The sequence below is a fragment of the Triturus cristatus genome, chromosome 8 (genome assembly GCF_964204655.1).
Source record: "Triturus cristatus chromosome 8, aTriCri1.1, whole genome shotgun sequence".
In the NCBI taxonomy this organism is placed as follows: Eukaryota; Metazoa; Chordata; class Amphibia; order Caudata; family Salamandridae; genus Triturus; species Triturus cristatus.
In genome coordinates this window covers 598,965,568-599,109,746 of record NC_140591.1, presented here as the reverse complement: position 1 = coordinate 599,109,746, position 144,179 = coordinate 598,965,568, and the positions used below count along the sequence as shown (strand labels likewise).

Below are 144,179 nucleotides of genomic sequence, written 5' to 3'. Positions count from 1 at the left end.
CATTTGGGCTCTTTTGTCTCTGGTGTCCTTCTTTGGAGATTTATTTGTTATGAAGTTTCCTAATTTCCTCATTTACTGCAGTCTCCTCAGTAGGAAATGCTTTCAGTTTTTTACTTTGATTCCATCAAGAAGGTATTCAGATATCTCACACATTTGCCATAAATTCTGAATGTTAGCGCTCTAGTTGCTCATTAGATCACTGTAGTAAAGCTACTGCTCACCATGGAAGTCTGCTGCTGGTATTCAAAGTGCATGTTTCAGTCTGCATGTCAGAATTTTTTTATGAAATAGAAGAGGATTTGAGAAGTCAAAATGTGCCCTAATTTTTCTTTCTGCAGCACTAATCATAATTTCTATGGCAAAATGAACCCCCTCATTTTGTTCCTTTTTAAATTAAATGTTTTAAGTGTTACCAGTTTATTCCAATGAAGATGGCTTCAGGTGTGCCATACTTTTATCATAAGTAAGACAGTAAGCGCTCTAGTTGTTCTTACGAACACTCTGGAACATTCTGTCATTGGGCTATACTTGGGCTACATCTGGGTGATATTTGGGCTACATTTGGGCTCTTTTGTCTCTGATGGCCATCTTGGGAGATTTATTTGTTATGAAGTTTCCTAATTTCCTCATTTACTGCAGTCTCCTCAGTAGGAAATACTTTCAGTTTTTTATTTTGGTTCCATCAAGAAGGCATTCAGATGTGTCACACATTTGCCATAAATTCGAATGTTAGCTCTCTAGTTGCTTATTAGATCACTGTAGTAAAGCTACTGCTCACCAGGGAAGTCTGCTGCTGGTATTGAAAATGCATGTTTCAGTCTGCATGTCAGAATTTTTTAATGAAATAGAAGAGGATTTGAGAAGTCACTCAAAATGTGCCCTAATTTTTCTTTCTGCAGCACTAATCATACTTTCTATAGCTAAATGTACCCCCTCATTTTGTTCCTTTTTAAATTAAATGTTTTAAGAGTTACCACTTTATTCCAATCAAGATGGCTTCAGGTGTGCAATACGTTTGTCATAATTAGGACTGTTAGCGCTCTAGTTGTTCTTTAGAACACTCTGGGAAGCTGCAGTAGAACACAAAGGAATCAACTGACAGTCTCTGCCCTTGTTGGATGTACATGTTTTACTGAGAATGTCAGACTTCATTCTCACTTGACTGAGAAAGATAATGTGAATTTACAGAAAATATGCTCTCAGTTTAGCTTATAGATCACCTTCCAAACCTCTGTGGGAAAAGCATGAGAAAATAGTTTTCTCTCAAACATGATTCATGATATCACAGCAGAAGGCTTTTTCACATGGTAAAATCACCTTAGAACACACCACAAATCCTAAAATGAGTATGGTACCATCAACAAATGATTTATAATGTACCTAAAGTCTTAAAACCTTCTATTAACTGCAATGCTTTTTAATGAGGTGCTATCAAGTATATTGGTCCCAAGATGGCTGCCAACACTTCTTGGATGAAGTACTGACAGCCAATCAGATCTCACGATGAGATGTGTGGTTAGGCTCCGCCCAGATATATCTATCTTTTTAACTCTAATTTTCTCAGGAACTACTGAACGGATTTACACCATTTAAGCAAAAGGCATGAGTCTGAACTGAGGACTACCTCTTTGCCAAATTTGGTGTAATTCCGTTCAGCAATTCGGGCTATAGATGCGTCAACAGGTCCTATGGGAAAATGCATGGGGAAAACGCGTTTTGGGACCCCCCTTCTTTCTCGGCCCCCGTTTGACGAATCACCGTGAAATTTTCATGATAGGAGCGGACCGGAGCTGGCCAAATGTTTGGAAAATTTTGCGTAGAATTGTTAATCGGCGACAACGTTATTCCAAATTGAATGTTGCGGATTTCCTATGGAAAATAGGTCCTAACTATAACTAGCTGCTGGCGACTGCCAGTAGGTTATATATATATATATACAATAACACCTCCTGTACCTCTTCAAAGCGCATGCACAGGAAAACTGAAGTGTTCACATCTCTTTAATGCATTGGGCCTCCCACGACCCAGTAATGAAAATAACTGTTAGGGACGCGTTTCGTTTGTCTCACAGCCTTTCTCAATCTGAATAGCACTGATCGAAAGGTGCCTTTTAAAATCTCACAGATTAGTAAACATAGAGAAACACTTTCCGGAGCAGTAACTGAGGTCACACATGCATTTTATTCATCTTGCAACGTGTAAAAGCATTAGAATGACTACAAAACATCGTGTAAACATTTCGTACACATTGAAGGCAGCAAAATTGCAACTCAATTGATATGATCACCAACAATTAGATTTGATCAACATTATGCTGCTGCTACCGAAAAGCACTATTAATCATTTCACTGAATCACACATTGTAAATGCTTTTGCACAATTTCAAACTCATTACAATACAGCAAATAAATTACGCTAGTATTGTATGTACAATCTCTGTCAAAACGAAAACGATAACTTGAGTCTTTCACTTGAAAACTATAGAGATGAGTGCAGGCACGATGAAAATATACCAACCAACTGTGCCACTCGCCAATTGTAACTTGTATGAATTATCTGCAACTTTCGGGTTAAAATTAGGCATTTTAAAACTTCTTTGCGCACAAAGTATATCATCGTGCTAATTTATTTTTAATGTCACCTTGTGACTGAAACCCGTTTTTGACATGATTGGTGAAAAAATGGAAGTCCGAAAAGCGGCACAGTGGTTGTAAACTGTCAAGTCGGGGAAGGCCTTCTCATAAAAGGAATACGAGCCCTCGTTCCTCACCGCAGCGATACTTTGCACGGTGCCTAGAACCAGATATCCATTTTGACTTTCTGTGTGTGTGGATAGATAGATAGATAGATAGATAGATAGATAGATAGATAGATAGATAGATAGATAGATAGATAGATAGATAGATAGATAGATAGATAGATAGATAGATAGATAGATAGATAGATAGATAGATAGATAGATAGATAGATAGATAGATAGATAGATAGATAGATAGATAGATAGATAGATAGATAATTCACTATTTACATAGAGCACATCGCATGCTAAATGGTCTGTTGATATTCTGAGAGAGCATGAGGTATGGAATTCTATACTAAATTAAAAGCACAGTTGCTACTAATAATGCACAATTTTAAATGTGCCCAACTGTATCATTTATGTATAAAATCTTGCAAAGGCTGGGCTCAAAACCAGACCTCTGCCTCGGCTCTGGCTCACTCCACCCTATGATTTTGCTGACATGCACATTTCGCTCATCAGATTGTAAATCAGATATAAAATCCAACCGAACTGAAAAAACAGCACACACACACACAGAGTGACACCCACACACACACAGAGTGACACACACACACACAGAGTGACACACACACACCTGTGAAACGCTACTGTAATTCATTAGCTCTCATTATAAGATATAACATTGCATTATGTCTCTTCTGCTGCTACTTCAATCAATCTTCAATAAGCGGGGAATTTCTTCCTTGTTACTCGTGCACACACTCGCCGATGACGAGCTGGAAAGTTAGAAATGACGCAATCTGCAGAGTGCAATAATTAAAAAGAGGAAGCTTATGTATGGGAAATGGTCGCGGTCACGGTATATATAAGCACAGCGAGCACTTAGCAAATATAAACACAGCGTTAACGAGTGACTTCACACCAGACACCAGCCGAGCTTCTGTTTGTAAGAAGCACCAATACAAGACGTCCGAGAAGATGTTTGCTAAGGTAAGTGAATTTGTTTTCAATTGTCTTTGTAGCTAACCCCTCGTCTATCCATCACCCAAACTGTCTGTACCCACGAGCTCTCTAAAGAATCTATCCTACTTGTTTCGCAGAGAAGCAACATTTGTAGTGTGCGTGGGAAAATTATTATTTGCTCAGTATTGGTTTTCATCCAATTTAATGAGCCATCTTTCCAACGTGGAGGTAATTTACATGTCTTGGGGCAACAGACATTCATTTTCAATCTTTGCAATTGTTGCATTTTTTGGCAATTTTAAAAATCCTAATAAGGAAACAACAGTGCTTGCTCTGTGAAGGCCTTTGCTGTTTGTACAGTAGAAAATGAACAACCTGAAAAAACATATGAAACGGAAGTCATAGGCGGCGGCATAGGGCTGATATATTTGTCTGCCATATTTTTGCACGCGAAAACACATCCAAACACTGCTCTACCCACAAGAAGTGTGTCAGTTTTGAACCTGAATGGGGTTTAGTTTCCCAGAGTATAGTTTCCTGCACAGTTATTTTCCTTGTTATTTGCACTTCTTTACCCTTGTCATCTCACAGCGCTGTTTGCTACCTAAAATTACAGGCTTTACGCATGTTCGCGTGTTTAACATGGTTTGCCGACGTTGTGTTTGAAGGTTTGCATACACTGGAGGTGTTGGATGTTGTGTATAAGTCTCCAATGTGCTGAGAGCCTTTTTTGTGAATCGGACCTTTTGCATACACAAAGTGCCTTGGTATATCTGGACCTAGGTTCCCTATGAGCTATTTTGTGCAGGTAGAGGAGTGAGACTGAACACGTGCAGATCAGGAGTTCAGTTATGCCAGGACACATGATTGGAACTAGGGCCAAATGTATCATTTGTTCACGCAATGCAATGCGGGGGATGTACGATGTTACAACGCGAGTTTTTACAACGCGTACCGTTACATCGCGGTCGTTACAACGACTGCGATGTTACCACGCCATGCCTTTACAACGCAAGTCTTTACATCGACTTGCACTAGATGGCGTGCTAACATTAGAAAAGCGTAATTTACTATTCCAACTCCAGTCCACTTAACAGTGGGGAAGGTGTTGGGATAGTAAACTACACTATTTGTAATGTTAGCACGCCATCTAGTGCAAGTCTATGTAAAGACTTGCGTTGTAATGGCATGGCGTGGTAACATCGCAGTCGTTGTAACGATTGTGATGTAACTGCATCGCGGTGCACTAACCGCGATGTAAAGGTTGTTCCCCCAATGCGGGTAGACACCTTGCTGCGCTGCGTGAAAGGACAGGATTGCACCATATCTGTCAAGACATGGCGCACTCCTGCTCTCTCCTTCCACTGGTGCACTTTTGACTGCCTAGTCCCGAAGCAGGCACTCTTGCACCACGGTGCAAGGATGCCTGCATTGCAGGCAAGATTGGTTTTTTGGAGGAAGGGAAACCTTCCTGCACAAAAACAATCCATTGAGGCTTCATCCTCTTTCTGCGTGTGCTGCAGAAGGCAGCACGTGAAAAAAGAGGAATAATTAGGAAAAATAAATATATTTCTCCTCCATATGCCTCCCCAAGGAAGGTGTAGCATTGTGATGAATGCCCAGGTCTCCCACCCATGGCATGGGCGGATGCGTGGGAATATCCATGCTCCACTTATAGAATGCCTCCCTAGGGCAGAGTAATGCACAGGAGCGACTTGCACTGCCTTGCATTACTGCAGATTTACCAAGCCACGCAGGGCCACATAAGGTGGCCTTACATAGCTTGGAAAAACTAATTCTAGGTTTTGCGGTGCCCTGCGTCCACTTGCGTGGTGCAAGGGTGGCACAAAACCTTTGATGAATGTGGCCCCTAATACCTAAGCACTGAATAGTTGCATTTTTATAAAACTGTACCCAATGGAGGTTTGACAGTGCCAACTGTCTGAGTTTATGCATTTTAAGCAAGTAAGCGAGATATCCATACCTACTAACGTTTGCAGGACTTTAAAGTATATATTCTGAGACCACAGATAATTCTTGTTGACTGCTTAAACAAATAATTAATCAGTCCCTGTCTGTGTGGAGGTTGCACGTTTAAATCTTGGCAAGGTGAGTCTGCCTTTTAGATTTCTCAAGCTTATCAAACATGTAACGTTGAGCTGTGTAATAAAAAATATTATTAACGAAGCAAGATATGAATCATTTTGTGGTATTTTGTAAATAGTTGGTGAAATTACCAGTAAATGCAAGAATTCAGAGTATTGAGCTGCAGTCCTGGTATCCCAGCTTGCTGATGTGTGACTCTGTACAGTCTACTTTATTTCTGGAGGCTAAGGCATGACAATGTTCAGACATGGTGCTCTATGTTACTTCATGTTATGTGCATTTAGAATACTCACAGTCTGCCATTAGTGCAGCCTTTTGAGCATTTGTGATTGACATGGTTCGATGAGAAGAATAGGTCACATTTGCTTGAGATTTAAAAGCACAAATGTTGCTGGGGGTTGGCATAAATGGACGTAAACTGAAAAGTGTCAAGAGTTATCGAAATGGGTATTGTTTGTTGATTCTGCTTCAATTGATTGAATTACATGTTGCTTATCCCTAGACTGTGACAGGAAGTATGGCTACCATGGTTCACGGCTTGACAGTTGGCCACCTGACGGAGACGGTGCTTCAGAGGAGCAAACGCATGATCCTGGACACCCTGGGAGTCGGGCTCCTGGGCACCGGCACTGAGGTCTTTCAAAAGGTCTTGCAATATAGCAAGGTAAGAATTCTGCACCCTGGAAATCAGGGTATATTGTGAAACAATTTTCACTTCGTTTCTCTTAAATTGATTTTTTTTAAAGACTATCTATGACATCGCCTATTAAATGAAGCATATGTTGCATGGTCACAATCCGAATTAATGTATCCATATGCTAAAACTAAGCTTCATATTTATTCATTACTAAGCTATGCATGGTGACCATCACTTCCACTGTTGCTCAGACAGACCTTTATTTTGAGCCAGCTTTGATACCACAATTACTTACTGTTGAGGAATAAATTGGATGAGATTGTCTTTGCAGTTGATTCAATTATTTTTTCTTTAAATCAATGGAGGGAAGGAAGTGCATGATCATTTACCAAGGTCCTACACCCTACCTCTTCCTGAGAGTAGTTCATTAGTCATCAGAAAGGGGGTAGTTCCTCCTGAGCCAAGTGGATACAACCAGTTTTCTACTTATGGCTATCGTTTCGGTCACTGGGATTCAGATCTTGGTGCCCTCACACACCTGTTAGGGTGTCATGCGTCATTACTGGGCACCCCTAGACTGGCTGGCGCTGTAATTCCTGATGGGCCTGACAACACAGAATAAACACATCAGGTGTTTATAGCATGATAAACACGAGAACCCACTTCATTAAGTACACCATAGTTATGTGTATCTCACAATAACAATTTGCAAAATAAAATGTTTTCATAGGCAACAATGCTACTGCGGACCCTCACTGCTGAGCATAAAATGATACCCATTAGGTCTGACTATGGCCACTCTTTTTCCCCCCATCCATGAAGGTGTCCCTCATATTGGTTGGGACCCTCCATTACGCCTATGAAGCACTACATAACCTCAAGTAAGGTAAGTCACAAGCATGCCTATCACGGGCCAACCAAACGTTGGAAGCTCTATACTGTAGTTCATAACCTTACAAACTATATGTCCTTATCTTATGTGTTGCACTTAAGAATTTTTAATTGATTTTAATTATATTGTCTGTTACATTGTGGACCGTGAGGAAAGGACACTCCCTAGATAAGCTAACAGGAATATTTCACCTTGATACTCGAACGTGTACACCTTGGCACTTTTAAAAAACTGCACTGAATGTGTATGCTACACACTATTTCCTTTTGTTTAAATCATGTCGCTGGTATTTTTCCACCTTGTGTCCCCTTTCTCCAAGTGGTATCACTGATCGGCACCCGCCTTGGGTCACTGGTTAACACAAATTGCCATTCTTGTTAGAAAGGAGAGCCCTAGCCCCTGATAGGGGACACTAATAGCGTTTTCCTAGGTCCTGAAGGAGTGCTGCCTGACTTTGGGGCAACCAAGGCACGAAACATGTCGACCATACCATATTAGTGATCACACTAGTCTAGTAGCTATCCTGGTACCTGAAGACCACTTGACAGCTCCTCTGTTTTTACGCTAGTCCTGGTCACCTTCCACAACTATAAAAAAAGTCTTTAGGCGACCAGTCTATTTTAGTTATCACCCACTCACAACCCTTTCTCCCCCTCACTTGCATTCATCTATACGGCATCTCCAGATCAAAAGATCTCCGTTAAAGAAGCCCCCAGACCGGTCAGGCATTGCAGCGCCAGCCAGACGAGGCGCACCCAACGATGAAGCATGGCACCCTAACAGGTGTGTGAGGGCACCAAGATCTGAATTTCAGATCTCCCAGCGACCAATACAATAGACATAGGAGCAAACTGGTTGTATCCACTTGGCTTAGGATGAACTACCCCCTTTCTGATGACTAGTAGAATAAATTATGCCATGACTGGCCAGTGACTAGTCATTTTATCAGTATATTAGCATTGTCATGAGAGACATTCTCACCAAATGTCCGGTGAGCGACGAATGGCCCAGTGATTGTTTTGTAGGCTATAAATTATTGGGATTGGGATATCTCAACATATGTGGACCCTATAGATCCCCCTCAAGGGAGGAGCGCTTCTTCCTCAAAAGCACCACAATTTTTAAAGTATGTTTCTTTGGCACTTCACTTTTCATGCTGGCTGTTCTGCTTAAAATGGTCTAAACGTGGAATTGTTTTTATTATGAGTGTGGGCACTTCAAATTAAAGACAAATGCAGTGTGCCTTTCCGTAACTCATTTTTAAACGTTGTAGTGCTTGTACGGAAGAAGCTCTTCTCCTTAGAGGGTGATCTATAGGGAACACATATGTTTAGATGTGTACCATACACAGTTAGTAGTTTTTAGGTCGCATATCTACAATTTTTCCACACATAGTTTGGGTGTTGGTTTTCGTTCCTTTTTAGGAAAGTGCCGATGATGAGAGACCGAGCAAGCTAGCAAGAACCTGCCAATTGCTCCTTGGTGGTTGCTTACGTGAGGCACTTCCTAAACACATACATTTTTAGTATTTTCTTTACACTGTAAGAATAACCTTCTGGCACAGGACCAGCCTTTATCTTTAAATACACATATGGGTGGGTTCATAAGTAGGTACTAGAACCTCCCCCACCTAAAAAGAAGAATTGGGGAACCCCTAAAATTCAGACTTGATGTGCAACGTGTAAGAAGGGCTTTTTTGTATATGATACATTATCTTTTGTTACCTGCCTCACTGAAATGATTATCTGGTCTCAGCATTGCATTTGTTGTTTTCCAGATCTACAGCTCTGACCGATCCAGTACCGTCTGGGGCCAGGCAAATCTCAGACTTCCTCCTCTGTACGCTTCCTTCACCAATGGAGTTGCTGTAAGAACCTTTAAAGAACTTTTTTGTTATAATGTTCATCAATTTATTATTAAGGCAATTATTATTGCCTTTATCCCTTTCTCTGTTGGTGTGTGTGGGCCCACTAAACACTACGGGCCGATTCACAGAACTAACTTAAGACAAAATCCTAAACTTACTACTTTTGGTATTCACAGAAGTTAGGATTTTGTCTTATGTTTGACTTAAGACAAACTTAAGACAGACTTAAGACAGACTTAAGACAAACTTAAGACAAACTTAAGACAAACTTGAGACAGACTTAAGACAGACTTAAGACAGACTTAAGACAGACTTAAGACAAACTTAAGACAAAATCCTAACTTAAGTCTGTCTTAAGTCAGTCTTAAGTCTGTCTTAAGTCTGTCTTAAGTCAGTCTTAAGTCTGTTTTAAGTCGGTCTTAAGTTTGTCTTAAGTCTGTATTAAGTCTGTCTTAAGTTTGTCTTAAGACAAACTTAAGACAAAATCCTAACTTCTGTGAATACCAAAAGTAGCAAGTTTAGGAATTTGTCCTAAGTTAGTTCTGTGAATCGGGCCCTACAAATGCCAGTCAACCATGAAAGAGTGAAATATTTCAAGAGATATCAATAAAACCATTTCATGGATAGTGACATAAAATTGTATTGAAGAATGTAACTAGGGTATTCAGAGACTGGCACCTTTCTTGATTACAGTTCTGCTTTCATAAAAGAGCCAGCAAAAGCAGCGAAGGCAAATTTAGTATGCTATGTAGTTGAGGGGTCGAGTAAGAAAGGAAGCAACACAAAAGATGTAGACCCTGCACACTAATATGAATGTCTATTTTCTAGAAATTGTTATGCACTGCGCCAATGTGTGTGTTTCTTTCTTAATTGAAACAGGCTTACCTTTAACCTTAAAACCTTTGGGGCATATTATCAAGCGGCAGCGATAATTATCGCTGGCCGTGCTCAGCGTGAATTTTTTTTTTGCCGGCTATCGCTGGAAATTATTGCCATGCTAGCGCTGTATTAACAACGCACAGCGCAATGGCGATAATTATTCTAGGGATAACGGTGTTTTCCATGGAACATCGCTGGTTTTCCAGCGATGTTCCATGGAAAACGGTGATAACCTTGCTGATACGACCCTGTGGTCGTATCAGCATAATCCACCCCCAATGTTAAGTATACGTAAATCAGCATTTTAACAGACGTTAGTTTTTGGCTTAAAATGCGTGGGCCTCTTTGTAAATATTGTGATGTGCACATCAGCGATAATTTACATGCAATACTGCCCAGTGATGCCCACTTTGCATCTCATTAGAGATGCAAAGCGAAGCGTCGGGAAAACGGGTGCTAACATGCGCTAATGCATGTTAGCACCCACTTGTAAATAGGGCGATAGTTTTATCTCCGCTGTTTTGGCTTTTACAGCCAAAAAAGCCTAGATAAGGCCCTTGTTGATATGCCCCCAAATCCTCAAAATCTTCCTTAACCCAAATATTGTGTGTGTGTCCACCCCGCCATTCAACATGCCTGATCTGATGTGCTTTCCATTCACCTTCTGACCGTTTCAGCATGTTCCTACACAAACTTTGAGTCTCCATGATCTCTGACACCATTTCCCATATTTAAATTTGTATTAGCACCGCCGTCTCCAGCCTGTTCAACCCTTTCGCCAATCTGGTCTGATTCCTGTCCCTATAACTGTGTTCCACCTTAGGACATCTGCCCAGCTCAGCTTCTATGAATCCTTCCTTATCAATGCTCCACCCACTTCCCTGGACCGTCTCACCCCAGATTCTTGTTATTTGGGGGTAAAGCCTCTTCAGTGTGCTGTATGACAAGAGACTGAACCATGTGGGAAGGATTGTAGCGGGTTGGAGCTCAGCACTCAGATAGGAATTACCGCTAAGTGACAGGGGCGTCTATATCGTATGTCCTGAATCAAACACAAGAACAAATAGTAGGCTTTTTAGGCAGGCCAATTTTAATGACAATATAAACATGCTCATTCTCGGAGCTGCTATTTGCTTTGGTCTGGCTCTTATCACTGGAACAGAAGCCCAGCCAAGCAGAAATTAAGAGCCATGTTCTGTTTCTAGATGGCCTATGAGAAAGATGTAGCCGCCTCGCAGATTATTGTTTTTAAAAATATAAAAATAATATCAAATGTGCGTACATAGAGGGACTTTTGTGCAGTGGGCTTCATCCTTTGGTCTGTTTAATTGTTGTACACATTGGCTTCCGCCCACACAGTATACAGCATGGCGTAATTGGACTGCCCACTTTACCCATTGGCTCCTTTCACTTTGAGTGACTGCACTAATCCTGTGCACATTGTTCTTATCCTCTTTAAGATAGCTTCTTCCTCGTCAGTGACAAAGCAGGTTCAAAGTGTGCTTTTTATTTATTTTTTATATTACCTTTCAATGCTTGCTGTGTATGTAGCCTGCACCTCTGATGCCAGTTGGACCAGTTTGCCAAGGCATGACCTATTGAATTTGACACAGTTTGTTTATGAAAGTAATAAACTAGTGCAGACTCAAAAATATTTTCAGTTACTAAAATATGGCTGTTAGGAGCTAAAATGCTTTCATGAAAAAGAACAAAACTTTAGTCCATACAGACCTGTCATAGGTCAAAAACGGATCCAGTCAATCCTGCAATATTTGTAATTGCCTATGTAACATAGAAGATAACAAAAAGATTGTCCGCCATATTTTAAAAGATTGAGGCAAAACCTGTTACCCTCTCCTTATTTTGAGAGCAGGTGAAATGCTACAATATCAATATGCCCTTTTCTTTCAGGTGTGAACCTTTTTTATACAACACCCATCAACAGAACCCACCTGCTAAACTCTTTTATCTGCTTGCATTTAAAATGATGCATACATGAGTTTTTTTTTTTCTTTTTTATTGTCCTCATATATGCCGCCAGTCTATACTCTAGATGGAAATCCCATATGCCTTTCACATTGTCTATTGATACCGCCCTGGACTCAATGTGTGGCAATAGGGGTCGCCCAGAGGTAGGCTGTTTCCTTGTCCCACTCCCCTGTCCTATGATGGAATACCTCAGGGCTGGGGAGGACCGGATCTAAACAAACCTCTGGCATAATCATCGGACCATTATGTCGACAACCAGGCCACCAATTCCGACCACACATTATCCGTATTCTCTGCTTGGCACACCATATCCATCTTCCTGACTTCTATAACATTTCGTAAGCAGTCAGTAAACCTGGGGGGGCCGTTGACTTCCATTCTTTGCAAATCTCTCTCCTAGCTATAACCATCACATAGAATATAAATTGTGTGGAATGATTATTAACGTTATAACCAGGTGGTAGGCCAAAAAAAACTAACCTCGGAGAGCATATAATGGTGGTTGTTAAAACCTTCCCCAGGAAGTCAAAAATCTCTTGCCAATATTCAAGAATCTTTGGACATTCTAAAAATATATGAGTGTCATCAGCTGACGGGAGTTTACAGTGCGGGCAACAGTAGCTCACTCGTGTGACCCTGGTCAATCTAGCAGGGGTCCAATACACCCGATAGGCCGTGAACAGATGGTTTCTCCTTAGGTTGGCCGGTTTTATAAGGCTCTGAGACAAAGAAAAAGAATCTGTCCAGATCTTATTTATAGCTTCGGGACTATCTGATATCAAATTACCCCAGAGACTAGCCAACTCACAGTTTAACATTTCTGTTGCCCCCAATAAAGCCCTATACCAAAATGAAACCTCACGTTTCCACCCGCCTCCCCTAGTGACAGGTTCAAGTATCTCAAGGTCCCTCTGTCGCTGTACCATCTGTCTTGACCACCAGGCGGAGAGTTGGTAAAACTTAAATCTTGTTAAAGATCCATTTGTTAGTAAAGCTAAGGAATCCCAGTCCAAAAGACCCGAGTTGCCCCAAAGATATCCCCATGTCCTCACGCCAGCTGTTTTTAAAGGTTGGGACAACTGGTCCTGAAGGCACTCCGGAGTGCCCGGGGAGTCCCAGATTGGAGCATATGCGTGGTAATATGGGATTGCCAGAGCCCTCCGAACATATGCCCAGTTCCTAAGGGCAGCCTGCAGGATCTTCAAACTGACTTTTTTATAGAATTTCTGGTCCCCGAATTTAAACAAAAAAGACTCCTGTCCCTGTGGTTGGTCGTGAAGTAAAGTCTGAAATAGGCGGCCCTGTGAGGTTGAATCCAGTTTATTGGTCAGTAGTCTAAAAATTTTGAAGTGAAAGGCATGAGTGACAGAAACAAGAATTATACATTTGAAGCTTGTGCTCTCTAAGTAGGCCTGCTTCTTCAATCACTTACATTTATTTTGTGTTGAACTTTAATGCCAAATCTTCTTACTGTAGTTATATTTGCACAATGATTTATCAATAAATGTATTCATTTACATGTTTCCTTTTAGATTCACTCAATGGATTTTGATGATACGTGGCACCCAGCCACACACCCATCAGGGGCTGTTCTCCCCACTTTGATTTCCATAGCAGAAGCCTTGCCTCCCAAGCAGAAGTACTCAGGACTAGACCTGCTTCTAGCCTTCAACGTGGGCATTGAAGTACAGGGCCGACTTATGCGTTTTTCCAATGAAGCCAGCGACATTCCCAAAAGGTAAGCCTGATGTAAAGAACCTGAAATATGTTTTGGAACAGATATTGGACAGCAGAGTAATTGTGACATACTGGTAGTGACCTAAATGCAAACCTCAAAAGTGATGGAGTACCCTCTCTGCAAAAGTGAAGTTCTGGCTGCATCATTTAGTGTCGGGCAGAACTTCAGTATGTAGATGACGAAAACGTTACCGTCTCTGCCATCTACATACACCTCCGACTGTCCGACAGGGAAAGGGACAATGGAGGTTTGGCCATGTGCTCGCTCACTCTATTTAGAGTTGGCAAACATATGTCCAGTTTTTTCTGTCTGTCACCGCCAGGTAAAGCCTGGCTGCAGGGGGCAGTGAACACTGCAAAATGACACTCAAGCCATGGAAGAAAACTCCCTTGGTGAAGGGGTCATTGCTGTTTTAATTTTCACAAACAAAATTCTGCTTGAAGATTTTTTTTTTTTTTAAATTAGATGTGATGTACAGAAGGTCATGTTGACGGAGATGTCCTTCAAACTTTCAATGCATTTACAGGAACCACCTGACAGTGGTTCCTGCAAATGTAAGAGATGTCCGCTGGGCCAATGGACAATTCAAAATTTGGCATGTGGAGTACTCTCGCCATGGCGGGGGTAATATATTCCGGCATGGCAAATCCTTACACCAAACTATAAATCTGGTCCTTAGATTGTAGAATATGAACTTTTCTTGGAGTGTTTGTGGAAGTCGGTAATCTAAAACTCTGCAACCCACCTGAATCTGTTCCATGTTGGATGGTGAATATCTGCTGTGTTGGCTGGATGTTGATAGACATTTTTCTCTCCCTCTAAATCTGGATTAATTCCAGTAAACTGCAGCCAATTAATGAGATAATTACGAAGGAAATGTTTTAGGAGTTTATAAAACCAGGCTCTTAAGGAGACCTGTACAGTAGGAACTAACACGCGCCTATGTCTTCCTGAAAGTGATAAAGATGTCATTGAGATATAGATCTTCCATTGCTTTGCACCCCCTTCCTGCCATCTCCATATTGACAAATCTTGTGCTTTATTTTTGAAGATTATGATACATCCCGATCTCATATCCCTCACAAATGGAGTTGCTCTCAGTACAGCTTTAACAATTCTCTCCCAGACCTATCACACCTGTCTTAGAATATATAGATATATAACCCTGACCTTTTGCCCAATCATTAGAAGGATGAGTAGCGCTTCTTGACTATGTGTGCCCTGTGACAGCTTCTTCTCCAGTATTCTCTTCATCTAGCCATTCCACTCTGTGTTGTATGTGTGATGTCATCCTATTTATATGTTATGTTATGTTAAGAAGCTCATATAGCGCCGCGCCTCCCCACTCAGGATTTTCTGACGCTTTTATAGCAACAGGTTTAGTTCCACAGGCCCAGCTAGTTCAGAACATATATAAGGTAATCTCAGTTCTCCCTGTTCTCTTGGTAATTTCAAAAGGGCTAGTGTTCTTCACCTCCTCTTACCTGCCCAAACCAGTGAGACCAATAGTTGGTCTAACTCTTTAAATGGTTCGCTAATCAAAGGGGTCACCAAGACCTGCAACCTTGTATAGGCAACATGGTAGGAATACCATTTTAGGTAAGGAGATTCTCTCCATTAAAGACAAGGGCAATGAATTCCCAAATGCAATCAACTTCTATAGCCAAGCTATGATCCTGCTCATGTCGAGCATTTATTGAGTTCTCTTATCACGTGCCACCTAGATATTGAAAATGTGTACTTTCCCAATGTAGTCCACCATTAGGATAGTAGTTACCATCCCTGTTTCTCAAGGCCACTGGCAGGAATAACCAGAAATTGTCCCAGTTGATGCACAGTCCAGATACCTCTCCAAACCTGGTGAGTTACATTAGTAGCGGTGACATTGATGCCCATGAGTGCCTCCCTCATATATGGATACCAGATTTGCTATATCTCTAATCGCTCCTGCAATCTGCTATTATTTCAAATACTTAAGTGTAATTCACAGCCATAAATCAGTCTTGCTTTTTTTGCTTTTCATGTCTGCTTGATGTATTCTATATTCACCCTTATGTTTTTTTCCAACAGGTTTCATCCTCCAGCGGTGGTTGGCACCTTAGGAAGTGCAGCAGCAGCTGCAAAGTTTATGGGACTTGAGCAGTCTGGATGCCGAGAAGCTTTGGCTATTGCTGCTTCATATTCAGGTGCTCCAATGGCCAATGCAGCAACTCAGACGAAGCCTCTGCACATCGGCAACGCAGCTAAGAATGGGTTGGAAGCAGCCTGCTTAGCATACTTAGGCCTGGAAGGCAACAAGCAGATATTAGATCTGGAGTCTGGATTTGGGGCCTTTTATGCAGATTATGCTCCACAGATGCTGCCTTCGCTGAACTCCTACACATGGCTGCTGGGTGAACAAGATGTGGCCATCAAAAGATTTCCCGCCCACCTCGGGATGCACTGGGTGGCGGATGCAGCATGCTCTGTCAGGAAGCACATTGTAGAAACTGATGAATTGCTCCCCATTGACAGCATCCAGAAAATTGTTCTGAAGGTTCCAGATGCCAAGTATGTCAACCGACCATTCCCAAAGTCCGAGCACGAGGCCCGGCATTCATTCCAGTTCAATGCATGCTCAGCCCTGCTTGATGGGCAGATGTCTGTGCAATCTTTTAGCGATGACAACATTCACAGACCACAGCTGAAGCAGTTACTACAGAAAATGCACGTGGAGCACCCCAAAGACAATAAACCAAACTTTGAGAAACTTTACTGTGAAATAAGTGTTACACTGCAGAATGGTGTTATAATCACGGAGCGCTGTGACACCTTCTATGGTCATTGGAGAAAGCCTCTCAGCCAGGAGGATCTAGTAAAGAAGTTTAGGTCCAACGCGGCCACGGTTCTCTCAAGGGAAGCAGTTGATGGCATTATTGAGACTGTAGAGAAACTAGAAAATGTTGTTGATTGTTCTGTCTTGGGTTCTTTGCTTAAACTTAGTGAGATGTCAACTGCAGATCAAATGGTACGCTGACTGTGAGCTAAGTGACAGAAGTTACATGGCCAGTTGCCAGAGATCTGTAAGTCTGATCCTTTCCTTCACAGGAATTTCAACAAAATCCTTCTTAACTAATTCTAGTCAGGACAAGGTTGAATCTTTCCTGGCAATCAGAATCACAACTAGATGCCTCCAACTAAAAGCACAGTGCTTGGATTACATCTGGCTGGGCTGTAGGTTTCAGTCGCCCGGACACTAACTGGGATTTTAATGTAGATTCTGTGATATGACAGAGGGGGTGGTGATATGACAGAGATACGAACACACCTGTGAATTTGAGTACCGCAAAGGAGCTCATATTTCAACTAGGGTTTGTCTCCAACGGGTGATGAAGTAAAACATGGCATGGTAAAGCCACAGAGCAGCACGAAGGCAGTCTTCTTCACAGTAAATGTGGTAAATTAATTGAAGTGTCTTCCAGGAGGAGGCATGGGGCCCAATCAGTGTTGGAGTTCAATGGGGTCCAAAACAGATACAGAGAAGTATTCATAGTCACTGAGCAAGGACACAGCTGGAAATGCAGTAGAGTCTACCCTAATGTAGCGGGCAGAGAAAATATCCCTGGTAAAATGAGTAGTGATTGAGTATGTTTCAACAATATCCAGAATGATCAACTAAGGTGAAAAAGTGAAGCTACACTTTTTATCCCACACTGGCAAATAGCACTGTTTGCTTGAACAGCAGTGATTAAACTTGGGAGAATGATCCATTCACTAATAGTGGCTCTTACTCTACGTGAAACACCCTCCCCTGTAGCTGATGTTGGGCAGTAAAAAGAGCCAGCTCATGACAAGCCTTCTAAGCATACATGAAAACAATTCCTGCAATGTCAAGCGTGTTCGTCTACACACACACACATCAATGCAATTAGCCATGCTCTGCACACAGAACAGAAACACACAATCACATGAACTATGGATTAAGAAAAATATGTAGAAACAGCAAAGGATGCAAAGAAGCTATAATATTTTTTTTCTGAGTGAAACTATGTGATTGTGGATGGAGAATAAAACTTTATAGAAGCATGAAGTAAACCTGTAACATAGCTGAAATTACTTTTCAAATATGGCATTTGATGAATTCGTTTTTAAGACTGCTATATGTGTGTCGGAATATTGTATGATCAAACACTAATGAAAAACCATTTTCTTAACATCTGAACAATACAGCATATTTGTGATCGTTTTACAATAATAAACTACTGTTTTGAAAACACTAATTGGAATATGTAATTTCTTTAAAAAAAATCTTGTTCATCTTTTATGAAAATATGCTGAAGGTAGGACTGCTGATGAGCTCGCCTAAGAATGAATGGCTTGCTTATTTTATTTATTTATTTTGCTATCAATTTGAGAAGTTACAGAAAAGAAAAACAGAAAAACCCACACTGCATGAATTATGGCATTGTCACTTAACATGTTGATTTATGACATTGGCACTTAACATGTTGATCATCCAACTACCAGGATCAGAGAGGCTGTAGGGGGAAAAAACAGAGAAAGAGATAAGAAAGAAAATTCCCACACAATCCTTTTTCATTTGTGGTGTATACATCATATCCTGCAGTTAGCAAGTCTGAGTGTACATTATAGTTTTCACAGCTCCAATATGTGTAGGTGACATGTATTGCCCGATGTGATCTCAAATATTCACTTGCCATTAAGGGAGGTGCTCATCACTAATATAAGGTAAGATTATAATTCCAATTTAGATGGCCTATCTAGTGCGCCTGTCGCTGGGCAGCTCTGCACTGTCTAGTTGGGGAGTCAGGCATGTCCCAGTTCTGCAGGTAAATTCGCAGCCCATCCCTTGTGTCTTTGGGCCTATTTTCAGGTAAGACTGGACTACTTTATGCAAGGTTGTAGAGGCATTTCAGTAATAGAGATAAAATAATATAGTTCATAATAAATGTACAGAATTAACACACAAACTTAAAGAAAAATGTAATGCTTTTAAATGTAGAAAATGCACTAAGCGATCATATTTATTCGTACTATGCCTCAAATGTCTAAAGCAACACTGCTTGACAAGCCTAATTGACTAGTTTTGCTAAATGTTTAACTCTTGACCTTTTCATGAACATGTTTTTTAATAATTAATAGTTGCATAAGTCTTTTTATCTAAACTCTGCAGAATGTTTCTATTACACAGCTTTACACGTGAACTTGACCATTTTAAATGACTTGTTCTTTCCAATGAATGGGTTTCTGCCCAATATTTTCTTTTTTTTAATACAAATGTTTCGGGTTCTACATACAATATTAATAGTAAGATTATAGATTAGATTATAGATTTGTGTAGCGCTGAATCACCCCAAGGGGTATCTCTGCGCCTTGAACGGAGGGCCTCAGCCAGAATAGAGGGCTAAGAAGAGGTGAGTTTTTAGCAGCTTCCCGAACTGAGAGAGGCTCTGACAGTTGCGGAGCTGAAGGGGTAGCTCATTCCAGAAAGCAGGGGCAAGGTGAGAGAAAGCTCTGTCGCCGCAGCGCGCCTTTTTAATTCTAGGGGTGTATAGTAGTAGTTTAGAGCCTGATCTAAGAGGACGTGAGGAGGTATACTTGATAAGTTTGATAGAGAGATAGGAAGGACCCTGTTCATTAAGGGCGTTGAAGACAGTGCAATCTATCTTAAATTTGACCTGCTTTCTCACAGGGAGCCAGTGGAGTTTTTTGAGGAGGGGAATAGAAGCTGTTCTAGGTGGGGCGTTTGCTACAAGACGGGCAGCCGTGTTCTGCACCACGTGTAGTTTATTTAAGGAGGCTTCGTTGGCCGATGATAACAGAGCATTACAATAATCTAGTCTACTTAGTACCGGAGCTTGCATCAATGTTTTTGGGTAGAGGAAGGTAGCAGGGGGAAGATCTTTCTAAGTAGAGTGATAGTGTAGAAGCAGGTGCCCGCAGTGGTATTGGCATGAGCATCAAGAGTGAGGTTCTGATCGATCCTGATGCCTACGTTTTTGACCACTTCCTTAGGGGATGGGGCATTACCCAGCTCCTCGGGCCACCAGCTGGGCGACCAGCTTATAGCTGCTCCTCCAAACAGCATGATCTCTGATTTCTCAGCATTTAATTGGAGGAAGTTAGTCCGCATCCAGGCAGCAATAGCCTTCATGCCTTCAGAAAAAATGGATTGTATGTCTGGTCTATTTTTGTCAAAGGTGAGGAAGAGCTGGGTATCGTCCGCGTATGACATGGGATTGAACCCTAGGTTCCTCATGAGTTTAGCCAAGGGGGTAACATAAATGTTAAAAAGAGTGGGGCTCAAACAAGAGCCCTGCGGGACCCCCTTGGTAACTTTGGTGGATTTTGATCTGTAAGTCCCCAGAGTGACCGTCTGGATTCTATCAGTTAGGAAGTCTGTCATCCACTTCAGTGCAAGCCCCTGTAACCCAATGTCTCGAAGTCTCTCCAGTAGGATCTGATGTGAGATGGTGTCAAATGCTGCCACCTGACCCTTGTCCAGAGTCATTCTGATGTTATCAGTTACCTTGATCAGAGCCGATTCAGTACTGTGTTTGGTCAGAAAACCTGACGGGGAGACATCAAGGTGATGAGAGGATTCTATTAAATCAGACAGATGTCTGTTTATATGTCTTTCAATGAGATTGCTCTGAAGGGGGAGCAAAGATATGGGGCGATAGACAGCTCAGTAGTCGGAATTTTAGGGTTTTTGCATATAGGAACTACTTGAGCATCTTTCCATTCAAGAGGGAGTCTGCCTGTACTCAAGGAGCTATTAAGAATGGAACAGATGGGTGTGGCTAGCTGTGTGGAAAATCTAGAAGAGATTTTAGCAGGAATGATATCAAGGGGAGAACCTGATTTAGTTATGGTAAGAAGGAATATAACTTCTGCAGGAGTGAGAGAGGTGAAGCAGTGTAGTTGTGAGGAGGTGTTGGGGTAGCTGGGATATCCTGCTGTAGAATGGGAAAAGGTAGCATTGGACGAGATCATTTTCTGGTATATGTTTTCAATTTTTTGGGTGAAGAAGGAGGCTATATTGTCGCACAGAGACTGTGACTGAGATTCTGCGGTTTCACAGGCTCTGGGATTTGTGTATGATTTGAGGATCTGGAAGAGGGTTCTGGAATTATTTCCAGCTTGTTCCAGTTGATAAGTGATGTGAAGTTTGCCAGGGGATTTGAAATTTTTATTGGAGGAAGACAGTGCGGCTTTATATCTCACTTTATCTTGCTCACTATGAGAGAGTCGCCATATCCTCTCTAGTTTTTTACACAGACTCTTTTCAGTACGTAAGGCTGGGGAATACCAATTAGTGGGGGTGGGTTTATGGGAATGGGTCTGTGGCTTCATGGGGGCTACCTTATCTATAGTGTTTGAAATTATGGAGTTAAAAGGGGATAGTTGTTCTTCTACACTATAAGTCAGTGTCGGTGTCCCAGGAGAGAAAGGGGGACAGGAGGTGGTCGGGCTTCAATTTATGCCAAGGTCTATACCAGCGACTAATGTGAGGGGTGGGGGTGGGGGGGGGGGTTTAGGACTCATGAGTTGGAAGTTCACCAGAGAGTGGTCAGACCAGATCAGAGGGTATGTTTCCCCACATTGGATATTCTGGGAATTGGATAAGACGAGATCTAGAGTGTGACCAGCTATGTGGGTGTGATCGTTGTTGATCTTTAAGAGTCAGGGTTGAGGGCATCTTCACTATGAATTTTGAAATCCCCTAGGAGGAGGAAATTACTGGTGGCAATAACATGAGGAGAGATCAATTCTAGCAATTGGCTGTGAAACCTAGTAGCGGGCCAGGGGGTCTGTAAACAAGAGCCCCTTTCAAGCTATATTGGGGGTGGAGATCAAGTCTGAAGATAAGGAATTCAATTTTGTCAGTGCATAGCTGGTCTAAAATAGAAACGGATATAGATTCCTTGTAAATTAAGGCTATTCCACCACCAGCTCATCCAGTCCTGTCAAGTTTTTGGATGCGGTATTCACCCGGTAATGCCAGAGCAATAGCAGGGATGGAGGAAGGTTTTATCCAAGTTTCCGTAAATAATCCAATGTCCTGGTCTTTTTCAGTTAAGAGATCCCATATAGATGGTGGTGCAGCTTCTCTGTAACACCCAATGGCTGATACTTTTTCCGGACCGCAAATCCAGCAGTCGGAGGTCTGCTGGTGGTCTGGGCAGTCCAGCAGTTGTCTTCGCAAAACCGATCCACCCAACTTATAATAAAGCGGTCGGACTTCTGAGCTCACTGCGCCCGGACTGCCACCACCGATACAGTGGACCACGGGACCGCCAAACTCGTAATAAGGCCCTTACTGGCACATGCATCAACAATGCCATTTGCGATTCCTTATTAGCGAAATATAAGGATTCGCTAATAAGGAATAGCAAAAGGCTATGCATGTAGAAATCGCTTACAAAATAGCGATTTCTAAACATTCCTTAATTGCGACTCGCAAATTGCGAGTCGCAATTAAGGAATACCTCCCCATTCATTCCTATGGGCCTAGAGGCCCATAGAAATGAATGGGAAGACATTCTCAATTTGCGATTCTCAATTAGAGAATCGCAAATTGCTCATGCAATTTCAAGGGTGCCAGGGTGTCAAAAGGACATCCTGTAGCACCCCTGAAATCTGCATATAAGTACATCTTGCACACACACATGCCCCAAGGGCATGTGTGTGTGTAAAATGGAACTTTGAAAAATGCACTTTAGCGCATTTTTCAAAGTTTTTGCAAATTACCATGAAGTTCAACTTCATGGTGATTTGCTCCCCCTATTAGGGAAATCGCTAATATTTTTACTTTCATGCATTGCATTTAAGGAATCTCAGTTTGAGATTCCTTAAATACAATCGCAATTTAAGTAATCGCAATTTAGAGATTACTTAAATTGCGATTTTTGCATTTGGGATGATGCATCCCAAATGCAAAAATACCAGTCGCAAAGGGGCAGATTCTGAGAATCTGCCAGTTTGCGACCGGTTTTTGCTTTGATGCATGTGGGCCTTAGTGTCTTCCTTGCACACAAAAATTATTGGGCCTTAGTCACAAAGGTAAATCTACACATAAGTAAATATACAGGCATAAATTTACTCTTACACTTTAGAGTAAATTTACTACTTTTGACTCTTCACCATCTCCAAGTGTAAATTAAATTCGAAGTTTAGACTTACATGTCTCCACCCCCTGCAACCAGAGTGGAGGAGCCACATTTTCAACTGTGAAGTAGCTACTAGCTTTTTACATGCAGGTGGGGCTCTCTGCAACCTTGAGGAGATCTCCTTATAGTAAAAAAGAGGGAAATTCTAAAGATGTTATGAAACTTAAAAACAAATAGTAAACATAAATTATGTTAAATATAATATAATTTAAACTTATAGGTGCCGATTCCGATCCGGGAAAATATTTTCCCGTACGACTCGTATCCGTATTTTTTTACGTACAAATCGTACAAGTTCCGCCCAACCGGTGAAGTACGATTCGTACGTAAAAAAATACTTACGAATCGTATCGGGAAAAGGTCTATGAGACGTCCCCGGACAGTTTTATGTACGAGTCGTAAAACTGAAGTCCAAGCGCACAAGTCGGATCCGTACCGGCGTTCTGAATACACAGGCGTATGTAAAACGTCCCGTACGGAGCAAACTTTGTAAGACACCTACCCCGGGTACAGTTGTGCCCAGGATACGAGTCGTACGGCCCCCCCAGCCTCCCCCCACGTCTGTCCGCACCGTATCCCCCACCCGCGTATGTCCGCACCGTACCCCCCACCCACGTATGTCCGCGCCGTACCCCCACCCGCGTATGTCCGCACCGTACCCCCCACCCGCGTATGTCCGCACCGTACCCCCACCCACGTTTGTCCACACCGTACCCCCCCACCCGCGTATGTCTGCACCATACCCCCCACCCGCATATGTCCACACCGTACCCCAGGCATACCCCAATCCCTGCGTATGTACGGACTGTACATACGCGAGGATTGGGGTACGCCTGGGGTACGGTGCGGACATACGCGGGTGGGGGGGTACAGTGTGGACATACATGGGTGGGGGGGTACGGTGCAGACATACGCACCATACATACGCACTGTTGGCCTATGTATGGTGCGTACCCCAACAGCGCGTATGTACGCACCATACATATGCAATGTTGGGGTACGCACCGTACATGATGACATGTACGATGTGGTTGATGGCGTGTACGTCGCGTACCGGGCCCCCTTTTTGTCGTGCATCGCAGCGTACTTAGCTTTTCCGGCACTTTTTGGCTCCCGTAAAAAAATAGCAGTGCGGAGTGCTGTAGGTACGAATCGTACTTGCTGGTCCGTACAACGCTGCCTAAATCTGTACGGACGTCGCGTTCGCGCTGTCCCGGATCAGACTTGTACGTGTCTTTTAGCCGTACGGTCTTTTGTACGAATCGTACGGAAATAGGATTCCTGTACGAATCGTACTTGCTAGTTCATACGGTTTATTTACCGGGTACGAGTCGTATGGAGAAAACGCTCCGTACGACGATTCGTACCCGGTTTCTCCATGATCGGAATCGGCACCATAATGTAAATTAAATATTTATTAATTTAAATACATTATATGATTTATTTTCATATTTTTATTAAAAGAAATCTTATCAAGATTACAAAAATGAAATGTATTCATTATATATTAAAATTACAAAAAACTTTGTATATGAATAATTTAAATTATGTTTTAAGATTAAAATACTTTATAATAAAATAAGATTACTCTTTATTTCTAAAAAAGATTTTAACATTAAATTAAATGTAGATACATTTTTTTAAATAGTGAAATAAATGATTTAGTTTCAACATTATTTCCTATGGGTTTCTATTTTAATTCTCTGCTTCCTATATTCTAAATGGGAGTGTCTTGTGGTGCTGGACTTAGTCGGAGGCTGGGCTTGTGAGTGTTTAAAACTGTTTTGTGGCATTTTGGGCTGTAGTAACTTTAGAAGTGCAGTTTACTAATAGCAATGGACTTACTCTTTTATGGGCGGGTGTTACCATGCCCCTTGTTAAATGCCTCCTTATCCCTCCCTTAACACCTTCTTGCACAGGGCCGGACTGGGAACGAAAACCGGTCCTGGCAAAGTGCTCGGCCGGCCCCCGGGGCTTGGAGGTGCCGCCGAGCTCTTTGCGAGGGCCGGTTTTCGGTCGATTTTGTTACAGGGCCGATTTTGCAGCTATGCTGCAAAAACGGCCCTGTAACAAAAACGGCACCCAGGGGCCCAAAACCGGCCCCCACCCATGCGGCGCACCGGGGGATTGCCCGGTGCCCGCTACGGCCAGTCCGGCCCTGTTCTTGCACCTCCCGAAATCCTGATCATTTTGTAGCTTATATTTCCCATTTTCCCACCACTCCCCCTGGTGTTTCCCGCATTCACAACCACCTAGTAAACTAGGTGCAGATTTGTGATTTGCATTTTGCAGTAAATAAGCAGTACTACTTTATGCACTACAAATTGCAGTTTGTCAATCACACCCTAGACCTTTGGTTGTATGTAGCACTTAGCCAGAGAAGCAGGTGGCTCAGAAGGAGGTGCCGAAGCAATGTTGGCTTGAACCAGTTTCCCGTTCTGGATCCTGACTGAGTAGCACCGTTGAACATCATGGGGGGCAGCATTGCGGTCCCAGGCTCCAGAAGATTCCTCTGTTGCTTCTAATGAATGTCCTTACCAGCTTCATTGGCAGTATGCTGGCTCCTGGTTTTCACTGGTACAGTTAAAATGATAACGTTGAAATGCGCAATTCAGGTTTCCAGCCTCCAAAACTCCACTTTACGAGAAGTGGAAAAAGATAATAGTCATATATTATAATATGATGCCACAAGGTAAAACACTGCCAGAGAAAATACTCTCACATTATTATTCTGCCATATTAAGTCATTGGTCCTTCTCGGAAATTGAATTTGGTTTCTTCTTATTTCTGATCCCGCCTCTTTGTTTTTAACAAGCATTTGCATATATATTAAATAGGACATTTTTAGTCTTCTTTCGTGGTATGCGCCTATTTTTGAAAGGGATTAGCAAGGCGTGAGGTTTGTCCTCCAGGCTAACAATTGATTTGAATTGATGCAGTCATTTGAATATGAAACGTTCATATGACTGAGCCGCCAAAAACAGCTGCTGGAGTGCCTGGGCTGATGCAGGTGTGCCCTTTCCTTGCCCCTCTAGCTGCAGCAGTACTGAGCTAATAACACCCCCAGGGAAAGGTGCGCAGTGGTTATTGGCATCTGTAATCCCCGGGTCTTTACATTGAATCTTGGAGGCAGGCTTCCCCGTGATCTATGAGCCATACTTCTGCCTCTATGTCATCTTGAGGTGTCCATAAAAGTGCCTTTGCTTTATTAGCTGCATCCGGCGCATAACGAGCAGACGGTGTGCAGGCTGTCGTCTGTTAGTTTTTTGTTGTCCTAGTATCATTTGCCCATGTGACAACATTTAAAGCTGGTACCTGTAGGAGTCGAGAGAGAGGCGTTAGTGGCAGAGCTCCTGTTGCAGAGGGTTGAGTTCTCTTTGTAAGAACCACCAAACCAAAACGCCCGAGAAGATGTTTGCTAAGGTAAGTGCACTTTTTTCAATTGTCTTTGTAGCTAACCACTCGCTTTTCCATCACCCAAACTGTCTCTTTACCCAAGAGCTCTGTAAAGAATCTATCCTACTTGGGGGCATATTATCAAGACAGGCGATAAAATTATCGCCTCTTTAGTGGCAAAAACTGCCACTAAAGCAGCGATAATGGGCTTGATAATATGCTCTATGGAATTCCAATTGAAACCCATGTTAGATGTGAAGGACATCTAACCTGAGCTTCAATTGGAATTCCATAGAGCATATTATCAAGCCTATTATCGCCGTTTTAGCAGCAGTTTTCTGCCGCTAAAGCGGCGATAATTTTATCGCCTGTCTTGATAATATGCCCCTTGTTTCGGAAAGAAACAATGATATTTGTAGTGTGCGTGTGCACATTTTATTTTGCTCACTATTGATTCCCATCCAATTTATTGAACTATCTTTCCAACTTGGAGGCAATTACATTCCTTGGGTAAACATACATTTATTTTCAATCTTTGCAATTATTGCATTTATGGGGAATTCTAAGCATCCTAATAAGCAATCAGCAGTGCTTGCTTTTTGACGGACTTTGCAGTTTGTACAGTAGAAAATACAAAACCTGATAAAAATGTGTAAGGGAAGTCATAGGCGGCGGCAAAGGTGTGTAATTGTGATATATTTGTCTGCCATATTTTTGCGCCTGGAACCAAATCCAAACACCGCTCTGTCCACAAGGAGTGTGTCAGTTTTGCAAATAAATGGGGGTTCGTTTCCCAGTGTATAGTTCCCTGCACAGTTATTTTCATTGTTATTTGCACATCTTTACCCTTTGTGTCAAAAGTGTCATCTTCACAACGCTGTTTGCTACCTGGTCTTAAATTACAGGCTTTGGCATGGAAGTGTGCTCAGCATGGTTTGCCGAGGTTGTGTTTGAAGGTTTGCATAGACTGGAGGTGTTGGATGTTGTGTATAAGTCGCCAAGAGTGCTGAGAGCCTTTTTTGTGAATCCGACCTTTAGCATACACAAAATGCCTTCGTATATCTGGACCTAGGTTCTCTAAGAACTATTTTGCACAGATAGATGAGAGAGACTCACCCGAGCAGTTCAGTTATGTCAGGACTAAACATGAGTAGATATAGGACCATATTTATAATTTTTTCAAGCAACTCAACGTAGCAGGACAGCTTGCTGTGATGTGTTGCGTGAAAAGGGAGAGGACAGGAATGCGCCATATCTGTCAAGATAATGCGCATTCCTGTTTTCTTCTTGTGCTAGCGCACCTTTGGCTGCCTAGTGCAAATCCAGGCACCCTTGCACCAAGGTGGAAGTGTGCCTGCATTACAAGGAAGAATGTTTTTTTGCAGAATGGGATACCTTCGGGCGGAGTCTGGCCACCGTGTGTAGAGCTCTGGGGCTCCGGAGGGGAGAATTCTTCAATTCAGCTGTCAACAGGTGTCCTTGGAGCCAGAATGAAAGCAACATGAATGAGACAACAGTGCAGTAACTTTGAGGCTATTTTTCACATGAGAAATTTCAGTTAACCAGCTCTTCCATGAAAATGAAATCCTGAAGTGAAATTCTGAAGTCCCTCTTTCCTTCAGCTGAGATTCACAAATCATTCTGTCAGGAAACAGTCAGCTGCTCAAGAGATAAGTGACTTTCCTTGCTTTGAAACACAGAGGCAACTTTAGTGGAATTTAATTACTCTTGAACTTTGGTTGACCTCTTCACACTGGCAGAGGGGAAGAGCAGGTATTTTCCTGTCAGCCAAGCCAGGGTGTGGAGGGAAAATTAGAGCACCATTTCTGTAGCTAAGAAAGTCCGTGAAAAACAACTCATTCTGTCAGGAAACTTGATTCTAAAGATTTAAGAGAAATTCCCTTTCTTGAAGTGGAAAGACTGCCATCTGTTTTTGAATTGTCTTTGAATTGCAGTTGTATTTCTCACAGACACAGGAGAAGCATAGACTCTGTTACATAACATGGGAATTCCTGTCAGCAGAGTGTGTAGAGGGAATTTGGCTAAAAAGGTGAAGCTGTGTGGCATTTATGACAGCAACCCCTGACACCATACAGCCATAATTTTTAGAATCCCAGAATTCTGTGAAAAAAAGACTCATTCTGTCAGGAAACAGTCTGATTCTAAAGAGAAATTCCCCTTCTTGAAGTGGAAAGGCTGCTACCTGTTTTTGAATTGTTTTTGAATTGCTCACATGACTCAGGAGAAGCATATCAGTACTTTCAACTCTGAGAATCCCAGAAGTCTGTAGATAAAACAACTCATTCTTTCAGGAAACACAGTAGGGGAAAGCTGTGTGACATTTCTGATTGCCCGGTGACTGTTTTTCAGCAACCCCTGTTTTAAAGACATGCAGTCATAATTTGTTAGTATCCCAATAGTCTGTGAAACATTACTCATTCTGTCAGGAAACACAACCTGATTCTGAAGAGTTAAGTGGAATCCACTTTCTTGAAGTGGAAAGGCTGATGTGTGTTTTTGCGTTACTCTTGTACTTCTCACAGGGCGCAGGGGAAGCATATGAGAACTTTCAAACCTAAGGTATTTCTCTTCATTTGACAGCTTAGCCTATGCTACATATTTAAGAAAACAAGGAAAGTCCTACCAGCAAAGGGCGCAGAGCGAACGTAGATATACAGGGGAAAGCAGAGTGGCATTTCTAATAGACTGTTTTTCAGCACCCCTTGTTTGAAAACAGGCAGCCATAATTTTTGAGAATCCCAGAAGTCTGTCCATATCCAAATATATATTTGTGCTTATAGTGTTACTACCCAACTGCTTTGTGAGGCGACTGGATATCATATTGGTTAGAATGACAGCACTTATTTCTTGTTTTCTCTAACATTGAAGTATAACAGTATGGCCAGTGGAAAACCTAATAGAAAGCCTTTGTTTACACAAGTAGTAGGGAACACTCTAACTTCGGGCACTTCTACTACTGTCCCACAAGATACTGCTTCTATGGACCTTATTTTAAAAGAGATCTCTGCTGTGGGACAACGATTGGGATCTATCGATGTCAAAATCTCAGATCTCACGACAGAAATGAAGTCTATGAGGATGGACCTAAACTCTTTTCATACCAAAGTGGAAACTCTAGATAAACGAACCACCCTTTTGGAAGAAAGATTAGATAATGCAGAGTGTTGGGGTCCAGATATCTGGCACTTAAAAGAAAAAGTAATAGATTTGGAAGACAGGGCCCGAAGAAATAATGTTCGCTTTTATGGATTTCCAGAAAAAATGGAGATGAATAATGATGTGAAGAGCTTGCTACTAACCTTGATACCGCGGCTACTGAACATATCTTTTGAGCATCACATCGAGTTGCAGAGAGCTCACAGGATTCGGTCAAGAACTTCAACTTCAACCCTTGAATCTAGACCCAGACCAATAATTGCGTGTCTCCTGCGTCATGAACAGGTCCGTCAAATACTAACAGCTGCTCGTAAACATGGTCCTTATGACTTAGAAGGCCATAAAGTATTTATTGCTGCAGACTTTTCCACTGAAACCAATGCCAAACGAAAAGCGTTCCTGCAACTTAGGCCAAGACATCGGAAATGGGATATTAAATATGGTCTTTTAGAACCTGCTACAATGTGGATCCCAATGGATGGGAAATCAAGAGATTACACAGAGCCTGAAGATCTGGTACGCTTCCTGGACAGTTTAGAGGACCAACACATGGACTTAACACCACCACCCCTGACCGAAACAACTATGAACAGTCAACTTCAATTACAGAATGATCCTCAAACCCACCGTACTGGTAGATTACACGTCCGTACCTTTAAGAAACAGTCTGACAGAGATAAAGTGGTCCACTGTGTAGACGTACTCACACAGGAAAATACCAGAGACAAATCAAGATCACCTCTGAAGTCATCCACGTCTTTTGATAAAGTATCTAATGCTAAACCTTCCACTGTTGCTTCTTCCAGCTAGATGAGTATATATGCATGCTGTGTATTAATATAATGTTATTACTGTTTTAGTCCAGTTATTACCTCTGATGGATATGAATCATTTCCTTTTCTCCTACATTGTTGTTCACTACACCATGTATATCTCATACTGTATTTGTATATACAAATCTCCTAGATGGACTTTATGACTCTATGGCTTGGTTCTTTGCATACTTTGTTTACCACGTGTGGTTTTCTCCCCTGCGGAGTCTACATCTCGCATTGAGGTTTAGACCCACCGGCGAAAGATACATTGTTTGATCTGTAGTGTTCTTTTCCTTTCTAGCAGGTAGAACGGTGTACTTACACCAATTGAAGTTTAGTATTAACAATATTTTGTGATCATATTTGCACATATTGGTTTCATGTTAATTATCCTTTTTTTCTTCTTTTTTTTTTCTCTCTCTACTTCGCATCAGTAATTTTCCATTACCATATTCCCACATGATTTATCAACCTTCCTTTCCCTTTTTATCCTCTTTGATACATTCTTACATAATACAAACATACTCTAACATTTCCAATCGGCATCATGACAACTAGTCCTATGCACATTGTGTCTATCAATGTCAATGGCCTTACTAATTACATTAAAAGGAAGAAAATTCTTTCATATTTAGCCTCCAAACATACAGATATTGCTCTCATTCAAGAGACACATCTATCCGGTATAGAATCAGAAAAATTAAAACGAGATTGGGTAGTCCACTTTCTTTACAGCTGCAAACCTCCTTCTCACACGTCAGGAGAGCCTATGTCCCATACTATTACTAGAAAATGTGGTGTAGCCATTCTGATACGGAAAACATTGCAATGTCAAATACTACAGTCCTGGTCAGATGAAGAGGGTCAGTTTGTTTTAGCCAAGCTTAAAATCGGTAATAACATATTAGGAGTGGGGTCCATTTATGCCCCTGTTGGAAACAAAACTCCTTTCTTCCTTCATCTAAGCAGAATTCTAACAGAGATGGGAATTTCCAAAATAGCTCTGGGGGTGATTGGAATCTTGCGCCAGATGTGATCTTAGACAGAACGGGCCCTCTAGACACAACACATGGCAGAGATAGAGCGATACTGGGAGACATCCGTGAAGATCATGGGATTGACTGACATTTGGCGTTTATTACATCCTTCAGATAAAGGGTTTACATATCACTCTGCAGTACATGATTCCTATTCTAGAATAGAATATTTCTTTATTTCACATTCTATCATACCACATGTACTTGATTGTGATATTTTAGAAATTGCACTTTCAGACCATGCTCCTATCAGTCTACAGCTTGATTTGGGTCTAAAACGTCCTTGTAGGAAACCATGGTGTTTAAACATATCCCGATACAAACTACCGACAGAAAAATCACAATTACAATCACATTTGACTACTTATATGAAAGACAACAAAGGTTCAGTTTCTTCTCAACAAATGTTATGGGCAGCTGCAAAAGCCACCATTAGGGGGCAAATCATGAGAGACACATGCTAATTTTACCAATCCAACCGAAGCTTCCAGATGTAGATTGGAAAAGGCTAAAATGGAGCTTAATACACTATATACTTCGAAAGCAGAATATATGTTATATAGACTTAAGGCTCGAAATTACGAACAAGGAGAAAAAGCCGGTCGTTTACTAGCGGCATGATTAAAACAGAGAGAAGCTATGACAGCTATTCCTGCTATTTATAATTCTGAAGGTAAGCTAATAACTGAGACTCAGGAAATAGTTAATACATTTGCAGATTATGAGGGCACCTGCTTCACCCCACACAGGGGAGCTTGGTCCAGGTTGGATTTTTGGCTTTTAACCCCACAGGTACATGCATGGGTGTCGGACGTCGCGCACAGGGCGCGCACCCTTTCTGACCACTCGCCAGTGGAACTGATGCTACGCGTGCCACGGCCATATGTGACGCCCTTCGCGTGGCTCTTACCAGCGCAGGCCCTGACCGATCCGGTGTTTCGGGAAGATATATACCAACGCGTTACGGAATATTTTGAACAGAACACTGGCTCTGTTACGTCGGAAGGCACCCTGTGGGACGCTTTCAAGGTGGTAATACGAGGTCACTGCATCGCAGGACAGGCCGCGGTGCTGAAGACCATCAGGGGAACGCTGAAGCGGCTGGAAGACAGCCTGCATGCTCTGGAGGTGCAGTACTGTTCGGACCTATCGGCGTCAACTCTGGCGGAAACACGCACCAAGCTCACGGAATACCAGGCTGAAGCCGATAGGGAGCTTAAGTTTCTGACTAAACAGGTGGTGGCCCGCAGATATGGCGAGGGGGACCGACCGGGCAAGACGCTAGCTCTACTGCTGCGTTCGCAGCGGCCATCCCCCTTCATCTCCTCAGTGGCGACACCGGAGGGCGGGCATGCGTATACTCCTCCAACAATTCTAGATACGTTTCGGACTTTTTATAAAGAATTGTACCGCACCCGGGGTGCGCCGCCGCTGTCGGAGCTGTCGGGATACTTTGATACGATCCAGCTCATTTGGTTCAATGCACACCAAAAGGGGTACTTTGATCGCCCCTTTGAGATAGACGACGTTAAAGAGGCGATAGGCGCATTGGCGGCCGGGAAAGCGCCGGGGCCGGACGGGTTACCGGCACAATTCTATAAGGAATATGCGGATCTGCTGGCCCCCAAGCTACTGGCAGTATATACTGAGGCCGTTGAAGCGGGTGTGCTCCCTGAATCGATGAGAGAGGCGGTCATTATCGCCCTCTTAAAACCGGATAAAGACGCGCAACACTGCGATTCCTATAGGCCGCTGTCCCTAATTAATACGGATGCAAAGATTTTCGCGAAAATGCTAGCATTGCGGTTGCAACCGGTACTGCCGCTCATGATACGGCCTGACCAATCGGGCTTTGTGCCGGGCCGCTCTACGTCTCACAATCTTCGAACTTTATTTGGGGTGCTGCACTACTTAGCCCCGCATGTACAAGCCGTAGCGGTGCTGTTGGACGCAACAAAAGCGTTCGACTCCCTGGAGTGGGGATTCCTGTTTCCCTTGCTGCAGCGAATGGGTATGAGTGAGGCATTCATTGGCTATATTCGCTTGTTGTATACCAACATCACTGCCCGGGTACGGGTTAACGGGCTAGTCTCTGCGCCCTTTGCCATCGGGAGGGGTACGAGACAGGGCTGCCCCTTATCGCCCCTGCTATTTGCCATCGCCACAGAGCCCTTGGCGGCTCGCATCCAACAGCACCACGCAAACCGGGGCATTGGCTTTTTGTCGAGGGCACTGACCGTGTCTCTGTACGCGGATGATATTACCTTGTATGTAACCGACCCGCGGGAAAACCTTTCGCCCATGACAGGAGAATTGATAGAGTATGGCTTGCTATCAGGTGTAACCATAAATTGGGAGAAGTCGGTTATTCTACCTTTGACGGCCGGGACGACTCGCTTTTCCCCGAATTGCCCGCTGAAATGGGCGGAGGGACCGGTGCGATGCTTGGGGGTCTGGATCAGCACTGATATGCAGCAAATATGGTCGGAGAATTATGGGCGTACACTGGCCTGGGTCGAGGAGCGGGTCGGCCGCTGGAAGCATTTGCCCCTTTCGCTGGCGGGCAGGATTGCGGTGGCCAAGATGGTCATCCTGCCGAAGTTCTTATATCTCTTCGGGAACATTCCGCTGCCCCTGACTGCTAGTTTTTTGCGCCAATTGCACTCGCAGATGGTGGAGCTGGCGTGGGGCGGTAGGCAGCCGAGGGTGGCGTGGGAGACCCTCACTCTCCCGCAGCGACAGGGAGGCCTGGCGGCGCCGGATTTCCCGCTCTACGCCCACTGCGCGCAGGCACAGTTTTTACACCACTGGATCCACCCAACGCCGTTCCAGCCACATGTGGCGATAGAAACGGATAGAGCGGCACCGTTGCCACTCGCCGTGGCCCTATATGCGCCGCACAAACGGCGATGCGCTGACATAGACCCGGTGCACGCACTTAGATGGGCCTGGGATGGGCTGCGACGCAGGGCTGGACTGGACCTCTTGTATGCCGGATCGATGCCGCTGCGACATAACCCGATGTGGGCCCCGCTGCAGAATATGCGCACTGGCGAGCGGGCTGCGGCGCACGGCCTTCGCACAGTGGGTGACTTGTTCCCGGGGGGTTCCTTCATCACGCTGGAGCAGATGTGTGGCGAGGAGGTTCCGACGCTGTTAGACACGCTACTTTACTGCCAGTTACGCCACACAGGTCAAACACTGTTTCCCACGTTTCCGGCTCCTCCTCCAAATTTACCAGCCCTGGAGAACGTGCTGGCGGTGGAATCAGGGCGCAAGCTTATATCCAGATTGTACCAACGTATGCAAGCTAGCCATCCTGTAGTGATCCCGGCGGCCCGTGAGCTGTGGTCTGCGGAATTGGGTTCCGACATTTCTGATGAACACTGGGATCTATGCTGCAGGCTCCTGGGGGTCCTATCCCCTAATTACCGACTTCGCCTGATACACTTTAAATATATTCATATGATATATCGTACCCCTCACCGGCTCCACCGCATGGGACTGAGAGATTCCGATGCTTGCTGGCGGTGTCGCACAGGCGGGGCGACCTTCATACATATGGCGTGGGACTGTCCCCCGCTGGCGGCATTCTGGGTCAAAGTGTTAAACATAGTGGGAACGATCACTGGTCTGCAGATCCCATGCACCCCGCAGGCTACACTGCTAGGTATATTGCCTATGGTCAAGCCCAAACACCGGAAGTTGCCAGCGATGCTTATCCTACTAGCCAAACGCCAAGTTGCGATGCACTGGGGGGTGGCTACAGCGCCTAATATCAGGGACTGGGTGCGAAGCGTAGTATATTGCCAGTCGCAGCTAGCGCTATATTGGGAGATGATGCCGATGCGTTCCAGACCAAAGGATATCTGGGAACCCTTTACTCACTGGTTGGCGCAGACAACGCTTCAAGAACTGTAATTTTCAAGTTCATTCCCTGCTATTGCTGGGGGACGGATGCGGGTCGGATGGCATGTAGGGCACGCTGGACTACATAGATGGGAGACAGTACGGCGGGAGGGGGTGGGCGTATGGTTGGGTCAAGCGCATGGGGTTCGAACACTTTGTGAGGGAGCATATCTATAGTATTACTAGCGGTGAAGTGGTGGGCGGCAGTCTCGTCCATAACATGTTATATGTACACAGCAGTGGATTGTATTGTTTTCTGTTGTTTAAAAATGCAAATAAAAAGAATTTAAAAAAAAAAAAAAAATTACCATTTCTGACCATCTGGAGAAAGTTCGACAGTTCCGGGTTCATCGTTTTTCATCAGAAAATTTATTTTTTGGACTGTAGAAAAAATTATTCAAAATGTCAATTGGATTGTGCCTGATACTGAATAACCACTTTTAAAAGCCTCACAGTGACCAAAACTGCCATTTTTACAGACTTTTCTTCCTATTTAGAAGCTTCTATTTCGAACAATTTTGGGCAGGAAAATTACCTGAACCATGATTATTTTAGTTCCAAAGGTGATAATTCACATGTGATAGTCATTTACAGTCAAAATATTAAATATTAAAAAATGATCATTTCTGACCATCTGGAGAAAGTGCGACAGGTCCGGGGTCATCGTTTTTCATCAGAAAATAGATTTTTTGGACTGTAGAAAAAATGTTTCAAAATGTCAATTTTATTGTGCCTCATGTTGAATAACCACTTTTAAAAGCCTCTCAGTGATGAAAAAAAAAAAAAAAAAAAAAAATACATTTGCAGATTATTATGAGAAGTTATATAGCTCAGAGGTTGACGATGATCACCACAAAGATCAGGAATTTTTTGATAAAATAACACTTCCCCGCCTCAATGAACAGGATCGGCTCATACTGGCAGGCGAAATAACAAAATATGAAATTGCCCAAGCAATCTCTAATCTTCCATACAATAAAGCACCGGGAGAAGATGGTTTTCCTGGAGAATTTTACCATTGGGTAAAACCAGAAGCAATAGACACCCTTTATGAGGCCTATAAAGAAGCAGAGGAAACTGGTAACCTCTCCTCTCTCACAAATAAAGATATCATAACGGTCCTTCCCAAAGCTGAGAAAGATTCATTATACTGCAGTAACTATCGTCCAATTTCCCTTCTGAATACAGATTCAAAGATATTAGCCACCATTCTCGCCAAAAGACTCAAACAAATTATTGCTAAACTCATACATAATTCTAAAGTGGGATTCATGCCAGGCAGAAATTCTCGTAACCATCTACGTACTTTGGCTCACATACTGTGGGGGTTTCCATTCAAAATCTTTTTTAGTGCAAAGAGGTACCCACCAGGGTTGCCCTTTATCACCCCTTTTGTTCCTTCTTGCACTTGAACCGCTGGCTGCGGCAATAAGACAGTGTTCACAAATAGCAGGCATTCCTACACCAGCAGGGATCTCAAAAATACTTCTTTATGCAGATGACGTATTGCTCACACTTACTGATCTGCCTACTTCACTCCCTAGACTCATGTCTACCATTTCTCGCTTCTCGATAATTTCTGGCTACAAAGTCAATTGGAATAAGAGTGAAGCTCTACGATTGTCCAGGGGTACAACAAAAGCAGCTATTTTGGGCTATAATTTTCAATGGAAAGTGGACCGCCTGAAGTATTTAGGTATTTACATCAACACAGGTTTAGAACGTATAATTCAAGATAACTTAGATCCACTTATTGCCAAAACGAAGTCAGAGTATGAAAAATGGTCCCATCTTAACTTGTCTTTTTGGGGTACAGTACAGGCAGTGAAAATTATTATAGTGCCCCGTTTCACTTATGTTTTAGGTATGTTGCCTTTGACAGTTAAAATATCAATATTGCGAGATATTGACAAAGGTATTAAAACCTTTATTTGGGGATCCCTGAGACCTAGGCTTAAAATCTCAAAATTGATTGCTCACAGGCGATATGGGGGTCTTAGTTTACCGTGTATTGAGCATTAATATACAGCCCTCAATTTTTCTCAATTGGTTTATCTTTGGCCCAGACAGTATGATCCCCCACTATGGGTTCTCATTGAAAGACAAACTGTACAGGCAACTTCAGGTTTGCACATGTTTTACACTCATAAATCACCTGCTTTACAAACTTCCAACCCTATTATTCAATCTATGCTTAAGATGTGGATACATGCCCACAAACTTCTTAAGAGTGACCCAAGACTGCATGGAAAGGCCCCCATATGGCATAACACTGATATTAGAATAGGTGAACAGACTATATCCTGGGATATATGGGAGAGAGCAGGTATTCTAAAGTTGGATCACTTACTCACTTTAGAAGGTGAGCTTAAAACCTTTGAAATGCTTAAGATAGAATTTCAACTCCCTGCCTCCCAAGAGGGGAAATACTTACTACTAAAACAAGCCCTATTTCGTAGACTAGGACCTTTTCCTTGGATAGTTGAGGATTCCCCAGTATTACAATACTTAAAAATTTGGGGGAAATTCAAAGGCGCAGTCTCTGGATTTTATAATCTCATAGTGCATAAATTACACTCATACCCATTACTTGCACAGCTTCATGTCAAATGGCAAGGGTTAATTACTGTAGCTTATTCTGATAAGGAATGGGAGGATGTTATTATGAACATGGATAAGGGAATCAGAGAGGCCAGAATGAAATTTACTCTTTTCAAAACTCTTCATAACTGGTACTGGTCACCACAAAAACTCAAGTCAGCAGGTTTACTATACCGATCTACCTGTTGGAGGTGCCCACAGGAGGACTGCGATATATTACACATTTTATTCCGATGCCCAATTTTGAAGGCATATTGGTCTTCCATAACTGCCTCTCTACACAGAGCTATACTAGTGTCCATTCCTTTAACGGAAAAATGAGTTCAATTACATGATGTTACTGATCTCCCGAATCTCACAAACCATACAAGATGATTGATAGCTATTGCACTCACTGTAGGACAAATGTGTATATTAAGACATTGGAGAACACCACAATGCCCTACATATGACGAATGGCTTATTGAAATGTATAAAATAGCATCATATGAAAAACTCATTTATATATTGCAGGACAATGTTGGAACTTTCATACAAATTTGAAACCCCTTTCTAGCTAATAAGGTGCCGATTCTGATCCGTTAAAAGAAATTACCGTACGACTCGTATCCGTATATTTTTTACGTACGAATCGTACGAGTGCCGTACAACCGGTGAAGTACGATTCGTACGTGAAAAATACATACGAATCGCTTCGGGAAAAGTCTACAAGACCTACCCAGACAGTTTTACATACAAATCGTAAAACTGAAGTCCGAGCGCGCAAGTACAATCCGTACCGCCCTTCCGAAAACACAAGCGTATGGAAAACGTCCCTTACGGAGCGAACTTTGTACGACCCCTACCCCGGGTACACTTGTGCCAGGGGTACGAGTCGTACAGCCCCCCCAGCCTGCCTCCCACCCACGTATGTCTGCACCGTACCCCCCCGCCCGCATATGTCCACACCGTACCCCCACCCGTGTATGTCCGCACCGTACCCCCCCACCAGCGTATGTCTGCACCATATCCCCCCACCCGCATATGTCTGCACCGTACCCCCCCACCCGCGTATGTCTGCACCATACCCTCACCCGCGTATGTCCACACCGTACCCCAGGCGTACCCCAATCCTCGCGTATGTACGGACCGTACACACACGAGGATTGTGGTACGCCTGGGGTACGGTGCAGACATACGCGGGTGGGGGTACGGTGCGGACATACATGGGTGGGGGTACGGTACGGACATACGCACCGTACATACGCACTGTAGGCCTATGTACGGTGCGTACCCCAACAGCGCATATGTACGCACCGTACATATGCAATGTTGGAGTACGCACCGTACATGATGACATGTACGATGTGGTTGATGGCGTGTACGTCGCGTACCGGGCCCCCTTTTCGTCGTGCATCGCAGCGTACTTAGCTTTTCCGGCACTTTTTGGCTCTCGTAAAAAAATAGCCGTGCGGAGTGCTGTAGGTACGAATCGTACTTGCTCATCCGTAAAACGCTGCCTGACTCCGTGCGGACGTCGCGTACGCGCTGTCCAGGATAAGAATAGTAGGTATTTTTGGGCCGTACGGTGTGTTTTTTACGATTCGTACGGAAATGGTATTTCTGTACGAATCGTACTTGCTGGTTTGTAAGGTGGATTTCCCGGGTACGAGTCGTACGGAGAATACGCTCCGTACGACCATTCGTACCCGGGTTTTACAGGATCTGAATCGGCACCCAAATGTTCTATTTCTGGTAATATTTCAGAATTTTCTTCTAATTAAGAACTACAATAAGTGAATTACTTCTGTTTTCATTTCCTTATTAATTCATTACTATCATTATTTATATTCATCCTGTTGATGTTATCATTAGGACTGTTGATGCTGTAGCCAGTAACACTGTTATTTGAATAAGGACTTACTGTTCACCTATTTGAAATTGTTGAGTTAGTGGGAATATCTTCACTTGAAATATTATATTTGTATGACACCAACGAGTTTCGGAGAGATGATGACAACGCTGCGGTCCAGCACACGCCTATCAACTGGAAAACTCTGACTGCACCGGCGCACACCGGCGCACACAAACAGCAAGGATTAACTGCGCACAGGAATCTGTTCACTCCTGAAGCACACCACGTTTCAGCAAGTCTTCACGGAACCTCTGGTGCTGCTTATGAAGGATCCAGCCACGGGACCTACCTGGCAAAGACCACTGGACCACCAGGCTGCGACGGGACGCTGACGCTGTGTGTTCCCCTCGCCGCCACCTTCCTTCGCTGGCCGCAGTGGGGGGGAACTACAGCTCCCGGCATCCTTTGCTTTCCGGATCTCCTTCCGCCCAGTTCCGCGCCCGGAGGCGCTACATAAGCAGAGGCTCCCTCGGTGGAGCGGGGGGACCATTTCTTGTGCATTTAACAGCGGGACCTACCTGGCAAAGACCACTGGACCACCAGGCTGCGACGGGACACTGACGCTGTGTGTTCCCCTCGCCGCCACCTTCCTTCGCTGGCCGCAGTGGGGGGGAACTACAGCTCCCGGCATCCTTTGCTTTCCGGATCTCCTTCCGCCCAGTTCCGCGCCCGGAGGCGCTACATAAGCAGAGGCTCCCTCCGCGTCGCGGGACGAAGAGGCAGGGCTGGGCCACCCCTCTTGCGTCCTCGGGCTGTAAAGGTAATTACCTACAATATGGGTAAACGTACGACTAAGACCATACGCGCTGACACTGTGGTCCCTATTGAGTTGCCTACATCGATCGATACATTGTTGGCCAACGCCCTTACTATGGTCACCAATGAGATTGCCGACACTGAGCGTAGATTGTCCTTTGGATTTCCCACCATCACTTCGCCATGTTCCCAATCTCCAAAGGGTTTATCTAATCTGGGTCTCCCCCTCTCCCCCTCAGTAATGGTTATTAAACCAACAGTTCAAATTGACATTGCAACCCCTATTATTGACATAACTAATTTGACGTCTATTCCTGCTACTGACTGTTTAGTGGAGCCTGAACTAGATAAAATGCCACGCTCCAACAAAACAACAAGGGAGAAACGTAAGAGAGGCCCAGTGAAATGTATCATAAATAAAAGGAAACAATTAAGTCGTTGCAGAAACCAACCTACCCCACAGAGCATGTGGAATAAAGATAAAGAGAAAGACTGTGAAACAGTCACATCAGGCGCCATAGAGGATTTATCATCTTCACCTTTACCATTGGATGAAGAAACTGAAAGACTCTTCGTTTTTACCAGTAGATCAGAGTTTCCAGTCCTGGATAAAGGCATCTGTGGGGCCTCTATGCCACATAATGAAAGCACTGAAAACTCAGTCAGCACACAGACTGAGTTTCTCGATCGAAATACCCAATCTAAACTTAATGGCAATTTGATAGAAACTATCGTTGATACTATTTTTAAACAAGTTGAAATTCAAATAGCTAAACAATTTAATACTGTTTTTAAGAGATTGGATAAAATTGAAAACCTTGTTAAAAAAGAGGAAACCAAAAGGAAAGGCATTATTAGCGTAGATGCCGTTCGGGGCGAGAAAATTATGAATAAATTAGAATCACTATGTAATGGTCTGAGGGAGAGGGATTTGACCGCTGCTGCTGACCTTAGCCATAGTAACACCAAAGGCCCAATTGTTGTTAAAAATGTTTCATCTAGCAGCTCCTTGGGCAATACCCCACCTGTACAGACCACGGGCCCAAATCATGATCCTTCTGGAGTAGCTGGAACAGTAACGACTAGAACTATAAGCATGGATGCAAAGGCTACTATTACCCCGCTAGCCACCTTAACAGATAGGATAGGCAATACTTTGGACAACACACGCATTAGCGGAGGTGCACCAGTAAGAAATAGAACCACTAATAATTTAGGGCCGTCACTCCACTTACCCCCAGAAGCCTGCCCATATGTTCTAGTGTTAGCAGGTGTGCCAGCCCTTAAAGAAGGCCAAAGTGAGTCATGGGTACAATTACATAATAAATGTATCGATTGGCTGACTAAACACAAAGGGGCAAGATGGGACATCTCAAATGAGATTATATCAACTCGTCGGGTAAGTTCGGTGGGTCAACAACATAAAAACATTAGTGGGGACTGCATAGTGATCAATTTTAGACATCCGAACTCCGTAAGATTTTTCATGGACATACATAACAACCATGTTAGTTTATTTACTGCAATAACCCTCCACCCATTGGGCTATTTTTATAGGCCCCCTCATAGACCATTCCAAGTGGTTTCTAATACCATTCCCTTATCTAACAGATTTTCTGCCCTATCTGATTTAGGAAGTCTAGATTGACCACTATTAATACCTCCTATTACATCGGATAAGATCACCATCATAGTGCCTCTGGAAACGGCAAATCCTACATGTACCTATACACCTTGTCCAGATGGATTAGTACCATCACACGTAGTATGCCCCGACCCTCCCATTGCCCTTCCTTTTCCTACCACCATTCCATCTACTGATACCTTAAGTATCATTAGTTGGAATATTGCCGGGCTTCCAGGTAAGATGAAAATTAAAGAATGGGTTACCTGGATAAGTAATTTTGATGTGGTAATGTTGCAAGAAACATGGTGCACATGCGCTTAATTACTGGAGGGTTTCTTTTGTCATAATTTTATTGTACCATCTCCTGCTTTGGGGCGCCCAAGGGGTGGTCTATCTATCTGGGCAAAAATTTCTAAGGATGTGAAAATTGAACCTTTACATGTGGTCAGTAAACACCTGATAGCCGTGAAATATGTTGCAAGGTTAAAGATCTGTTTTATAAACTTTTACAACAATGATTTCGTTAACCATCCTAATCCCACCTTTTTAGAATTGTTTAATTTTATTGATGAAGTTGCGAATGGAGAAAAGTTTGGCCAATTTGATGGCATTTGTGTTGGCGGAGATTTTACTGCCCACATTTATCCTATATCTCCGCCCTGTAGACGAGGTTCTGAATTATTGGACCTATTACATAGTAGGGACCTAGACGATGTTATGGGCTATAGTGGAACCTCCGAGGGAAAGGTACCGGCCGCCACTTATATTGGCCGTGGTAGTTCAACCACGATTGATTATATGTTTACCTCCTCCCTCCTTAGCGAAGTCCTACTTAAATCCGAGGTTGTTAGTAGCACATATAGTGATCATCTGCCAATAGTAATCCATCTCAAATCTATTAAAAAATCTGCAGGTCGACATGAGGTTGGAGCCCAAAATATTACTGTATCTACAGATAGGCTTAGGATTGTTTGGAGAGGGATTGACAATCGAGAGATCCTAACTAATGTGATCAGGAACAATCCTTTGTTGATCTCTAACTGCTTAACACCCGGTGGTACCGATATAACGAAGTCCTTCTGTGATTTATGCATAGTTATAAAAAGGGCAATCTCCAGACCATTAACCCCTTCGATGCGGCGCGGATTCCCCCGCGGTGCTGACCGTTTCTTGCGCGGGCGTGGTCATGACGGAACGGTTCCGTCATGAGCACAGCTCAACCGACGCTCATGACGGAACCGTTCCGTCATGAGCACCGAAGGGGTTAAAAGAACAGAATATAAATAAACAAAGATGGTTTGAGAACAATTGTTCAAGGGCTAATAGAGAACTTAGAAAGGCCTTGGAAGCCAAACCTCGCGACGTGTCCCTTGTCAGTTCACTACGTTCAAAATATAAACACGTATTAAAAGTTAGAACTGAGGAGCTTTTAATAAGCCATTGGGACAATCTCACTAAAACTGCTGCCCTAAAAGATTCAACTGGGTTCTGGAGAGATGTAAAGAATTTGAGAACCCTGGGAAGTAATATTACCCCGATAAACTGCAACATTACAGGAGATTCATGGGTTACCCATTTCTCAAAGCTTTATGCTGCAGTTGGAGACCCTATTGAGGATAATTTCCCCGATAGTACCATAGTCAGAACATTAGAGGAGGTGGAGGAAGCAATTGCCAATAGTGCTGGCAATAAGGTCCCTGGTCCGGATGGCTTGTCCATCGACCAGATAAAATCGAATACAAGCTTTTGGGCCCCCTTACTCTGTAACTTTTTCAACAATTTGAGTAAGAAATCCATCCCCTCGACATGGTCTAGTAGTACTATTGTACCTATTTTTAAAAAGGGAAATAGGTTGGACCCAGGGTGCTATCGACCAATATCTTTGATCGATAACACCCTGAAGGTCCTTGGTAGGGTTCTATTTGATAAAATTAGTACCTGGGCAGATGAAAACTCTATTATCCACCGCTGCCAGCTAGGCTTTAGGAGCAGGCTTGGCACGGTGGAACAATGTTTGAATCTTAATCTTATAATGGCCAAATACACGAGAGCTAAACAATCCCCTTTGTATTTTGGTTTTATGGACTTAAGCTCAGCATTTGATTTTGTTAACCGCTCCCGCTTATGGTCCATTCTTTTAAATTATGGTTTAGACGAATCCTTAGTCCATTTTTTGGCCAACCTCCATCGCAATTTGAAAGCCAGAGTCCGAATAAACAATGAAGGCGAGGTTTCAAACGAGATTTTAATTGGCAAGGGGGTGAGACAGGGCTGCGTCTTGGCCCCTTTGCTTTTTATACTATACATCAATGAATTAACCCATTCTTTATGTAATTTGACAAAGGATGTACCTATTATTAATAAGAAACCCATCCCGGCGTTACTCTACGCGGATGATGCGGTCCTTATGGGCCGCACCCCGAATGCCCTGCGTATTTTAATATCGGGATTTGTCAATTATATGTCTGATTTAGGTTTGTGCACTAATTTTAGCAAATCCTTTATAATGACCTGCGGCCCTAAAAATTATAAAATCTCAAAGATTGCGATAGGTCAAAACATTTTAAAAAGCACTTGCACTTTCCCCTACCTGGGTCTGCTATTTTCTAATAGCGGCTCATGGCAACCTCATGTCGCGATGGGGAGAAATAAACTCTCCAAATCGATTAATTCTGTCACCACTCTCCGTCAACCACGTCAGGCCGATGTGGTTTCCAGTTTGTTACAAATTTACCGGACTCAATGTCTCCCAACTGGAACATACGGCGCAGAAGTCTGGGGGTTCTCGAACTGCTCAGAACTGCAGAGAGAAGAGAACAGATTCTGTCGGAAGATTTTGGGGGGAGTTATTAGTGCACCGACCATTGTATGTCATAATGAACTAAAACTGCATTATGTTGAGGACTTTATAAGAGCTAGACCTGCATTATTTTGGTTAAGGATTTGGCAAAACCCGGCAGCTTCCCTGTCCCGTGAGATTATTATAGATTGTTTGAAAAGTGAGAACGTTGGTTCAATCCCATGGATAAATGCTGTAGAAAAGAGCCTTGTGAGTGTCAACTATGGTCATCTTTTTACACACCCCGACCAGATTGACGGCTCCCACAAAAATCTGGTGAGAAGGGCACTCTATCAGTATTTTCACAACGAGAGAGAAAGAGTAGACTCCGTGAAACAATCTACAATTAACTACTTATTAATTCGGGAACCATATATCGAATTCCCGATATCACCCCAGCCCTATCTATGTAAAAAATTGGGCAGGTGGAATAGGACTCTATTATTTAGATTCAGGGACAGGAGCATTATAAATCTTATCTGCTTTCCACTGGGTTACACTAAAAACTTGGGAAAATTATATTTTCCTTGTGACCATGGTGGAACCCAGAGCATGATCCATTTCATTTTTGGCTGTGGTTTTTACATGAAATTTACAAGGCCTACTGTAGGAAATATGACTTAACTGACCACAACTATGCTTATAGACACTTTTTAATGTTGGGATCAGACGAATTAATTTTTAGAGTTAGTAGCTTTCTTAACGCTATTGTACGCTCACGCAGGTCTCTGAAAATTGATTAATTTTGTCAAGACATGCATTTTGCACTTTAAAGCATGAGTTGCACAACTTAATGTACTGTATTTGTCTTGCCTTTATAAAATCTATAGTTATTTTTCTTTTTGCATACCTCTATATATTGTATGTATGATGGTCTTATGCATAGTTTGGCAAGAAGGTCAATTGTGTTTTCATTGTTGTTTTTATAAATTATATTTTATACGTTACAAGCTGTGGCCCCAAATTGTAGCATCAAATGTGTATTTTAAATTTTGTTTTTGTGCTTTTATGGATGGTTTTTTGAAATCCGAATAAAGTCTATTTGAATTTTGAATTGAATTTGTATGATATTATCGCTACTGTCTTCCAACTATCTATAATACATGGTTTACTACATACTGTATACTATCTTTATCATCTCCTCCCTAGTCCACCTTTCCTATTTCTTCCTTTCCAGGTTTTATGAGTACCTCAACTATTGTATCTTTTGATATCTGTATTATCCTTTTATATTTAAAAATCTGAGAAGGTAACATTTCATAGTAATTTATTATGTGGCCATAATTTGATTTGTTTATACTCCTTTTTTATGTATTGTTTATAAACTGACATGTACTTCTCAATAAACATATACCAAAAAAAAAAAAGAATGGGATACCTTCCTGCACAAAAACAGTCTCTAGAGACTTTTTCCTCTTTGTATGTGTGCTGCAGAATACAGTACCTGTAGAAAGAGGAACAAATGAGGAGAAATGAAAATATTTCTCCTTGTTATGCCTCCTCTGGGAAGGCGTCTCATTGTGACGCTTTCCCAGGTGTACCTGATGGTTCAACACAGACATTAACTCCCAAAGAAGAGAACTAAGAGCGACAGACAGATGCTAGCAAAAAAAACCCGTCATCAATCCTTCAAACGAGACTCAAATCAGTACGAAGGAAATACAAAAACCACATAATGAATGAAAAAGCGTACTTCTTTCGCAATGCCCTTGGCAACGCAAAACAAAAAATAGACCGAGAGAACTTTTCAATCTTATCAGACAACAAACCTCCAAGCCCCCTTTGACTCAAGTTGTGGCCTCCAAAGACCTGTGTGACAACTTTGCCAATTTTTTCAACGACAAAATCACCAAGATAGAACTCTCCTTGGACGTACAAAGCAGTCCCCCTAACAGCAATTCTCCCACAGAGACAAAAGATGATCCCATACTCAAGCACCCCCCTAACCTATGGAACTCTTTCAACCCCATCTCCGATGCAGAGGTCATCAAAATGATTTCCACCTCCAAACCCTCAGCACACTGAATCCCATACCGGCCCAACTGGCCAAAAAACTCAAACTCTCACTAGCCCCGTACTGGACCAAGATCATAAACAGCCCCTTGAGTACTGGAGTCATGCCGGACTGTCTCAAAAGCGGCCTAGTCACACCTCTACTGAAAAAAATGGGCGCAGACTCAAACGATCTAAACAACTTCAGACCTGTGTCCAACCTCCCTCTCCTAGCGAAACTCCTGGAAAGATGTGTTCTCCTCCAACTCACCCAACACCTAGACAACACCAACTTCCTAGACCCTCACTAATCAGGTTTCAGAAAAGGATGCAGTACAGAGACAGTGATCCTAAACATAATAGATGATATGCACAAATCTCTTAATACTGGACAATGCTGCTTACTCATACTCCTGGACCTCTCGGCAGCCTTTGATATGGTTGACCATAAACTACTCATCAAGGCACTTCAAGAAAGGGCTGGAGCTGAACAGATGGTACTACAATGGTTCACCTCGTTACTACAGAACCGCACCCAAAGTATAAAAATCAAAGACTTCTCATCGGACCCTCTCCCAGTTAGCAGGGGCGTCCCCCTAGGATCAGTACTCTCCCCGCAACTTTTCAACATATACATGGAACCCCTCACCACCATACTGAAAAAATCCAACATTCCCTTCCACCTCTATGCAGACGATACCCAGATCTACCTGGAAACCTCTTCTATTGAAGACATTCAGAGAGTGAACGGCACTCTAAGAGAAGTCCAACACTGGCTATCATGCAACCAACTAAAACTCAATCAAGGCAAGACAGAAATCCTCCTAATCTCCAATGATGGAAAAAAAAAATAATCTCAGAATGGCTAAAACTAATCGATGCGCTCAACTACAACCTTACCTTAGCCGACTCTGCAAAATCGCTAGGAATCACCCTGGACCCCAAATTAGACATGAACAAACACATCAAGATCACCGCAAAGAATGCCTTCCTCAACCTGAAACTACTCAACAAAGTAAAAACCTTCATCCCTCAGAACAACCTCAGACAAGCTACTCAATCCCTAGTGCTGTCCAGACTGGACTACGGGATTGCAACTCTCACAGGATCAGCTAAATCTACCTAGCTCCCCTCAGATCAACTCTGAACGCAGCAGCCAGAATGGTCACTGGAGTAAAGAAATATGAACACATCTCCCCCGCGCTCAGTGAGCTCAAATGGCTCCCAAACAAAATGCGGGCCAACTTCAGAACCGCCTGCCTCACGTACAAAGTGCTGCACACAGGCAAACCCGCCTACCTGGCCGCAAAAACTCCAAAAGGCCGGTCAGACAGGAAGCCTAAGAAGTACCAACACCCTACTCCTTATCCCTCCAAGAACTCGCAAACAAAAAACCACATCCCGATCCTTCACAGGAAATGCTACCAAAATCTGGAACCCCATATCCACATCAGGACCAACCCCTCCTACCTACAATTCAAAAGGCTGCTCAAAGAACTCTTCCTCAAACGATCTATCTGGTATGGATAGCTACGACATAACCGTCGAAGCAGGCCCACAACAGCTCACAAGACACTTTGACATTAAGAACTCTACCTCACTATTACCTATACCCCCCAGTCCAATCCCGTCACGAGTCGCTGTGCTCTCTCTGACATCAAGGCCGTTTACATACTATTGTGATAACATACCCTGCGAGTGTCATTGTGCGATCTATACGATATTATTATGATAAGTCTGGAGCCATTGTACATACCAGTATGTCTATGTATCTTGTGAGTGATCATGATGTAAAGCGCTCCGATATGTTCGGGTCTGGCCAGCGCTATATAAATCTCTTAAATAAATATTAAATAAATACCACCCATGGTACATCTGGGAATGCATCAAAATTCATGGATGAATATGCGAGAACACCTGCACTCCACTCATGGTGGCCTTGCGTGGCTTGGCGAATGTCATTTTAGGTTTTGCATAGCCTTGCATGGCGCAAGGGGTACGCAAAACCTTTGATAAATCTGGGCCCTAATTCCTAAGTACTAATAGCAGCAATTTTATATAATTGTACCAAATGGAGTTTTGCAAGGGACAACTGTCTGGGTTTACAGATTTTAAGTGAGGAGGTGAGCTTTTCATACCTCCTAACGTTTACGAGAACCTGGTGGAAGCAGGTCTCCTCCCTCTTCGCTCCTGTCCCTGACGCTTTAAAATATATATTCTGAGATCACATAGAAATCCCATTGACTGCTTAAACACATAAATAATCAGTATGACTTGTAAATGCTTTAATTTGAAACTTTACCTTTGAAAAGACTCTTAGGGGCTGATTACGATAGCAGGTGGATTGCAACCTGATTTACCTACCCCCAGATTACAATGGTGGTGGGTAACGCGGCGGACGGAAAGTCTGTCTGCTGCTTTTCCGCTAGTCGGCAATTGTTACGATTGCCAGCCGGACGGATCTGGGGCATATATATGGTGGCGAGGCATCCATATTATGATGTTGGGATGTAAAGGCCTTTCCATGGCGGCGATGCCGCCATGGAAAAGCTCGCGGGGATTTGCTTTGGGGGGGTGGGGACATGGGGGGTTGCACTTTGGGGGTACCTATGGTACCCCCCTACATTGCCATGCACAAGGTGGCAGGCACTGCCCGGTGCCTGCCACGTTGTGCATGGCAATGCACAACATGGCATTTTACCATTGCGGTGGGTGTTGCAGCCAGCAGCCCTCGCCGCAATGTTAAAATGCCTGATGCGACCACCGTGGTGGCGGTTGCATCATAATTGGGATGGTGAGACCGCCGCATTGCAGCGGGGCAGTCCCGTTACCGCTAGGGTGGCGGGCGGACTTGAATCCGCCCGCCATTCTAATCACCCCCTTTGTCTCTGAAACCTGATGCCTGTTTCCTGATCACTGACAAAATATACACTCATTGACAATTAGAATAGCATTGTGTTTTGTATAGTGAAAAAGATTTCTCAGTATTCAGTTATAGCACTAAACAGCAGCAGTAGGCCGATGTCCTTTCACACAGAATAATCACTGAACAGCAGTATTAGTGCGTTTCCCTCACTGACAGAAGAGATTCATCAAATGTACTTGGTGGACAAACCTATCCAACATACACAGAACAGTTGCAGCATGGACATCAGTATTAAACTCTCTCTTTTAGACACATAACCGAACAATACAGGTAGTTAGCCAGGAGTCTCCAATCTTTTCTGTAGTGAGAGCTACTTTTTATCAGTGAAAATCACGGCGAGCTACGGAAGGCCAATCAACTCATGCATTGTTACCAGATACCGCGCGCCCAACTTCATTGACCTTAAGTATAATGTCCATAGAGCCAGATACTATGGTTTGAACAAAATACTTTGACTAGGGTCACTATGATGGGGCTGCAATGTGCGCCAGTGAAAACGTGGTCTTTTAGAATTAATGAACATGTGTGCATATGAATGGGATATTTGTGTTTCTGAGAGCCTGTTTTGTCTGCACTTGTGACACATAACATACCTTTTGCCATATGTGGCACAATTACATGTATAACAAAAACATACAACCACTTTTTTTTAATTGGATACATTTAAAGCGCAAAAAATTTTCTGCAAACATATTCATAATATGGGAACATTTTACTGGGCTTCACATCTCTCCGACTTAAAATAATAACTGTATTTTTCAGGAATAAATATGGCACCATGTCTACCAGCCAACTGGGAACAACATGTCAGGTGTGTGTAAAGGTGACACTTTGAAATGGGAGAAAATAAAACTTAAGAATTAATTTTATGTTTATATGGATTCTTCAATTTCATCATTTAAATGTTCTCCCATTTCCAAGTGTCACATATACACATAGCAAGCATTACACTCTCACAGGCCTGTAGGCTCAGTGCCATATTTATGACAGAAAAATACAGTCATTTGTTTAAACGGGATGAATTTAAAGTGAAGAAACATGCTTCATAAAACATTAAGGAAAAATTGGCTTAATTAAAAGTGGAGAAAAACATTAATACTTATGGCATGATTTAGATCTTGGCAGGACTACCATTGTCCATCTGTGGCAGAGTTTAAAAGTACTCCGCCAAGCTGACGGAATCCAGCCCGCCCTATTTTGATGCATGCAGGCTGAATATCCATCCGTGTTTACCGTCGCATACACGGCTCACCACTACCGATGCAACAGACTCCTCTGCTGACCAATAGTACTCTGTCACCTTCAGGACAGTGAGGTTGCGATATGTCTATTTAGATTTGGTGTACAGACAAAATATTGAGTTGGAAATTTCGAACTACCGGAATAGTGAGTCCTAAATATCGTCAGTGAGAAATATCGACAGCAAGAATATCGTGGTCAAGAATATTGATTTGAAGGTAAGAAATAATGTTTAAAAACATAGAAGTCAATATTATCGTTTGCAGGAATATAGTGGTTTAAAATATAAATATTTTAATTAGTGTTATGTATTTTAGTATATATTTTAAATGTATGTGATGTATGTGTATTGTTTATGTTTTTTAAATTTGTGTTACATTTTTAGTAGTTATCAATTCAATTTTAATTACATTTTGGTGCCGATTACGATCCTGTAAAAAAATTCCCCGTACGACTCGTATCCGGTCTTTTTACCGTACGAATCGTACAAGTGCCGTCCAAACTGCCAAGTACGATTCGCATGGGAAAAAGTCAGTACGAATCGCATTGGGAATAATTCGCCACACGTCCTCGGGTCGGAAAATGTGTCCGACACGTCCTCGGACGATTTACCGTACAAACGTGAAAATTGAAGTCCGACCGCGCAAGTACGATCCATCCCGTGCGTCCGATGTCACAACCGTATGGAAAAAACACCGTCCGCACCGAACTCCCATTGCAACCATGGAGACATGTGCCCACATATGTGCCGAACCCCCCCCAGCCCCCGTGAGTATGCGCCGAACCCCCCCGCCCCCGTGAGTACGCGCCGAACCCCCCCCAGCCCCCGTATGTACGCGCCTAACCACCCCCCCAGCCCCCGTGAGTACGCGTCGAACCCCCCGTGTATGTACACCTGTGTACGTGTCGAACCCCCGTGTATGTACACCCGTGTACGTGTCGAACCCCCGTGTATGTACACCCGTGTACGTTCGAGTCGTACCCCCACCCGTGTATGTACACCCGTGTACATGTCAAACCCCCGTGTATGTACACCCGTGTACGTGTCGAACCCCCGTGTATGTACACCCGTGTACGTTCGAGTCATACCCCCACCCGTGTATTTACACCCGTGTACGTGTTGAACCCCCCCGTGTATGCACACCTGTGTACGTTTGAGTCGTACCCCCACCCGTGTATGTACACCGTGTACATGTCGAACCCCCCCGTGTATGTACACCCGTGTACGTTCGAGTCGTACCCCCACCTGTGTATGTACGGTGCGTACCCCCGCACTTAGCGCTGGGGGTACGCACCGTACATACACGGGTGGGGGTACGACTCGAACGTACACGGGTGTACATACACGGGGGTTCGACACGTACACGGGTGTACATACATGGGGGTTCGACACGTACACGGGTGTACATACACGGGCGGTTCGACACGTACACAGGTGTACATACACGGGTGGGGGTACGACTCGTACATACACGGGTGTACATACACAGGTGGGGGTTCGACTCGTACATACACGGGTGGGGGTACGACTCGTACATACACGGGTGTACATACACGGGGGTACGACTCGAACGTACACGGGTGTACATACACGGGGGGTTCGACATGTACACGGGTGTACATACACGGGGGATCGGCGCGTACTCACGGGGGCTGGGGGGGTACGGCGCGTACTCACAGGGGCTGGGGGGGGGGGTACGGCGCGTACCGGGCCCCCTATTCTGGTTGTTTCGCGGCGTACTTCGCTTTTCCGGCACTTTTTGGGTGCCGTGAAAATATTGCCGTCCGGTCTGCTGTCGGTTCGAATCGTACTTCCTGGGTCGTGAAACGCTGCCTGACAGCGTCCCGACGTCACGTTGGAGCATTCCCGGATCACATTCGTATGTATATTTTCGTCGGACGGTGTTTTTTACGATTCGTACGGAAATGGTGTTTCCGTGCGAATCGTACTTCCATGTTTGTACAGTTTTACAACCGGGTACGAGTCGGACGGAGAAAACGCTCCGACCGACGGTTCGTACCCGGTTTTTCCAGGATCGTAATCGGCACCTTTGTGTTTCTTAGTTCCATGGGGGTTGTGGATTTATAGGGGAATAGGGTAGGAAGTAATTTAATCATAATAAATTAATTATATATTTTTATTTATTAATATTTATTTAATTGTGATTTTATAGTGATAATTGTGGGGCGTAATTTATTTTTAAATATTTATTGATTTGTTGTTAATTAATTAATTGAAAATTAAATATGGAAATCATGTAATTAATTTTAGGTGCAGGTTATGGTGTTTATAAGGGTAAAAGGTGGGAAGTAATTTATTTTTATTTAATTATTAATTAGTTGTTAATTAATATTAATGATTTAATTGAAAATAAATTAAATATAGAAATTGTGTCATTATTTTTAGGTGTGGGTTGTGATGTTTATAGGTGTAAAGGGTGGGAAGTAATTTAGTTTTTAATTAATTAAAAATTAGTTGTTAATATTTCATTGCTTGAAAATTAAATATGGGAATTGTGTAATACATTTTAGGTGTGGGTTCGGGGGTTTATAGGGGTAAAGGATGGGAGATCTATTAATTTTTTAAGTGTTTTAATTTGTTTTTTAATGAATAATATTTATTTAATTGATAATTAATTATGTTAATTATGAAAGTTCATTTTATTTTTACTTTAGATGTGGGTTGTGAATTGTGTGGTGTTATAGGGTAAGATGTAAATAAAATAAATGTAAGTAATAATGTTTTTGTTTATAAATAATTTGTAACTAAAAATATTTGTTTGAAAAATATTTTTATATTTTATTTCATATAATATTTGTAGGCATTTGTGATATGTATTTAACATTATGGTGCCGATTCCGATCCTGTAAAACCCGGGTATGAATGGTCGTACGGAGCGTATTCTCCATACGACTTGTACCCAGGAAATCCTCCTTACAAAGCAGCAAGTACGATTCGTACAGAAATACCATTTCCGTACGATTCGTAAAAAAATACTTGCGGCTAAAAAATACCCACAATTCTGATCCGGGACATCGCTTACATGACGTCCGGATGGAGTCAGGCAGCGTTTTACGGACCAGCAAGTACGATTCGTGCCTACGTCACTACGCACGGCTCATTTTTACGGCAGCCAAAAACTCCCGGGAAATTGAGGACGACGCGAAGAAGGAGCACCGGTACGCGACGGACAGCCATGGAACCCATCATACGTGTCATCCCGGCCCTCCTAGCCTACGACCTGGTGCACCGAAACCGCCGCGCACGCCGCAGAAGGTCAGAACAACACCCAGGGGCAAAGGGGGGGGTGAGGGGCAGGAACATAACCCCTACCCAATGTAAAAAATACTATATACTGTACATACATTACCTTCAGGGTCTGGTCACTTCGGGGGGCGTGTCCACCAATCCTTGCGTACCGCAACAACGGAAGTGGACGTGGACGCGTACCCATCACCACTACAATGGTGGGACGGACCGTACCCATGCTCTGAGGGCGTGGGTACGGTCCGTTCCACCATTGTAGTGGTGATGTAGGGGTACGCGTGGTACAGACCGTACCCACGCCCTCAGAGCGTGGATATGGTCCGTATCACGTGTACCCCGACATCACCACTACAATGGTGGTACGGACCGTTCCCACGCTCTGAGGGCGTGGGTACGGTCCGTACCGCGCGTACCCCTACATCACCACTACCATGGTGGTACGGACCGTACCCACGCTCTGAGGGCGTGGGTATGGTCCGTACCACGCGTACCCCTACATCACCACTACAATGGTGGTACGACCGTACCCACGCTCTGAGTCCGTGTGTACGGTCCGTACCCCCATTGTAGGGGTACGCGTGGTACGGACCGTACCCACGCCCTCAGAGCGTGGGTACAGTCCGTACCACCATTGTAGTGGTGATGTAGGGGTACGCATGGTACGGACCGTACCCACGCCCTCAGAGCATGGGTATGGTTCGTACCACCATTGTAGTGGTGATGTAGGGGTACACGTGGTACGGACCATACCCACGTCCTCAGAGCGTGGGTACGGTCCGTACCACGCGTACCCCGACATCACCACTACAATAGTGGTACGGACCGTACGCAACCTATGAATGCGGGGGCACGGACCGCATCACCCGTATCCCTAGGGCACCAGTACATTTGTGATACAAGGCGTACACACGCCACTAATGTTGGCTGAGGGTCTGGTGCAGCATATAACCAGTATATTGGGGTGTGTGTATGCCCAGGACAGCAGTGTACTGCACCAAGGGTGCGGGTGGGTGGGTGGGTGGCTGCCTAGGATTCCCAGCAGTGGACAAACACATGTGAGGTGTGGGTGCAGAGGAATACCAGCAGTGGACAGAGACATGTGAGGGGTGGATGCCTATCACTCCCAGCAGTGGACAGAGACATGTGAGGGGTGGGTGCCTATCACTCCCAGCAGTGGACAGAGACATGTGAGGGGTGGGTGCCTATCACTCCCAGCAGTGGACAGAGACATGTGAGGGGTGGGTGCCTATCACTCCCAGCAGTGGACAGAGACATGGGGGGGGGTGCCTATCACTCCCAGCAGTGGACAGAGAAATGTGAGGGGTGGGTGCAGAGGAATACCAGCAGTGGACAGAGACGTGTGAGGGGTGGGTGCAGAGGAATACCAGCAGTGGATAGAGACATGTGAGGGGTGGGGGCCTATCACTCCCAGCAGTGGACAGGGACATGTGAGGGGTGGGTGCCTATCACTCCCAGCAGTGGACAGAGACATGTGAGGGGTGGGTGCCTATCACTCCCAGCAGTGGACAGAGACATGTGAGGGGTGGGTGCAGAGGAATACCAGCAGTGGACAGAGACATGTGAGGGGTGGGTGCCTATCACTCTCAGCAGTGGACAGAGACATGTGAGGGGTGGATGCCTATCACTCCCAGCTGTGGACAGAGACATGTGAGGGGTGGGTGCCTATCACTCCCAGCAGTGGACAGAGACATGGGGGTGGGTGCCTATCACTCCCAGCAGTGGACAGAGACATGTGAGGGGTGGGTGCAGAGGAATACCAGCAGTGGACAGAGACATGTGAGGGGTGGGTGCCTATCACTCCCAACAGTGGACAGAGACATGTGAGGGGTGAGTGCAGAGGAATACCAGCAGTGGACAGAGACATGTGAAGGGTGGGTGCCTATCACTCCCAGCAGTGGACAGAGACATGTGAGGGGTGGGTGCAGAGGAATACCAGCAGTGGACAGAGACATGTGAGGGGTGGGTGCCTATCACTCCCAGCAGTGGACAGAGTCATGTGAGGGGTGGGTGCCTATCACATCCAGCAGTGGACAGAGACATGGAGGTGGGTGCTTATCACTCCCAGCAGTGGACAGAGACATGGGGGTGTGTACATCATTATCAGATGACCACAACTCCATGGGTGTATGTACGCATCCCTAATTTTCGACTATGTTGATAGTGCCATAACAACACATCACTGACAGCAGTGTCCCACTCCCAGGAGAATGGATGTCTTTCCCCCACTGCATGATACACCACATGTGGGTGTGAGGACAAATGACACATGCATACCCACCCCTGGCGGATGCAGCACAATACACATACTGAGATCATGCCACAAGACTGTATACTCATGTCACTGCCCACTAAACTAAAAGAGCCAAAGGGAACACACACTGTCACGCACATCCCAGGCCTGATAGGAATGTACAGGTGCTGGGACAGCCACCAAGATGTTGTCTCTCATGGAAGGAGTAGGGTGGAGTTCCCACAGATACAATGCCCACAATTGTGAGTCAGGTGCCCAAATACCCTGCAGAACAAGTACCATATGTGTGCTAGGCTGGGATTACACACACATGCATAGTGCGGAAAAGGGAGACTTTCTCCATGAAGGCATGGCAACATACTCAATACACAAGTACAGTGACTAGCAAGGATGGCACAGACGATGCAGCCGGAGACATTGCTGAGCAGGCATGGCCATAGTTGAAGGGATCCGCCACCAACAAAGGGAATGTATACACAGGTCAGCACAACAGTTGTGCAACTCTCTGCAGGGAAGATGTCAGGTGCCACGGAGGAAGGGACACTCCTTGGTACAATGTCTCAAAAAACAAATAACACACACGACCAAAGATCCTTTGCCAGAAACATAACACATTACCACAATCCCAACTCCTGGAGCATCAGCACCAACATCAATACCTGAAATGCAATAGTGTTCAAAGTAAAAAGAAAATGCTTTGATCAGCATAAGATAATATTTTTTTCAAGAACACTATATACAAAGGCCAATGGGCAGTCCAGAATAGAAGTCCTTGGGGGGACACATGGGCACGTGTCTGCCCTAGCTTGCCTGCACATTAGAACCCTCAGGTTCGTCGACTGAGGGGGGGGGCATCATGTGGGGAAGTACCAGGCACCTCAGGGACAGGAGGTGTAAGGGTAGGTGTGGTGGGTGCAGGGACGGACGCCTCCACCACAGGGGGTGGGGCAGCGCCAAAGGTGGAGGCGAGCTCGGCGCTGCACACATCTGCTAGGGCATCCAGAGTATCCCCTGCACTGGAAGAAACCACAGGCACAAAGGAGGGGGGGGGTCGGAGGGATGGGGTGCAGCGCTACTGGGGGAGGGGGTGGACAGGGGGGACTCAACTCCCCTACCCAGGAAGTGCCTTGCCCGTTTGCGGGCTGGTGACCCAGTGGGGCTGAGGCCCAGCACAGACATGTAGCTCTCCTTGTCTGACTGTGTTTCAGGGGAGCCAAGGGGAGTGCCTTTGGAGGGACTGGATAGTGAGGCATGCGGACTCAGACTGTGGCTGCGTGTATGCCTGTGTGCCCCAGACCCAGTGGATGTGCCTTTATCCCCCTGAGTGTGCGTGCCAGGAGGTGTGTGCTTGCCCTTACGTGTTGGTGTGCTGCCTGTGTCTGGTGGGGTGCGTGCTTGGGAATGTCTGGGTGTGCATGGGACAGGCATGGGAGTGGGAAGTGTGGATGGGGCTGGGGTAGGGGGGGACGAAGCGCTGCAGGAGGCTCACTGCTGCCGTCAGTGAAGAGTCCATGGACCTCAGCAACATCCGTTGGTCAGACATCGCTGCTGACATGCCCTCCATGAACGACACCATCTGTGTCAGCAGTCTGGTGTGGCCATGGAGGACATTCAGCATCGATGTCTGGCCAACCTGCAACTACCGCTGAATGTCCACAGACTCTGCAGTGAGGGCAGCAGGGGTGACAGGGGCAGGGGGTGCGGTGCCTGGCACGAAGGAGACATGGTGGTGCCCTGCGAGGACAGAAGGGACCAGAGCAACTGGGAGGGCGGTGATGGGAATGGAGGAGGCGGTGACAGATGTTGTGCTACTGCCAGGTGTTGTAGCAGCCTCCACCCCTCGAGGAGTTCAGCCTTGGACCCGTCAGCGTCGTAGTCAGTGTCGCCACCAGACAGGTCCTCCGCCTGACTCCCCTCGCCCTCCGTGCCACTTGCTCCCGCAGACTCGCCAGCAGTGGTGGCACCGGTGCTGGATCCCTCCTCCAGGTCCATGCAGGTGTCTTCCTCGGTGTCCTCCGATGATGCTGTGGGCAAGGTGAAGATACAGAAAATAATCAGTCACCTGTATACATCTGACACATGAGTCCAAACAAAATAGGTCACAGTGCATATCAGGCAATGCGTCATGAGTAACATCTAGATTACTCCGCACATATGTAAGCCCTGCACTCCCCAGTTGGTTGACCCACCATGCCACTTGGAAACAAGGAAAAATAGAACACAACAGCAAATAACTTGATATCGAAATATACTGAGAAGCTAGTGTCTGGGAACAGTTGAGCACAGCAAGACTATGAAGGCATGCCACCTCTTGTTTACTGTGAACGAAACAATATTGGTGCACCCAAGGCTAAATAACAGACCTCAATGCTGAAGGTGTCCCCACACTCAGAGACCTGTAAGTACTTTGGAAACCCAAACAAAATACATTGTGATCCCTTGGGAATCACACCACTTTACACAATATACATGTTTAGAATGTGTGAATGTGCCACTTTGTGAACAGAACACACATGTGCCTGTATAAAAGAAGTCACACAAGGAGGTGCACACAAAACTACATTTACAAATTCATTGTATGAGCTGCCAGCCTTATTCAAACAAGCCACTGTTAGAAAGAAATAGGGTTTCAGTAAGTACATATACATGGCACCACGGCGGTCTGGATGACTTGACACTCGTAAGTTGGTATCAGCAACAACCAAGGACTTACCCAAATGCCACCACACTGTGGGAACATTTATATGTATAATCTGAAAAAAAGTCTTATTCGAACTGTGCCTTTCTTTTAAATGTGCCAGCGTGTCCCCTGAAAGTGTAAAGGTGGTTTCTTGTGCACTTCCTTGGGAGACATCTGTCATGCAGGCACATTATTGTCCTTCACAACAAAACATCAAAGTCAAGCATTGAAAACATGAAGACATGTTGACAAGTGTAGTGAGTGCCAAGGTTCAAGACTTCTTGACTAACAACTTGAATCATGCCAGCTGTCACATGGCCATCCGTACCACGATGACACAGTTGGCAACACATCTGACCCACTGCCTGTCATGTGGAGTGGCACACATGTCCAAACACAGGACAATGCATAAGCTAATGGGCCTGCAATTGTGTCAGAATAAGGCACACCTGCACTGAGGAGACACCCTCATGGCAAGCAAGAATGTCCACACAGATGTCAGCACACAAAGACCAAACTACGTAGCATCTGGACCACACACTGGTGCCAAAAATGGATGAGCATGAATCATGTATTTAAACTTTTGACACATGCTGCAAAGCACAAACATTAAACCCTGCACAACATGACTGGGTCACTGCATGTTGAGTGTCTGTCCAGACAATTATCACACACAGGTCAGACCTGGCAAGGAGACATAAGGTTTGGACATGTAGGTCTTGCCCGCACAAACCCCCCATACCTGAGACAATGTGATTGAGACAGATCAAGAAGTTACACCTCTTAATCTGGGTTTACTAAAATGTGCATCAAGAATTTTAAAATGTACTCCACATCACCTCGTGAGGCTGCCAACACATATTTGTGACAAACAACCATCAACAGATAGTTGTAAATAGACACACAGGCACTGCCCAGTGTGAGGATGCACAAGCCAAATGGGGTCACCCTGTCCTGTGGACACATGTAGCACACTTTAGATAAATACAAATGAGGCCAGGAAACAATGCCACAAAGGCCAACCTATGTTGAACACACAGAGAATGGGCACAGTGTTGGATGACACACATGATTCCGAGGCAAGGGTGTCTCAGGGGACTGTAGTGGGCACACTGCTCCATGGTTCTCGAATGATCTGACAGTAACATGAGCAACCGTCCCGGCACTATGCATATCTCCCACCCATGCACATCATGTCTGAGGCCACAACATCGGTCATGCATGCTGCAAGTCTGTTAATTTGAAACCTCACACTCCTATGTTGAGACTCAGCATCAGTGCCAACAAATATGGACCCCCAAATGACTGAACAGGACAGGGCACAGGCAAGGTACCAACACATTTCACAGACCACCCCCACACATGATGCAGAAAGCAATGTGCACTTGGATTAACTGGCAGCCTAGATGACCATGTGCAATAGTGATTACACACAGACCAGGGAACACATGTCAAGGAGGGGAAGGGAGGAAGAACAGCACCGGTTGACTTGGGGGAACAGGATATGCACTGCACATATAAACCCTGGCAGTGTATCCAGGCGACTGAGCACTTCCAAAAGCTGGTGACACACAACAAACACGCATGTACCTACCCCCGCCTTACTGCTGTGTCTCCTGTAACCGCCTATCCATGTCAGGGAAGACCACCGCCAGGACACGCCTCATCTGGTGGGTCAGGCGTCGGCGCCCGCCGTGGGGGCGTGGAGGTGAGTTCTTCAGCAGGACCCGGGCGATCCTCCGGGTCCAGCACCGGATGTCCTGCCACCGTTTTCTTACTTGGGCTAGGCGCTGACTGCGACCCTCCACTGATCTCACGGCCCTGACGGCCTGCTTCCAGATCTCCCCCTTTGCGTAGGCAGTTACCTGTGAGGATGACAAAGTGAGACAACATCACTACACCTGCTCCATGTCAGAGAGACACACATTTGAACATCTTTGATATGTTGAACAGGGCATAAGATGCTGCCAAGGAATAGCATCTTTGTCATATGGACATTGGCCTCTGTGGAAGCCCCAATGCACTACATGGCATATAAAGTACACAGGTGGCATGAGGGGTGTGACACACTCCATGAACATGGCACACACTGTGCATCACAAGCAACACCAGGCTGATGGACAGCACCTCCAAGCAATTACATGCCTCAGGCCACTGACGCAACCTCAGCAGAGTATACAGACACACACAGGCACAGATCAATCACATGCCAGTGGCAACAGCGGATACAAACCTCACTCTGCACATGTGCCATTTGCCTGTGGGGTGTCACAGGTGTGGGGCTAGCTCAGCAAGTCAGACACACAGCACGGCTTACTTCTCACATCAGATGGCCAGAGCTGTTGCCTCCTCCATACAGCTGTGGTGCAACACTCACCCACATGACAAGGAACATTCACACACATCAATGTCCAGGGGGCATACACATCACTTGGACACTCTCACCACAGCTCCACTCAACTCAGACACATCTGTGGGTACAGTCACCTGTCACACCAGGGGGACCACTGAATCACCTCAGGACTATAGACAAAAAATGCCACAAAGGATTAGCCAGGCTGAATGTGTCATGCACTATGCAGTGAATGTCACAGTAAGCACAATGCAAGTGAGGAGTGCACACATGAACTACATCATGCTCTGCATGGGAGACATAAGCCATTACCCCCCCCCCCCCCCCCTGAGACCCACTCTAAACAACATTGCATGTCTGTCACACCTGGACACAATGCCATAAGTGACAGTCACAAAAAAGGTGCACAGTCAAAGCTAGTGGAGTCAGCACTCACCTGCTCCCCTGGTCTCCCATACAGGCTGGTGTACTGTGGGAGGATGACATCCAGCAATGCCTCATTCTCCTCTTGGGTGAATGGCTGGGCCCTCTCCACAGACCTTGACATGGTTCCAGAGGAAGCATACACAGCAGCAGTGTTGTCAACAGGAAAGTTGTGCAGGCAAGTGCCCTCTCATGGGTTTTGGCTGACTTATATCTGTCTTGCTGAGGGGCATTCATTTGGAGGAGTACATAGTGATTGGTCAGATTCATTCGCATCTTACGTTTACTCCAATCCCTTTCCACATACACCAGTGACAGCATTTGCATCGTTCAAATTTTGAGCATCATGTCAAGTCAACAACCACTTTGCAACATTGTATATTGTGGCCAACTGACTTTTCCAGGACACCTGATGGAAAAATGTGAACTGACAACTCTGTATCCATGACAACCAGCATGCATTTAGTGCCTAATACTTGTCCCTTATGTGTCCCCTATGTAATTTTCAAATCCACACACAGGTACGGTGTGTTTCACATGTACGTACGTGTAGGCACTGGTAGTACACATACGGGTACGTGTACTACCAGTGCCTACACGTACGTGTAGGCACTGGCAGTACACGTACATGGAGACACTGGTAGTACACGTACGTGTAGGCACTGGTAGTACACATACCCATGCGTGTACTACCAGTGCCTACACGTACGTGTACTACCAGTGCCTACACGTACGTGTATGCACTGGTAGTACCCATACGTGTAGGCACTGGTAGTACACATATGTGTAGGCACTGGTAGTACACATACCCGTACGTGTACTACCATTGCCTACACGTATGTGTACTACCAGTGCCTACACGTACATGTACAACCAGTGTGTACACGTATGTGTAGGCACTGGTAGTACACATACCCGTACGTGTACTACCAGTGCCTACACGTACGTGTACTACCAGTGCCTACACGTACGTGTACGCACTGGTAGTACACGTACATGTAGGCACTGGTAGTACATGTATGTGTAGGCACTGGTAGTACACGTATGGGTACGTGTACTACCAGTGCCTACACATACGTGTACTTCCAGTGCCTACACGTACATGTACTACCAGTGCGTACACGTACGTGGAGGCACTGGTAGTACACGTACGTGTAGGCACTGGTAGTACACGTACGGGTACGTGTACTACCAGTGCCTACACGTATGTGTAGGCACTGGTAGTACACAGACGTGTAGGCACTGGTAGTACACATACGTGTAGGCACTGGTAGTACACGTACGGGTATGTGTACTACCAGTGCCTACACATACGTGTACACACTGGTTGTACATGTACGTGTAGGCACTGGTAGTACACATACGTGTAGGCAATGGTAGTACACGTACGTGGAGGCACTGGTAGTACACGTACGTGTAGGCACTGGTAGTACATGTACGGGTACGTGTACTACCAGTGCCTACACGTATGTGTAGGCACTGGTAGTACACAGACGTGTAGGCACTGGTAGTACACATACGTGTTGGCACTGGTAGTACATGTACGGGTACGTGTACTACCAGTGCCTACACGTACGTGTACTACCAGTGCCTACATTTACGTGTAGGCACTTGTAGTACACGTACGTGTAGGCACTGGTAGTACACGTACGTGTACCCGTAGGTGTACTACCAGTGCCTACACGTACGTGTAGGCACTGGTAGTACACGTACATGTAGGCACTGGTAGTACACGTACGGGTACATGTACTACCAGTGCCTACACGTACATGTACTACCAGTGCCTACACGTACATGTAGGCACTGGTAGTACACGTACATGTAGGCACTGGTAGTACACGTACGTGTGTACAGTCCGTAACATGCGTGCTCCTACGGCACCACTACTATGGTGATACGGGCCATACTTGTACGGTCCATACCACGCGTGCTCCTATGGCCACACAACTCTAGTGATACGGACCGTACACACGCCCTCAGAGCACGTGTACGGTGCGTTTCTCACGCTTACACAGTTGATAGGATGCGCACACGAAAAAGGAATGGAGGTCTCAGACTCGCACAAGGATGTACATCAAGTCATTGTCATTGCTGTCCTACATGTGCAGGGCCTTGGTGTGTCAGGCAGTGATATTGCACATGTCTCCTCATGTATTTGCACAATTGATGTGTGATGACCTGTGTACACATGTCATGTGTGATGGGGCACTATGTGGCACACTTCCCCTTCACACTTTGCACATGTGTGCATGTAGTACAAACGTGTCAAGCACAGCATCACTGGTATGGCACAGTGACCACCACCCGCAACTGTCCCCTGATGCCAGGGACAGGGACACTAACAACTGACATTTAACGACCAGCGTGCACCGATGTGACTATGTCATGTGTGTGTTATGTGTTCCCATGAGCTTGCTGTTGGTGTTCCGTCAACTGCATCTGCTGTTGCTGCATCCAACATGTGTCTGTGTCTAGATGGGCATGGCACACATCTACGCACACCATGCCACATGTGGATTTCCACGTAACGTGTGTCTGTATGCATCGAACTTGATATTTTGACATGAGGACATATCTGCGTCGTCTCAATGTCTGTGTTTTCTGTTTTCACGTGTACCCCTTCATCGCAATGTGTGTGATCTGTACATTTGACATTCCATGTGATCTGTGTGTCTAGCTTGCCGTCAGCTGTCTCTATGAGATGACATCCTTCAAATGCTGATATGTGGATGTATGTCACTCTTGTGATGTCTCTGGCTGTTCACTGACACTGGCCCACAGCTCGTTTCAGGGCATGTCATGTAGACTTGACAATCAACGAGTGTAGCTGGCTTTTCGTAGGAGTATCACCTGGCTGGCATACGTGTCCTGGATGTATTGCACAGACCAGACTCTGTATTTAGCAGATGTGTATTAGCAGTTGAGCATGTGCTCAGTTCATTGACATTGATGTTGTTATGTTCTTACTCTTCGTTATTCATTCCAATTTTCTGCAGGGCACCGCCTGTCCCCAGACTAATGCCAGACTTGGGTGCCATGAGGGAACGTGACTGCATACGCCGTTAGAGATTCACCCAACAGTTGATTGAGGACTTGACCGCCAAGCTGGCACCACACCTCCAACCACGACACAGGTATCCTACTGCGCCGACCTCCAAGATGAAGGTGATGGCAGCACTACATTTTTTTGCCACAGGTACGTTTCAATTCACCATAGCTGATGTTGGTGGCATGTCCCAGACGAGGTTCAGGCGTGACCTGCATGATGTTTTGGCAGCCATGTTGGAGCACCAGGATGAATTCATCCATTTTCCGACTCCTGAGCAGTTGACAGGTGTCAAGGGTGATTTCTATGCCCTGGGAGGGATGCCCCATGTCACTGGGTCCATTGATGGGACACGTGTGGCTTTGGTACCACCACAGGCACAGGAGGTCGCCTATCGCAACCATAAACATTACCACTCTATAAATGCCCTTGTGGTGTGTCTTGCTAACATGCTGATTTCCCATGTCTGTGCACGTTTTCCAGGGTCAGTACACGATGCCTACATCATGAGGCGTAGCAGGGTGCCACAAATGATGCTGCGGCTGCACAATGAACAAGCATGTCTTGTTGGTGGGGAATACTCTGTTTGTCCTGTGTTTTGCGGTATCTTTGTATCTTACCGCATCTCCTGACCCACTTTATTACATGATGTTTCCATATTTCCATGTAGGGGACTCTGGCTATCCCAACATGCCATGGCTGATGACGCCTCTCCGCAACCCAAGATCAGCTGCAGATCACCGTTACAATAATGCACACGGGCAGACCAGGCGAGTGATTGAGAGGACATTTGGCCTCCTGAAGAGCCGATTCCGGTGCCTTCACAAGACAGGCGGGTCCCTCCCATCTGCACCGGCGAAGGTCTACAAAATCTTCCTCGTGTGCTGCATGCTGCACAACATGGCAGTGGAGAAGGCAGTGCCACTCATCCTGGAGCAGCATGAGCAGGAACAGCCACCCGTGGAGGATGAAGGGCTAGGTCACGAGGCAAGTGAGGAGGAGGAGGATATCCGGAGTCAGCTCATACGCAACTTCTTCTCATAATGGTGAGTCACTGGGTCTGAGTGTGCACGCTTGGAGCCTTGTGTGGCATGTGTTGCAATGTGTGTGTCCAGCTGACTGTATGCTAAGTGACTTAGATGTGTGTTCTGATGTGTCACTCGAGTGAGATGTCATTCCACTCATTTTAGCTGAGACCCTAATTTTTCTAATCGCATGGTGACAACATTATTCCTTTAGAGTAAATGACCATGTATGCGGATAACAATCTTTTAGCTGACTTCTTGTGTGTCTGTCATTCACAGGTTCTTGCGCATGTTGTCTGGTCGTGTCATCGTTGGGCTCCTGCTATTCCTCATGAGTATTGCAACGTGTGCTGAATCAGCGTTCCATGCACGGACATGGGGAAAACTCATTTTGGGTGAGGATTGCAGCAAGGCATTTTGGGGGTGTGGCATGTGTGGAGACTGCTCCTGTGCATGTTGGGTTACCATGCATACATGTCGACTCACCATGGGGCACATGACATGTAGCATGACTCCCATGAATTGATAGTCAACCTTCGTGACAGTCATCTCTAATGGTTTGTGGATTCTGATGAAGGCATCAATGTGTGTTAAACTTCCCTCAGAAACATACGGGATGCTACGGGTAGACATGGTGTGGGACATCCCCATAACAGGCTCAATGGGGAATTGCAGCCTCTCCGTGTGCAGAAGGGGGTGTTTGGCTCATCCCCTTAACTTGTGGGCCAGGCCATTTGGATTTACTACATCTGTGTTGTGAAGGGGGTGTCCAGTGTAGGTCCCACATGTTCAGCCAAATGACCTGTGTGTCTGTTCATATTGATGCATTCCCCTTAGTGTGAGCCTGAGTAATAAAGGGGTTTCTCACCCTCCAAGGTGCCTCAACTCTGTCAATGCAGGTCTCTTGCAACTTTGCATGCGGCATCTCTGGCATAGTTGTCAAAGATTGTGCATATGAGTCTATGTGTAGTTTGGCTACATGCATGCAGTTCTTCATGGGTTAGAATCTCGATTGTGCATGAAGTCCATGGTTGTGTATGTATTTGGGCATGTTGATCCCCAAGACGGGCCGTCAACACCTCCTGTGCGCTGCTCGGCCCTCTGTTTCCTGATCCTGTGTCAGTCATCTTTGGTGATTGTGCATCCATTTTCTCTGGGTGTGCCATGGGTAACCGGACACTCCTTCCTTTACATACGCCTGTTGCAGTTGTCCTTTCTGACATCCTTGTCTTTGTGTGCTACTTTTGGCATAGTTTCCAGGACATGCCGCCTGCTGCTGCGGCCCCTGCAGCAAGGGCCCACAAAGTGGCAGGATTCGGCAACACACACGCCTCAAAGATGCTCCTCCCTGCCTCCCTCCACCCATTCATTTGGCTGTCATCATCTTGTCTGTGCCACTGTTGCGGCCATGCGGTGCCTAAGGCAGGACCGTCAGCACATGCAACGTGCACATTTCAGGACCCTCATGTCCTTGCATGACCCACATCAAACTACAGTCTGATGTTGTAGCCATCCTCCAAGCAATGTCTATCCGAAACTCAACCGCCTGCTCTCAGGCATACCCTAAGCGCACACACGACACCTTTGCATGCTGAGTGTGCAACTCCAACTGCCTACACAGCTCTGCCCCGCCTTCCAGGCCCTGTCACACCAACCAGATCATGTCCCTCCTGCTCCACACCGGCTCCGTCCACCAGCAAGGCCATGGGAGTGGGACTCAAGCCTTCAGCATGTGGTATAGTGGCGTCATCTGGCACATGGCCCAGGGATCATCTCTCAGCGTGTCAATCTTCAATGTGTCCAGGACCCCCCTCTCCATCATCACATGCGCACACAACCTTATCATCATGTCGTATGCCATTGACACCCAGGTGCTCCACACCCTCACCAAAGACACAGCCATTGCCAGTTCCAACATTCAAGAAGGCATGAGGTCCGTGGATGAATGGCTGAAAATCAGCCACCTGAGGCTGGACTTGTACAGGACTGAGGTAAGAATCTGAGGATTGTCCCCTTACAGTTGGCTCAACTCCTTGTGTCCCACCCGCAGGGGGGCCCTACACAAGCACTCAGTGGCCACGCACACAAGATGGTGCGCATCATGGATTTGTCACTCACATTTGCCATGCAAATCACCAGCATCTGTACCTCATGCTGCAACACCCTCTGCATGATGCACATGATCCTCAGATAGATCCACTCCAAGGAAAGACAGACCATCCACCAGGTCCACGACACCAGCCGTGTCAACTACTGCCCCGCCCTCTACGGAGCAAGTACATCCAAACTCACGGGAAACTTGTCCACATCAAGGGTGCATCTGCACAACTCATCTTCAACATCCCGCACCCCATCAACATCACCGTCCACCTGAGATAGCTGCAAGGGATCACTGTGTGCTGCAGGATGACCTTCACACTCCACACACACACTCAGGAGGCAGTCAACAACCCCAGACCCCAAAATCAACATTGTACGTCTGTCATCCAAGACCCCGTTGGCCCAACTCTATGCATCCAAACTTGGCCTGGCCATCATTCTTCACATCCACAACACTCCAGCATGAAGGAGATGGTTCTCACGCCTGGACCAACATACCTGAGACTCCCTCCCCGGGAACCTCCACATGAGCCATGACCTCTAGGCCTTCATCATCCACTTCCTGATTCGTGTGTCCGCACAGTATTTCAAGCCCCCCCTCAGCAGCTTGAGGCCATCACAGGTGAGTATTGGGCTCCCAGGCTGTATCGGATGATACATTGTGACCCATGTGTGTCCTGTACCGGACTCAGATCCCAGGGTATGGATGGCTGGAGTAAGTTCAACACTCAGGCATAGTTTGACATTTACCCACATGTATGTTGTGGACTAATGCAAAATGACTGCAACATCTCATGTCAAAAATAATAGTTTTATTCTCGGTGGGGTGCGTGTTTTGGTAGAATAAATAAGGTGCTCTACCGGGTGCATAGAATCCAAAGTTCACAGGGGGAGATGGGATCCTTGGCATTTGAAGTCATCAGAGTCCAGACCACAGTGTTGGTCATCATTGGTCAGACTGTGACCAGCAAGTCCATGTGGCAGAGAATGTCAGTGAATGATGGGCTGCTGTTGCGCATGAAGGCCAGGTGCCAGGCCAGGTGATCTGGGAGATGTGGATGGTCCGCTGCCTCTCACGGTCTTTTCCGTGGACGACCCACCTTCCTCCGGGGACCCTCAGATGCAGGCCTTGACGATGTTTGGGACGCTCTGTCGGACGAATCCTCCTCCTCCTCCTTCCTCCCTGTGGCTGGTGCTGGTCTGCGCCTGGTGTCACAGGGAGGGTTGCCCATGTTGTCGGCGATCCGACGGAGTGAATGGCTTGTGTTCCTTTGCACCGCCAGGAGCTCAGCCAGTCTTGCCTCCATCCGTCCTTGGTGTTGTTGTTGACTGGCGTGTTGCTCGGCCTGCTGATTCTTAATGTCTGTGAGGGTCACCACTACCTGACTGATGGCCCTGGTGTCACGCCGGTATGCCTCCATGATGTTGCGTACGTGTGACATACCGGTCCCTTCAGCTGTCTGGTCAGGTTCTCGCCTCCGCCTCCGCCTGCCTCCACTCCCACCACCCCTGCCCACACAAGCCTGGCCTGCCGTTGTGGGCACATCGGGTCTACGGGACCCCTGAGGGATGGCAGTGTCGGTGTTGGCTGCCTCCTCCTGGGTGCCCGGCGAACCTTGTCCCTCCAGGTCAGACTGGCTCAGTTGTTCAGTGTGGGCAGTGCTCCTGGGTGTCTCCTGGGATGTGGCAGGAATGGGGGTGGTGGTTGGCACAGATGTACCTGAAGCAGGTGCTGCAGGGGCTTGGACACCAGAGGGGCCAGGTGGGTTGGGGTCATCCACGGAGTGTTGTGAGGTGTCGCTGCCAGTGGGATCAGGTTCCTCCCGAGCCTGGGGCTGTGGTACTTCCCCCCCATTGTTGGGGGGAGATCCATGACGTTGCCCTGTGTGTGAGAGAGAGACAATGTTAATGCTGTTTAATGCGACATCCATGTTTCATACATATTCTAGTTGCCACAGTTCCTCCAGGTAGTTGTATGTGCCTAGCATTCACATCAATGTTCACTTGTGGATGGGTATGTTGCAGGGGAGTGATTGAAATGTTCTCCAGGGTGTTTGACATGTCGAATTTGGGCTTGGATGCTTCTTTGGCTGTGGCTTGATCTTGTTGTGTCATATGTCCATTGTGAGAGTGGGTAACTCCATTGGCTGCCCCGGGGGTGTGTGCTTGTGTAAGGGGTGAGTGATCATCCCTCAGCCCGATGCTGTTCAACATCCACATGGCCCCCCTCACACAAGTGGCCCGCCACCACAACCTCAAAAACATCTCCTACGCCGACGATACCCAGCTCATCCTCTCCCTGACCAAGGACCCTCACACCGCCAAAACAAACATCCACGAGGGTCTTAGGGCCATTGCCGACTGGATGCGGAGCGGCCATCTAAAACAGAACTCGGACAAGACGGAGGTCCTCATCCTCAGACCACACCTTCAGCCTGGGACGACTCCTGGTGGCCGATCGCTCAGGGGACAGCACCGACACCCACCCACCACGCACGCAACCTAGGATTGATCCTCGCATCCTCCCTCTCCAATTCCAAGCAGGTCAACACCATCTCCTCCTCCTGCTACGACACCCTACGCACGCTCCGCCGGATCTACTGGTGGATCCCGACCGAAACAAGTAGAACAGTGACACAGGCCCTCGTCAGCAGCTGACTGGACTACGGCAATGCACTCTACGCAGGACTCCCATCCAAACACCAACAGCGGCTACGACGCTTCCGAAACGCCTCCGCACGACTGATCGTCAACACCCCCTGCCACAGCCACATCACCCCCTCCTGAGTGACCTGCACTGGCTCCACATCGACAAGAGGATCACCTTCAAGCTCCTCACCCACGCACACAAGGCACTCCACAACGCCGGACAAGTCTACCTGAACATCAGACTAAGCTTCTACACCCCCACCCGCTAGCTCCGCACCGGCAGCCTCGCCCTCGTACGACTGCCTGCGGGAGATCCTTCTCCTACCTCGCCACCAAGACCTGGAACACCCTCCCAACCCACCTACGACTGACCCAAGACCTACTTGCCTTCAGTAGACTCCTCAAGACCTGGCTCTTCGAGCAGTAGTGGAAACCCCCCCTCAGCGCCTTGAGACCCTCACAGGTAAGTAGCGCGCCTTACAAGTACCCTGATCGATTGTTGATTGATTGACGGTGCCTGCTGGTGGGTGTAGTGTGATTTGGCAGTGGGTCTCCCAGGTGATGTATCTGTCCCCCCATGGAGCATGCTGCCATGTCAGTGAGTGTGAGTTCCTGTCCTAGATATCTGAGCTTGTTGTGTTTGTGTTAGAGTTTGCAGTTTTCACAGGAGGGCCCTGTGCTGCCTACAGCAGGGCCAAGTGTCAGCTACCTTGTTAGTACTTTGCCAGTCCCTGTGCATTGCGCATGGTGCATGGGTATGTACCTGGGCCATATGGGCTGAGGGCAATAGTGTCTGTTTCTGAGTTGTACAATATGTTTAGTGGTCCCCACCCTCCCAGCATCCCATACATCCAGTCTTGGGTTTGTGGTTTGTGTAGGCTGGGACATGGCATGGCCTTGCTTTGTGAATGGGGCATACACATGTTAGTGGCATGAGTATGGTTGTGTCCGGTGAGGGCTTGGGGGTAGGTGAGTGCATTTGTTGTAGTTGGGGTGTGGATGCCATTACCCCCATGTTACGTAAGTTGTTTGTGTTCTCACCAGGCTCGGCAACTCCTTCGACTCTGTGTACTCCCACCGGCGGAAGCAGGGCCATCACCTTCTCCTCCCAGGGATGGCAATGTACCGGTCTGCGGGGCAGCCCACCTCCAGTGATGTTACTCTCGGCATAGTCCTCGTTCATTTTGCGCTTGACTGCCCTCCGCAGATCGTACCACCTGGCTTGGCATTCATTCCTGGTCCTTCTGATGGGCGCAACAGCATTCACCCGATCGACAATCCTCTGCCACAGGCGTGATTTTTCTGCTATGCTGGTCTGTCTGACCAATGTTCCAAAGAGCTGTGGCTCGACTCTGATGACTTCGTTGACAAGGATGTCCAGCTCCTCCCTTGTGAACTTTGGATTCTTGTCTGTGGGCATGGTGTGGGGTGTGGGTGTGGATGGTTGTGGGTGTGTGGGTGTGAATGTGTAGGTGTGTGTAGAGGGGATATGTGTGAAGGAGGTTGTGTGAAGGTGTGTAAGTTAAGGTGTATGGGTGCAGTTGTTTGTGTGTGGTGTCTGTCAGCAGTGGGTCTGTTGCAAAGGCTCATGGTTTGTGAATGTGGGCCCTTTTTATTGGTCCATTTGTGGGTGTGGCTGGGTTTGAACTTTTGGTTTGTGTGTTATAAGAGGTGGTTGTGAGTTTGGGCCTCTGTTTGCCTGTTTGGATGTGCCAGGTCAGTCTTTTAGATGTTTTTTGTACTGTAGACGTGTTTTGTGGTGTTGTGCGAGGCGAATTGACCCTCCTTGTGCTGTTTTACAGTGTCCTGGTTCTGTACGAGTCGTTTTAGCGTATGTAAGGTGCGTACATACGCGATGTTGTAGTACAGTGCTCACATATGCAATGTTGTTGTACAGTTCGTACATACGCGATGCTGGGGTACGGTGGTGGGGTACGGTGCATCCAAGTACGGGGCTGGGGTATGGTGGTGGGGTACGGTGTGTACAAGTACGGTGCTGGGGTACGGTGTTGGGGTACGGGGCTGGGGTAGGGTGCTGGGGTACGGTGCGTCCAAGTCTGGGCCTGGGGTACGGTGCTGGGGTACGGTGCGTCCAAGTAGGGGCATGGGGTACGGCGCTGGGGTATGGTGCGTCCAAGTACGGGGCTGGGGTATGGTGGTGGGGTATGGTGCATACCAGTACTGGGCTGGGGTATGGTGTTGGGGTACGGTGCGTACATGTACGGGGCTGGGGTACGGCGCTGGGGTACGGTGCGTCCAAGTAGGGGCATGTTGTACGGCACTGGGGTACGGTGCGTCCAAGTACGGGCCTGGGGTACGGTGGTGGGGTACGGTGCGTAAATAAATTGATATTTGTATAGCGCACTACTCACCCGCAAGGGTCTCAAGGCCCTTGTACGAATACCGCTGTGGAACCCATCCTGGCTTTCCCTGTGAGGCATCCACTCCTGGGCACCCCCAAGGTGAAGGCCAGGCATCCTTAGCGTTGTGGGGGCCGTTGTGGAGATTAAGCAAGCTATTGCCCAGAGTTGCAGAGTGGGACTCCATGATTGGAATGGCACCGAGGCGAGAATTATCAGGTCCGTGGAATTTTTTGAGCCCAAGACCCGCCGAGGCGGGGAATTGAACCCTGGTCCCGGGCTAGACCTCTGCATCAGGGTCTGCCGCTCTAATCATTGAGCCACACTTCTAAACCTTACAAGTACGGTGCTGGGGTACGGTGTTGGGGTACAGGGCTGGGGTAGGACGCTGTTGTAGGGCGCTGGGGTACGGTGCGTCCAAGTCTGGGCCTGGGGTACAGCGCTGGGGTATGGTGCATCAAAGTGCGGGGCTGGGGTACGGTGGTGGGGTACAGTGCATACAAGTAAGGGGCTGGGGTACGGTGGTGGGGTACAGTGTGTACAAGTAAGGGGCTGGTGTACGGTGGTGGGGTACGGTGCATACATGTACGGGGCTGGGGTACGGTGGTGGGGTACGGTGCGTACATGTACGGGGCTTGGGTAGAGTGCGGACATGGGGGAGTACGGTGGTGACATATGGGGGGAGTGGGGGGCTGTACGACTCGTATCCTGGGCACAAGTTTACCCGGATACGAGTGGTACGGCGTTCGCTCCGTACGGGGCCTTTTCCATGCACTTGTGTTTTCGGACGGGCAGTACAGATCGTACTTGTGCGCTCGGACTTCAGTTTTACGATTTGTATGTAAAACTGTCCGGGGATGTCTCGCAGACTTTTCCCGAAGCGATTTGTATGTATTTTTCACATACGAATCGTACTTCGCCGTTTGTACGGGACTTGCACGATTCATACGTAAAAAAATACGGATACGAGTCGTACGGTAATTTTTTTTAACGGATCGGAACCGGCACCTTAATGTTCTTTTTTAAATGTATAATCTTAAATAAATTTGTAGATTAATTTTTTACATATTTATGTATATTTTTTAATTTATTTTGTTTTTTCAAATATTTCTTGTTGTTGATATTTTGTTTGTTTTTAATTTTGAATTGACAGTAGTGGGAATAGTAATTTGTATCCCTCCGTAATCCAATACTTTCCCTACTATTGTACTGACTGGAGTGGGAATAGTCATTTTTACCCCTCTCCTATCGAACACTTCCCTACTGTTGCACGTGACTGGAGTGGGAATTGTAATTTTTACCCCTTTGCTATCCAACACTTTCCCTACTGTTACACTCACCTGAGTGGGAATAGTCATTTTTACTCCTCTGCTATCCAACACTTCCCTACTGTTGCACTCATTGGAGTGGGAATAGTAAATTGTATCCCTACGCTATTCAACACTTTCCCTACTGTTGCACTGACTGGAGTGGAAATATTCATTTTTACCCCTCCTGTATCCAACTATTTCTCTACTGTTGCACTGACTGGAGTGAGAATAGTAATTTTTCCCCCTCTGCTATCCAACACTTTCCCTACTGTTGCACTCATTGGAGTGGGAATAGTAGTTTTTACCCCTCCAATATCCAACACTTTCACTACTGTTGCAGTGACTGGAGTGGGAATGGTAATTTTTAACCCCTCTGCTATCGAACACTTTCCCTACTGTTGGACTGACTGGAGTAGGAATAGTAATGTTTACCCCTCCGCTATCCAACACTTTCCCTATTGTTGCACTGACTGGAGCAGGTATAGTAAATTTTAACCCTCCGCTATTCAACACTTTCCCTACTGCTGCACTGACTGGAGTGGAAATAGTAATTTTTACCCCTCCCGTATCCAACTATTTCTCTACTGTTGCACTCATTGGAGTGGGAATAGTAATTTTTACTCCTCCGCTATTCAACACTTTCCCTACTGTTGCACTGACTGAAGTGGGAATAGTCAACTGTATCCCTTCGCTATCCAACACTTTTCCAACTGTTGCACTGACTGGAGTGGAAATAGTAATTTTTACCTCTTCGCTATCCAACACTTTCCTTACTGTTGCACTGACTGGAGTGGGAGTAGTACATTTTAACTCTCCGCTATTCAACATTTTCCCTACTGTTGCACTCACTGGAGTGGGGAAAGTAATTTTTACCCCTCCGCTATCCAACACTTTCCCTACTGTTGCATTGATTAGAGTGGAAAATGTAAGTTTGAATATTTTCAAATAGTTTGTTTTAATTAATAATAGTATGTTTTTAACATACATTTTATGTTATTGGTATATGTATATATATATTTATTTGTTACATTTGTATATATTTTTAAAGTATAAAATATATTTAAGTTAATAGTTTGATTTACAGTAAATATATATAATAATTATTATATATGTGTGTTACATTTTTTAGGTTAAGTTAATTTGCTATTTTTGTTAAAATGTATATTAAATCTATTTATTTATTTTAAATTAAGTTTATTATTTAATATATTTAATATTTAATATTTTATATTTTTGACTCAATGTTGTGGTATGGGGATGATTTGGTTGTCGATGTTTTGTCAGTGAACCTTTAGATGTCATAGTTATGCTGGCTGTGCCCTAGCGGCGGTTTCCAGATGGAGGGATTCCGTAGCCGGACACAGTCAACAATGTACCTTTATTGTGGCCATTGGATAGATGCTAGCTTTACAGACCTGATGTCTTTTGCCTACTTTCTTTCACATGCATACCATTCTATAAAACACACTCCATTTCAGACCATGATCCTTTGCCACTCCACTGCTACACAACATTTGAATGGAAACATTTGCTCACTGAATTCAGGGTATTTGTATGGTTTTCCCCATTTCTTGTCCCTTTTTCTTTTTTCATTTATTCCCTTGTGGTTGATTATTTTGATTTCATTATATTTCTTTGGATATGGCAGGATATGGATATGTTGAAGGGTTATGTTTTTAAATGTATTTGTATTTAATGCTGTATGTTGTCCTATCCTTGGTATCTCATTGAATCGATGGCATTTGTTTCACAAATCAAAGTTTTCTGATTAACAAATGTGAAGGTATGTAATTTTGTATGCTGAATATAAGTTGTCTTATTTTCAAACACATCTAGGGGCCGATTCCGATTCCAGCCACAAAACGAACCGACCGACACGGACCCGGACCGAATACCGACCGACATGGACCAGCGCCGTACGACCCGTGCAGTACGATGCAACGCGAGTGAATTACAACCGACACGTACAGAATACAAGCCGTACGACCGAGCCGGAGGGAAAATAGTGATCCGGCCGGAAAACCGACGCGATTTTCACTGACCGACACAAACCCGGAATCAACCCGACCGACCCGTACCCGCGATGTACGATTAGCGCTGTACGATGCAATGCGTGTAAAACCAGACCGACCCGCACGGAGACCAAGCCGACTGACACGCACAGACAACCCGGCATGCAAGCAATAGAGACCGCCGCGAATGACGCGTACCAAACACAGAAGACAGGCTGCGTGAATGAGGCGGAGAAGCCCGCACGAGACAACAGCAGCGTCCGTTTCCATCACATGAACGTCTCCTTCATGCCCACAAAACAAAAAGATAAAAACACAAAAAAAGGACCAAACAAGCAATGACAAAGCCAATAAATACCCCCACAAAATTAATTTGACAAAGACACACCCACAACTCTAACTATATAAAGGACTACAATCACTACCATCATCCCTTGCAAACAGGAGACACAGCCAGCAGCAAACACCAGTACACAGCAACCACGGACACACTCACAACTCACACATCACACAACTCACACACCATCAGCACCTCATACAAAACTACACACACATACACACAGCAAAACCAACACCAAACCAACATCACTTGCACCCTCACACTCACATCCCTCACCACCACCACCCATCACCATGCCTCCAAAGAAGAATCCAAAGTTCACAGATAGTGAGTTAGAAGTGCTGGTAGACGAGATCATCAGAGTAGAGCCACATTTGTTTGGTACGTTGGTTCAAAGGACCCCCATCTCACAGAAAACCAAGATGTGGGTGAGGATTGTGGACAAGGTGAATGCATAAGCACCAACGTTGCGCACAAAGGACGATATCCAGAACCGGTGGTATGACGTGCGCAGGAGGGTCAAGAAACTCATTGAGAAAGATCACGCCCTGAGTCAGCGCACCGGCGGTGGCCCTCCTGCCAAACCAGTCTACTTCAGGACCTGGGAGGAGAAGATGCGGGACATCCTACCACCAGAGAGCATCCATGGCCTAGCAGACATCCCAGAGACTGGTGAGTACACAAACAACATACCCAAGATTGTGTGGCAAGGGGACAGTGAAACCATGTACCCCAAGCAAAGCTACACTAACCAATAGATAATCAACCCAAGATGTGTATGCCAGTCACACAAACACAATACCTGCCATCTCATAGTGACTGGGGACTGTGTCATGACATGCACCAACCTACAAACAAATAGAGCAAGCCACTGGCACTAAGCCAAATACATCCAGCCAGACAGTTTGCCACCACAAACACACCACCTCACAGTGCAGCTGACTGTCAGGAAGGAATAGTGGGGATGCTGGTGAAGTGAGTGTAGACAAAAGCATGATGGGGCCTGTAGTCACAGATAATGCTCCCCCTCCTGATTGGCCCATCAAGACCCCTCTGAAACATGCCCACATCACAGGGAGTGGAAAATGACTGACAAGATGGCTGACACTGGCTCCTGCTGTGGGGAGCACAAGGCCCTGCTAGGGCTTGTGTGCAAATCAGAAGTAGGACACCACTGACTGACATCCTGAAAGACAACTTGCACACCCTACAATGGAAGCACGTTTTATGATGGGAAGGAGGACTGACAGCCCTGACCATACTAATCAGCATGGGGAGACACCCCCCCAACACAAACTCCACACAACTCACCGGGTACAATGCATTGACACACACCTCATTGAAATATCAGCAAAAGATACCCTGTACTGGGTGCTGCTGTGTGAAGCACAGGGGCTCACTTGGGACTTGTAGCCAAACAAACACCAGGATTTCACAGTCAGCCATCTTGCCATTGATGTCACACCCCCTCACAGGGAAGCAGAGTCAAGAGGGAGGAAGCATGGGTACGCTGGGAAGGGGGGTGTAGTCAAGAGTATGATGGGACTCACAGTCACAGACAACCTACACCCACCCACATGGCACAGAAAGATCAACCTGAACCATACTCGCCTCACAGGGAGTGGGAAGGGACTGACAAGATGTCTGACACTGGGCTCTGTTGTGGGGAGCACAAGGCCATGCTGGGACTGGTAGCCAAACAAACACCAGGATTTCACAGTCAGCCATCTTGCCATTGATGTCACACCCCCTCACAGGGAAGCAGAGTCAAGAGGGAGGAAGCATGGGTATACTGGGAAGTGGGGTGTAGCTAAGAGTATGATGGGACTCGCAGTCAGACAACCTACACCCACCCACATGGCACAGAAAGATCAACCTGAACCATACTCGCCTCACAGGGAGTGGGGAGGGACTGACAAGATGTCTGTTACTGGGCTGTGTTGTGGGGAGCACAAGGCTATGCTGGGACTGGTAGCCAAACAAACACCAGGATTTTACAGTCAGCCATCTTGCCATTGATGTCACACACCCTCACAGGGAAGCAGAGTCAAGATGGAGGAATCATGGGTATGCTGGGAAGGGGGGTGTAGCTAAGAGTATGATGGGACTCGTAGTCACAGAAAACCTACACCCACCCACATGGCACAGAAAGATCAACCTGAACCACACTCGCCTCACAGGGAGTGGGAAGGGACTGACAACATGTCTGACACTGGGCTCTGTTGTGGGGAGCACAAGGCCATGCTGGCAAATGGCCAACAACAAGATCAAACTCTGTCTGTGACAAGCTGGGAAAAAGCAGTGTACAGGCAGGCATCTGTTTGAAAAGTAGAAAATGTCATGTTTGTGAACCAACGATGCATGTAGAAACATAAATCACATTGTGTGTCTCTTCCAAACACAGCTCGTGCTGGGCACCCAGTGCCAAATGACGAGGATACTCAGTCCCAGACTCTGGTGGACACTGAGCTCTCTGGTCTGACTCTCTCACTGCCCTGTTCCGATGACGACGACCAACCTGACCCCTCTGGTGTGAGCCATCATGCAGCAGCAACATCTTCCCCCCCTGTACCCACGCCTCCACCATCTGGACACCAACAGGGCACCCCCGCCAACACGGACAGACCAAGAACAATCAACACCCACAGCACAGGGACACAGGACCCCCCGGAAGCTACTGCCAACACCACCAGCAACACCACCCAAGGGGTCCCAGTGTCACCTGTGCGTACCGCCGCTGGTCCTGCCCGTGTGGAGAGGGGTGCTGGGAGGGGTGGGAGGCACAGGGCGCGCCTTGCAGAGGGGTCTGGACTGCATGATGACCCCCAACTGGCACGCATCTTAGATGCGTACCAGGATAGCACCGGAGGATTTGGCCAGGTAGTGGGGGTCCTCAAGGACATGCAACATGAGCAGGTCACCCACCATGCCCGCATGGAGGCAAAGTGGGATGCCCTTACTGCGGTGCATCGGGACATACTACAATGCCTCCGCCAGATCAACACCAACCTGTCCCCACCCCCCTGTGTGCGCACAACATCTGTCGCAACACCATCCGCCAGCGCCACAGGGAGGGAGGAGGACTCTGGCGGAGAGTCCCCTGCACCGCAGAGGCCTGCACATGAGGATCCCACCCCCCCCAGGAAGAAGAGGGGTCGTCCAAAGAAGGACATGTGAGAGGCAGATGTCCCAGCACATCCCCCAGGGCCTCTAAACCTGTTCTGGACAATGTTCTTTGTGCGCAACCCGTTCACCTTGTCCAATCGCACACAACTCGCCCACATGACATGGAGGGTTCATGTTGGGCCAATGTAGCAGACGACTGTGGACTTTACTCTGGACATTTCATCTACCAGCACTTCCAACTCCAATGTGAACTTTGGATTCCCAAACCACTGTACAGCACCCACCATCCTGTGCACTTCACTCACACATGTTTGTAAATAAACTCACAAGAACACCATACTTGCCTCTGTTGTGATTCCAACTTGTCATGTTCAGGGTGAAGTTGATCTGCTACACAACACAGTGCATGCCAAACACTGCAACAATGTGACCAACGTAAGGTGAGTCATGGGGATGTGAGACATGTGAGGGAGACACACCACTATGGCAACACAACACATACTCACCATGGCCATGTTACTCATCACACACAATGATGTTGACCTGAAACACATTGGCATGCACAGACTCAACACCAAGCACAGTCAGTGGTAACAAGTCCACAGGTGAGGTAAGCAGATGTCACTCAGATGTGGGAAGACAGACAACGCACATAACAAAGTGTAGCACAGGTTCATTACACATCAGCAACACGTTTATTCCACACTAGTTGCACGGTAATTCTACGTAACAGTGGACACACGCTCACAATGTACTGGAGAATGGAAGTCCAGGGATGTGTGGTACATCAGTTGATGGGAATTCTCAACTTCCACACTGGTGTTGGCTTCTGGGTGTTGGGTGTCAGTGTTGACCACACAACAGGCAAAGTACCCTGGGAAGGAAAGACAAGATACTGTCAAAAGCACAGACGAACAAGAGAGAAATGCAATACACATGCACAAAACATGTATCAAAACACATACACAAACACTAGTTAGCAGTACTACCCTATTGTGGAGTACACACCACCTGAATGGACACATCACATCCAGTCAAGTGGCACACAGACACACCCAGACAGCAACAGAGCTGGCTCAACACATTCCAGGCTACCTCCATAGATTCACATAACAACACTGGAAACTCACATTTAGGTGAAGAAGTTGTTGATGAGCTGGGAGCGGACGTCACCATCATCTTAATCATCACTGGCATCTTGGCCCAGGCCGGGATCCTCCACAGGTGCTGGATGTTGGCCGTTGTCATCCTCATCCTGGATGAGAGGCACCTCCTTCCGCACCACCATGTTGTGTAGCATGCAGCAGACCAGTATTATTTTTCACACATTTGCAGGCTCATATGGGAGGGCCCCTCCGGTCCTGTCCAGGCAGCGAAAGCGGCTTTTCAGGAGGCCGAATGTCCGCTCAATCACCCTCCTGCTCCGACCATGTGCCTCATTGTAGCGCAGCTCAGCTGGTGTCACAGGGTTCCTGAGGGGTGTCAGCAACCACGGCATGTTGGGGTATCCAGAGTCACCTACACACACAAAAATGAACAAGTAGCTGAGTTATGTAGGAGTGCGGAATACAACACTGACAAACACACACAATGAGAAACAGTCAGTACACACCGACAAGCCAGGCACTCTGAGCTGGCATCTGTGGCATCAGCGTTGCAATGTGACTACTCCTCATAATGTAGGCATCGTGCGCCGAACCAGGGAACCATGCACACACATGTGTGATCAACATGTCAGCAAGACAGACCACCAGAGCATTGATCGAATGGTAGTGCTTCCTGTTCCGGTATGCCTGCTCATGTGCCTGTGGTGGTATCAGGGCAACATGTGTCCCGTCAATGGATCCAATGACGTTTGGCATCCTCCCCAGTGTATAAAAGGCATCCTTAATTTCAGAGAGTTTATCTTGGCTCGGGAACTTGATATACAGGTTGAGGAATTGCAACATCCCCTCCAAGACATCGCGTAGCACCCGACTAAACATCGTTTGCGACATACCACCAGCAGTAGCCACAGTGTACTGAAATGTGACCAACGTAAGGTGAGTCATGGGGATGTGAGACATGTGAGGGAGACACACCACTATGGCAACACAACACATACTCACCATGGCCATGTTACTCATCACACACAATGATGTTGACCTGAAACACATTGGCATGCACAGACTCAACACCAAGCACAGTCAGTGGTAACAAGTCCACAGGTGAGGTAAGCAGATGTCACTCAGATGTGGGAAGACAGACAACGCACATAACAAAGTGTAGCACAGGTTCATTACACATCAGCAACACGTTTATTCCACACTAGTTGCACGGTAATTCTACGTAACAGTGGACACACGCTCACAATGTACTGGAGAATGGAAGTCCAGGGATGTGTGGTACATCAGTTGATGGGAATTCTCAACTTCCACACTGGTGTTGGCTTCTGGGTGTTGGGTGTCAGTGTTGACCACACAACAGGCAAAGTACCCTGGGAAGGAAAGACAAGATACTGTCAAAAGCACAGACGAACAAGAGAGAAATGCAATACACATGCACAAAACATGTATCAAAACACATACACAAACACTAGTTAGCAGTACTACCCTATTGTGGAGTACACACCACCTGAATGGACACATCACATCCAGTCAAGTGGCACACAGACACACCCAGACAGCAACAGAGCTGGCTCAACACATTCCAGGCTACCTCCATAGATTCACATAACAACACTGGAAACTCACATTTAGGTGAAGAAGTTGTTGATGAGCTGGGAGCGGACGTCACCATCATCTTAATCATCACTGGCATCTTGGCCCAGGCCGGGATCCTCCACAGGTGCTGGATGTTGGCCGTTGTCATCCTCATCCTGGATGAGAGGCACCTCCTTCCGCACCACCATGTTGTGTAGCATGCAGCAGACCAGTATTATTTTTCACACATTTGCAGGCTCATATGGGAGGGCCCCTCCGGTCCTGTCCAGGCAGCGAAAGCGGCTTTTCAGGAGGCCGAATGTCCGCTCAATCACCCTCCTGCTCCGACCATGTGCCTCATTGTAGCGCAGCTCAGCTGGTGTCACAGGGTTCCTGAGGGGTGTCGGCAACCACGGCATGTTGGGGTATCCAGAGTCACCTACACACACAAAAATGAACAAGTAGCTGAGTTATGTAGGAGTGCGGAATACAACACTGACAAACACACACAATGAGAAACAGTCAGTACACACCGACAAGCCAGGCACTCTGAGCTGGCATCTGTGGCATCAGCGTTGCAATGTGACTACTCCTCATAATGTAGGCATCGTGCGCCGAACCAGGGAACCATGCACACACATGTGTGATCAACATGTCAGCAAGACAGACCACCAGAGCATTGGTCGAATGGTAGTGCTTCCTGTTCCGGTATGCCTGCTCATGTGCCTGTGGTGGTATCAGGGCAACATGTGTCCCGTCAATGGATCCAATGACGTTTGGCATCCTCCCCAGTGTATAAAAGGCATCCTTAATTTCAGGGAGTTTATCTTGGCTCGGGAACTTGATATACAGGTTGAGGAATTGCAACATCCCCTCCAAGACATCGCGTAGCACCCGACTAAACATCGTTTGCGACATACCACCAGCAGTAGCCACAGTGTACTGAAAGGTACCGGTAGCAAAGAAGTGCAGGGCTGCCATCACCTTCACCTCTGGGGTCAGTGCTGTAGGGTATGTCCGGCCAGGTAGCAGATGTGGCACTAACTGCTCCACCAACTCCTCAATCAGTGGCCAGGTGAAGCGGTACCGTCTGATGCTGTCGCGTTCCTGCATGGTTGCAAGGTCTGGGAACGGCCGATGGACAGCTGGTGCCCTGCAGTACAGAGATGCACAAAGGAAGATTGTCAGTACTTCCACCCATGTGGCCATGGCCATGATCACTATCACATGCTAGTTCATGACATTACACAATGTACTGAGGTGTGTGCTGTTGGGCATGGACACATATGTCACCTACAAGACCACCACCTCACATCTCAATTCCACATGTCCACATGAGTGCCATGTCGTGCAATGGGCTAATCATCTGGCTGTGTCACCCAACCTATGTGCTGCTGCAATGTTAAAAAAAACCACCCCAGTGACAAATGAGGACTCATGTCTCCCAGGCATCACAGATATTTGCCATACAGAAAGCCAGGGTCCCTATATTGCCACATCAACACAGCAATGGACATGGCGTAGCACGTACACACCACAAGGCAAGCGTAAGTCCCACAGGTAGTGGCCACTGTTGTTCATGCCGGCCCTACATGTACATCTCTTAGACACACACCCCATCAAGGTTGATGCATATACCACATGGATGTGGAGACTATCACCCATTGGTAACATGTGATCAGACACATCTGAGACACAACATGCACACAGACTGTGGGTGCACATCAGTATTGGGGCTACAGGTCTCACTGTGACATACATGCCATCACCCCCAGGACTCAGGGTGTATGTGACATTTCTTAAACATATCCAACCTGACACTGTGGCCTTCACTCATGCACATTACTGTCCAATTGCACATCACAGTGCTAATGTGCACAACACACAAAGGACTCTGCCCCTATGTACAAGATAACAGCCTGGGAGTGGCTGAACAAAGTGCCAGACAAAAAACAGCTGTGGCCCCCTCAAACACCCATGGAATGCAGCCTCACATGCCATGGGAAACTGTGTGGCCAATGCTATAGTGTGGCAGGTGTGTGCAGGTGTCCATGGCCAGGAAATGTGTGTTGCATCCATCTAATAGTCACACTAATGAGGTCCGACGCGGGTGACAATCCGTACGCATTGCACGGGTCATGACCGAGCTGTGCGTACGCCTTGTCATTGAATGCGATGAGGTCCGACGCGGGTGACAATGCGTACGCATTGCACGGGTCATGACCAAGCCGTGCGTACGCCTTGTCATTAATACAATGAGGTCCGACGCGGGTGTCAATGCGTACGCATTGCACGGGTCATGACCGAGCCGTGCGTACGCCTTGTCATTGAATGCAATGAAGTCCGACACGGGTGACTATCATGCATACGCGTCGGACAGGCATGGTCCGAGACAGGCGTACGCCTTGGCCATTAAATCGTATGGAGACGGGTGCAAGTGTATACGCGTTGTACAGTCAGTTGAACGAGCCTGGCGCACCCATTGGCTAAGGACTGTCATGGAGACGGATGCGGATTCAAAACTTGTACGAGTTGTGCACTGGTAATTCAGTTGGATGCCTACAACAATGTTGCAATTTCAAGTGTTCCATGAAGGTGAAGATTTGAACGATGCGGAAGGCGTGTACGAGTCGTGCTTTTGAATGGATTGGCCAGATTCATAGGATGCAACCGTGTTGGACCTATCACTTGGGACACATGGCACAGATTCTGCCTCTGCAGCACAGATATAAGGCTGGCTGGCCCCCAGGGAGCTCACTTGCCTGCACTACATGCTATTGGACCACATCCCTGCTACCACTGCTGATGTATATGCATCCTCTGGCTCCTGCTATGGCACGTACACTGGAGAGGGCCCCAGCCTTCACTGAGGAGGAGAACCAGGCCCTGCTGGACAGGCTCCTTCCAGAGTACAGAAAGCTCTATGGGACACCAGGGGAGCAGGTGAGTGTGCTGTCCACTGCCTTTCTAATTATGCATGTTGTCTGACTAGCAGTACTAGCAGTGTGTACACCAGTGGCAAGCATTCTCACTGACTACTTTCATCCACCAAAGTGTGTAGGTACATGTAATTAATAGTTTTCTTGCTGATAAAGTGCATTGTTGCAAGCTTAAACTATCCAGGCATTGTTAACATATCAGACATGCATGTGAGTTTTCATTCCCCATGGTCGCACTACCTGTGTAATTTATTTCCCTTTGTGATGATGACATGTATATCCAATTGTGTGCTGCACAAATCTGGGGCATGTGTGTTAATGTACTTTTCACTTTTTCATCCTCACAGGTTGATGCCCACCAGAAGCAGGGGATCTGGCTGACCATCGCCCGGGCTGTTCGTTCTGTGGGGGTCTACAAGTGCCGCATCCGCAACTGCCAGAGGAGGTGGCAGGACCTTCGGGGCTGGACCCGGAGGATAGCTAGAGTCCAGCTGAAGCTGTCACCTCCACGCAGGAGGGGCGGACACCGACCCTGACTCCCCACATGCTCCGGATACTGGCGGTGGTCTTCCCGGACCTGGATAGGCAGCTGAAGGCCAGACAGCAGCAGGAAGGGGGTCAGTCCCTGCCTGATCTGTGTACTATGTCTGACATGCAAATAGCAGTCTTTTGTCCGGGTCACACTTCCACATTACATAGGTCTTGTAGTCCCAAAATCAGGTCCCTCATCTGTGTGATGCACCCTCCTCATCTGTTCCACAGGTATGGCCCCTACAGTCTGTTGCTTGTGCTGTGTCCCTGCAGTCAGCTTTGTTTCAGGTACCAGTCAGCATCAGTTCCCGTGACTCTATTGTGCGTTTCATGTGTGGGTCAATTGTTTACACAATGCCTGAGATCTGACATGTGAACTGTGTGTGCCCTTGAGATGTGTACCAATTGCTGGTCTGACTCGCAACATGTTTCTGGGGTATTCAAAACAAAACCATGCAGCAGGGGACTCCAATTTTTGGGCATCAGAAGTATGTATATCAAGTATGTCACAATTGCTTAGCCACCTGACTACTGTCCGGGGCAACACACTGTTTCACTTAGTCCTGCCCAGTAATGCCCCCTCAAGGACATTCAGAAACACTCTGTAATCCCACTCCTGCGTATGAAATTGCAGGTTGTGCTTAGTGACATGTGCCCTCAGGTGTGTGCCTCTGTGTCATTCGGGTGTGGCTTGTTGCTACGTACAACTGGGATGTCCATGATTCAGAGGGTCAGCATGACATCTGCAATGTGACTGTGGGAGACAAGACCTGTGTGACATATAGGTGTGTGATCATCTGACAACGCACAATGGTGTGTGCAACTGTGTCCCTCATGCAGCTGGGTTATATGCATGGCAGACTGTGATGTGTTAATGTACATGGATTTGTGTTTGCTGAGACTCATATGAATAATTTTCATGATGTGGGGTCTTCTGGGTCCTGGATATGTTGTTTGCATGGGATGGGCAAGTGCACTGGTCATCTGCAGAGTCAGATTTACCCCTGAGCTAGGATTGTGAGTCAGTGCATATTGTTGTTGTCTGGATGCCCTGCCCCTGTGACAGGAGACAGTGTTGACTGACTTTCAGGGCATCCCAGTGCCATGGCATTGAACTTGCTATGAGTGAGCCTGTGTTATGTTCAAGTGTGCACCATGCACCCCATTGTGGCCTTGCCCATCAGGACACGAGTACATCATAGTGTGTGTTGCTTGCATGCATCCCAAGCATGTGAAATGAGTCTCTGCCCATCCCTTCATCCGGACACCTGTACTGAGTCAGTCTCAAGAGATGTGCATACTCCTACATGTTCACTTGCATGTACAACTAATGTGTGGGAGGTGCATGTTGGCACATTGGTGTGTTAGCATCCAACATGCACCGGACATATGTGTGAAAGTCAAGGAGGGATATGTGTGACATGGTTGATGTTGAGAATGACATTTGTCTCATCCTAAACAGTGTTGGCACTTTGAGCTGTGTTTAGCTGATGATGCCAGTGCTTGCCCTGTGATGTGATCTACTCACTGTGGTGTGTGCAGTTGGTGCAGGTGACTGATGTTGTTCTGTTACTTCCTATTCCTATCCAGATACATCCACGGCCACAGGAGGGGACAGCTCCATGGACCAGGAGGAGCCACAGAGCCTTACAGGGACAGAAGGAGAGGAGTCAGGTGGACCCAGTGGCACGGAAGGCGAGTTGAGCCACACAGAGGAGTCGTCAGCACCATCCCCCCCAGCTGAAGGCCACAGCAGCTCTGAGGATAACTCCCCTGTGGAGGCGGGTGTCAGCAGCCACCAAACACCAGCTAGTGAGGCTGTCTCCGCCACCGCCACCACCACCACCAACACACCCCTCCCATCGGCTCCCATCCCAGAGGCCCCTGTGGGCTCCCGTGTTTGTGAGCATGTCTCCTTTGTGCCAGGCACCGCACCCCCTGCCCCTGTGTCCCCTGCTGCCCTGAGTGAGGAGTCTGTGGACTTACTTAGACAGATCCATATAGGGCAAATGTCGATGCTGAAGGTCCTCCATGCACACACTGGTCTGTTGACACAACTGGTGTCATTCATGGAGGGCATTTCCTCGGGCATGTCTGCCCTACAGAGGACCAACCAGTCTGTGGCCTCCTCCCTGACGGCAGCAGTGTCCCTCCTCCAACAGTCCCACACCCCTCCTACACCTGCACCACCCACGATTCCTAGCACCCTACCTGTCCCAAGCACAGAAACCCCCAAACCAAGGGCTAGACGTGCACACAAGCAAGCGCAGGGGACTGATTTCACACTCACAGGGGCTGGTTTGCTGACACACACACAGTCATCCACAACCACTCCACAGTCCTCCGACACCTCTCCCTCCCAGCCCCCTTCCCTTGCCTCACCTGCAAACCCACCCCCTCAGAAGCTCTTCCTCTGTGACTTTGGCCTCTTCCCCACCGACCCAGCAGATCCTGATTACAAGGGGAAGAGGAAGTCCCCACACACAGAAGGGAGTGCCCCTCACACCCAGACACCCTCCTCCAGGCGCAGTCAGAGCGAGACGCCCACCCGCAAGTCCCCCTGGCGCAAGGAGAGCAAGACCCCCCCGCAAGCACGTAGCTCCAAGGCAAAGTCTCCGTCCTCCTTCCCCCAGGCCACCACTCCAGAGGTTCCCCCGCAACTCCCTGCCCCGGGTTCCCCCACACACAGATACACCATCCCCAAAATGCTAAGGCCATCCCCCCCTAGCACTTGCTCCTCCACACCTGGTCAGACAGTTGGTGCCACTGATGTGGGGACCGTGTCCCCCCCCTGCCCTGCCGACCTCACCCATCCCCCATTCCGCTCCCATGGATGTAGGCACTGCTTTGGAGTCCACTACCGCCCCGTCTGACTTGGGCACTGCAGTGGTGAGCCAATCCACTCCATTTGACCTGCCCACTGGAGTTGTGCCGGCACCCACCTCATCTGACTTGTGCCCCACAGTTGTGACAGCACCCACCTCTTCAGTCAGCTCCACTGCAGTTGCAAGTGTCTCGCCTGCATCCCCCACCTCTTCACTGCCTCCTTCTGCTGCGCCCTGATCCTGTCCCTGCGGTGCCTGGCCTGCCCCCATGTATGCCCCTCCGAGGGGATGACCCCAGTCCTTAGCAGTGCAGGCAAGCAAGGTGTGACAGTTGTCACTCTTGTTCACTCCTTGGCATTTTGACATGGACTGGCCATTGGCCTTTTGGTTGCACAGATGTTTAGCATTTCATATACTAAATTTGTCACTCTAGTTCACTCCTTGCCATTTGGACATGGACTGGCCATTGGCCTTTTGTTGGAACAGACGTTTCACTTTTCATATGCTGAATAAAGCTTTTTACTTTGTCCCTGTGAACTTGATTTAGCTGTACATCATGTTGATGTTGTTTTACATGCCCTTGCACCTGTAATGCTTGGTTTACAATGTTGCATACTGATGTGTTGATGTGAGGTACTCCCTGTGGTCCATGAGATATGTATCCTATTCTGGAGGGTATCCATGACTTCCTTTGCAGCTACCTGGGTGTGTCTGGATCAACTATTTGTGTACATCTCTCTGTGAGCATTTCATTGGCATGGTCACATCTGTGGCTTGCACCCCTGCACATATGATGTGCTTGCCATTGTCCAAATTGTCACTTCCACATACTTCGTGCTCATCATTACAGGCCCTACAGGTGTGGGCATCATTGTAATAGGAGCAACTGGGTCCTCTGTGCAACTTGCTAGACATATATTTTGGGTATGCGCAGCTGACTTAGGGGAGACTCTCATACCCAGGCTGTTGTGACCAGAGCCTTCATTGTGTGGTAACTGATGGCTGGCTGACCAAGTGTTCTGCAGACATGAGTGGGACTTGCGGTGAAGTATGTTTGGCACAGCTGGGCTCCCACAGGAGTTGTGTCCCCTCAATTTAGTGTGTTGTCCAGTGACATGGCCTGGGCCCATGGTGTGTGTTGTATGTGCATGTGTGTGCAGTGGCGGCTCCCCCATTAGGGCGTTGGGGCGTTGCCCCACTGCTTTCTCGCGGTGCGAGAAGGCAGAAACATAAATGGTAAAAATGACCATTTATGTTTCTGCCTTCTCGCATTGCGAGAAACCAGAAGTGCCTCTGTGCTTGGTTGGGGGCGGGAGGGTGGGCGGTCGTGCTTGAGGGCGGTGGGAGTGGCTTACCCACTGTTGTAGATACTGACTGTTTGGCCGTCGGCCCTAAGCCGACCAAACAGTCAATACCCACAAGTGTGGGTAAGCCACTCCCCCCCTGCCCTCGAGCACGACCGCCCACTCTCCATTTTTCTCAATGCGGGGAAAATGGCGCGGCTGGGGCGCTCTCCCCAGCGCCTCACCAGCATTGTGATTGGTGGAGGGAGGGAGGCGGCCTTTCCAGAGCGAGGCGGCCTTTCGTTTTCAGTTGACGAGGAGGAGCTGCAGGAATTGGCGCTGGACCGGACGGCGGGAGTCGGAAGTCGTCGAACCCATCCAGAAGCTCTGTAAGTTTTATTTAATATTTTGAAGTATTCGTAAGTTATTTAACCCCTCCCGCTTCCCCCCATACCCCACCTGACTACCCCATTTCCACCCCCCCGCCCATTATGCTGGCCGCGACTGACTAGACGTGTGTTTATGAAATACAGAACTTCAAAGGGTTACATAGTTATATATCAAACCCATCGGCTAGAACCGGGTCCAATAGAACCCATTTCTAACTGGAGCCAGCGCGCGCCGTCAGAGGGTCACTGTCCGTGCACGGCTGCTCCGACCTGAACTTTACATTCAAGTGCACTCATCTGGCTGCACATTCCGCGGGGTCAGAGCCTCAACAAAGCGGCAACTTCAGAGCTGCGCTGCTCCACTTGGACAGCGGAACAAATGGAGTCCTCCTCAACTCTCTAGAATCAAAAATGAAGGGCCGTCCAAGGTTTGCACCGTGGAAATCTGCAGCTGCCTGCCGTGCACTCCTGACAGTTCAGATGAAGCCTAGGCTCAGGCGGTACCACGGGTTCGGGGCAGCCTTTCGCAGCACTTCTGAAAGGAACGGGGACACTGATGGATGGCTGGAGGGCGCCTGGGCTGGTTAAAGAGTAAAAGCGGGCAGCTGGAACAGCTGAAAGTAGAGTAGGGTGGCACTGCTCTGTAACCCTCTAACTCGTTCATAAATGTCGGTCTCAGTGTGCCCGCCGTTGTCCCCTGGCATGTCTGTGGGCACGGAGGTGCATGGCATTATTTAGCGTGTTACCAGCTCACTGAAAGCGCTTTAGCGCCTCATCAGGTTATGAAGGGTTGTATAAATGCAATTACACACTCTGCTAGGATCCGTCTCCACGCTCTAGGGGGCCTTACAATAAACTTACAAATGCCTCGAGCGATTTACAGATTTGCGGAAAAATGCGGCCATTCCTCACAATACGGTATTTCCTTGATTGTCACACCCGTTCTTTGGGGGGGGAAAAATCACTTTTGTGGTTCAACCGAAATACTTTTCATTCAATAACCTACTTGTGCATCAGAGCAAGTCTGGGTATTTAAATGCTTCTGAAGCAGAGCTAGGCCCTGCCATGCACTTCCTCTGAGAAGCATATACGCTGCGTGCCAGCAGGGCCTAGCTTCAGAAACATTTCTATCTACAAGCAATGTTACGTTTCTGAAGCTAGGCCCTGCTGGCACGCAGTGTGTATGCTTTTCAGAGGTGCATGCCACTGCCAGCAGGGCCTAGCTTCGGAAAAATAACAAGTCTTGTAGATAGAAATGTTTCTGGAGGTAGGCCCTGCCCCCACGCACCCATCAATGAATGATTGAGAGGCAAGGCGTATTTGTTTAATTGAAGAACCATGTGAGGGGTGACATGCATGTGGTGAAGCTGGCCACTTATCTAGCATGCAACAGAGGAGGATTTCTAAATGAAAGGCGTGCTTCTACCCTAAGTACACAGTCACTCAGGAGAGTTTCTATGTAAGTCACCGTCCATGTCCCAGGTTCTGTATTTCCCTGTCTGTGTACCCATGCATCCTTGTCCCTGTCCATGTTCATGCCTCATTGAGTGTCCATGCACCCTGGTCTGTGTCCCTGTCTCATTGTCCACGTGTCAGGTTCTGTGTCTCTGTGTGTGTGTTAATGCACCCTGGTCTGTGTCCATGTCTAATTGTCCAGGTGTCAGGGTCTGTGTCTCTGTCTGTGTGTCCATGCACCCCGGTCTTTGTTTATGTCTCATTGTCTATGTGTCAGGTTCTGTGTCTCTGTCTGTGTGTGCATGCACCCTGGTCTGTGTCTCATTGTCCATGTGTCAGACAGGTTCTGTGTCTCTCTGTCTGTGTGTCCATGCATGCACCCTGGTCCATGTTCAGTCCTCATTGGCGCTTTGTCAGTGCCTCTCTTCCTCTTGTTCTGTACTATCCTGCTCCACTGTCCATGTTTTTGTGTACGTGTATGACGGGAATGAGGTGGAAAGGCGGGGGAGTGATGAGACTATGTACTGGACTGCTAAAGAGAAATGATAGCAATGTTGTAAATCTATATCAATGAGAGCTCCAACCATGGGCGAGGTGGGAGTGTGATACTTCTTCAAAATGAAATAGATGTTGCATGCATTATAACAAGAAAAAAACCCATGAATTTTCAAACAAGATATTCAGTCCTGTAGTGCATGTGCACGAGTAAAAATAAAAACGTATTTCAAATAAATGAATCTAGAAACGCTGACATAACAGTCCACAGGGTGTTGGTGTGGGAAATTTGTGATATGGTTTGCACAGCGACTTGTGGAGCAAGGTCTGGGATATGGGTGGCTTGCTTTATACTCTTGGGCTGGCTTTTTCAGGCAGTAAATAATTATGCATTTAATTTACCTTTGCCATTCGTCACATGTATAACTTTTTTCCCATATGAAGTGGAACATTGGAAATTGGCTTGAAAATGCACCATGTGCCCACTCTTTTTTCGAAATTGTCTCAGGGGAGCACCCCGCCGAACGCCCCTTATATTTTTCGCGCTCGCTCGCCACGGTGCACTCCATCACTCATTTTACGCCCTACCACTTTTAAATGTCACCAGCCGCCACTGTGTGTGTGTGTGTCCACATCCCTGTTCATACACAGACAGGGTTCCCTTGAAATGTTCCTGTTGTTGATGCTTGCTGAGTGGTACTGGGTTCATCCCACTACTTTTCCAATGGGCTACCAGATGTGTGGGTGCATGACACACTACTGTTAATTGCTGTATCATCATTGTGATTTGTCAGTTCTGAGTGGTGATGATGTTGTCAGACACAGATGGGACACAGTCAGGGTTCCTCAAGGCACTTGTTTGTTCGCAATATCATGTAGTTGTCCCTAGATGGTAGTTTTCAGTGATTGAGACATTTGTATGAGTGTGTAACTGCTCCCACTTGTCGGGTTCACGGCAGCGCTGCTGGCAGGTGTCAGCATGGGTGCTTTGTGTTCCTCCTTGGCATCGGCATAGTCCTGGGACTGCGGCGGGGATTCTGAAGGTTACATGACCTTTGAGGTCATGGCCATGTACCGCATACAGTCCAGTGTGTCTGTCATTCCCCAGGGTTGTAAACAGTCCTTGTGTGATGTGTGGGTGTACCTTAGTTCTTGGCAACATTCCTGTGTTTGTCATGGGTGCATGTGCAATGTCACCTGTCCATGTGGACTTCACAGATACACATTGTTGCAGTTCAGGTGTGTGGTGTTGATGGTGGACTGATGTGAATGTTTTCATGGATGGTCCCCTAGCTCCCGTTTGTCCATGGATGAGAGGCCATGCTGAGTGATTTGTGTGTGTATATGTGTGATGTACATTTGTGGCACAGGACACATGTCTGGGTTTCCCAGTTTGTACGACATCTGCCTTTGTCATCACAGTGGAGGTGTCATGTATGCTTGTGTCATCCCACTGTCTGTTCCCTGGGGGTAGTGGTGTTGTGTGTCAGTCTCTTGCTGTGTTAGTTGGTGTTCATTCCAGCTTGTGTCACATGTGTCTGTTGTGCTTCCTCTCATCTCCCAATGCCTGATTGCCCACTGAGGGTGTCCCAATGATGGTTTACTTTTGTATGGCACTGTGTCCACATCTGTTTCACTGTAGTTCAGCCCCCCTCATGTGTTGTGTAGTTGCCTGGGGATACTGTGACACACACACACACACACATGTTGTGTCCGATGTGCAGTGTGAGTTTGCCTGTTTGTGCATCTGCACCAGTGCGTTGGTATTGCTGTTGTGGGCCTTGGTCTGGATGCTGTTTCTGTGATTTTGCATGCTGTCCCTTTGAGTCATTTCACATAATTGTACACATTCATCATGGTTGTTGGGTGCTATTGCTGGCATGAAATGTTAGTTTGTGAGCTGACACCTACAGTCTACACATGTTGTTTTGATTGGTGTGTCTATTTTCGGGATGTGTGCATGCTTGGTGATGGTCACTTCTGCTGTTGTGTCATTGTACGCTGTGTGCATTGTCAGCCCCCATGTGTGGTGCTTGTCTGCACATGGCCTTGAATGTTATGTTTTTACAGCACTGTTAGCCTCGCCACATCTCTGTGTGTATGGGACACAACCACTAGTTTGCCCCAGAAGTGTTTGATGTGTTGGGAGGAGGGATCAGACATGCTGTTTGTTATTTGCAGCTTTGACCATGATGACACTTGCCTTTTGGTCACTGTGTTGAGGGGGGTTTGGTCCCCATCACCACAATGCTCGACATCTGCTGCATTTTGTGGGCCCCCACTTAACTTCTGCTCTACACAGTGAGGGGGTGTTCTTTTTACATTGCCACAGTGCTATGGTGATGCTTGCCTTGTGCATGTCACACTCATGTGTTGGTCATACATGTGCTGTTACTTACATTGCTCGTAGCCATAATCACTGTTGTGGGCATTTGTCACAGACTACACACTGTTGTCATGATGTCATGGGGGATGTATTTTGTGGACATACCTGATGTTTGCGTATGCTGGATGTGTTGCACATCACCCATCCTATGGGTGTGGGTGGCAGGGGTGATGGGCAACAGGTCCCCTGTGAGTGGGGGTGGCAGGGGTGATGGGCAACATAAGCCCTGTTAGTGGGGGTGGCAGGGATGATGGGCAACATAAGCACTAGGTGTGTGGGTGGCAGGGGTGATGGTCAACATAGTCCCTATGGGTGGGGGTGGCAGGGGTAATGAGCAACAGGTCCCCTATGGGTGGGGGTGGCAGTAGTGATGAGCAACATAAGCACTAGGGATGTGGGTGGCAGGAGTAATGGGCAACAGGTCTGCTGTGAGTGGGGGTGGCAAGGGTGATGGGCAACAGGTCGCCTGTGAGTGGGGGTGGCAGGGGTGATGGGCAACATATGCCCTATGGCTGGGGGTGGCAGGGGTGATGGGCAACATAAGCACTATGGGTGTGGGTGGCAGGGGTGATGGGCAACAGGTCCCCTGTGAGTGGGAGTGGCAGGGGTGATGGTCAACAGGTCGCCTGTGAGTGGGGGTGGCAGGGGTGATGGGCAACATATGCCCTATGGCTGGGGGTGGCAGGGGTGATGGGCAACATAAGCACTATGGGTGTGGGTGGCAGGGGTGATGGGCAACATAGTCCCTATGGGTGGGGGTGGCAGTAGTGATGGGCAACAGGTCCCCTGTTAGTGGGGGTGGCAGGGGTGATGTGCAACAGGTCCCCTGTAAGTGGGGGTGGCAGGGGTGATGGGCAACATAAGCACTAGGGGTGTGGGTGGCAGGGGTGATGGGCAACAGGTCCCCTGTGAGTGGGGATGGCAGGGGTGATGGGCAACATAAGCCCTGTGAGTGGGGGTGGGAGGGGTGATGGACAACATAAGCACTAGGGGTGTGGGTGGCAGGAGTGATGGGCAACATAGTCCCTATGGGTGGGGGTGGCAGGGGTGATGAGCAACAGGTCCCCTGTGAGTGGGGGTGGCAGGGGTGATGAGCACCATAGTCCCTAGAGGTGGGGGTGGCAGTAGTGATGAGCAACAGGTCCCCTGTGAGTGGGGTGGCAGGGGTGATGGGCATCATAGTCCCTATGGGTGGGGGTGGCAGTAGTGATGAGCAACAGGTCCCCTGTGAGTGGGGTGGCAGGGGTGATGGGCAACAGGTCCCCTGTGAGTGGGGGTGGCAGGGGTGATGGGCAACATATACCCTATGGCTGGGGGTGGCAGGGGTGATGGGCAACATAAGCACTATGGGTGTGGGTGGCAGGGGTGATGGGCAACATAGTCCCTATGGGTGGGGTGGCAGTAGTGATGGGCAACAGGTCCCCTGTGAGTGGGGGTGGCAGGGGTGATGTGCAATAGGTCCCCTGTGAGTGGGGGGGGCAGGGGTGATGGGCAACATAAGCACTAGGGCTTATAAGTGATGAAGATAAACACATATGCTTTGCACCTTAAAATAATGATGACACACATAACATTTCATTAAATACAGGAAATGCACAATATATGTTATTTGATAAAACTTTGGAACTGACATTGCTTTTACAGTTATTTGAAACAAACGTTTCACCTTGTCAAGTGCAATTCTACATTATATTACAATGCAATTATCCCAATAATGTGTAACACATATGTTTACGATTTTACAGTTTCGGAAAATTAAGTTAACACAACTGTATGGTCAGTTTTTGGTTTTGGATTGATGTTTATTTTTGTGTTGGTCTCCATTATCATGAAGGCGATTTGTACCAATTTAAAAAATATACTGGTGTGTTTCTTTAAATTTCTTAAATGACAACATTACCCACCTATGCATTACACATTGGCATGTTATTGCTTGTAAGAGAGATTTTAGCATACACGAGTTCTGATCAAATGTAAACTGACAAGTTGAAGGTAACAAGTTAAAAGAGAAGCTTACCTTCGATTTCAGTGACGACGGTGTGGATTTGATTCATGGTCAAGTAGCAGCAGCAAAGGCAAGACTTGTATGATCAGATCCATGATGGTGAAGATAGTGTGAAACAGAAAGAAGGTAAGTGTCAGCCTTAAAGCCATTCCAATCTGCCAACGCAGGTGTGATGGTTTCCCCACCACAGTCACGTCAGTGGGAAGGCACACTGCGATTGGCCCCGCGGACAAACTGGATGTACTCCCTCCAACAGCTGCATTTGCCTGTGGCGTTATCGACGTGGGTGAACATACCTAGCAGCATTGGCAGCACTTCAACATAGACCCGCCAGCATCTAATTAGAGTAAGTGGATTGCCTAGACCTATTAGGCGGGTGAGGAATCCGATGGAAAAACAACAGTTGAACTATTACCGCCAAGATCTAATTCAGACCCTTAGAGGTTGATAGAAATATTTTTCTTCACTTAAAATTTTTCCCATTAAAAAAAAGAATTATTGTATTTTTATAAATGTGGCACAGTTTCTACTGATAACGTGGAGCTAGAGGCCTGCTGTTTGTGAAGGCAACACTTTGAAATAGGAGACAATTAAAATAAAGAGTTTGCACATTAAGATCCCATTTCAATTTAATCTTCTCCCATTCAAAAACATTCAGAAACATAATTTTGTTTCCATGCTCCAATATTGAGTTGACAATGACTTTTATTAAGGAATGAAATACTTCACCGCTTCAGTTCTTCACCTCAGTGCCCCAACCTGGGTCATAAATCGGACTGAGCCCTGCTCAATCAGGCTCTGCTATTTTCAGTCTGATTATAATGATGTCAAATAAACACAGTCTTCCCTTAACTTTAAAAGAAAAATGTGCTTATTTGGAAATGAACTCAAGGTTGTGAGCTACTCTGAGGGTGTTTGAGATCTACTGGTAGCTTGTGATCGACTTGTTGGAGAAACCTGTAGTAGATAGTGCACATAACCAAGGTACAGCATAGAAAGTAAAACGATAGTCCCCCACATACAATGATATGGTACTGCATGGACAGCAACAGTATGTGATTCCTCATGCACAAAGACAAAGCAGGCAGTTGAAGTATACCCTTCACAGCAAAAGTGCATACTTGTCTCTCAACACACAATTCAAATGCATAACATAGGCAGCTGTAACCGTCCACCAATCACAAGGAGCTTAGGAACCACCGACCCATCTCCCTGCTTCCCTTTACCGCCAAAGTCCCACAAAAGGCCATCGACCACCAACTCATGGAATACCTCAAGAATTCCGATTGCCTGGATGCATTCCAATCTGTATTCCACGCAAAACACAGCACGGAAACCGCCCTGATCACAGCCACTGATGATATAAGGACCCCCAAGACCGGGGAGAATCAGCTGCTTTGATCCTCCCTAATTTGTCAGCTGCTTTCGACATTGTTCCTCACCACACCTTGATTAAGAGGCTTCATCTGATCGGAATCCAGGAGGATGCTTCTCAAATGTATTGATTCCTTCCTCACCTCAAGAACATAGAGAATCCACCTTCGCCCATTCATCTCAGAGCCCAAGAACATCATCTGCGATGTCCCTCAAGGTTCATCCATCAGCCCTACTTTGTTCAATGCCGCCTACATGACAAACCTGGTCAGCATTGTCAGACACTATGCACCGAACATCATCTACTATGCAGACGACACCCAGCTCATTCTTCTCTATCCGCAGACCCATCCACCACAAGGGCAAACTTCCACATGTGCATGACCAGGGTCGCTGACTGGATGCAAAAAACTGCCTCAAGCTCAACACAGACAAGCCAGAAGTACTGATCTTTGGGAACAACACCTCCCAGTGAAACCGTTCCTGGTGGCCTGCTAAACTGGGCCCCTCTCCCACCCCCATGGACCACGCCTAGAACCTGGCATCATATTGGACAGCAAACTCACCATGAAGAATCAGCGTGCCTGCTTCCTTACGCTGTGCATGCTCTGAAATATCTTCAGAGGGCTCCCAGTCTCCACCAGGTGCACAGTCACTCAAGCCCTTCTCACAATCCACTTTGGCTATGGCAACGCACTCTACAAAGGAATTACCACACACCTCCTTAAGAGACTGCAGACCATTCAGAACCCAGCAGTGGACAGACTCATCCTCGACCTCCCCAGATAGACCCATATCACACCTCGCCTGAAGAAACACCATCAACTCTCTGTCCACAAGAGATGCCAATTCAAGAAGCTGACCCATACATACAAGGCCCTACACAGCCTAGGACCAGCTTACATCAACCACTGCCTGGGCTTCCACCAACTCTCCAGGCTCCTGCGCTCCACCTCCCTCTCTCTCACGCACACCCCACACATCCACCGAAGCAACAGTGGAGGAATGGCCTACCTCTCAATATCCGAACATCACCCTCTCTCTTCAGGAATTCAGAAGGGGACTCAAGACCTGGCTATTCAATGGATGGCGCCCGAGCAGCTTGGCTCTCAGCGCCTGGATACCCTCACAGGTGATTAGCGGAGCTTTATGAATCCTGTTTGATTGATTGATTGAGATATGACAGCAACAGTGCAACCATCCCTAATACAAAGCACAAATACAGCCTGGGCAGCAATAATGTACGTCTCCTCTCACACATGTCTGTGTGGCAGTTTCATGTTTAAATCTTGGCACGGTGAATCCACTTTTTACCTTTTACAGCGTGATAAAACATATAACTTTGAGCCGTGTAATAAAAACTATTATTAAAGTAGCAAGATATGAATTACTTTGTAGTATGTTGTAAGTATTTAGTAATATTACCAGTAAGGACCAGAATTTAGAGTCGTGAGTTGCGTCCTGGTTTCCCAGCATGCTGCTGTGTGACAGTGTTCAGACATGGAGTTCCACGCTACATCATGTTATGTGCATTTAGAATACTCACAGTCTGCCATTAGTACAGCCTTTGAAGCATTTTTGATTGACATGGTCCGATTAGAAGAATAGGTCAAATTTCCTTGAGATGTCTAAGCACAAATGGTGCTGGGGGTTGGCATAAATGGACGTAAACGTAAAAGTGTCAAGAGTGATAGAAATGGATACTGTTTGTTGATTCTATTTCAATTGATTGAATCAAATGTTGCTCATCCCTAGACTGTGACAGGAAGTATGGCTAGCATGGTTCATGGCTTGACAATTGACCACCTGACAGAACCAGTGCTTCAGAGGAGCAAACGCATGATCCTGGATACCCTGGGAGTCGGGCTCTTGGGTACCGGCACCGAGGTCTTCCAAAAGGTCTTGCAATATAGCAAGGTAAGAATTCTGCATCCCTGGTAATCAGGGTATATTGTGAAAGTATTTTTGCTTTGTTTCTTTTAAATTGTCCCTGTGAATGTCAGGATCCAGCATATCTCCTATTAAATGAACCATGAGTTGTATGGTCAAAATAAGAATAAATGTATCTCTACACTAAAACTATGGGGCATATGTACATTTCCCTATCGCCACTACAACATCACTTTTATTGTTGTTGTGGTGGCGAAAGGGGCTGCGCCCTATTTAGAAGGCAGTGTTTAGCCACTTAACGTGGCTTAACGCTGCCATGTAAATAAAGTAATACAACAGTGGGAGACCCAAAATACCCTTGGAGGCATGGGCAGATAAACTATTGATAGGTAATGATGCCTACAAGGGATTTCATTTATTAATATCACTTAAAAGTTATATAAATTGATTATTTGTGTGTTATGTCCCAAATAGTGGCTGAACCATGAGCCAATCTCCACATAAGTCACAATGATTGATGTATGAAAATTTTTCAAACACGGGTATATCTGATTTTCTCAAAGGTACACAATTTTAATGTGAACAGAAATATAAAGGGTACAATCAAAAGCAATATTACATCATGATAGATGGTACATAAAGGAACCGACAAATCAATGATGTGATCATCTATTCCATACAATATACAATAAGGAAATGAATCTAACAAAATAGAAAACAAGTCCTTAGTAGCCAAATTTGCTGGGGAAATAGATGTAATAGTCGACGTTTCGGTCTGTTTATGGCGATATCGTCCGTCAGACCATCTTCAGGACAAACAATCAAATATTAAAAGCAACCCATGGATTATATTCACTGAGATCAATCAGGTACCAGGGAAAGGGCCTAATAAATAAGCACCCGACTGCACACAGAAGGAAAACTGTGTAACTGAGTTGTACAGCAGTAGTGAAATTGGCAATTATCACCAAGTTTTTGAAAAGGATTTTTAAAAAAGATAAAGAATGAGTAAAGCAGCTGTCGTCCTTTAATCGCGAGGCAGTAGTATAAGTTTGGGTTGTGATATCCTATGGTCAGGTGAAAACTCTTCCGCACTCTTTACAAACAAAATGGCAATTCTTGATTCTCAGCGATAACCAACCGCACAGCAACTTGACACGATCTGTAAATAAGGCCCCCTTTCACGCTATGGTTAGCGTGAAAGGGGTGAGCAGTGGGTGTTGCGATGGGCGTTCCACCACAACACCCAATCATTTTGACGCTGCCCCCTATGTACAAGAGTGGCGTACATAGTAGGCAACGCCAAAATTAAGACCGGGGAAAACCTGGTCTTAAGTAGGCGAAACCAGGTGAAATGCATTATTTCTCCTTGTGTTCGCTTTTTCCATGTGTGCCGCCTTGTGCAGCACACATGGAAAAAGCAAAATGCCATGGTTTGTTTATGTACTGGAAGGTGTCCTTTCCTGTACATAAACAAACCTTTAAAAAAAATTCAATTTTGTGACTTTCATGTGTGCTGCATGAAGCAGCACACATGACTAACAGAATGGTATTTTAGGATTGTTTATGTGCAGTAAGAGACACCTTCCTTCACATAAACAATCCTCCCCTGCATGCAGACACCCTGCACTATGGTGCAAGGGTGCCTGTATTGATGCTAAATTGCTAAACGGAGCAGCATTGTAGGTGGAAACGCAAGGCTGCACCACATTCTTGTAAATATGGTGCAGCCTTGCGTTTCAGAAGTGCCGGAGAGAGGCGTTAAGCCAGGAAAGCTAACACCTCTCTCCGCCACTTCCTTTTACATATCCCCCTAAGTTTCATATTTATTCATTACTGAGCTATGCATGGTGGCCATCACTTCCACTGCTGCTCATACAGACATTTATTTTGAGTCAGCGTTGATACCACTAGTGCTCCATTTACTTACCGTTGAGGAATACATTGGATGAGATTGTCTGTGCAGGTGATTAAATTATGCTGCGACTGGCCAGAGGCAGGTCATTTTATGACGAATAGCCCAGTGATTTCTTGTAGCCTATAATTATTGACATTGGGATTGAGTGTATCATAACTTCCGATAACTTCCTAACCAAGGCCATACTAAATGACTCGTGTGTAAAGTCTCACACATCATGAATCATGATCTTTCTTGGAGGAGCGAATTGTTCGCCGAAACCCCCTAAAATGAAATATGAGTCCACCACTGTAGTGTTTTCACATATTTTGTCACACTTGCAATATAATCCAATATTGGCAGAATAATATGGAGTGTTTTTAAAAATATATTTTTACAGGTCCTTAGCATCAAATGTTAGTTAAAATACTCCCTATGGCATTCAAAGTAGCTCCTAAAACTTTATTAGAGCTAAATGGTCACCTTTCCCAAATTGATTGCTGTATTCAATTAAGAAATGAGAACTTTATCAGCGGTCGAGCTGTTAATGGCTCAGTTGATAGATGAGGGAAGAGGTTTGTCTACAACAAAAGAAAATATGTTTTTGACTTGGTGGAAAATGTGATTGTTTGTCACGGCATTTATTTTACAGGGGAAGGGAATTCATGTTTGCATTAGACAGATCATGAAACATCAGTTACATAAAATGGGCAATCATGATTTAGAAGAAACCCAAACATTTGACCTTTTTTATAAGCTCTGATGCTTTGAATTTTAAACTGTTCCTAGTGAAACACCTACATGGGAAGCATACAACATACAGTATTTTATTTCAACAAGGCTGTTCCCTGATGCCAGGAGTTGTTTCCAGATGCCCACTAGAGTAAATTGTTTCTTAGGAAATCTCTTTATTTTCTAGGTAGATAGGATGGGCCCGATTCACAGAATTAGCTTCAGACAAAATTCTAAACTTACTACCATTTTGGTATTCACAGAATGCACTTACTACTTTTGGTATTCACAGAATGCACTTACTACTTTTGGTATTCACAGAATGGATTTACGACTCCTAACTTTACGTCTGCACTCGGGCCGGAAATTCCGGCCCGGAGGCGGAGCTTCCAGCCCGGAGGTGGGGCTTCCAGCCCGGAGGCGGAGCTTCCGGCCCGGAGGTGGGGCTTCCAGGCCGGAGGCGGAGCTTCCGGCCCGGAGGTGGGGATACCGGCCAGTGGCGGAGATTTAGCCATGGCCAAAATCGCGACCTCTGGGCCGGAAGCTCCGCCTCCGGCCTGGAATCCCCGCCTCCGGGCCGAAAGCTCCACCTCTGGGCCGGAAGCTCCGCCTCCGGGTCGGAATTTCCGGCCCGAGTGCAGACGTAAAGTTAGTAGTCGTAAATCCATTCTGTGAATACCAAAAGTAGTAAGTGCATTCTGTGAATACCAAAAGCAGTAAGTGCATTCTGTGAATACCAAAATGGTAGTAAGTTTAGGATTTTGTCTTAAGTTAGTTCTGTGAATCGGGCTCGATAATTTTTCTATGAATAACTTCACAGTTTCCCGTTTCTTGATTTAGAACTGATTGGCCATTATCTTTTGTTACCTGCCTCACTGAAATGATTATCTGGTCTCAGCATTGCATTGCATTTGTTATTTTCCAGATCTACAACTCTGACCGATCCAGCACCGTCTGGGGCCATTCAAACCTCAGACTTCCTCCTCTGTACGCTACCTTCACCAATGGAGTTGCTGTAAGAACTTTTAAAGAACTATTGTGTTCAAATATTCAGCAATTTATTATTAAGGCAATTATTACTGCCTTTAGCCCGTTCTCTGTTGATGTGTGTGGGCCCACTAAACACTAAAATGCCAGTCAACCATTGGAGAGTGAAATATTTCAAGAGATATCAATAAAACCAATTCAAGGAGAATGACATAAAATTATATTGAAGAATGTCACCAGGGTATTCAGAGACTGGCACCTTTCTTGATTACAGTTCTGCTTTCATAAAAGAGCCAGCAAAAGCAGCGAAGATAAATTCAGTATGCGTGGAGTTGAGGGGTCGAGAAAGAGAGGAAGCAACACCGTAGATGTAGACCCAACACACTAATTAGTTATGCACTGCACCAATGTATGTGTTTCCTTCTTAAGTGAAACAGGCTTAACTTAAACCTTAAAAACTCTATCCTCAAAATCTTCCTCAAGCAAAATACTGAGTGTGTGTCCACCCCGCCATTCAACATACCTGATCTGATGTGCTATCCATTCAAATTCTGACAGTTTCTGAAAGTTCCTACACAAATGTTGAGTCTGTACGATCTCGAACACCATTTCCCACATTGCAATCTTCTTAACACCTCTGTCTCCAGCCTGTTCCACCAGCGGTGGCTCCTCCGCTAAGGCGGAGGAGCGTAGCCCTACTGATCAAAAGGAAAATAAAATGACAACAAATCGTTATTATCATTTTATTTTTCCTATTGAAGTCAGTGGGTCTCTGGGAGGGGCGAAGCTGGCTAGAACAGGGAGTGGAGTGGTTTGCACTCCTTAAGTGCGCATGACTGCTTGGTCGGCCCTCTTGGGCCGGCCAAACAGTCCTGCGCACTTTGCATTTTCCTCACCAGGCTTGCTTTACATAGACTGGTGAGGAACATGCAAAGCCTCCCAGTCCCCGTCTGAGCGCCGTGGTTCGGCTCTCAGACCAATCACCACGCTTCATTTCAGCTTTGTTCTTGGCAATGGGAAGCCCGGGTGCTACCTGAGGAAGAAGAAAACAGAGGTGAGGTGGTGGGCGGCCGGCCCAGTTACGTGCTTTTCTTTTTCATTTTGTTCCCGCAAACACCCCCATTCCTGCCCACCACTCCTGATCGGTAGCAGCCACTGCTGTGCTCCACCATTTCTCCAATCTGGTCTGCTTCCGGTCCCTATAAGTGTGTTCCACCTTAGGACATCTGCTTAGTTTAACTTCTATAAGTCCTTCGTTATCAATGCTCCACCCACTTCCCTGGACCGTGTCACTCCAGAATCTTGTTAATTGGGGGTCAAGCCTCTTCAGTGTGCTGTATGGCAAGAGCCAGAAGCATGTGGGAAGGATTGTAGTGGGTGGAGCTCAGCACTCAGATAATAACTACCGCTAAATAACAGGGGAATCTATATCGTATGATAAGTGACAATTTCTCCCCTGGGAGTCCTGAATCAAACACAAGACCAAATAGTGTTTTTTTTTTAGGCAGTCCAATTTCAATGACAATATAAATGTGCTCATACTCGGAGCTGCTATTTGCTTAGGTCTGGCTCTTATCACTGAAACAGAAGTCCAGCCAGGCAGAAATTAGGAACCATGCTGTTTTTTGGTCTGGTCTTTGAGAAAGATTTACCTGTCTCACAGAGTATCGTTTAAAAAAACCCAATATCTAATGTACATACATAGAGGGGCTTTTGTGCATCCTTTGGTCTGTTTAATTGTTGTTCACATTGGCTTCCGTCCACCACAGCATACAGCATGGGGTAATGAGACTGCCCACTTTACCCATTGGCTTCTTTCACTTTTAATGACTGCACTAGTCCTGTACGCATTGTTCTCAGGTTCAAAGTGTGCTTTTTATTATTTTTTTATATTACCTTTCAATGCTTGTTATGTGTGTAGCCTGCATGTCTGATGCCAGTTGGACCAGTTTGCCAGGGCACGACCTATTAGATTGGCCAAAACCTGTTTATAAAGGAAGTAAGTTGGTGCAGACTCAAACATATTTTCAGTTACTAAAATATGGCAGTTAGGAGCTAAAATGATTTGATGAAAAAGAACAGAGCTTTAGACCATACAGACCTGTAGTAGGGCAAAAAATGATCCAGTCAATCTTGCAGTGCTTGTTATTGCCTATGTAATATGGAAGTTAACAAACTGACTTTGCGCCATGTTTTAAAAGATTGAGGCAAAACTTATTTGAAGCTTGGGCTCTCTAAATAGTCCTGCTTCTTCAACCCGTTACATTCATGTTGTGATGAACTTCGATAGGAGATCTTCTTACTGTGGTTAAATATGTGCACAATAATTGATCAATACATTTATCATTTTCATGTTTCCCTTTAGACTCACTCAGTGGATTTTGATGATACGTGGCACCCAGCCACACACCCATCGGGGGCTGTTCTCCCCACTTTGATCGCCATAGCAGAAGCCATGTCCCCCAAATAGAACTACTCTGGACTAGACCTGCTTCTAGCCTTCAACGTGGGCATTGAAGTACAGGGCCGCCTTATGCGTTTTTCCAATGAAGCCATTCCCAAACGGTAAGCCTCATGTAAACAACCTGAAAAGTATTCAAAAAACAGATATTGGACAGAAGAGTAAATGTGACATTTTGGTGCTGACCTAAATGTAAATCACAAAAGTGCCAAAATACCCTCTCTGCCAAAGTGAAGTTTCACCTGCATCTTTTAGAGTATTGCGGAACTTCAGTGTGCAGAGGGCGAAGACTACTTCATCTCTGCCACCTACATACACCTCCGACTGCCCGCCACAGAAAGGGCCACTGGAGGTTTGGCCATGTGCTCGCCTACACTGTTTACAGTGGGAAAATACATGTCCAGTATTTACTGTCTGTCACCGCCAGCTAAAGCCTGGCTGTAAGGGGCAGTGAAAACTGCAGAATGACCCTCACGCTTTATGGGAGAAAACACCCATTGTGAAGGGGTCATTGTTATTTTAATTTTCACAAACAAAATCCTGCTTTCGAATTTAGTATTTGAATATAAGGAAAAGTTGAAAATGTGATGTACGGCTCCATCATGTTGACAGTGATGTCCTTCAAACTTTCAATGCATTTAGAGGAACTACCTGACAGTGGTTCCTGAAAATGTAAGAAATGCCCGCTAGGCTGATGGACATCTCAAAATTTGAGTACCCGCGTCATGGTGGATGTAAAGTACTCCGCCATGGTGACAGTACTTAATCCGAACCCAAAACTATAAATTAGGCCCTTAGATTGTAGAATATCAACTTTCCTTTGAGTGTTTTTGGAAGTCTGTAATGTTAAACTCTGCAACCCACCTGAATTAGTTCCCTGTTAGAGGGTGAACAAAATAACTCCCAAACCTGTGTCGGCTGGATGTAGATACTCCACAATCTCATATCCCTCACAAATGGGGGTGCTCTCAAAACAACTTTAACCATTCTCTCCCAGACCTGTCCCACCTGTTGCATAATATATAGATATATAACTGGGACCTTTTCGTCCATCATTATAAGATCTAGTATCGCTTCTTGACAATATGAGGCCCTGTAACAGCTTCGTTTCCAGTTATTCTCTTCATCTAGCCATTCTACTTTGTGTTGCATTTGTGATGTCATTTTAATAATATGGTAATATCAGTCCTTCCTGTTCTCTTGGTAATTTCAACAGGGCTAGTTTTCTTCACCTCCTCTTACCTGCCCAAACCAGTGAGACCAATAGCTGGTCGAACTCTTTAATTGGTTCGCTGATCAAAGGGGTCACCAAGACTTACAAAAAGTATAGGCATCTTGGTAGGAATACCATTTTAATTAAGGAGATTCTCTCCATTACTGGCAAGGGCAGTGAATTCTAAAATGCAACCAACTTCTATAACTAAGCTATGATCCTGCTCATGATGAGCTTTTAGTGAGTTCTCTTATCTTATCATGCACCACCTAGATATAGAACATTTGTAGATTTCCATTGTAGTCCGCCATTAGGAGTGTCATTACTATCCCTCTTTCTTAAGCACACAAACAAAAATAGCCTGGACTTGTCCCAGTTTATGCACAGTCCAGATACTTCTCCAAACCTAGTCAGTTTCTTTAGTAGCGGTGACATTGATGCCCATGAGTACCTTCCACATACATGGATATCAGACTCTTTATATCTCTAATCACTGTTGCTATTATTTCAAACTCTTAAGTATAATTAACAGTCATAAAAAAATTGTGAGTCTTGCTTTTCAGGTCTGCTTGAAGTAGCTAATATTCACCCTTATGTTTTTTTGCAACCAGGTTTCATCCTCCAGCGGTGGTTGGCACCTTAGGAAGTGCAGCAGCAGCTGCAAAGTTTATGGGATTTGAGCAGTCTGGATGCCGAGAAGCTTTGGCTATTGCTGCTTCATATTCAGGTGCTCCAATGGCCAATGCAGCAACTCAGACGAAGCCTCTGCACATCGGCAACGCAGCTAAGAATGGGTTGGAAGCAGCCTGCTTAGCATACTTAGGCCTGGAAGGAAACAAGCAGATATTAGATCTGGAGTCTGGATTTGGTGCCTTTTATGCAGATTATGCTCCACAGATGCTGCCTTCGCTGAACTCCTACACATGGCTGCTGGGTGAACAAGATGTGGCCATCAAAAGATTTCCCGCCCACCTCGGGATGCACTGGGTGGCGGATGCAGCATGCTCTGTCAGGAAGCACATTGTAGAAACTGATGAATTGCTCCCCATTGACAGCATCCAGGTTCCAGAGGCCAAGTATGTCAACCGACCATTCCTGAATTCTGAGCATGAGGCCCGGCATTCATTCCAGTTCAATGCATGCTCAGCCCTGCTTGATGGGCAGATGTCTGTGCAATCTTTTAGCGATGAAAACATTCACAGACCACAGCTGCAGCAGTTACTACAGAAATTACAGGTGGAGCACCCCAAAGACAATAAGCCAAACTTTGAGAAACTTTACTGTGAAATAAGTGTCACACTGCAGAATGGTGCTATACTCACAGAGCGCTGTGACACCTTCTATGGTCATTGGAGAAACCCTCTCAGCCAGGAGGATCTAGTAAAGAAGTTTAGGTCCAACGCGGCCACGGTTCTCTCAAGGGAAGCAGTTGATGGCATTATTGAGACTGTAGAGAAACTAGAAAATGTTGTTGATTGTTCTATCTTGGGTGCTTTGCTTAAACTTAGGGAGATGTCAACTGCCGATCAAAGGGGACAACTTTGACAGTGAACAAAGTGACAGACATTTCTACATCCTTCTTAACTAATACTAGGGAGGGCAAGGTTGAATCTTTCCTGGAAATCACAATCATGACTAGATGCCTCCAACTAAAAACACAGTGCTTGGATTACATCTGACCGAGCTGTAGGTTGCAGTAGTCACACACTAACTAGGATTTATTATGGAGATTCTGTGATCTGACAGAGAGGGTGGTGGTATGACAGAGGCTCGAAAACACCTGTGGATATGAGTACCGTAGAGAAGCACATATTTCAACTATGATTTGTCTCCAAGGGGTGATGAAGTAAAACGTGTGATGGTAAAGCCACATAGCATCAAAAAGGTAGTCTTCTTCACAGTAAATGTAGTAAACTAATTGAAGTGTCTTCCAGGAAAAGCGATGGGGCCCAATCAGTATTAGAGTTCAATGGGGCCGAAGACAGAAACAGAGAAGTAATCAGAGTCACCGAGCAAAGACACAGCTGGAGAGGCAGTAGAGTCTACATGTAGTAGCGGGCAGAATAGCTAGACCTGGTGAAATGAGTAGTGGTTGTGTATGTTTTTAACAATCTCCAGAACTAAGGTAGAATAACTGAAGCTAAACCTTTCAGCTCACACTGGCAAATATCACTGTGTGCTTAAACAGCAGTGATCACATTTTGGAGAATGTTCCTCTCACAGAAGTGACTCTTACTCTTCGTGAGAAACCCTCACCTGTAGCTGATGTTGTGCAGTAGAAAGAGTCAGCTCATGATATGTCGTCCAAGCATACATGAAAACAATTCCTGCAATTGTACGCATGTTCATGTACACACACACACATTGACGCAATAACCCATGCACTGCACACAGACCCTAAACACATAATCACGTGAACTATGGATTAAGAAAAATATGTAGACAGAGCAAAGAATGCAAAACAGCTATAATAATTTTTTAGAGTGAAACTGTGTGATTGTGTAGAAAAAAACTTTATAGAAGCATAAAATCACTGAAATTCCTTTTTAAATATGGCATTTGGTGAATATGTTTTTAAGGCAGCTATATGTGTGTGGGGATACTGTATGATCAAACCTAATGAAAAAACATTTTCTTAATATCTCAACAATACAGCATATTTGTAATCATTTCACAGTAATGAAGGACTGTTTTGAAAACAATAATTAGAATATTTAATTTATTTTACAATATTTCTTGCTCATCCATTATGAAAATATGCTCAAGTGGGGAATTTCGAGGAGGTCGTTTAAGAATAGGTTACTTCTTTTATTTATTTGTTTTATCACTTTGAGAAGTTACAAAACAGAAAAACACACAATGCAGCGTGTATTATGACTTTGGCACTTAACATTCTGAATTTCCAGCTGCTAGGATCAGAGAGGCTGTCAGGAAAAGAAGAGAAGGTGATAAGAAAGAAAACACCCACCCAATCTTTTTTGATTTGTGGTGTATTATTGTACCCTGCAGTTAGCAAGTCTGAGTGTCCATTATAGTTTTTACAGCTTCAATGTGTATAGGCGACAAGTATTGCCAATGTAACCTCAAATATTATTTTGCAATGAAGGGAGGTGCACATCAGCAATATAGGGTAAGCGTGTAATTCCAATATAGATGTTCTGATTAGTGCGCCTGTCGCTGGGCAGTTCCACACTGTCTGGTTGGAGAGTCAGGCATGTCCCAGTTATGCAGGTAAGTTTCGCAGCCCGCCCCTTTTGTCTTTGGGCCTATTGCACGTTAGAATGGATTACTTCATGTGAGGTTGTAGGGGGTTTTACTAATATCACTAAAATAATATAGTTTATAATAAATGTGCAGAATTAACATGCAAACCTATAGGTAAATGAAACACTTATAAATGTAGAAAATGCACTAAGCAATCATATTTATTTATACTAGGCCTCAAAACCCTAAAGCAACATTGTTTGACAAACCTAATTGACTAGTTTTGCGGCAGCACACATAAAATGTTTAATTATTGACCTTTCCATGAACATGTTTTTTTAATAAACAACTGTTGCATTCATCTGTTCATCTAAACTGTGCAGAATGTTTCTTTTTACACAAAGACCACTGTTAACACATGGTTAGAAATTTTCGCTTAATGAAGTAATGAAGAAAACCTCATATAAAAATGGAGCATTTAAAAGTGAACTTGACCTTTTTAACTTACTTTTTCTTTTGAATTCATGGGTTTCTGCTTAATATTTTGTTTTTCATTAATACAGATGTTTAGAGTTCTACGTAGATCATTGTTAGTAAAACGTAAAAACTGACATTTTGATATTTAGAAGGTTAGACACGGAGGTAAAGTCTTGAATGGGAAAATGTTCCACATGAACTTATAACTGTTACAACAAAGTTACAAATCTAACATTGCTGTCTGTAGACTATTGTATTTGTGTGAGAAGAGGAGTGGTGCTGTTCCTAGGATAGCACCTAAAGCTGATTGGCTGACTGGAGAAGATGAAGTGACATGTTGCAAGCTACAGCATGTGTTGTCTGTAATAATGCACATTGCTAGAGTAGGTTAACATTTTTTCCCCTTTCTTTTCCCCATTGCCACTTGCCGCTGATGCTGCTGATATTATTCATATCCTTTATCCTTCTTCCAAGCTGATCTGAGACCGTCCTGAGTTTCTTGAACTTCTCTTTATGGAAGGTTATGCATTGATTGATTTTTGAATTGTCACATGGCCCATGGGGAGATTGTTGTCTTCACTAAGTTGGCTTGAGCTCTGCTGACATTACACAGCTTTGCGCATGTTACTACGTGGCTTTATTTTTTGCAAAGACTTCTTTCGTACTTTTCACATGATAACTGTCTGCTGTGAGAATTCCCTGTCGTTTCCCGGGATTTAGTCTAAACATTGTGAGCAAGGTCGATAAACAATGCATCTTGTTATTCTGTTCAGGTCAGGACCTAGTACCTAGACAAAACATACCAATGCAGCTGTTGTTTGGAAACTATACTTTGGTAGAAAGCACCCATGATGTAGAACTACCATCTATAGGCTAAGGTATAGGGTCTGCAGACAAAACCCAGAGATCTGCAAATATATATTAATACTGCTCCTTAGCAGTATTTTTTTAGTATTTTAAACTGTTTTGTGCCTCTGTCAGATCTTATTGTGGACCGGAACAAGAGTGTGAGCGAAAGGGTGCGTCTTGCAACCGCGAGTCCTGAGAGATTCAGGAGTGTTGTGTTCTGGGATGTCTAATCACTTCTTTCTCTGTGAGTGAGTAGGAGGGCAAGTCCTGGGTGTCCCTAAGCACTAAGGTCCCATAATACTACGCATAGTTCTGTTATTGGGCAGAATCCCTGCAACAGAATTATTGATCTGCTTTATATGCTGAAACTTTATGCTTACACTCTCACTCTCTCTCTCTCTCTGTCTCTCATTGAAACACTTTAAGGGTTCTGACTGACATCTTTTTTCTCTTGATTATTTCTTTAATGGATCGTGCTTAATGCTATTACAATATTTTCAATTATTTATTAATTGATCATTGATTACTGATTTTCTAATAAGATTCGAATTACTAAAATTGATGAATTTATTTGTGATCTAATAAAGATGACTTACTAAAAGATTTATAATTAAAAATTAACTCATATCAATCTTTAACTATTGACTGAAATCAAAATAGAAATTGTAATTATAATGTATGTGATGTATTGCTTCTGGTCTTCTTTAAAACAACGGCAAAGGTCCAGTGACTGGGCAAACACAGCGGAGATCAACTTGTGTGATGGTAAACCGAGTTTTATTTCAACAGATTCCTGCTCCAGCAAACTCATAGAATGTGTAGGCATGAAAAGATGCAAACAAGGAAAATTGTTTAGCTTTCACATTACTCATGCACATCAAGACACTCAACTTATGTCCACTCATTACAGACATACTTTCTTAGGGGGGCGTGGCTAGCATCCAAGCATGACGGATGGGTAGTCAGAGAGCTCCTGTGCCCGGTCCCCCTCAACCTGCCCTAATTTTACTCTGAGTGCTGCCATTGGCTGTATCTCCTGTAGCTATAACATCGGGGGATGTGGCACTCGGCAGTGGCACCCTGGTAATGCAAAATGGAGCTGTGGCTCTTGAGACGTGCGCACATGCTCCTGCCTGGCTGCTCCCAGCAATTAGTGCAAATGAGAGTGCTGACTGGGCATGGACACGATAAGTGCCTGGATCGCCCAACACTGGGGTGACACAGAAGCCTGGTGCCTGGCTCCTGCAATGGCCTGAGTGGTGAGAGAGGATCTCAGGGAGTGCATCACCAGTAGCCCCCAACATTTGTCCTGCTGCTCGGCACCACCTTTCTTCCACTCCCCTGGACTGATCCATGGAGAGCCGCAAGTCTCTGGGTACTGTGACTGAGATGGTGGAGGACTAGGGAGGTGACAGTGGGTGCCCAATTGATGCGGTGTGAGATGTGGTGATTAAGCCCTGAGGGGGGTGCCTGTCTGTGCCCCAGGAGAAATATCAGAGTCGCCAGACATCAGCGGGTGACTGTGACTAGTGGTGGGGCCTAAACTCTCCCTGTGATGGAGTGGCCAAGGCTTGTGGTGGCTGACTCAGGATGCGATATCCCAAGCTGCCTTCATGACGACATGGAGCCAAACCCTGATGTGGCTGCAAATCAAGGGAGAGCCCAGCAAGTGGCTGTACCCCGAGACAGTGGCCTGTGCTTAATATTGGTGGTTCTACATTGCGTGTCGCCTGCCCTGCCTCTCTTCTCCTGCTCTGCCTTGGGAGCTGCTTCCAGGCCTGCGTGTTGGAGCGGGCCTTGTAGGGTGTGGGGCATCGCACAGAGCATACCAGGGGGCTGCTGGCCCCAGAGAGAGAACCACACAGTGAAATCCTGATCCCATTGGGGACTGGATAGAAATGGTGGTTCACTATGCAAAGCCCCTGATGCTTAATCTGATGGGCGACACTACCTGGTCCTGGAGATGGTGAATGCCCTATTGACTGCACCACCCAGGAGATACTACTGCATGGGGGTGGGGTTCTTCTGGTGGCCAGAGTGAACAAGGGACCCCTGGGAGTGGTCAGCATGCAGGAGAAACAACCAGTACAAGGAACTGTGGCCCATCTGGGTTCATGGCCGCTATTGCCCTTCTCCCCCGGCTTGCTTTCGAGATTCCTTCCCGATACAGGTTCAGTTGGGCAGGCTGAATGGGAGGCGCACTGGAGGGGCCTGTAAGAGGAGAGCCACCTTCATAACTGACAGGTACTGGTAAGAAAAGAAGAGATCCCTGGCCTCTAGCAGTGACACTTGTTTGGTGGATGGTAGCTTACCTAGGGAGGCCTAATGAGCTACTGGGTGACCATAGATCTATGGGAGCACAGACAACTATTGCTGTTTGGTGAAGACAACTATGGGGCACACTCGGACTAAAGTAGACAGATCAACCTTGTTGACTCACTCCTAAACACCTCCACTGGATGGCTCCCTAAAATAAGACAATGGAAACAGACGCGGCCTCTTTAGGACTAACAAACCCATTGGATAGACTGGACATAACCCTACAGGAAATCAGAGAATTAAGCCAGGTGATGGAACAACGATTGGGGGCCATCTCCACAGTCATGAGCCTGCTGAAAGATGACCATCTCAAATTATCCAACAGCGTCAAAAAGAATGTACCGACGCTTTCAACATTGAACCCTAGCCATGAAAAACTCACTACGCAGGTGGCACAACGTCAAGTGGATCTACTACTAGAACGGGCGGAGGATGCGGAGGGGAGAGCCTGCCGCAACAGCCTATGCATCATCGGGTTGCCAGAGGGTATGGAGGGAACACGTCATCCAGTTTATAGAGGAATGGCTCCAGACGATGTTGACTCCCACAAGGCCCTTGGACGTGGTTGAAAGGGCCCACAGGGTTCCCACCAAGAAACCAATCTCCGGCGCTCCTCCGTGGCCGATCGTGGCCAAGATCCTTAATTATCGGGATCGTGATGCACTGCTGCACACAGCCAGAAACAGAGCCCTATCCTGGTTGATAATGTGAGGGTCTCACCCTTCCTTGATTATACTGTGGCTGTCCAGTGGAGTTGGGCTTCCTTGCCAAGTGGAGACTACGAGAAGAGGGCCATACATACACCCTCCTTGTCTGAGCCAGGCTCAGGGTACTGCGAAACCAACAGTTGAGCTTCTTTGAAACCCCGGAACAGGTCCTTGACTGGCTGGACCAACATTCTCAGAGCCAAGAGCGGACTGCAACAGCACTGCCGAGGATTAAACGTAGGACAAAGAAATGGAGGAGTGACCTTGCCACATGGGGGTGGTGGAGGCAAGGGGGTTCCTTCTCCACAGAAGGTACTGGAAAGACAGCTGGCAGCCCTTCGTTCTGTGACAACATTGCGCACGCCACATCTCCAACTTGGATGTAGCAGAAGGTATGGCGCTGTTCCCTACAGTTACTCCACAAACTGCAGATGACTTATAAGGGAGGGCCTTGCCATACATGCCAGGCAACGCTCAACTCATGATATGGTACCCCACATAAATGATGTGCGCCCTCTGAATAAGCATACTAACTGGAACTTCACACGAACAAAAGTTCCCACAGGCTAAAGCAGACAGCTGCCCCTTATTGCCGCTGCATTGCTTCCCCTGTTATAACATGATATGTACTTCAAGATGGCACTGACATACTGTTCATCCTTACTTGACTTGGGTTTGGTGCCCAGGAGCTGGATGGTCCTTGATCACTCTCTGGATTTCACTATATCACTGCACCACGCCTAACTGGGTGGACTGGTGACAATCCGATAGCAGATGCACCTGGTTCTATTCGTTTGAAATGTTAACCATTAATTTACAGGTTTGGTCGAATGACCCACAATCGCTGGACCAAGTTTTGGAAGGGGGAGGAGGGTTTTGTTGTTGTTTTTCATAATGTTTACTGTGTCACCACTAGCGCTGGGGAAGGAGGGCTGTTTGCAGATGCACCTCGCCCAGATATGCATTAAATTTTGCAGATATAGAGATGGCATCAGTGATGAAACAATAAAAGTTAGCAACCTGGAATGTGCAGACTATTGCAGCCATACAAAAATGACTTGAAATATCCTGAAGCACACCCTGATTGTTACATGCATTTCAATTCAATTTACCTTCTTTTTCAAGTTTGGCGTGCAGCACCCATGTTGGTGCGCCGTTCCTGTCGCACCTGAACATAATTCACTTTGAGGTGGTGGCCCGCTGGTTTATCAGGTCACACAAGGGTTGCACAGCCGTATAAACATTGGCATTCCAAATAAATACACATCCACCGTAGTTATCCAATTTCTGTCAATTTATTTTCTCATTATTTCTCATAGTTGGTCCATTTTTTAACCATCACGTGAAAAGATATGAAATTCCTTGATTTTTTGGCATTTTAATAATTTGATGCATTGCCCATCCAGGCCTATACATGAACATATGGGGAATTTCCAGACCTCCTCCAGATTCGATACACTTTACACTCAATGCATTTCGGTTTGAAAAAACCTTCCTCAGGAGTATTAAAAATATGCTTTAAACCCATACTCCCTCGATAAACCTCCCCCCTCAAATTAATCACCTATTAACTTCCACCTTCAGTATTTCAAGTGATGTCGTTGTACACACCGTTTCAACACCTGTTAGCACCCTGGTAAGAACAAAAAAAATACCGACAGAAAACGAGAACATCGTGTTTCACGTCAAAAGCGGCACACCACGTTCCAATCACAGAGAAATCATCTACATGGACTGTTTATTTTATATATTGTTTACAGTTGGATATGAAGCATGCAATGTTTATGTGTATAATAATATATATGTTCACGAGGCAGAGGGGGTCTTTGTTGTGGGGTTATGAACATCACGAGCACTGTTAGCACTTGAAATTACTAGAGGTATCATGATTGGATGATGGAAAACCACGTGAGGGTTTACACCTATGACCATAGAGGAGGGGCGGGTAACATCAATTCAAATTTGGGATGAGTACTATGGTCGCTTTAAACAAACTATGAGCGCGGATGAGGAGGTTGATGCGCTGTGAATCTTTTCATCAGGTACACATGGGTTTGGAAAAGGTGCCGAAACCGGACACAGGGAAAGAGTGTAATTCTTTGTTGTGGTTTTTTGAATTGGGTACGGAAGGTAGAAGTTAATAGGTGATTAATTTCAGGGGGGAGGTTTATCGAGGGAGTATGGGTTTAAAGCATATTGTTTTTTAATCATGACGTTTTTTAATCATGATGTAGCGATTAAGTTAGGGGGTAGATTCGAGGGTTATATGTATTGTTTTGCACTGTCTAGTTGCAGTTTATAGCCACGTTGTGGGGTTATGGGATTGTGATTAATTGACACTTTAAATATAAGTTGCTTGGTATGAAGTTTAAATGGTTTGAGATAAGAGTAGAATGATACATTAGGTAGATATTACTTTCGTATTTGCTGGGTTTATAGGCAACTGTGACTGAAATATATATACTTTTACAATTTATAGACACTCCTGAGGAGGGTTTTTTCAAACCAAAATGCATTGAGTATAAAGTGTATCGAATCTGGAGGAGGTCTGCAAATTGCCCATATGTTCATGTATAGGCCTGGATGGGCAATGCATCGAATTATTAAAATACCAAAAAATCAAGAAATTTCATATCTTTTGACATGATGGTTAAAAAATTTACAAACTATGAGAAATAATGAGAAAATAAATTGACAGAAATTGGATTACTACGGTGGATGTGTATTATTTTGGAATACCAATGTTTATACGGCTGTGCAACCCTTGTGTGACCTGCTAAACCAGCGGGCCACCACCTCAAAGTGCGCCATACAAAAATGACATCGGATCTTGGCCCAGCTACACCGGCGCCAGGCACATATTACCTTTCTTCAAGAAACACATTTAGTTGCCGCAGAGGCTTCCAAATTACAAAATCACTCGAGAGACAATTTGTCTATACCACCTACTGAGTCTTTGCCCAGGGTGCGGCAATCTGTATGCGAGCTGGTGTGCTGTTTGGGTTGAATTACTCAAGGGAGGACACACAGGGTCACTATGTGTTAGTAAAGGGGACCCTAGATGGGGGTAATATTTGTCTTCAGCTGCATTTATGCACCCAATATGGAACAAGAACATTTTACACACACCTGTCCAGGGTACTAGCTGATTGGGCCACATATCCCTGGGTGCTTGGGGAAGACTTTAATGCGGTGCTGGACGTGATGCTTGATAGGTCACACCATCCACTGCCGGGGACCGCACAGGCACGCCATGCCAAGATATTGTACCAATGGGTGGATGGTTGGGGACTGTCTGATGTGTGGCGAAATCAGAATGAATGTACGAGAGAATACTCTTTTTACTCACATCCACATATTCTGCACACACAGCCAGATCGCTTCTTATGTGTCCTCCCTTGAGTAATTCAACCCAAACGGCACACCAGCTTGCATACAGATTGCCGCACCCTGGGCAAAGACTGAGTAGGTGGTATAGACAAATTGTCTCTCGAGCGCTTTTGCAATTTGGAGGCCTCTGTGTCCATCCAGATACGCTTCCTATGCCCAGCGCACCTCAAACGCAACATTATACAATCCACCTACTTAGGCAAGACCATCTCAGATCATAATCCCCTGGAGATCTCATTAGAATGGGGTAGGGAATCAACTCCAATCCCCACATGGTGTCTACAACCTAGCCTATTGGAAGACGTGGTCTTTCATGAAATCCTGGCAACTGCCAGAGATACATATTTCACGACGAATGTTTGTACTGCTTCAAGGGAGGACACACAGGGTCACTATGTGTTAGTAAAGGGCACCCTAGATGGGGTAATAATTGTCTTCGGCTGCATTTATGCACCCAATATGGAACAAGAAGCTTTTTACACACACCTGTCTAGAGTACTAGCTGATTGGGCCACATATCCCTGTGTGCTTGGGGAAGATTTTAATGCAGTGCTGGACGTGATGTCTGATACGGGACACCATCCACTGCCGGGAACCGCACAGGCATGCCATGCCAAGATATTGTAGCAATGGGTGGATGGTTGGGGACTGTCTGATGTATGGCGAAATCGGAATGAAGGTACGGGAGAATACTCTTTTTACTCACATCCACATATTATGCACACAAAGCTTGATCACTTCTTATGCCCAGCACACCCCCAAAGTAACATTATCCAGTCCACCTACTTAGGCAAGACAATCTCAGATCATAATCCCCTGGAAATCTCATTAGAATGGGGCAGGGTACCAACTCCAATCTCCACATTGTGGCTACAACCTAGCCTATTGGAAGATGTGGTCTTTCATGACATCCTGGCAACTGCCAGAGATACATATTTCATGACAAATGTTGGTACTACTTCCTCTCCCACCATAGGGTGGGAAGAATTTAAGGTGGTGATTAGGGGCACTGCCATCAATACAGTAGTAGGGGCTATAAGGGAGTTATTTCAAGATCTCCATAATGTGGAGGAATCACTGGGGCCCCTTGAGAAGGAGGCATCTAAAACCAAGGATGCAGGGCCATGAATACAAGAGGCCAGGGTACAATATGCAGAGTTACTGGAACATCTTGGAGTAATGGAACATCACCAAGGCACACAGAGAGTATATACAGAAGCAGACAGATCGAACACCCTATTGGTGCATATGATACTCCCAGACATCTCCCAACACCGATTCTGGCAGTAAACACCCCAGCTCAGGGAATGGTGGTCACGTAGATTGAGATTAACACCCCATTTTGAGACTATTACACTGATTTATACTCTGTGGGGTTATGATTGGGTTGGCCAGAGTTCTGTAGTTCTTGCGAGGGGCACAACTCCCTAGCATGCAAGCAAGGACAGGGAGGACCTTTCTACTCCAATAACGGTAAATGAAATCAGAGAGGCCCTGAAGGAACAGGCACGTAATAAACATTTCAGGATCTGATGGACTCCCAGTGGAATTCTTCTCTACCTAATCTACTAAACTAGTCCCACAATTAGAAAAATTATGCCATACATCCCCTCCACCAGAGAAGCACTAGGTATATCATTATTGAAAACAAAGAAGCCACCACAAGAGTTGAACTCCTATCGCCTACTTTTGATACTAAATACACAGTATAAGATACTCAGTGAGATGCTCGCCCGTAGACTGCTTCCATTGTTACTCAGACTAATACACAGATCAGTGCGGATTTGTACCTCACCAATGCACCCTGTTAAATATAAGAGGGTTGTTTCAGATCATGGATGCCAGCCAAGCTCTCCACCCCCATGCTGGTTGTCCTTTCTTAGGCATAAACCAAGCATTTGACTCCTTGAACTGGGATTATATGCTTGCCCTTCTAACTCAATTTGGAATACCTCCAGCCTACATTAAATGGGTCAAATTACTGTATACAGCGCCCATGGGCAGAGCTAGAACAGGTCCCCACATCTCCAAATCCTATCTGGTATGGCGAGGCACTAGGCAGGGTTGCCCTCTTCCCCCCTCCTCTTTATCCTCGGGGTTGAACCCATAGCACAAAGACTAAAACAGGAAGCAAGGCACAAGGAGATTCCAGTGAGGAGTGCAGTTCACACCATTTCATTGTATGCCGATGTGATAGTCCTATATTTCAATGATATTCGAGAGGCGCAGATGGAAATGGCCTAACTATTGTCCAACTTCGGGACCGTTTCTGGCCTCTGCATTAATGCAGACAAATCATGTGCGTTTTCCTTTGCTGGCACATCTATGGAACTGGCCCTACACTTTGGGGAAAATTTGATCCAGATTGCCTGGTTACCTTTCGATACCTGGGGATTCAAATATATAGAGAAAGCCCTGATATACTAGACAGTAAGCTCTTACATACAATCCCATCGCTTAAATCATTGGTCATCTTTTGGTCGATGTTGCCCCTTTCAGTGGCAGGGAGGTAGGCACTAGCCAAGATGGTGATGCTGCGGGGCCTTTTATACCATTTTGTGAAGTTACAATTTGTGATTTCTAATGGGCTCTTCCGGCAACTCAACACTCCCTGGATGGATTAGATAAGAGTACAGGGATGTCTCAGGGCCAGCCAGGCAAAATTACAATTCCCTACGGATAGAAGAGGACTAGGAGCCCCTAATTTAAAGGCGTACTGTATTGCTGGACATCTACAGTGGTTGCCATACTGGCTCGCTGGCAATACCCTACTGGAAATAGACTTTACTGAGACACAGTTAGCACAGGGACAACTGCATTGTCTGCTGTGCCCCGGCACTCAGTCCTTGCCCACATGCAAGTTACTATTATGTATTGTGTTGGCATAATGAAAAATGGCAATTAAATATTCCTCGGTTAGTGTGTTGTACGCACCCAACATACCCTTATGAATTCACCCCACTACTTCTGGCACCTTAACGAGTAAGAGGCTTACACCCTGGGAACACGAGGGGTTACCGCAGTGGGCGACCTGCTTGCAGAGGTATCCCTCATGACCCATGAGGACTTCATCCATACACACACACACACTTCCAGATACCCTATTCCTAACACATGCCATTTTTCTCGATTATGTGCGTCAACACTGGGCAACTGATGATTTAGAACCTCTGATGCATGGGCTACTAAGGGCATTGCACACAATGGGACATGGATGGCACCTGGTACGATGGCTTTATAAAGGCCTTCGAGAACATCTGATGATACCACTTACTACACTACTGGACAAATGGGAGACGGATTTGGGTAGGACACTCTCAAACAAAAAAGGTTACGCCTGCTGGAACGCCACTAGAAAGTGTCTCGTAATGTGAGATTTAAATTTATAAATATGGCATTTTTCACTGGGCGTACTTAACACCACACAAAATTAATAGGCTACACCCTGCTGCAACCTCAATGTGCCCCCATTGCTGTGTGGAAGGGGAGGGCCTAATCCACATGCTGTGGGCATGCCCACAATGATAAGAATACTGGGCAGGAGTGGCCAGAGTGCTGGGTGCAGTTACTGGCCACTCCTGCTTCCATCTGTGGTCCCAGGGTGGCCCTTAGCATATCTGGGGCTGTCTTTTTTAATAACAAATGGACCCAAGTCATGGATTTCCAGTGTAGGGGCAACCACCTTGATGATATGAAGGGAAATGAGTCTCGAAGGGGAGGTTGAACAACAGCATAGATACCCAATGTCAGGAAATCTGGGATACTGAAGTGAATAGATATACTTGGCTAAAAAGGAAGGGGCAACCCCTAATTGCACAGAAACCTACACTGTATTCCTTGCATTTTAGAGGTAAAGGAACCATTCCACTGAGAACAAATAAAAACTGTGGCACAATACTGCACATTCCGGACATTCAATGGGGCACCTCCACGCTGAAGTTCACTTACTGGCAATGTGGCGAGTTCGCCTACACTCAGCTCGTCCCTGGATGGCATGGCCTCTACTCCCTCATCACCATAAACACCCTGACCCTGGTCATTCCCAGAGAAGATCTGTCACAGTTGCACCAACACCCGCTAAAGAAAAAGACAATTCTCTAGCATCGGGCTCAAGAAAAAAAGAACTGCTGATTATTTTGGCTGTTCTCAATACAAGAACATCCCGCAAGAATTCAGACTATTTTCTGACACACAAGTAAACGTGAGAGGGTCCGTACCCTTCTTCACCGTGCAGATGAAAGTGAACACCCGCTGGTTACAAATACCCAGATGGGAGATGCTCAAGATTATGAACAGCATTGAGTTTGGCCTTAATGTGATCAAGGAAGAACTGAGAGTATCCGCCTCATGATGATGCAACATCGATATGTGTTGGACTTAATGACTGCAAAGGGGGGGGCAAGATCGCTGCATCCTGCTGCATGTTTATCCCAGGCAATTACCTGGATAACAGGATTCTGGCTCTTGCCATTCAAGCACTACACAGTTTACAAAGAGACATGTGTGAGGAGGAAGGTGCCCATGAGCATGAGTGGTCCATGAACTGATTCTCATGGCTGACCGGCCTGTGCATTTCCTTGTTGCCCACTTTCATATTTTTATTGTTTTTGTGTGGATTCCTGCAATTGGGGGGTTTCTGCTGTGAAAATGCAGTCGTCCAATTGGGTAAAATGCTTGTAACTTTGAAAATAGTCATAGTCAAAATTGAAGAACAACAAGTCCCCAATAATGTGACTGTCATGAAGTATGGGTTAGAAATGTAGTTGAAAATTCAACTAGAAGGGGCAATGTTAATATTGATAGACTCAATGCCAATGTTTATAATGATACATTCGAACATAAGAAAAAAATTGCATCACCATTATCAAATTCGCCTATCATGAACTCTCCATCCAACCCGACTCAGAAATACGTGGTCAGGCATGCTCTGCAACCGTGGCCTGAGGCTACTGATTGTCAGGTTACAGGTGGGGTGGCATGTAGCCGGCAGACAAAGGCACAAATAGGAAACTCAGGTCCATCCCCCAGATCAGCGTGGCACCACAATGGTCCAGGGAGGTTGGCCCCAATAAAGCACACATGGCCAGCGGGGTGAACGCATTCCCAAAACACCATAAAGTCAGATGTCACATGAAGTTAGGAGCACACAGGCAATCAGGACAAAGCACACACAGTACACGCAGTGATCACCCCCCCTTATGCCGGACATCAGGACACATTACCCACGGGCCCTCATTGTGTCCACACAAGGTAGAGTCCCTACTGCATTTGTTATCAGGGACCTTATTTATGACTCAACAGACAAGGCCCACATTCTTTTACCAAAAACAGAACAGAAGTACTTGACGATACCCAAAGAAATGTATAAAACCCTGCTCAGATTGATTGCACTTTGAGACAGTCCTCAGACCCGCTTCTGTAACTGTGCTCTCGGCCAAAGTGTTTAATTAAACCAACTATTCCTGTTTTGCCAAATGTCTCTTGTATCTTGTCTTTTGTTCTTTTCAAGGTAAATTCATATTTGAGCAACACCAGCAGGAGGAGCCACGTGGAGTGTACCCTTCTAACAAGAGTATCAGGTGGAGTAGGGAGTGCTTACTAACAGAAGTCAAAGACAGTGCTCACTCCCAAAAGGGGCTGCTGTAGGGTGGAAAGGAGGTGCTCATCACTGAAAGACGCTTCATGAGGAGCCACGTGGAGCTATAACCACTGGCATGAGGCATTGGGAAATGTTGCAAATGAGGGAGGCTTCAGCCACATCAGAAGGGAGTGCTTGACACAATGTTGCTTCAGGAATGTGCTCACCATCTTCAAGGATGAATAAACTTGTTGGGTTATAATAGAAGCACAGAAGGCATTGCAGGAATTGTCTGGAGGTTCAGGTTCAACTCTCCTGTTCATGTCAGCACAAGAGGAAGATAAGCAGTTGCAAGGCACGCCCCTAGAAGATACCCTGCAAGCTGAGCACCCAACATGCGGTATGCAGACATCTTACCAGGAGAGGTCTGCTGGAGAAGAAAACCTGCGATTCATATTTGTTTGTGCTTTTGGGCTGGTGTCCTTACTGCAGCAGATATTACCTTAGGCAAGGACCAGGACTCTGGGCAATGTTGAAAGGCGTTGAGTACCTGTTTGGGGTAGGATGCTAAATTTCACAATGGTAAAGTGCAAATTTAAGGGATATGGTTGTAGTAAGTCTCATTCACATATTGAGCAGTCCACATTAATCAGACATTGGTTGATTGATACAGCCTTTCATGCTGTATGGGGTTTCTCCAACGCACAATTACAGTGGATCAGCAATGAGATGAAGCCGCACTGAGTATGTAATATTTATTTTTTCAGCTACTGATGCATGCGCTCACTCACCCAATATTACATCCATGCACTAATAATTCTTTCCAAGCTATCACACATCCATCTAGCCATGCCCTTAGTTACTCATGCTGCCATTCATCGAACTATTGACTCATTTTTACATACACCTTTCACCCATCTAGACAACCAAACCTGTAAACTCGATAGGCCAACAAAATATGCACTTTCACTTAAGAAAAAGTCAAACCCACTGGCTTGGTCACTTGATGGCCTTCCTCCAGCCATTTATCCTGGATGCTACACTCATTTTGGGAGCCCAGGTGTGACAGCAGGGAATAATGTTTAAGAAAGTCCGAAATCGAACTGCTACTTAGCGTCAGCCATTCAGTTGCAAAAGCTTAAAGAAGTAGCGATAATCTTAGCTTGTGTTCACATCAGCACATGAAAACCCCACTGCAGGGCAAGATTACCATAATACACATCCTATTAGTTAGTATAACGCCTTAGCAAGGCCGGAGGAGAAGTAGATAAAATATATGCAAAGGCGTCCTTGACTTTGATGTTTTTTCTTACATTAAGTAGAAGGACGAAACATTACAAGCAGATGTCTCCCAAGAGCAGGTTTCGCATGCGTGTCTTTTTCATCTTCAAAGCACCGCGAACTGAAAGAGTAAACAGTTTGTCTATACATTTCTAAACTCGTGGTTGCACGCGCTAGTAACAAGCTGCAGTTACAGTAAACTATATATATATATATTTGAAAATACAGTCCTTGCCGCCATGCTCTAGGTGGACTAAATGCATTGGGCGAAACCCCCCTTTTCTACATTATAAAATGTACTGTAAAAGGGACCACCACAGGGATTATTTCGCAGTGGAGAACGAAATTATGCATCAGGGTTGACTAAATTACGCAGCAATAAATGGCAAATTAAACAGCATAATGCAGCCACTCTGTTGCAGCAATATTAGACAATTCTGTTGCTTTAACTGATAAAAATGATGTCTACGCAAATTTATGAATACCTGTTTGACACCTAAATACAGCAAATCATACATAAAAGGTGACAAGTAAGCTTTGCATAGGGTCAGGTTTGCACAGGTATGAGCGGTGAGGAGGGGTTGGGGTTGGTGGAAGTCGACAGACGACGGGATAAGTAATATTAAATAAATAAATAAAACCTCCCAAAGTGTGCAGTTTTATTTATTTAATATTACATATCGCGTCGTCTTTTGACTTCCACCACCCACCACCCTGCCTGCCCCATCCTTCTTACCTGTGTGAGCCGCAACTGGGTCAGCCTCGCATGTCACTACGCATCGTTTTATATGGGAAAAAGTGACGCAAGGGGCTTGTAAATAAGCCCCTGTCTAATTCTTAATCTTTCAATTGGTTTGAGCTAGGAAGTATTTTTTGATGGAATCTGCAGATGATGCAATAGATAGGGTAATATGTGCTAAGTGTGGTAAATCCATAATTATGTGAAATATGCATTGGCTGCAGAATTACTTGGGGGCATATTATCAAGACAGGCGATAACATTATCTCCGCTTTAGCGGCAGAAAACTGCAGCTAAAACAGCGATAATGGGCTAGATAATATGCTCTATGGAATTCCAATTGAAGCCCATGTTAGAGGTCCTTCACATTTAACATGGGCTTCAATTGGAATTCCATAGAGCATATTATCAAGCCCATTATCGCCCTTTAAGCGGCAGTTTTCTGCCGCTAAAGCGGCAATAATTTTATCGCCTGGGTTGATAATATGCCCCATAATGGGCATAATAGTGGATAACAAATTAACCTCAGATCCCAGAGATGCATATGCTGTGTCTACCATAACAGGAGACTTATACCTAGAAAACTGTATTGCACTTAGCATGGGTATTTTTCCATTCTTTTTTTTACTTTACAGTTGTTATTTCTAAATCGCAGACATATGATCTGATTGCAACTGGGCAAGTTAATCACAACTCCTCTGCATACATTTCATAGTTTACTTCACCTCGTGGTTACCAGGTTCAACATACTCTGCAACCCTGGAATTTCCCCAGGTACATAACATCAGGTTAAATCTGTGTGTGTGTATATTATCCACTGGCGGTCGCCAGTAAATAGTTATATTTAGGACCTTGTTTCTCTTCAAAAAGCGTTTATTCTTTTACCAATAACTTTGGCGCCGGTTGACGAATCTTCGTGAGATTTTTAAAATGTTGGTCCCGCTCCGGTCAGTTCCTATCCTGAAAGTTTCGGGGTGATTCGTCAAGCGGGGGCCAAGAAAAAGGGGGTCCCAAAACGTGTTTTCTCCATGTTAATTCCACTAGGACATTTTAGACACGACTACAGCCCGAACTGCTGAACGGAATTATACCAAATTTGGCAAGAAGGTAGCCCTTGGTTCAAAAAGAGACCTTTTTTTTTAAATGGTGTAAATCAGTTCAATAGTTTCTTAGAAATTCAAAAAATAGAGGTCGGAAAAACATTTTTACCATAGGAAACTTTAGACACGGTTACAGCCAAAACTGCTGAACAGAATTACACCAAATTTGGCAAAAAGGTAGTGCTTGGTTCAGAAAGCGCCCTTTTTTATATGGTGTAAATCCGTTCAGTAGTTTTTGAGATATTAAAGGAAAAAAACCTTTATATATCTGGGCGGGGCCTAACTACACAAGCACAAGCTTGGCTCTAATTGGCTGCCAACACTTCAATCCAGGAAGTGTTGGCAGCCATCTTGGTGCTATGCTTTTTAGGTCTCGCCTAGCGACGCAGTGCATGCGCTGGACACTACACAAACACCACTGCATTGCCCGAAACCCTAAAAAACTACCCCAGCACGATCCCCTACACTGCACGAACACCACTGCACTGCCATAAACCCTGAAACACCAACCCCAGCACGACCCCCTACACTGCCCAAACACCACTGCACTGCCATAAACCCTGAAACACCACCCTCCTGTACGACCCCCTACACTACCCGAACACCACTGCACTGCCCTAAAACCTGAAACACCACCCCCTGCACAACCCCCTACATGGCCCGAACACCACTGCACTGCCCTAAACCCTGAAACACCACCCCACTGTAGATCCCCTACACTGCCTGAACACCACTGCACTGCCCTAAACCCTGAAACACCACCCACAGCATGACCCCCTACACTGCCCGAACACCACTGCACTGCTCTAAATCCTGAAACACCACCCCTTGCGCGACCCCCTACACTGCCCGAACACCACTGCACGGCCCGTAACCCTGAAACACCAGCCCCAGCATGACCCCCTACACTGCCCGAACACCACTGCACTGCCCAAAACCCTGAAACACCACCCTCAGCACGACCCCATATACTGCCCGAACACAACTGCACTGCCCGAAACCCATAACCACAACCCCCAGCACGACCCCCTACACTGCCCAAACACCACTGGACTGCCCTAAACCCTGAAACACCACCCCCCAGCATGACCCCCTACACGGCCCAAACACCACTGCACTGGCCTAAACCCTGAAACACCACTCCCTGCATGACCCCCTACATGGCCCGAACCCCACTGCACAGCCCTAAACCCTGAAACACAACCCCCCTGCACGACCCCCTACACTGCCCGAACACAACTGCACTGCCCTAAACCCTGAAACACCACCCCCAGCACAAGCTCCTACACTGCGCGAACACCACTGCACTGCCCTAAACCTTGAAACACAACCCCACTGCACGACCTCCTAAACTGCCCGAACACCACTGCACTGCCCTAAACTCTGAACCACAACCCCCAGCACGACCCCCTACACTGCCCAAACACCACTGCACTGCCCTAAACCCTGAAACACCACCCCCCAGCATGACCCCTACACGGCCCGAACACCACTGCACTGCCCTAACCCCGAAACACCACCCTCAGCAAGACCCCCTACACTGCCCGAACCCCACTGCACTGCCCTAAACCCTGAAACACAACCCCCCTGCACGACCCCCTACACTGCCCGAACACAACTGCACTGCCCTAAACCCTGAAACACCACCCCCAGCACAAGCCCCTACACTGCGCGAACACCACTGCACTGCCCTAAACCTTGAAACACCACCCCACTGCACGACCTCCTAAACTTCCCGAACACCACTGCACTGCCCTAAACCCTATAACACCTCACCCAGCATAACCCCCTACACTGCCCGAACACCACTGCACTGCCCTAAACCCTGAAACACCATCCCCAGCACGACACCCTACACTGCTCGAACACCACTGCAGTACCCTAAACTCTGAAACACCACCCCCAGCAAGACCGCCTACACTGCCCGAACACCACTGCCCTAAACCCTGAAACACTACCCCCTGCACGTCTCCCTACACTGCCCAAACACCACTGCACTGCCCTATAGCCTGAAACACCACCCCAGCATGACCCCGTACACTGCCCTAAAACCATTGCTCTGCCCTAAACCCTGAAACACCAACCCCAGCACGACACCCTACTCTGCCCGAACACCACTGCTCTGCCCTAAACCCTAAAAAACCACCCCCAGCACGACCCCCTACACTGCCCGAACACCACTGCTCTGTCCTCAAACCTGAAACACCAGTCCCAGCACGACCCCTACACTGCCCCAACACCACTGCACTTCCCTAAACCCTGAAACACCACCCCAGCATGACACCCTACACTGCCCGAACACCACTGCACTGCCCTAAACCCTGAAACACGACCCCCAGCACAACCCCCTGCACTGCCCGAACACCACTGCACTGCCCTAAACCTTGAAACACCACCCCACTGCACGACCTCCTACATGTCCCAAACACCACTGCACTGCCCTAAACCTTGAAACACCACACCCAGCATAACACCCTACACTGCCCGAACACCACTGCACTACCCTAACCCTGAAACACCATCCCAGCACGACACCCTACACTGCTCGAACACCACTGCAGTACCCTAAACCCTGAAACACCACCCCAGCAAGTCCACCTACACTGCCCGAACACCACTGCCCTAAACCCGGAAATACCACCCCCTGCACGTCTCCCTACACTGACCGAACACTACTGCTCTGCCCTAAACCCTGAAACACCACCCCCAGCACGACCCCCTACACTGCCAGAACACCACTGCTCTGCCCTTAACCCTGAAACACCAGTCCCAGCACGCACCCCTACACTGTCCGAACACCACTGCACTGCCCTAAACCCTGAAACACTAGCCCCAGCACAATCCCCTATACTGCCCGAGCACCACTGCACTGCCCTAAACCCTGAAACACCACCCCAGCATGACACCCTACACTGCCCGAACACCACTGCACTGCCCTAAACCCTGAAACACCACCCCCAGAAAAACCCCCTACACTGCCCAAACACCAATGGACTACCCTAAACCCTAAAACACTACCCCCAGCAGTACCCCCTACACTACCCAAACACCACTGCACTACCCTAAACCCTAAAACACTTCCCCAGAAGTACCCCCTACACTACCCAAACACCACTGCACTAGCCTAGACCCTAAACCACTACCCCAGCACGACACCCTACACTACCCAAACACCAATGCACTGTCCTAAACCCTAAACCAAAGCCCCAGCACGACCCCCTACACTACCCAAACACCACTGCACTACCCTAAACCCTAAATCTACCCCAGCACAACCCCTACGCTACCCAAACACCACTGCTCTACCCTAAACCCTAAAACACTACCCCAGGCACGACCCCCTACACTACACCAACACCACTGCACTACCATAAACCCTAAAACACTACCCCAGCACGACCCCCTACACTGCCTGAACACCACTGCACTGCCCCAAACCCTGAAACACCACTCCCTGCATGAACCCTATACTGACCGAACACCACTGCACTGCTCTAAATCCTGAAACACCACCCCTTGCACGACCCCCTACACTGCCCGAACACCACTGCATGGCCCGAAACCCTGAAACACCAGCCCCAGCATGACCCCCTACACTTCCCGAACACCACTGCACTGCCCTAAACCCTGAAACACCACCCCCAGAACGACCCCATATACTGCCCGAACACAACTGCACTGCCCTAAACCCTGAACCACAACCCCCAGCATGACCCCCTACACTGCCCAAACACCACTGCACTGCCCTAAACCCTGAAACACCACCCCCCAGCATGACCCCCTACACGGCCCAAACACCACTGCACTGGCCTAAACCCTGAAACACCACTCCCTGCATGACCCCCTACATGGCCCAAACACCAAAGTACTGCACTAAACCCTGCGATACCACCCCCTGCACGACCCCTACACTGCCTGAACACCACTGCACTGCCCTAAACCCTGAAACACCACCCTCAGCAAGACCCCTACACTGCCCAAAACCCACTGCACTGCCCTAAACCCTGAAACACAACCCCCTGTACGACCCCCTACACTGCCCGAACACAACTGCATTGCCCTAAACCCTGAAACACCACCCCCAGCACAAGCCCCTACACTGCGCGAACACTACTGAACTGCCCTAAACCTTGAAACACCACCCCACTGCACGACCTCCTAAACTTCCCGAACACCACTGCACTGCCCTAAACCCTATAACACCACACCCAGCATAACCCCCTACACTGCCCGAACACCACTGCACTGCCCTAAACCCTGAAACACCATCCCCAGCACGACACCCTACACTGCTCGAACACCACTGCAGTACCCTAAACTCTGAAACACCACCCCCAGCAAGACCGCCCACACTGCCCGAACACCACTGCCCTAAACCCTGAAACACCACCCCCTGAACACCTCCCTACACTGCCCGAACACCACTGCACTGCCCTATAGCCTGAAACACCACCCTAGCATGACCCCGTAAACTGCCCGAAAACCATTGCTCTGCCCTAAACCCTAAAACACCAGTCCCAGCACGACCCCTACACTGTCCGAACACCACTGCACTGCCCTAAACCCTGAAACACTAGCCCCAGCACGATCCCCTACACTGCCCCAACACCACTGCACTGCCCTAAACCCTGAAACACCACCCCAGCATGACACCCTACACTGCCCGAACAACACTGCTCTGCCCTAAACCCTGAAACACCACCCCCAGCACAACCCCCTACACTGCCCGAACACCACTGCACTGCCCTAAACATTGAAACACCACCCCACTGCATGACCTCCTACACGTCCCAAACACCACTGCACTGGCCTAAACCTTGAAACACCACACCCAGCATAACCCCCTACACTGCCCGAACACCACTGCACTACCCTAAACCCTGAAACAACATCCCAGCATGACACCCTACACTGCTCGAACACCACTGCAGTACCCTAAACCCTGAAACACCACCCCAGCAAGACCACCTACACTGCCCGAACACCACTGCCCTAAACCCTGAAATACCACCCCCTGCACGTCTCCCTACACTGACTGAACACCACTGCTCTGCCCTATACCCTGAAACACCACCCCAGAACGACCCCGTACACTGCCCGAACACCACTGCTCTGCCCTAAACCCTGAAACACCACCCCCAGCACGACCCGCTACACTGCCAGAGCACCACTGCTCTGCCCTCAACCCTGAAACACCACCCCAGCATGACACCCTACACTGCCCGAACACCACTGCACTGCCCTAAACCCTGAAACACCACCCCCAGCACAACCCCCTACACTGCCCAAACACCAATGGACTACCCTAAACCCTAAAACACTACCCCCAGCAGTACCCTCTACACTACCCAAACACCACTGCACTACCCTAAACCCTAAAACACTTCCCCAGAAGTACCCCCTACACTACCCAAACACCACTGCACTAGCCTAGACCCTAATCCACTACCCCAGCACGACACCCTACACTACCCAAACACCAATGCACTGTCCTAAACCCTAAACCACAGCCCCAGCACGACCCCCTACACTACCTAAACACCAATGCACTACCCTAAGCCCTAAATCTACCCCAGCACAACCCCTACACGACCCAAACACCACTACACTACCCTAAACCCTAAATCTACCGTCAGCACGATCCCCTACACTACCCAAACACCACTGACCTACCCTAAACCCTAAAACACTACCCCAGGCATGACCCCCTACACTACACCAACAACACTGCACTACCATAAACCCTAAAACACTACCCCAGCACGACCCCCTACACTGCCTGAACACCACTGCACTGCCCTAAACCCTGAAACACCACCCCCTGCACGACCCCCTACACTGCCGAACACCACTGCACTGCCCTAAACCCTTAAACACCACCCCCAGCACGACCCCCTAAACTGTTACGCAACCCCCGTGCACGACCCCCTAAACTGCCTGAACACCACTGCACTGCCCTAAACCCTGAAACGCCACCCCCCTGCAAGACCCCCTACACTGCCCGAACGCCACTGCACTGCTCTAAACCCTGAAACACCAACCCCCGCACGACCCCATACCCTGCGAAAATGCCACTGCACTGCCCTAAACCCTGAAACACCACCCCCAGCACGACCTCCTACACTGCACGAACACCACTGCACTGGCCTAAACCCTGAAACACCACCCCCTGCATGACCCCCTACACAGCCCAAACACCAAAGCACTGCCCTAAACCCTGAGATACCACCACCCTGCACAACCCCCTACACTGCCCGAACACCACAGCACTGCCCTAAACCCTGAAACACCATCCCCAGCATGACCCATACACTGCCCGAACACCACTGCACTGCCCTAAACCCTGAAATGCCACCACCCTGCACGACCCCCTACACTGCCCAAACACCACTGCACTGCCCTAAACCCTGAAACGCCACCCCCCTGCACGACCCCCTACACTGCCCTAACACCACTGCACTGCTTTAAACCCTGAAACACCACCCCCTGCACGACCCCCTACACTGCCGAACACCACTGCACTGCCCTAAACCCTTAAACACCACCCCCAGCACGACCCACTAAACTGTTACGCAACCCCCGTGCACGACCCCCTAAACTGCCCGAACACCACTGCACTGCTTTAAACCCTGAAACGCCACCCCCCTGCAAGACCCCCTACACTGCCCGTTCACCACTGCACTGCTCTAAACCTTGAAACACCAACCCCCGCACAACCCCATACCCTGCCCAAATGCCACTGCACTGCCCTTAACCCTGAAACACCACCCTCAGCAAGACGCCCAACACTGCCCTAACACCACTGCACTACCCTAAACCCTGAAACACCACCACCCTGCACAACCCCCTACACTGCCTGAACACAACTTCACTGCCCTAAAGCCTGAAACACCACACCCAGCACAACCCCCTACACTGCCCGAACACCACTGCACTGCCCTAAACCATGAAACACCAACCCCCTGAACGACCTCCTACACGGCCCGAACACCATCGCACTGCCCTAAATGCTGAAACACCACCCCCAGCATAACCCCCTACACTGCCTGAACACCACTGCACTGCCCTAAACCCTTAAACACCACCCCCAGCACGACCCCCTAGACTGCCCAAACACCACTGCACTGCCCTAAACCCTAAAACACCACCCACAGCACGACCCCCTAACCTGCCTGAACACCACTACACTGCCCTAAACCCTAAAACCCCCCCCCCCAGCATGAGCCCCTACACTACCCAAACACCACTGCAATGCCCTAAACCCTGAAACACCACCCCAGCATGACCTCCTACACTGCACGAACACCACTACACTGCCCTAAACCGTTAAACACCCCCCCTGCACGACCCCCTACATGGCCCGAACACCACTGCACTGGCCTAAACCCTGAAACACCACCCGCTGCATGACTGCCTACACTGCCCGAAAACTACTGTCCTAAACCCTGAAACACCACCCCCTGCACGAGTCCCTACACTGCCCGAACACCACTGCACTACCCTAAACCCTAACACACTTCCCCAGCAGTACCCCCTACACTACCCAAACACCATTGCACTACCCTAAACCCTAAAACACTACCCCCAGCAGTACCGCCTACACTACCCAAACACCACTGCACTACCCTAGACCCTAAACCACTACCCCAGCATGACACCCTACATTACCCAAACACCAATGCTCTGCCGTAAACCCTAAACCCCTACCCCAGCATGACCCCCTACACTACCCAAACACCACTGCACTACCCTAAACCCTAAATCTACCCCAGCACAACCCCTACACTACCCAAACACCACTGCTCTACCCTAAACCCTAAATCTACCCCAACCCGCCCCCAACACTACCCAAACACCACTACACTATCCTAAACCCTGAATCTGCCGTCAGCACGATCCCCTACACTACCCAAACACCACTGACCTACCCTAAACCCTAAAACACTACCCCCGGCACGACCCCCTACACTACACCAACACCACTGCACTACCATAAACCCTAAAACACTACCCCAGCATGGCTCCCTACACTGCCTGAACACCACTGCACTGCCCTAAACCCTGAAACACCACCCCTGCACGACCCCCTACACTGCCGAACACCACTGCACTGCCCTAAATCCTGAAACACCACCCCCAGCACAACCCCCTACACTGCCCAAACACCAATGGACTACCCCAAACCCTAAAACACTACCCCCAGCAGTACCCCCTACACTACCCAAGCACCACTGCACTACCCTAAAGCCTAAAACACTTCCACAGAAGTACCCCCCTACACTACCCAAACACCACTGCACTAGCCTAGACCCTAAACCACTACCCCAGCTCGACACCCTACACTACCCAAACACCAATGCACTGTCCTAAACCCTAAACCACAACCCCAGCACGACCCCCTACACTACCCAAACACCACTGCACTACCCTAAACCCTAAATCTACCGTCAGCATGATCCCCTACACTACCCAAACACCACTGACCTACCCTAAACCCTAAAACACTACCCCAGGCACGACCCCCTACACTACACCAACTCCATTGCACAACCATAAACCCTAAAACACTACCCCAGCACGACCCCCTACACTGCCTGAACACCACTGCACTGCCCTAAACCCTGAAACACCACCCCCTGCACGACCCCCTACACTGCCAAACACCACTGCACTGCCCTAAACCCTTAAACACCACCCCCAGCACAACCCCCTACACTGCCCAAACACCACTGCACTGCCCTAAACCCTAAAACACCGCCCACAGCACGACCCCCTAACCTGCCTGAACACCACTACACTGCCCTAAACCCTAAAACACCCCCTCAGCATGACCCCCTACACTACCCGAACACCATTGCACTGCCTAAACCATAAAACCCCACCCCCAGCACAACCCCCTACAATGCCCGAACACCACTGCACTGCCCTAAACCCTGAAACACCACCCCCAGCACGACCTCCTACACTGCACGAACACCACTACACTGCCCTAAACCGTTAAACACCCCCCCTGCACGACCCCCTACACGGCCCAAACACCACTGCACTGGCCTAAACCCTGAAACACCACCCCCTGCATGACCCCCTACACGGCCAAAACACGAAAGCACTGCCCTAAACACTGAGATACCACCCCCCTGCACAACCCCCTACACTGCCCGAACACCACAGCACTGCACTAAACCCTAAAACCCCACCCCCAGCACGACCCCCTACAATGCCCGAACACCACTGCACTCCCCTAAACCCTGAAACACCACCCCCAGCACGACCTCCTACACTGCACGAACACCACTACACTGCCCTAAACCGTTAAACATCCCCCCTGCACGACCCCCTACATGGCCCGAACACTACTGCACTGGCCTAAACCCTGAAACACCACCCCCTGCATGACTCCCTACACGGCCCAAACACCAAAGCACTGCCCTAAACCCTGAGATACCACCCCCCTGCACAACCCCCTACACTGCCCGAACACCACAGCACTGCCCTAAACCCTGAAACACCACCCCCAGCATGACCCATACACTGCCCGTACACCACTGCACTGCCCTAAACCCTAACACACTTCCCCAGCAGTACCCCCTACACTACCCAAACACCATTGCACTACCCTAAACCCTAAAACACTACCCCCAGCAGTACCGCCTACACTACCCAAACACCACTGCACTACGCTAGAGCCTAAACCACTACCCCAGCACGACACCCTACATTACCCAAACACCAATGCTCTACCGTAAACCCTAAACCCCTACCCCAGCATGACCCCCTACACTACCCAAACACCACTGCACTACCCTAAACCCTAAATCTACCCCAGCACAACCCCTACACTACCCAAACACCACTGCTCTACCCTAAACCCTAAATCTGCCATCAGCATGATCCCCTACACTACCCAAACACCACTGACCTACCCTAAACCCTAAAACACTACCCCAGCATGGCTCCCTACACTGCCTGAACACAACTGCACTGCCCTAAACCCTGAAACACCACCCCCTGCACAACCCCCTACACTGGCAAACACCACTGCACTGCCCTAAATCCTGAAACACCACCCCCAGCACAACCCCCTACACTGCCCAAACACCAATGGACTACCCCAAACCCTGAAACATTACCCCCAGCAGTACCCCCTACACTACCCAAGCACCACTGCACTACCCTAAAGCCTAAAACACTTCCACAGAAGTACCCCCTACACTACCCAAACACCACTGCACTAGCCTAGACCCTAAACCACTACCCCAGCACGACACCCTACACTACCCAAACACCAATGCACTGTCCTAAACCCTAAACCACAACCCCAGCACGACCCCCTACACTACCCAAACACCACTGCACTACCCTAAATCTAACCCAGCACAACCCCTACACTACCCAAACACCACTGCTCTACCCTAAACCCTAAATCTACCCCAACACGCCCCCAACACTACCCAAACACCACTACACTACCCTAAACCCTAAATCTACCGTCAGCACGATCCCCTACACTACCCAAACACCACTGACCTACCCTAAACCCTAAAACACTACCCCAGGCACGACCCCCTACACTACACCAATACCACTGCACTACCATAAACCCTAAAACACTACTCCAGCACGACCCCCTACACTGCCTGAACACCACTGCACTGCCCTAAACCCTGAAACACCACCCCCTGCACGACCCCCTACACTGCCAAACACCACTGCACTGCCCTAAACCCTAAAACACCACCCACAGCATGACCCCCTAACCTGCCTGAACACCACTACACTGCCCTAAACCCTAAAACACCCCCCCCCAGCATGACCCCCTACACTGCCCGAACACCACTGCACTGCCTAAACCCTAAAACCCCCCCCAGCACGACCCCCTACAATGCCCGAACACCACTGCACTGCCCTAAACCCTGAAACACCACCCCCAGCACGACCTCCTACACTGCATGAACACCACTACACTGCCCTAAACCGTTAAACACCCCCCCTGCACGACCCCCTACACGGCCAAAACACGAAAGCACTGCCCTAAACACTGAGATACCACCCCCTGCACGACCGCCTACACTGCCCGAACACCACAGCACTGCCCTAAACCCTAAAACACCACCCCCAGCACGACCTCCTACACTGCACGAACACCACTACACTGCCCTAAACCGTTAAACATCCCCTCTGCACGACCCCCTACATGGCCCGAACACCACTGCACTGGCCTAAACCCTGAAACACCACCCCCTGCATGACCCCCTACATGGCCCAAACACCAAAGCACTGCCCTGAACCCTGAGATACCACCCCCCTGCACAACCCCCTACACTGCCCGAACACCACAGCACTGCCCTAAACCCTGAAACACCACCCCCAGCATGACCCATACACTGCCCGAACACCACTGCACTGCCCTAAACCCTGAAATGCCACCCCCCTGCACGACCCCCTATACTGCCCGAACACCACTGCACTGCCCTAAACCCTGAAACGCCACCCTCCTGCACGACCCCCTACACTGCCCGAACACCACTGCACTGCCCTAAACCCTGAAACGCCACCCCCCTGCAAGACCCCCTACACTGCCCGAACGTCACTGCACTGCTCTAAACCCTGAAACACACACCCCCGCACGACCCCATACCCTGCCCAAATGCCACTGCACTGCCCTAAACCCTGAAACACCACCCTCAGCAAGACGCCCTACACTGCCCTAACACCACTGCACTACCCTAAACCCTGAAACACCACCACCCTGCACAACCCCCTACACTGCCCGAACACAACTGCACTGCCCTAAACCCTGAAACGCCACACCCAGCACAACCCCCTACACTGCCCGAACACCACTGCACTGCCCTAAACCTTGAAACACCAACCCCCTGAACGACCTCCTACACGGCCCGAACACCATCGCACTGCCCTAAATCCTGAAACACCACCCCCAGCATAACCCCCGCCACTGCCTGAACACCACTGCACTGCCCTAAACCCTTAAACACCACCCCCAGCACGACCCCCTACACTGCCCAAACACCACTGCACTGCCCTAAACCCTAAAACACCACCCACAGCACGACCCCCTAACCTGCCTGAACACCACTACACTGCCCTAAACCCTAAAACACCCCCCCAGCATGACCCCCTACACTACCGAACACCACTGCACTGCCCTAAACCCTGAAACACCACCCCCAGCATGACCTCCAACACTGCACAAACACCACTACACTGCCCTAAACCCTGAAACACCACCCCCTGCATGACCGCCTACACTGCCCGAAAACTACTGTCCTAAACCCTGAAACACCACCCCCTGCACGACTCCCTACACTGCCCGAACACCACTGCACTACCCTAAACCCTAACACACTTCCCCTGCAGTACCCCCTACACTACCCAAACACCATTGCACTACCCTAAACCCAAAAACACTACCCCCAGCAGAACCGCCTACACTACCCAAACACCCCTGCACTACCGTAGACCCTAAACCACTACCCCAGCACGACACCCTACATTACCCAAACACCAATGCTCTACCCTAAACCCTAAACCCCTACCCCAGCATGACCCCCTACACTACCCAAACACCACTGCACTACCCTAAACCCTAAATCTACCCCAGCACAACCCCTACACTACCCAAACACCACTGCTCTACCCTAAACCCTAAATATTCCCCAACCCGCCCCCCAACACTACCCAAACACCACTACACTATCCTAAACCCTGAATCTGCCGTCAGCACGATCCCCTACACTATCCAAACACCACTGACCTACCCTAAACCCTAAAACACTACCCCCGGCACGACCCCCTACCCTACACCAACACCACTGCACTACCATAAACCCTAAAACACTACCCCAGCATGGCTCCCTACACTGCCTGAACACCACTGCACTGCCCTAAACCCTGAAGCACCACCCCCTGCACGACCCCCTACACTGCCGAACACCACTGCACTGCCCTAAATCCTGAAACACCACCCCCAGCACAACCCCCTACACTGCCCAAACACCAATGGACTGCCCTAAACCCTAAAACACTACCCCCAGCAATACCCCCTACACTACCCAAGCACCATTGCACTACCTTAAACCCTTAAACACTTCCCCAGAAGTACCCCCTAAACTACCCAAACACCACTGCACTAGCCTAGACCCTAAACCACTACCCGAGCACGACACCCTACACTACCCAAACACCAATGCACTGTCCTAAACCCTAAACCACAACCCCAGCACGACCCCCTACACTAACCAAACACCACTGCACTACCCTAAATCTACCCCAGCACAACCCCTACACTACCCAAACACCACTGCTCTACCCTAAACCCTAAATCTACCCCAACACGCCCCCCAACACTACCCAAACACGACTACACTACCCTAAACCCTAAATCTACCGTCAGCATGATCCCCTACACTACCCAAACACCACTGACCTACCCTAAACCCTAAAACACTACCCCAGGCATGACCCCCTACACTACACCAACACCACTGCACTACCATAAACCCTAAAACACTACCCCAACCCCCTACACTGCCTGAACACCACTGCACTGCCCTAAACCCTGAAACACCACCCCCTGCACAACCCCCTACACTGCCAAACACCACTGCACTGCCCTAAACCCTTCAACACCACCCCCAGCACGACCCCCTACACTGCCCAAACACCACTGCACTGCCCTAAACCCTAAAACACCACCCACAGCACGACCCCCTAACCTGCCTGAACACCACTACACTGCCCTAAACCCTAAAACACCCCCCCGCATGACCCCCTACACTACCCGAACACCACTGCACTGCCTAAACCCTAAAACCCCACCCCCAGCACGACCCCCTACAATGACCGAACACCACTGCACTGCCCTAAACCCTGAAACACCACCCCCAGCACGACCGCCTACACTGCACGAACACCACTACACTGCCCTAAACCGTTAAACACCCCCACTGCACGACCCCCTACACGGCCCAAACACCACTGCACTGGCCTAAACCCTGAAACACCACCCCCTGCATGACCCCCTACACGGCCAAAACACGAAAGCACTGCCCTAAACCCTGAGATACCATCCCCCTGCACAACCCCCTACACTGCCCGAACACCACAGCACTGCCCTAAACCCTGAAACACCACCCCCAGCACGACCCATACACTGCCCGAACACCACTGCACTGCCCTAAACCCTGAAATGCCACACCCCTGCACGACCCCCTACACTGCCTGAACGCCACTGCACTGCTCTAAACCCTGAAACACCAACCCCCGCACGACCCAAACCCTGCCCAAATACCACTGCACTGCCCTAAACCCTGAAACATCACCCTCAGCAAGACGCCCTACACTGCCCTAACACCACTGCACTACCCTAAACCCTGAAACACCACCACCCTGCACACCCCTACATTGCCCGAACACAACTGCACTGGCCTAAACAGTGAAACGCCACCCGCAGCACAACCCCCTACACTGCCCGAACACCAGTGCACTGCCCTAAACCTTGAAACACCACCCCCCTGAACGACCTCCTACACGGCCCGAACACCATCGCACTTCCCTAAATCCTGAAACACCACACCCAGTATAACCCCCTACAGTGCCTGAACACCACTGCACTGCCCTAAACCCTTAAACACCACCCCCAGCACAACCCCCTACACTGCCCAAACACCACTGCACTGCCCTAAACCGTAAAACACCACCCACAGCACGACCCCCTAAGCTGCCTGAACACCTCTACACGGCCCTAAACCGTGAAACACCCCCCCAGCATGACCCCCCACACTACCCGAACACCACTGCACTGCCTAAACCCGAAAACACCACCCCCAGCATGACCCCCTACAATGCCCGAACACCACTGCACTGCCCTAAACCCCAAAACACCACCCCCAGCACGACCTCCTACACTGCACGAACACCACTACACTGCCCTAAACCGTTAAACACCCCCCCTGCATGACCCCCTACGCCGCCAGAACACCACTGCACTGGCCTAAACCCTGAAACACCACCCCCTGCACGACTCCCTACACTGCCCGAACTCCACTGCACTACCCTAAACCCTAACACACTTCCCCAGCAGTACCCCCTACACTACCCAAACACCATTGCACTACACTAAACCCTAAAACACTACCCCCAGCAGTACCGCCTACAATACCCAAACACCACTGCACTACCCTATTTATTTATGCGATTTTTAAAAGCGCTGCAATTACCCATAGGTGTCTCGACCCTAAACCACTACCCCAGCACGACACCCTACACTACCCAAACACCAATGCTCTACCCTAAACTCTAAACCCCTACCCCAGCATGACCCCCTACACTACCCCAACACCACTCCACTACCCTAAACCCTAAATCTACCCCAGCACAACCCCTACACTACCCAAACACCACTGCTCTAACCTAAACCCTAAATCTACCCCAACCTGCCCCCCAACACTCCCCAAACACCACTACACTACCCTAAACCCTGAATCTGCCGTCAGCACGATCCCCTACACTACCCAAACACCACTGACCTACCCTAAACCCTAAAACACTAGCCCCGGCACGACCCCCTACACTACACCAACACCACTGCACTACCATAAACCCCAAAACACTACCCCAGCATGACCCCCTACACGGCCTGAACACCACTGCACTGCCCTAAACCCTGAAACACCACCCCCTGCACTACCCCCTACACTGCCGAACACCACTGCACTGCCCTAAACCCTAAAACACCACCCACAGCACGACCTCCTAACCTGCCTGAACACCACTACACTGCCCTAAACCCTAAAACACCCCCCCAGCAGTACCGCCTACACTACCCAACCACCACTGCACTACCCTAGACCCTAAACCACTACCCCAGCACGACACCCTACACTACCCAAACACCAATGCTCTACCCTAAACTCTACACTACCCGAACACTACTTCACTGCCCTAAACCCTAAAACACCACCCGCAGCACGACCCCCTACACTGCCCGAACACCACTGCACTGCCCTAAACCCTGAAACACCACCCCCAGCACGACCTCCTACACTGCCCGAACACCACTGCACTGCCCTAAACCCTTAAACACCCCCGTGCACGACCCCCTACATGGCCCGAACACCACTGCACTGGCCTAAACCCTGAAACTCCACCCCCTGCATGACCCCCTACATGGCCCAAACACCAAAGCACTGCCCTAAACCCTGAGATACGACCCCCCTGCATAACCCCCTACACTGCCCGAATACCACAGCACTGCCCTAAACCCTGAAACACTACCCCCAGCATGACCCCTACACTGCCCGAACACCACTGCACTGCCCTAAACCCTGAAATGCCACCCCCCTGCATGACCCCCTACACTGCCCGAGCACCACTGCACTGCCCTAAACCTTGAAACGCCACCCCCCTGCACGACCCCCTACACTGCCCGAACACCACTGCACTGCCCTAAACCCTGAAACGCCACGCCCCTGCAAGACCCCCTACACTGCGCAAACGCCACTGCACTGCTCTAAACCCTGAAACAACCAACCCCTCACGACCCCCTACCCTGCCCAAATGCCACTGCACTGCCCTAAACCCTGAAACACCACCCTCAGCAAGACCCCTACACTGCCCGAACACCACTGCACTACCATAAACCCTGAAACACCACCCCCCTGCAAAATCCCCTACACTGCCCGAACACAAATGCACTGCCCTAAACCCTGAAACACCACCCCCAGAAAACCCCCTACACTGCCCGAACACCACTGTACTGCCCTAAACCTTGAAACACCACCCCCGAACAACCTCCTACACGGCCCGAACACC

At 47.1% G+C, this 144,179-nt stretch overlaps 1 protein-coding gene and 1 pseudogene across 1 annotated transcript; both read left to right on the top strand.

The window, feature by feature from the left end:
- The first annotated feature begins 3,613 nt into the window (after nt 1–3,613).
- LOC146802459 (cis-aconitate decarboxylase-like) lies at nt 3,614–18,067 on the top strand. Its single transcript, XM_085622048.1, has 5 exons — nt 3,614–3,733; nt 6,315–6,476; nt 9,119–9,208; nt 13,609–13,814; nt 15,885–18,067. Exons 1-5 carry the CDS (start codon nt 3,722–3,724, stop codon nt 16,828–16,830), a joined length of 1,416 nt encoding a protein of 471 aa, XP_085478174.1. The 5' UTR covers nt 3,614–3,721; the 3' UTR covers nt 16,831–18,067.
- Nucleotides 18,068–41,038: 22,971 nt separating this feature from the next.
- Nucleotides 41,039–109,262, top strand: LOC146802458 (cis-aconitate decarboxylase-like; annotated as a pseudogene).
- Nucleotides 109,263–144,179: the final 34,917 nt, after the last annotated feature.

Excerpts from the sequence above, each read along its gene's own strand:
- LOC146802459 (XM_085622048.1), top strand. Across the intron at positions 6,477-9,118 it reads AGGTCTTGCAATATAGCAAG|ATCTACAGCTCTGACCGATC; the intron begins GTAAGAATTCTG and ends GTTGTTTTCCAG. Across the intron at positions 13,815-15,884 it reads GCCAGCGACATTCCCAAAAG|GTTTCATCCTCCAGCGGTGG; the intron begins GTAAGCCTGATG and ends TTTTTCCAACAG.